Here is a 144,179-nt window from a genome sequence, read left to right on the forward strand (position 1 = left end):
ACCATCTGATTTTCAAAACAGGTCCTAAAAGTAGATGAAGAACACAGAGTTAAACAAATGAAACAGAAATGATTATATTTGGTTAGGTGTTAATTGAAAATAAAACGATCCAATAAGATAGCTGCGGGTGGCAAAAGTAAGCGAATGGTGCTCTCGGACCCCCTCGTGCAGCAATAATGCAACTAAATGTTTGCGGTAACTGTTGATCAGCCTATCGACTCGGAGGAATTTTAGCTCATTCCTTCATATAGAACAGCTTCAGCTCTTGGATGCTGTGGGTTTCCTCAAATGAACCATTTGTTTTACATCTTTCCACAACATTTCAATTGGATTACGATCAGGACTTTGACTTGGCCATTCAGAACATTCACTTTATTCTTCTTTAACTATTCTTTGGTAGAACGACTTGTTGTTTAGGATCATTGTCTTGCTGTGTGACCCACTTGAGATTTAAGGTGGCCAATTAAAGCTGTCGACATACCGAGCCCTCCGACGGGCTTCCATGATCGATATCTGGCCAAAAGTAGGGCAGATGTCAATTGGGCAGGGCTTAAAATCTCGTCGGATCATGGCCGCATCGGTTCGTTGATGCTGTCCCGCGATCTGACCACCCATATTGCCAGCATTATGAACCTATCGTTGGGCCCTAGGGCCCACGATTGGATCAATCCAATATCGCCCACCTCAATGTGGGCATATCGGGGAGAGATCCGCTCGTTTGGTGAAATCGCCAAACGAGAGGATCTCTACGTGTATGGCCACCTTAAAGTGATACTGACACCAAAAAATGATTTTTAGCATATGAATGTACATTAAATGTTACCTATAGGTCATGTTGATCATTTTTTGCTTGAGAGGTTTGTTTTTGTATATAATTGTTAGTTGAAGTTCCTAAGCCTGACTCTCTGACACTCTGACACTGCCAACCTGACTCTCCCATCTCAGCCTGTTAGTTACAGTTTCTAATGCTAACGGACTCCTGCTGCACAAATATCGCAGCCCCCTCATACAGAAACATGGGGGATCAGACAGGTAATGTAAAAGCATCATGCAAATACTTTATGGCAAAGTTAGAAGTAGCTTGCAAAGCCAATATTATAATAGATGTAAAAAAAAGTTTAATTTCAGGTGTCAGTATCTCTTTAAGTTCACAAACAGATTTCTTGACAGTTTCCCTTTAGAATTCCCTGACATAATTCAGAATTCTTATGCTGGAATACAGTGGAGGTTTTTTTCTCCAGATGTAACACTCCTCATTTAAGCCCAAAAGTTCTATTTTGGCTTCATCTAACCACAAAACATTCTTTTAGTATCCTTCTGGTTTGTCCACATTTAGCAAACTGTAGATAGTCAGCAATATTTTTGGGGGAGAGCAGTGGCTTTCTACTTGCTACCCGGCCATACACACCATTCACCAATGGTTTTCAATTGCTTAAAATTTACCCTGACTTCTTCTATAACCTCTTGGACTATTAGATGCCTTGTTATTGGAATTATTTTTGATGGTCAACCATTTTTTAGTAGGGTAACAACGGACTTGAATTTCCTCAATTTGTACACAATCTGTCTGACTGTTGATGGAATTCAAGCTCTTTACAGATAGTCTTGTAACCTTTTCCAGCTTTATGGTCATAGCAACTCTTTTTCTGAGGTCCTCAGACACTTGTGTGTGTTCATAAATGAGTTGTATGTTTGATCAGGCTTTGCTGGATCCCCATTCTTTAAATAAAACAGGGTATCTCACTCACACCTGATTGTTATCCCATTGACTGAAAGCACAGACTCTGATTTCACCATCAAGTTATATGATAATCCTTTATTAACAACAAATGGCTTTGAGCTGATAGTATTGCAGCTTTATACATTTCAAACAGCACCATCTATGGGCTTACCATCTATGATCGTAAGCAGCAATCTATAAATAGATTAAAACAGAGGTGCATCGCCCATAGTATAAAAAACCTTTTATTATTTAAAAATCGTAAAAGTAATGCACTTACACTGTCCTTTAAAACAATCACTTCTCAGTGGCAAAGTTTAAGCAGTTTTGATGTTCAGTCCATAAGAGTTCTGGAAGTGATGTAATCGCATGTCTAGTTTTGCTGTCCAATAGACATCAGAGGCAGGGCTACATATAGCTACCCATAATGTACACCATGAACATAGATGTGCATGTGTAATACCCATTGATTTTAATAAGGGTGCCCTTACATGGATGGTAAATTGTAACTTCCTTTTGACAATTGGAGCACTAATTGCAGGACAGACCAGGAAAGCTGGATATGCTCCTTATAGGTATGTTCTAAATCACACATCATTCTGAATAAATAATTGTCTGTTTTTTGTAGTGACAATGAATAGTACAGTGCATTTCATCGTATGTGTCTACTGCCTTCCTGTCTTCAGTATTTTATGTTTTTTATCAGAGAGATCCTTGCAGTCTGGCAGAGCATCACTGAAAACAAAGCCCTTAATGCAAAGCCAGGAGAAGCGAAGGTTGAAAAAGTGGCAGCATAATGGTAACAGTGCATTTCTTAGAAATGCATTGTTTACTTTCACTTGTTCAGTAATAGGTCAACAATTGTCAGCTATTGAACACTGACACTGTAGAAATACCTGATTTTACATTTTTAGAGGACAAGGAACAAAATGTAAAATCAGGGAAATGTGTTTAAGCAACTTATTCTTCAAGTATCAAAGGATAAATGCACAGGAGTCTGTTTTGATTTAAAATACAATATTTACTGGGGGGGATGTCTAGGCCTCCTTCCTCTTCTTGGGGGCCATGGATGACCGTGATGTAAAAACATTGACCATTGCAGGTCGTCTGAGATGTTTTGCACATTGGGGTGATTTTTGCTTGGGGGTAGGCTGTCAGCCCTGCCAGAAAATTATAAATGGGGCCTGGGCCCCCTTACTTATGCAACTGGTTGGATGCACAAGCTAAAGCAATAAATGGTTTGTGCATGACTGTATAAGGTGCAGATAAATTTGGTGTAAAATACAGGTAAAACACACAGTGAAATGTATTGTACATTGGTGGGACCACAAAAAACTGTTTCGGGGTTTCACTATAGTTCAACAGTATAATAATGTGTTATTAGGACATTACAACTAAATAATATCAGTTCTAGCAAGATAAAATGTTAACCATTTCCACACTATTAAGAACCAAATATAAAAACAACAAATCTTAAATAGGATTAACAGAGGAATGTCTCTGCACAGAACTACAGAGCATTCTGTGGATTGAGGGCAAGGGGCAAGCATGAAGTACATGATTATGACACACTTCAACCCTAGCATTACACTGCCATTACAGAGACATACTAAGCAGTTGTTCATCCTTAAATACTGGATGTTGTTCTTTTTAATTGATTTTTGTCAAATTTTATTTTTTATGGCTTTCATTTTATTGACTTTCCTATTCTGCCTCTTCGTGGCCTGTAACTAAAAAGCTTGTCCCGAACTGACACTGACAAAACAGACCAATTGTAATGTGTTATTCTTACCTTTTATTGTTTATATTTCTGTCCAGGACCTCTACTATTCATCTTTCATGCTGACTTCCAAACTGCTGCACTGTTGCCAGGGTAATTAAGCCCTAGAAACCAGACAACAGTCAAAACTACAACAAATATCTAAAGAATCCAAAAATCTACAATATGAGATGTGTAACACTGTAGCTGCAGTGTTTCTGTAACAGAGAAGAGTAGGGTTTATTCAGTCAGCAGACTAAGTATGCAAAAACAGACATATGGAATGTGACAAATTCTCACTAACAAAGTAAACATTCTAGAGCGGACATATGAAATGTTACTGGTTTAAATGCCCCCTGTTTCCATGAATGATCAATTCATTGTATTAACACTGGTGTGTCCTAAAAGCTTACTGTATATATTACTAGTGAATTTCTCAAGCAATCTTTATGGGAAACCCCACATGAGTTAATGAACCCTCACTGGGTATTTGGCCGATAACCTTGTCAAGTTTAAGCAACCTTTTTTGCTTGCGGGAAAAAAATTAGGATTGACGAGGTTATTGGGCCCAAAACCCAGCGAGGGTTCATTGTCTCATGCAGGGTTTCCTTATAGATTTCTGAAGGCCAAAAGCTTGAATTTTCAATGGTCAAAAAATCTGAAAAAAACTTGCATTGAAAAACACATTAAAATTGACATACACAGCTCCCCCTGATTTCTACATGAGTGTGGCAGCTTTTAGATGGAGACATTTTACATTCCAGCTTTACATTTTTTTTTTGCCATTAAATATGGTATATACGAGTTTTTCTTAGCATAATTTGAATTTATAAAAAAAATTGATGCTTTGAAAAAAATGAAAAAGGTTAAAGTTGTTAAATCCCCCCCCCCCCTTAATCTGACCTGGAGTTTTCCAGAAACTTAGATCTCCTTACCTTAAGTCAGCTCATTTGGAAGGTAGTCAAACTAGTAAAACTTTTGGCCACCCACAGGCTGGGCCAAGTAGAACTGATCCAAGCACTTGACCCCAGGGTAGGGTTGCCACCAGTGGCATAACTAGATGTTACTGGGCCCCACAGCAAATTAATTTTAGAGCCCCGAACATATCCAGAGGTTGTTCTGTTTTATCAATATTTTTTGAAATTGTATATGAACTAGAGCATCATGGGGCCCCTATACCTCCTGGACCCCCCTGCAGCCGCAGGGTCTGCTTCCTCTATAGTTACGCCCCTGGTTGCCACCTTTAACGATAGGGAACGCAGGGCAGGGGTCTATTACATCAAAGGTGTGGGGTCATGATGTAGCGATCAGTGATTGGCAATTTACAGGGTGACCATGTAGCCTTTCTACCCACTTAGCCCACAGGCTAAAAGGATGTGGTGCGACACACAATATGGCCAATCGCTGATCGCCATTTCATTAAAGGAGAACTAAAGTTTAGCAAAAGACATAGGCTATCAATGTTGTACATTATGTTTTGGGCTTCTGTACCAGCCCAACCTCATTTTCTGCTTGATAATTTGCGACAACCCCTAAGCTTAACTTCTCAACAGCTGTTTAGATCATGTGAGTGTCGCAGACACTTTCCAAGATGTGACAGGTTTGAAGTACTGGATCACTGTTGCTATTGAGAAGCTGAAACTTTAGGCTGGTGCAATAAGTTTAGTATATAAAACATTATTTTTTGGCCATATTCATTTTTAACATAAATTCTCCTTCAAAGTCAATGTCCTGTCCGGATTCCCTAAATCCGAACAGTCAGTTTTCACCCAGACAGCCCTTTTGAAAACCGGGCAGGTGGCAACCCTACCCCAGGGCCAATGATCATAATGTGAGCCTACAAAGAGGGTCGCATCAATGTTCCAAAGTGGTCAGACAGGATTTTCTAACCTGCCCAATAGATTGATGGCTGCTTTTTGGCTATATATCAGGCCATGAGGCAGGCCCAGGTTCGGACTGGGCCTGTGGAACACCCTGAGCAGCTCATCGTCGGTGACTAAAAGCACTCCCCTGATCGCAGCCACAAATGAAAAATTCAAGGTACGTGCGAAGAAGGGGGAGGGGGTGTTTTATGTCGGCATGTGGAGAATCTCAACCAACAGGGCTGGGGACCCAGCCTGTGCGTGGGGGTCCATGTGGTGGCAGCTCTGGTGAGTCCTGGACCCCCCAGTCCAATGCTGACTGTCATTGGCCAATAGACTGTCCACTCAGGCTGTCAAGAAGCCAAATTGACAGCTTATAGTGGCACATGTATTGGCAGCTTTAGAATACTAAAATCACTGACTTGGAACTCCCATGACTCAACTATCAATATGTTGGAGTGTAGGGTGCCAAAATTACCTCATAATTTACCAAAACATTGCAATGGATAGACATCCTAATACCAGTAAGTGCTGAGAGCTGTGCTGTTCCATGTCTCAGATATGACTCTAATCATCTGCTCACTGAAGCCCAATATGACTTACTGTCTGAGTGTAAGTGGCATGTACACGTAGATGTGTGCTTGTGCCTGAATGTACACATTATTATGATTGGGGGGGCGCTCATAGGGTTGGGTTGCCACTTTGCTAGTTACCGTATTTAGAGTTCATCTGGAAAATACCAAATAGCAGGAAACAATGAATGTGTATCTCTGCTGAAGCGAAAGGCATACAGTGAAAGACATACAGTGTTAGTGTATGAAATGGGATTGGCCCTTAAGGGCCCTTTGCCAAGTCGTTCCTTTGGGAGTTAATAAACAATTCCACTGATTAATGCTTCAGGCGTTTGGCAGTGAAGGGCTAAATGGAACACACTGAAGGAATGACTATGTATTTACTGAAGCAGTTATTAGAAAGGACAGGGCAGTGTGGGGGATGGGTATAGGTGGTAGAGCTGGAGAGGCCTCTTGCTGGAGCCTGTAAGGCAATACTGTATGCACATTGTTTCTTATATCACAGGGAGCCCATATGTTATAGTACTGGTGAGGAATAGTTAGGCTTTTGATTATGACATGGAGGCCACTTATTGTAAGGGGGTCGTACTCTCCTGGAGTAAAAAGGAATTTGGTGTTTAAGTCCCTTGCTGCACATACACAGTATAGTCTGTTGCTGCCGGTGCCCATTGGCTCCTCCTGCCGCTCAGTGTCAGTCAGCAACAAGCGCTTCTTTGCACAGATGGAGGGGGAGGAGAGTGATTCCGTTAGCCTCCGCCCTGTTCTCGTGTTACCAGCCCTCCTGTTTACTGACGGTTGCGCTGCTGGCATCAGGCACATGCGGCTTCGCAACAAAAGATTCCGCCGCTCATTGGTTAGCGCTTCGCGTGGAGTTGTAACCCGAGAGCCCAATCGCATGCTGATCGCAGCTGGACATCGCAAAGAATTCTCGCCCTACTGACACCGGGGGACTTTCAGCTGCCACTTTCCTATACCGAGTCCGACTCCCTCCATATAGATGGGCTCCATCCTCAGCAGCGAGTCCAAGTCACGGTCTCTGAGCGAACAAGAGCCCGACCCCAATTTCGACTGCGCCGTGTGCCTGGAAGTGCTGAACCGGCCGATGAGGACGCGCTGTGGGCATGTGTAAGTGCAGCTGTTGCCCTTGTAAACATTGCGCTGTTTAGCACTGCCATCTGCCGCCCATTGCTCCTGCCACTCACATTAGCGTTGGCGGGTGTAGCAGCCCAGTATTGTTCTGTTCGGCCGGTCTTTCTCCGTTTTGTTCTTAGTAAATACGATAGTAAATGTATTGTGTCCTGCGCATAGCGCTCGCTCTGTACATCCTGCTGCTGTGCAGCCTTTGTTCCTCCCTGGCAGCTTAGCGCTGCGCTAGAAACGGCCGAGCAGCACTGGGGCCCTTAGGAGACAAGTATAAAGGACAAGGACTTATTATATCTTGTGACAGTTGTCAATCACTTTCACTGTAATCATCAGGCTGCTGTATTTCAACACCCTGCACCCCCAGGGCCTCAGACCCTGATTTATGGATTTAGTCCCAATTTAGACCTTCCTACATGACCCCCATCTTGTCTAACCCTGACCCTGCTTAGTCAGCTTTCAGGGAAATGGACCTGGCTCAGTGGCCTGGGCTACAGGGTGTCAGAGAACTGGTAGTCACTCACATGGGTTTAAGTGACACTGTTTCCCTATATGTGAAATTAAAGCAGGGCGCTTGCTGGGACTCAGAAGAGCTTTCTTTAAACCATAAAGTCTGATGGGCTTCAAATATGTTGCATTTTGTCCTAAATCGATCTGAGCCATCTGTTGTCATTTGTAATGAAATCATTTATAAATGTTCATCCAGCCTTAGCGTGATGCACATAGAGACATCAGCATGGCAAATGGAGTTTAGAGTTTCATGAAAGAACAGTTTGGGACAAGTGTGAGTCCAACTATTGATCTCTCTGTTGCCCCAGAGTTGGTGGGAATTGGGCCAGCATGGTCACATGGCGTATCTTCATCCTATTGGAGTGCAAGCGGTAGAAAAACTGCAGCAGGCTGTCCATTGTTCTATACAGAACAGATTGGCAGCTTATTCTATGCGTGTGTCTATAACCGCAAGGAAATATTTCTTGGTCCAGCTCTGCCGCTTGTCACATTTGATCCCCATTGTGAAAAATTATAAAAAAAAAATAATTGATAATGTGTTATCGCATGTACTAGTATAAAAATAGAGAGAAAACTATAGGGTTTGTTTACAAACACAAGTTTACTGTACAAAAAGCAGTATTGGAAACAAATTGCCTCCTTTCACCCTTAATGCAGTAGTTTTCCCACAATTCCAGTGTAATTGCAGGCGCATGTCGAGCTTCTGTTGCTTCCAAGCATCAATCAGGTTTTAACCGTGTTTGCGATTTTGATGCATTTTCACGCACCTATTGAAGCAACCCGCAATCTGGACCCTATAGCCTACCTCTAAGGTCAGGGTGACAGTTGCTCCAGGGTTAGCCAGCAGAAATAGGCACTGTTGGGCACCCTTCATCAGAATAGGCAGGATGGACACTTTGGCTACCACGTGGAAGTCCAAGAGAGTGTTTATATCAGTTTTAGAGCTCCTGGATGTTAGTATAAATGAACCCTTATGTGACTACACTGTAGTTGAATACAGTTTTCATTACGATCAATCAGTTGCTCAGACCAGTTTAGAGTTTGTAGTGGTAACTAGGCCAAGTTCTTCTCAGTAATGCAAAGCATCAGTGTCATCATTATAAGCAGGTCAGCATTCTGTGTTATAACAAGTGGAGCTTTGTTGTGCCAAAACTGTCAATGTCATACACACAGAGGCCCATAAATAACTCTTGCTTGTTTGTATTAAGTTTTTTTTTTAAGGATGGGACCAAATGGATGACCTCACTTCATGTAACTGCTTGTCAGAGCCTCCGAATGTCTGCTCTAGCAAGTGTTACTGAGGCAGCCTTAGGGTAAGTCCACATTTGGCGTTTTGGGGAGATTTTGTCTTTGCGGCAACCAATCTCCCCAAACGCCTTCCCTGACTCTGCACCGGCTTAAAATGAAATATCGCCGGCGTTTCCCACTGCAACACATTCAGTTACATTGAGTTGGAGAAACAGCAGCCTGCCAGGAAGCAGTTCCATTCTGGCTCTTTCTGAAAGCACATGACCAGGCAAAATGACCCATATAGTATAGACTATGGCTGCCTATACACCAATATTACAACTAAAAAAATTACACTTGCTGGTTCAGGAATGACATTTTATATTGTTGAGTGAATTATTTGCAGTGTAAACAGTGTAATTTAAAAATAAAAACGACATCATAAAAATCATGACAGAATCCCTTTAAAATCACGCTACTTTTCTTCACACAAACAAGGAAGTAAAAAAAAAAAGTAATTCGCCCTTCCTTGCCCTGATTTGCATATGTAAATAAGTTTGGATTCACAAAGAAATCGAGGTTTGACTGAATCCAAAAATAGTGGATTTGGTGCATCCCAAATATTAACCTGTTCTAATGCACAAGGGCTCTTGTGCCAACGCTGTCCCTGTTTGTCCCCAGCCACCCAGATATGTCAAAGAACATCCAGAATAGACATCCTTGTACCATAGATATTGGTTGTTTCACCGACAGGGCAGTGCTGAAAATTTCTTTTAGCTGAAACAAAATCATTTTAATACAGAAATCTGATGATAAGGATAGAATGATAGTGGCAAAGAATGATATTCTGTCTGGTTTCCTGGTAGGCTTCTTGGATGCTGTTGCTCTCTATGATATGTTCATTGTATGGCCAGCTTTAGTTACCCGTGTTGCCCTGACTCTAGGATATACTAATGCTTCTGTATTACACATAAAAAAAAAAAAAAAACTTTGTTGTAGCAGATATAATAAGTGTTTGTAACTTGCCCTTTAAAAAGTTATGCTAAGGACTTGTGATCTGATTAGTCAGGCTGTGAATCATGTGATTGACTGGTTGATTCCCTCATGAAAGTAATAATCGCCAGCGGGACACCTAAAGTTACTGCATACAGCAGTCTAACAAGTCATTATTAGTCATGAATGTGACATGACCAGTTTGGGTCCCCAAATTGGTCAAAATGAATGTGGATTGAAAACAGCTTCAATAGAGTCATCTATGTTCTTTCAGCCTAAGGGCACTGTCACATGGCCACTGTCAGCAGCTATTCCACTGCAATTAAACTGTCGCCTCATATGCGACTAATAGCCACCTACTTGTGTCTTTGTCTTGGGAAATTTTAAGCTAGGCACAAAGGAGACATGTTTTAAATAGCTTTACTGGATTCCAAGGGCAATAGCAAGAAACAGAGATCCACAGTGTGGGAATGTTTTGTGGTTGTTTTGAACTTTTTATTTACATTCCAGAGGTGGCTGATAGGAACAAAATAAGTCCTCAAGTATTGCAAACTGTTCCCCTCTTTGGATTCGCTTTGCCACATTTATCTTCTGCTAATGCCATTAATTACCTTTAATGTAATGGCCAGTCGTTGGCATGACCTGTCTATGAAACATAGATGTCCTATGCATAAAAAGAAAGCAATGATTCATATATTATAAATGTATTTCATCTATAGTAATATGTTGTTTAAACTATTTACTATATGTGTAGCATTTTATTTATGTCTACTGTGCAAATAACCATAGTCATGTTACGCTTTCCCCAATGTTTATAGTGAATGACAATATGCATGGGAGATAACTGATTTATATAGCTGTCCTTTTCTGGGAAAGGCAGATAGTTTTGTGCTTATCTCTTCAGATGTCACTGTCACTTAGACAGCAAATTCCAGCTGCTTGTTCCCTTTGCCCCACTTCTCACTGGTCTCAGCTATTTACCATCAATAAGGAAAATATGGAAGGGTATTTTCTGGAGTTTTGTAGCTGCAACAAAACAACAAATAGCATCACGTCATTGCCCTAAGGCACATCCTAAAGGCATATCCTAAACTAGGGATGCACCGAATCCACTATTTTGGATTCGGCCGAACCCCCGAATCCTTCGCGAAAGATTCGGCCGAATACTGAACCGAATCCTAATTTGCATATGCAAATTAGGGGTGAAAAGGGGAAAACCGTTTCTAATTCCTTGTTTTGTCACAAAAAGTCACACGGTTTCCCTCCCCACTCTTAATTTGCATATGCAAATTAGGATTCAGATTCGGTTTGTCCGGGAAGAAGGATTTGGCCGAATCCTGCTGAAAAGGCCGAATCCTAGCCAAATCTCGAACTGAATCCTGGATTCGGTGCATCCCTATTCTAAACATGAGCAAGGTTGCCATATGCCATTGCTCCTGTAAAGTCATTATCAACCACAGCCCCTATTGCTTTATCAAGTGATACTGGGTCATTATCCAAAGGGAGCGAAGTCATGCATTCTTTTGAACCTCAAGCACCTAATTGCAGGGGTTCTCATGAGAACAGATGTGCACCCACCCTTACCATAGGAAACCCACTCCCTCACTTTTTTCGGTGTAGGTGACTTAAATAAGCTTACAATGTACTGACTCTAGTCCCTTTATCCCTCAGTGTTAATTTCTACTGAGGTGAAGAGTCCAAGGTGGGACAATGAACCTAGTACATAAATTATTATTGCATAGAACAAGGATAATTCAGTGTATACGGGTGATTATACCCATATATGTGCTTGTACAGTCAATTCAAAGCATGTGCTTGAGATCTTGAGAGTGTGGGAAAAGCACTGTAAACACAACTGAAATTCTGCAACTGATTCCAACATGCATGGACTCAGCAGTGTCCAGCATTTTACCTTTGTCTCGAATTTGGTTGACTTATACATAGGGTACACTTCTTCGTAGCTGCAGGATAAACCTCACTTTGCAAGTATAAACAACTCAGTAAGCTCTATAGTCGGAGGTTAGAATCACTCTCTGTCTGTCCGTTCTCCTTATGCAGCTCGGATGATACGTACAAGTGACCAGTCCGTTGTACATATTTCCCTTGCACTAATCAGTAGCTCCACTGTTTGCTGGGTGGAAGTGATGTCACTGAACAATAACACAACTCATATCCTGACACGAACAATAGGCCGGGAAGAACACTGGGACGAAGGATAAAACCAGACTGGGAAGTCATGGGAGCATTACTCACTGGGAACACAAGATGCTACACTGTTTTCTACAGCTTGTAAATATGTAACAGGTTCATTTATGAACCATCCATAAAGGCCAGTTTGTGTTGATCAGAGAGGAATAGCTGTGAAATGAGAACATACATTTCTTTGGCTACATTAACTATATAAAATGCATCTGTGCCAAATACCACTCTGCTGTATATAAATGTGCTGTATATCACTATTCTGTGTATAACTGTGCTGTATATGTATGTATAACTTTATTTGTAAAGTGCTGTTAAGGAGCCTCAGCATTGTACAATGCATAAAAGTACAATATAAATAAAAGTACAATATATAAAAGTACACACAGGAAGGACAAGTCAGACAATAAATGCAATAAATATACACAGAGTTCATATAAGGACACAAAGCTTATGTGCTATGTAGTAAAAGACACAGTAGGAAGGAAGTCCCTGCCCCGTAGAGCTTACAGTCTAGGTGTATCACTGTGTAATATATAAATGTGTGGTATAGGAAGAGAGATTTTGTAGGGCTGTTAGTACTTGCATTGTTTTAATTATATGAAAAATACTAATAAAGAATTAAGCACATCCATTTGGCTGCATTACCTATTTTATAATTTTTTTTTTTTTTGGTTTTTGAATTATTTAGCTTTTTGTTCATTAGCTCTCCAGTTTGAAATATCTGCAGGCATCTGGTTGTTAGGGTGCAAATTACCCTAGCAACCAGACTGGGTTTGCATGAGCAGGGTCAGACTGGGGGCCAGGGTTGAAATGGGGAAGCCAGGGTCCATCGGGGCTGCCACCTCAGGGGCCCCCTAGGCAGTACCCGACACTGCAACATTCCCTCTCCTCTTCTCTCTCCACATGTGTACCTTTAACTTTAGCGACCACAGTTAGGGGACATTAGGTGGAGTACAGTCAGCGGGGCCCACCAGGTTTTTTTCCCGGTGTCCTGCCAGCCCAGTCCAACCATGTGCACAAGAGACTGGAATATGAATAGGAATGGGCCGAATGGAAAAATAAGTAATATAAAGTAGCAATCATATTAAAATTGTAGCCTCAGAGAGTATTAGTTTTTGACTGCTGGGGTCAGTGACACCTTTTTGAAAGTTGGAAAGAGTAAGAAGAGGGCAAATAATTCAAAAACTATAAAAAATGTTTTATAATGTATTAAAAGTTAATGTGAAGGTGAATTACCCCTTTAATACATTTGCATTGAGTATTTTCTATAACATGCAAATAAAAGAAACACATTAAACACTGTATAGGTTGTAGAATCGCCACTGGCTGTCAAGGACTGTTGCTCCACAGTTTTTAATGTTTTTGTTTTCAGTTCCTCTTTGATCTTTGCAGCTCCATGTGCTCCCTAGCAACAGGCCGCTCAGCAGGATCAAAGGGCACTATATAGGCAAAGGGTTAAAATGGGCTTTGGAAAAGGAGTGCTACAAAAACAGAAGTGCTTTATGTGCTATTTATGTTTTTAGTCTTTTTTTTTTTTTTAAGGGATAAAAAAAAAAGTTTCCCAGTTCCCATTTGTGTACACAAATTAACTTTTAATAGTGCAAACTTAATGGAAATGCGTTTCTAAGTAAATAACAGTATAACAAAAATGTGTAATTTATATATAATCCCTGTTTTTTCCCTTCTTTGGTTTCTGGGGATTGTTGGTAATACAATACACATTTCCTTTCTTTGCGGCTACAATGATTTATTTCCTGTTTTACATTTTTCTCTCCCTCATTCTGACACCAGGGATAAAACGAGCTGCATGTGCAGGTGTTACAGGTGCATGTGTGTAATTGTTATGTTTCTACACTTAGCATATTGTATGGAAACACACAGACTTATGGAGAGTAATTTTTATTGTTTTCTCCAAAGCATGCATACTTATTTATCAGTCAATAATCAATATCAGGTTACCACAAAAAAATCCCGCTTTCCTTTACAAATCTACACTTGTTAATGACTTTTCATTATGTTTGAAAAATAAAATACATCTAACAGAATGTAAGTTCAGTGAAGGCTAATCCACAGATAACCTGCCAAGCATCTAAACAAGTTAAATAGTTGTACATTGTAAGTCAGGGTGAAACAGTACTTCCATGTTCCAAGTTGAACCTGTACTGTAATGTACTGTACAATCTGACCCTGAGGAAGACAAACAAAACCCACTGCAGGCTAAAGCAGCACCTGTTACCACTCCTAATTAATTAGACATCTTAAAGGGGAACTCAAGCCCTTTAACAGGTGCTTCACATTTAGAGAGCTCCTTTCTGAACACAAGTGCAGTGTGCAAAGTACCTTTTCAAATGCAGCTTGCCATATTTTACCCTTAATCCATAATTTTCCATCATAATCCAGCACAGGCACATCTAACACACCAAATTTTTCTACCTACACACTCAGCAGTTACTTCACATGGTGCTACAAAGCTCCCTAGATGCCTGGCTCACCATCCAATAGACATGTAGAAATCAAAGCACCCTTTATGCATTTTATCTGTGTGCGGTTCCTAATTTACATTTCAACATGGCTCAATAGGTGCAGTAGACTTGAGCCCATAGACAGGGGCGTAACTACAGAGGAAGCAGACCCTGAGGCTGAAGGGGGGGGCCCATGAGTTATATGGGCCCCATGATGCCATAATTCATATACCATTTCAATGAATATTTGTAAAACAGGTTAACCTCTAGACATTTTGGGGGCCTGAAAAAGAATTTATCGTTGGACACATTTGAGGGCCTGTGCCTAGGCAGCAGTTTTAAGGGGCTGACCCTCAGATGCCTATATGGTAAAAAAAAATTCAGAAAAAAACCCTGCTACTGGATACCTACCTATCAAAACTGACAGCAGAGGTGGGGCCCTGTTGAGAGATGATGTCACAGGTGGGGGGGTCCCTGTTGAGAGATGATGTCACTTCCACCGACATCATGCACAGAAGGGGCACTCATAGGTCCGGTGCCTAGGGCAGTACCGGACCTTAATACACTCCTGCCTGTGCCTTAGGTTTCATATGGTGAATTTTTATGCGTTCAACACATGTTTGCAACGCCAGTTTGAGCACACCTAAATGCATTACTAAATAATTCCATTATATTCTGCCTGGTTGTACTCATGACTGTTTAGAGTTGTGTTTTATTGCATTCACAAAAACGCAGTTGGGTGCATTCAGAAAACATAGTAACACAATATATGTGTTTTTACATGCTCGGCACGAGATGTAAATGCATAAAGAAAGCTCCTGTGTAAGAGCAATTACGTTTTTGTATGTGTGTGACGCAGGTTTGAGCGCACCTAAAGCCATCATTTAATTGTTCCTATTATATTCTGCACAGGGGGACATTTTAACACTGAAATGATGCAATTGCTTTAAGATTAAATAATCTTTACACAATTTACTGTGTGTAAAAGGGCCACTATTTCTATATATTTCTTTATTGTCAATTTTCTCTTAATTTTTTTTTCCCAGTAATTATCTTGCTGTGAAGGAGTAACAGAGGCAGATCTTACTGTTGGCAATAAAGTAATTCAAACCTAAAAACGCCAGGAAAAACCTCTTGGCTTCCATAAAGCTGGAGTGTGTAGTACAGATATAGGATCCCTTATCCGGAAACCCGATATCCAGAAAGCTCTGAATTACGGAATGGCTGTCTCCCATAGACTCAATTTTTTCCAAATAATCCAAATTTTTAAAAATGATTTCCTTTTACTCTCTAATAATAAAACAGTAGCTTGTACTTGATCCCAACTAAGATATAATTAATCCTTATTGGAAGCAAAACCAGCCTATTGGGTTTATTTAATGTTTACATGAATTTCTAGTAGACTTAAGGCATGAAGACCCAAATTACAGAAAGATCCGTTATCCGGAAAACCCCAGGTCCCGAGCATTCTGGATAACAGGTCCCATACCTGTAGTAGTTATGTACGGGTCAGACTAGGGTACTACAGTACTGTAGTGGCTATGTTTTCTGAGATATGGCTTTTTATGCCTTGCACCACTAATCTGCAGACGTGGGTTGGGCTAGGGTCCTAAAATGGAAACATTTTGCAGGCCAGGGTTGGGCACGGGTTATTGTAGTATTTTTATTTTAACACAGATGTATTTGGGTAGAACTCCACAAGCGTTTTTAGTCGAATCGACGCCCGGCGACAAAATGCATGCAACAAGTCATATGGAGTTGCACACGTCAAGATATAATTGGACTGAATGAAAAGTCGGAGGTAACAACTACACGGTCCGACTGTCGGATGAATAAAAAGTTAGAGAAGAGGGCACACACCCTAAAAGTATAATGCGAGGTGCTAATCCATCGGAAGACTCCTCATGTGGGTCTCCAAATCTAACATGTAACTAATCAAGAAAGGATTGCACACTCATTTTTAAAAAAAATGATATAGTATATTTATTACATAAGAAAAGAAAAAAAGTTACAAGAAAAATTTCCAAAAAAACAAAAGTCGGATGAAGATGCTGCTTTCTGCGTCCATCCATCCATCCGTGTTGCGTCGGATGTAATGTAGTTTTTACCTGCGACTTTTCATTCAGTCCAATTAGAGTCTTGACGCCTGCGCCTCCATCCGACTTGTCGCATGTGTTTTGTCGCTGGACGTCGATCCGACAAAAAAACACTCTTGGAGTTTTACCCTTAAGATGCCTTCCTTTTCATTTTCCATGCGCATTCATAATTCTCAAAACAAAGAGAACAGATAGTGAGTGTCAGCTGAAACAGCTGTGAATGCTGGAAGGTGGGCTTTCTTACAGACCCCCCCCCACCCATTTACTTGTCACTGAGAAATGCAGAAGAGCCAGTTCCAGTTACTGGCCATAGACCATAGGTCAGTGATGGAATTGGCAACAGCAGATGAAAGAACACAATTGAACTGATCTTTTCTAAGACATCTTGGTGGCTTGCTAAAAGCGAAATACCAATTGCAGATTGTCTCAGAATATGACTCTCTATGTTATACTCAAAGTTAACTTCGACTGTGAACAACCCCTTTAAATCCCAATGTATACGTTTTGGGCAGGTTAAAGCTGCAAGTGAGTCACTATCATCTGCAGAAAAATAATTCAGTGAAATAAGTATATATTTACTTCTTCCATTAAGGATAAACAAAATATGAATGGTAGCTTCGATACTTTCTTGCCTGGTAGGATGCATTCTTAGAGGACAACATTTGCAACACTAACATATAATGGCATGGGGTGTCTCTGCTGAAGCATTACTGCAGTCAACCCCTATATGCTGGATAGCTCCTAGTAGACAAGAAATATTTTGTACTTGTAATACTTCCATATGTATGTATATAAGGTAAAACCCAAAACATAACCTTTAGTTCCAAGCCAATACACCAAGTCCTGTTCTGCATTACCCTATACATTGCATCTCACCTTTCCATGTAGAAAGTGCTATGGATTTGCTTGCGACTGTTTGCTTTTCCCAGCCCTGTATTTGTTTTCCCCATCCCAGTGTCGGTCTGCAGAAGTAGCGATGATGAAAGATCTACTTATTTGAGGTTGACCTGTCACTAGGATGTATCAACTTTCTTGCTCATTTGCTAAAGGAGTACATTACACTCAGGAAAATCCTGTACTACTGGTTAACCTTTATAACAATTCATTCTTCACAGAGATCTCAAATCTAATCATTAGCTTAGCTTAATGTTAGCTTGTCTAGGTGTAGTTAAAGTGTTCGAATGCTAATCCATTGATTTGGAAGGCAATAACAACTGCTTTGACTGGCCTGTTTTGCTGAGTAAAGGTGGCCATACACGGATAGATCCGCTCGTTTGGCGATGTCGCCAAACGAGCGGATCTCCCTCCGATATGCCCACCTTGAGGTGGGCAATATCGGGCTGATCCGATCGTGGGCCCTAGGGCCCAACGATCGGATCCTAGCGTTCGCCAAACGGGCGGTCGGATCGCGGGACCGCATTAACGAACAGATGCGGCCGCGATCCGACGGGATTTTTAATCCCATCCGATCGAGATCTGGCCGACTTTCGGCCAGATCTCGATCGGGGAAGCCCGTCGGGGGCCCCCATACACGGGCCAATAAGCTGCCGACACGGTCTGTCGGCAGCTTTTATCGGCCCGTGTATGGCCACCTTAAGGCCAATCACACATGGGGCTGGTTAACCATTGCTGTAATCAGGCAGAACATAGTGGTAGTCACAATGTTCCTATCACTTGCCATAGTGACCTGTGATAAAAATATGCATACATGGTGGTGACTGTTGGGTCACTGCTCAATAACACTCATTTCAGTGTGCCATAGGCTGCCAACTGCTGTTACATCCAATACTGAGGAATTATGTTTATAGGGATTACTGGTTCATTACTCTTTATATAGGATATTTCATATTAGCGATGAAGGTGTCACGTAGTAGAGTGTCTTCTTTATAATTTACCATTTATTTATAAATATACACCCTCATATGGTCTATGTGGCTATACTGAATTTATTTTCTGTATGGATGTATCACTGATTGATCTATTAAATATTATAGTATGGTTCCTTTAGTTTATAAGGTTTCTGCTTAGTATGTTTTATAGATAGATATTCAAGTTAAAGGCGACTGCTGATATTTAGGACAACTCCCTTTGGTTTGAGTCGGTGGTTGGAACTAGCTTGGGAACATTTGAAAAATGAATATTATGGCTCCCTGAAAATAATTAAAGTGATCCTGACACTAAAAAAGCATACCTCCCAACATTTTAGAAGGAAAAAGAGGGACAAAAATTTTTTTCCCACTTAGAACAGCAATTTTTTGACCACACCCCTTTCTGTGGTCACACCCTCTAATTACCATGCTCATTTTACAAAATTTGGCAGGTTATGAAAGTTTGAAAATATTTCTCCTTATCTAAACTGCTTTTTTGTGTGTCTCAAAATGGTTACAAAGTATCTTATTTGCACCTGTTAGCTGTTCTGGGCTCTCTGCTAAAAGCCAATTAAGTGAGAAACTTTGTTTCTTTTCCTGGCTGTTCAGTGCAGAGAAAATAGGGACTTTCCAGTACAAATGAGGGACTGCAGGTTGAGCTGTCAAAAGAGGGACTGTCCCTCTGAAAAAGGGACAGTTGGGAGGTATGAAAAAGTATTCTTCAAAATATTAATCTACATTAAAGTGGACCTGTCACCCAGACACAAAAAGCTGTATAATTAAAGTACTTTTCAAATTAAACATGAAATCCAATTTATATTTTTTATTAAAGGATTCATAGCTATTTGAAATCTCAGCTGTCAATCAAATGTTGCCTGCCCCTCCTCTATGCCTTAGGCATAGAGGTGGGGCAGACCGTTACTTTCACTTTCTATTCAGCACTTCCTAGATGTCACTGCTCTCCACACATTTTCCCGTTCTCTTCATTGTTTAATTGTGTAACCAGTACATGGGGATGGACATCGGGTCCCCCATTCTGGTGCATAAACAAGATTCTGAGATGATGCAAGGCTTGCCTTAATAACAGTGTCCACAAAATGGCTCCTGCCTGCTTGCTATAATTATGAATTCCCAGACTAAAGGAAACAAGATACAAATAAACCTGTTTTGCCAACCTGACTGTCTTTTCTTAACATGTCAGTTAGAATTTCTAATGCTAACGGACTCCTGCTGCACAAATATGGACAAATATGGCAGCCTCCTCGTAGAGGAACATGGGAGATCAGATATGTAATGTAAAAACATCTGCAAATACTTTTATGGCAAAATTATAGATCGCTTGCAAAGACAATGTTATGATAGATGTTAAAAAAGGTTTAATTTCTGGTGTCAGTATCTCTTTAATGGTGTAGCTCACCAAACACTTGAGGGGTTATTTCTGCATTCTGTGATTGCAATCTTGCATAAGGGGCAAGGCCGCTCTGTCCTTACTGTCTAACATGACACACAAGTTAGGGAACAGGTAGGGATCAGGAGGGGGCACACCTACATGCCTCCTCCATCTGCCCCTCATGAATACATCACTTTCAGTCTTTGGCAGCAGTGTATTCATAGAGAAGCACAGATACTCAGTATCAACTATTAATCATTAAAACAACAATTTTATATAAGCTTCATTGCATAAAAAATCATAACCATTCTACATATTATCAGCTAGAAATGATATACTATTTCTGAAATAATCAAGATACTCTCGAACATCCCCCCTCTAGGCTATCTGTTTCTCTCCATGCCCACTTTGTGTCTGAGTCACTGTTTGTTTATTATGGACAGTTAGCTCTAATATATTATTGATCTGTTTTTAACTTTGCCGTGATGATTTATTAGCACTGTCAATAAAAAAAAACCACTCAAACACAAAGCTGCGTAAAGAGAGACATATTGCTTGGGGCGGGGGCAGTAAAGAGTAACTTTTTTTCAGAAACAGTACTGGAGTCAAGTGAAATAAGGTCATCGAGGTTCAACGTTATGATCATAATCTCTTAAACAACCAGGAGTGACAAGGCAGGTAATAAAGTTCATAGGAAGAAAATATAATGGCAAAGATTCAGCAGTGTACATTTAAGTCTCCGTTTTAAAATCTGGGGACTGGGAATGTTCAGGCATCAAAGTAAATTTTATGGGTACAATTTCTTTGTTGGCCCAGCTCCTCAGTGATTTCTTTCCTTAACAGCAGGGTGCACGCCACATCATGTGTTCACCTTCACATGTTTCTATGGAACCAAAATACGAAATTGGCAGCACTCCAATTGTAGTATAAAACCGCCTTTATTCTTTCACATATATCATGGCAACAGCAGCAACGTTTCGGACCCACGATGCTTTGTCAGCTTGAAAAAGAACCATTGTGGGTCCGAAACGTTGCTGCTGTTGCCATGATATATGTGAAAGAATAAAGGCGGTTTTATACTACAATTGGGAGTGCTGCCAATTCGTATTTTAAATTTTATGGGTAAGCAAATAATACATGCAATAAAAGTTTATATAATTTTAAAGTGGTAATTAAACTTCAAGTCAGTGCACAGTTAGTAGTTACAATTTTGACATTAAAAGCACAAAGGAAGATCATTTAATAATGGTCAGTACAGGTATGGGAACCAGAGCATTCTAGATAACAGGTCCCATACCTGTACTACATTTTTCCCATGCAAATCCTATTCACAAAGGCACTTGCATAAGTGCTTACACTTTACATCAGAAAAGCAGCTGGTTCCGCTTTGCTGAATAAGGTACATAGTGCAAGTACACGTCAAGTATGTTCTGGGATTAAAGGGGTAGTTCAACTTTAAATAGGGTTACCAAACAGCTTGAAAATTCTGGGGAACATCTAATAAATGCATGTTACAAGGCTGCAAATACATGTCCCAAACAGCTGGAGGATCATGTTATTTATAAATCTTATTCTTTTTACTTAGCTTTTGCCAAACTTGCATCAAAGCTAGCCTCCGGAATAATACGTACGCCTGCCCTTATTGCCGCACTCACCTGTCATCGGAAGGAACCCTGGCTGTGGATATAATGAAGAAGATGAAAACTGTGTTTCAGAATTGTGAAGAATGTGAAGAGAAGGTAAAAAAAAACATATTATGGCTCTATTTGTATACACAAGTGTAGGGTAAAAAGTTCTAAAACAGATGCATTTACTCATGGTCTTTACTCACAATGCAGCATTTTTCCCAAAACTGTAGAGTAATAGCATACAAAATTCCCTTCTTGCTGGGCTTGCCCCATGGGTTTATTTCATGTTTATATTTTTCTTTGTTTTCAGTTTGTTATTCTCTTATTTTTTAAGGTGTGCCTGAGTGATATGAGGGCTCATTTAAACATGTGCGAGCAATACATTACAAAATACGGTCCCCTGGAGGAACTTGGAAGAACTACATGCAGGTTTGAAAATGATTTGTTCCTTTTCTTCCTAGTAATATCATACAGCAGCCCATTTGCTAGTCTGTAGCCATTCATATACAGTATGTCACAAACTGCTGTTACCAGTGAACCAAAAAGCATGGTTGTTAAAAGAAAAACCCAAATTGATCACAGACCCTAATCTGATCACTTTGTGCAAATACAGGTGCATTCATGTACACACACACCCGCCACTGGGAATTAGCCCTCAATTCTCACTTAGGCTGATAATATATATATTTACTAATCCCTAATTATTACCCAATGACCTTTGGGACTTAGAGGTACAAGTAAGGAGTACGTCAGCATGATAGCATAGTAATGGTAAGTGCAGACGAATTGCAGGGTCTATATGTACTTAAAGGAGAAGGAAAGGTAAAATTACTGAGGTTGCCGGGTAAGCACCTCCCCCAATGATTAGAGCAACTTACCTGATATCTGGTACTCCTGCTCGTCAGGGTACTTCTGCAGGAAAAACATGTGTTCATATTATGCTTCTTCCTCTCTTCTGGGCCAGTGTATGCACAGTAGAGTCAAATAACTTTAAATTAAGCAAAAAAAAAAAAACAACAGCCTTTTCATTGTGCATCACCTTTCTTTTTCCTTTAAAGGCAAAATACGATGATAATAAATAGACAGTATGTATAACTTTAAAAAGGTTATTAAATGTTGTGGTTTTAGAAAATGGAATAAATAAAAACATTTAAACTCTGCTTTTTAAGTGATTACATAATTGGATTCATTTTATAGAATTCAGATTTGTTTGGTAATGTCACATGGAGTAATATTGTCACTTTAGAAAACTGCTCAAGCAAAGAGCAACCAATAGTAATTGCTTGAAATACTGTTGGAGAGGAGTATGCCTACAACTAAAAAAACAGAATCTTAATTCTGAATTAATTCTGCCTTATAGCTTAACAGCAAGTGTAAATTCACTGATCTATCTTGCTTGTTTGTGGTCTACTAACCGATAAGAAATAGCTGCAGCACATCCCATTGGCACATGTGCAGTACAGACGTCCTTCTGTGCATGGGCCCAGTAACCCTGCTCTTCCATTGATTGATTTAGTTAGGAAATATCCTGTGGTAGTGGGGGAGGGGTTTTTTTTCAGAACAATTTTATTTACCATATAGGCATCTGAGAGCCAATCCCCTAAAGCTGTCGTCCTAGGCATGGGCCCTATATAATAAATAAAGCCCTGATTAGCTGTATGTTTCTAATGACTTTTAGGTGCCACCCAGTTGCAATTTATGCCCCATTTCATAGGTGGCTAAGAGTAACACAACACAAAGAAGACCTTAAAAATGATATCCCTTGTAAAATCCTTTTTCTCTTACAGGGATACTACTTGTTGCTGGTCAGTAAAGTCATACAGTAGACAACAAATACAATTTTATTAATGAAAATATGGTTTCAACCTCCAGCTTGGGTTGCATCTATTGAAATCAGAAGCATTGCGGTATCTCATATTTGTACTTCAGCAAATAACCTCCCATGGAACGATTACCATCCACTAAGAATGCATTTGCACTAGATTTACTTCCACTTCACCTTAATGTATCTCACCGACATGTCGCATTCACCTCATCCATTAGAATCTGCTTGTGCTCATGGAGTCATGCATGCACACTGGCTTGATATGTGTATATAAATATGAAGGAAGTAGTACTGTTGCATGCAAATAACTGGGAAAGGTTCTGTTTCTAATCACAACTATTGCTTTGGGCTAGAAATGCCAATCCGTTACTTCTGTACAAATGTTATATGTTCAGTAGGGAAAACACATTAAAGCTGGCCGTAGGCACAAAGATATAGTAGTACAAAAAGAAGATTTTCATACCTCGGACAGGTTAGAAGATTTCTGTTGGCTAACAATAATATCTCTGCATGTATCTGACAATATCCATGGGTGACTGTCACTATTTGTCAGACATAATTTTTGTATGATATGATTTTGTATGATTGTCAATTAATGGCCAGAACATAGTCGTTATTTTTAGAACCTTATTTAACCTAAATGTTGAATAGCAGGTCGGTCCATTGGAACGTTCAATCGTCTAAGTCTATGGCCAGCGTAATGGCTCTGTAGTGGGCAATAGAGGTATCAGCATGTATTGTGGGGTGAATAAAGGTAAGTTGAAGAATGCACTATGGGCAAAGCCCTACTTCAGGCCCAAACTTACCATTTGCTTCTTGCAGTACCGCCATGATAGATCTTAAAAATGAGTAGCTAGGAAGCTCTATCTTGTACTATCACACCTGTGACACTGCTTTTTTTTATAAAGAATCTTAGCCATTCTTTATATATCAGAGGCCCTGTGCATTTCTGTTTTTAGAGATGAAATATTTGCATGTCCGTTTTGTCACCTGGAATTTGACGAGGATGGCCTTGTGCAACATTGCTTTACCTACCACAGCACAGAAAGCAGACTAGTGGCAAGTACCTTTATATTCTTTTGAACTTTTCCCCAACAGGGGCTTGGTTTTCATAGAGGAGCTACTGAAGTAAAATGATTTCAACAATTAGTTGACTGTTGAGTCAGGTAGACCTCATTTGGCTTTTAGATTTATTTATGATCAGTGAGCCACTGTATTTAGTGCATGGAAATGTACAGGAAAATGGAAGAATTACTGTGATTGGTTATAATGAATGCAGTTTTGCTATATTTTAGGTGTGTCCAATTTGTCGCCTGATGCCTGGAGGAGACTCAAGTTACACAACCAGCTTTTTGAAGCATCTTCATGCAAGACACTCCATATATTATGAGAATTACATAGTAAGAGCACAAATAATTGGTTTATTGCAATATTTTAAAAGAATACAATACTGCCAATGGCTTTATGACTACGGTTGCCACCCGGAAGTTATTTCACTGGCCCAGCCATTAAAGAAGAAGGAAAGTCTGTTTACACTTGGGGGTGCCAAATGTTAGGTGCCCCAAGTGATTGTATTGACTTACCTGAAATCCTGGGCCAGTGCTCCTATTGGAAGAAAACTACACCGGCCCCAGGTTATACCAGTGAGCACTTCCTGCTTCCTCTTTCTTTGCACTGTTGCACATGCGCAGTAGAACAAAAGCCAAACTTTAACTAAAAAGTTGGCTATTTTGTTCTACAGCGCATGCGTTTGCCCGGGGAAATTTGAAGATCTCTCCATGGTGCTCGCTAGAAAAACCCTGGGCATACAGCTACTAAAAAATGCCTTACCCTTTAAACAACACAGGGATTGTTTGTCCATATAGTGCAATATATTTAAGCTGGCCACTTAACTTTGTGCAGGATTGAGGTGTGGACTACAAGTGGACTACAATTTTTTTTACTTAAAACGTTTTTTATAGTACAGATAGAGCCAGAATTTCGAACTTGTAGATTGACGGTTTTGGTTGTTTTAGATCTTATCAGTACAAGATGCTGCTTCTGATTATAAGGCCAAAGCAGGGACATAAAGGAGTAGTCTGCATATCTCAGTCCAAAAGTGAAGCATCATTTTTGTTTAGGGAATGCTATTTACAGTTTGTAGCATATCAATTCCTTATGTTTTATTCCTTTTTTGTTTATTTTAGGATATCAACATTGTGGAAGAAGCACTTATTGAAAGAGTTCTAGACCTTTCGCTGATACATTACATGAGGCATACAAACAGATCCTGATCTCAGCGGATTAAGCATGAACAAGACTAATGTGGATTCATATGCTAAACGAAGGAACCGATGATAAACTGTTTGGCCTGCTAAGAAAGTTTGGCCTGCGCATCATTATTTCCTTTTATCCAAATTTTTTGGAGAAAAGACATACAAATTCAACTCCCCATGCTTAAACTATCGAATAGTTATACTCAATAGACAAATGAGGGTTAACTCAACTGACGGGCACTGAGACCTGATATTATATAACAACATTAGCAAGGACTTTAAACATTTGGTAGGCTATAGTTTTATTGCGTTACGTGTGTTTTCTTGGCTTAATTTGTTAGTGTCCTAAATATTTCTTCTTCCGTTTAGTTAACCCAAATATCCCTTCACCCTACTGTCCCCTAATGTCATTCCTTCACTGGTCTACTTTATGGGCCTGTAACTTGCATGACTCTGGAAAGTCTGAGTCTTGTAGTTCTGAAAGCGCCTGTAAGAAAACGTGATACAGAGAAAGGAGTGAATGAGGTATATGTCTATGTCTATGGGACAAAAAGAAAAAAGTCCAGGCATAGAAAATATAAGTAGCACTGTTTATTGAAAAAGTGTTGTTTGATAGGTAAACAGGATTAAGGCCAATCTCATGTTTTTTAAAGGCTACACATATAGATTTTCATTACAAGTTTGTGCTTTCTTAAGTGTCATGTGAGCACATAAAGTGAAACCGCTCACTAATAAAACACAGTGGCACTTGGAGTTTTATCACTTCTCAGGGAGAACTGTGCCTACTACTCAGCGGCATATTCCCTTTCAGCTGACTGGGAAACATTTGTTCTATGGAACATACCTGTCCTGTGCTGCCATTAAGAAACAAATCACCCAGCTGTGACCTCATTGCATGTGATTTCCTACAGCTTATCCATGGGTGATATATACATGGTTACAAATAATGGACAATCCACTTCCATTGATATTTTTAGCCTGTGACATTCATTCAGGATAGCATCAGGTTAGATGCTGAAATGCCAGGAGGCATGCAGGTCTAATGACCTTGAGTATTGCATCATCTGGCTGGATTTTGGTTCTATAGTAGGATATACTCTCTCAGCTCTATAGCTCTGTATTGTGATGGTCTGCCAGACCCTAAAGAAGAATATTACTTTCTTTTATTTTACGTTTTTGTTTAGTTTGACATCCCTATCCATTACAAATCAAGTTGCTTTGCATGCAGTGAGACTGTTGCACAGAGGTAACTGAACATTTGTCACTTAGTATAGGACTGGGACTGAACCTGCTGTAAGTGGAATTGGCTTCAGCATAGCTGTTAACATGGCTGCGGTAACCCAGACCCCATAGCACTTTCATAGAAACCAGAATATCTATAAAACTTTTTTTAGTAAATACGGAGGAAAAGGTATTTACTGCATACACAGGCAATTATTCATATGTCCAAGATCCAATTCATTTCTGTGTGTACACTTTCTGTGGAAGGTAATGCAAAAAAGATCTGTGATCCCTATGTTACTTGTATACACACAGGCATGTAGAGCTGTGGAGAGCAGAATGCACATACACTGTTTTAATCCAGTCGCTGTCTTTAATGCATGTATAACTGCATTTATACAGTGTACGTGAGAATAATTGTGATTATACTCAGGCATGACCAAGAACCTTGCTGTGAAAATCCGATACATTTGTTCCCACAATGATATTAGATCAGGTCTGTTTTTCAGGGGACTGCAGCATCTCGCCCCCCCACTGAAATTATTGGGAGCAATTGGTCCACTAACCAGTTCCATTTGCCTGAATCCATCATAATCAGATCTTAAATCAGAACTTAACAGGACTGACTGGGAGTCAAAACAGGCCCTGGCATTTCAATTACACAGAGGCCCAAACAGCCCCCCACCAGCCCAATAAATAGTGATTGTCTATGGCATCTTACAGTTCTGCCAGAGGGCCTGGCATTTGCCAAAATCCACAGATTGCCAGTCTGGGCCTGGAGCTTTAAATTTGAAGTGATCAAGAAGGTTAATCAAAGGGGTCACAAAGTGGAAAAATAAAGATTAATGGAGTAAGAGTCCATTAAATTCCCAGTAGTTTCAATCTAGATCAGTGAAAATGGCATTTGTTTATGAATTTATAAATCAGAAAAAGTAACATCAATATGAAGTTGGTGTAAGTTTCTTTGTTGCTTGCCTTGGGCCTAAATTGCCAGCAATACTGTTTCTCCAAATTTTGGTGGTAAGAAAATTAAATGTTTTTTTGAGGTGAAACTGTAGCTAACGTGGTTTGAGAATTTGTGTTATTTTCTGGTGTAAAGGAACATTTGACTCCACTTTCATTTGGGGTTAACTCCACCTTTGTTAATTCTCCTTGTTTTGCTAACAGAAGTGCTAAAACTACACTTGTATTGTGCTCGACTTCTGCCGTTTATTGCCAATCACTTAATGAGATCCTTCCTATGTATTGAACAGTTTTGTTTTCTGATCTTATGTGTTCACTCCAAAAACAATGATCTTTTTGTGTACTATTTTACGTATATTATACAAGAGCAAGTCTGCTGTTGGACAGAGAGGGCATTTGCCCTGGCCAGAAAATATTCTTGATTTAAGTTCAAAATGTACGTAATGCAAGGAAATGCAGTCTGTGCCAGTTGAACTGTATTTGGATTAGAGTAATAATTCAGGAAGTGCGGGAAGTCTACAGGTTTGTCGTGTAGATGGGATTTTTGTTCCAATTAGGAACCTCAGCACTGCATTATCCAGGACCCTTGTTCACTAACTCTGCCTCTAATTTATACAGTATCGCTATGTAAATAAAATATGTGTTTGGATAATGAGTAGTTGTTTTTTCTAATTACTATTACAATATTACCCTTGAATTTAGATTTCTTAATATTTTTTGTATAGTACTTGAATATTTTTACAGTGGGAAATCCATATTCTAAACATGTTTTGACACAATAAACAAAGCGTTTGCTTTAGAACTGACTCCATGTTGCAGCATTTGTCTTTAAACAGCTCTGCTAATATGTTGTATTGAGTAATGCACATTACTAAACACTTGCAGCTACACTGGGATTCTGGTGATGTTCAGCCAATTTTTATCTACTGTGGAGAGACTCAGGAATGTGAATTAGATTTTTTTTTCTTGCCTCATATGGCATGCATGTGTATTCATTGCCAGAGTATGAATAACCATACAAGAGGGATCAAGTTCTTCCTTCACCGTTTACTGCAAGTTGAGAGGATTACTCAGTTTTGGGCAGTACATCTTTCTTTCCAGAAGTGCCAGCTGCATATTATATCCCAGCAGCAGCTATTTGATATATGCCTTTACCTCTAAAGGGTGTTCCTCACCCGAACAATGGCTTTTACTTGGGCTGAAGTTGGTTGTAATAAAGTCACAGGAGCTTAGTGTTTGTTATTTAAACAGCTCTGTTACTATCAAGCATTGGAAGTCCAGCCTGAAGTCTTTCGTCTGCAACTCCCAGGCTCTTACTCACAGATGGAGTAATGTGGGACTGGAAGAAGGAAAATTAATGGAGTAAAACATTCATATTAAAAAAAAAAAACCTGTAAATGTGAAGGTTTTGTTTGCTTTGAAGGTAATGTCTCTCTGTGCAGCCATACACTGGCATGGAGAAAAAAGTAGATGCACTGGTAGAAAGAATAAATGAATGATAATTATATTAAATAAAATTGTGTTCTTTCCAAAATTAACATATTTAGCATGGTGCATGTACATGATAGCTAAAAATACTAACAAACAGTAATTTGAAACCTTCATACTATAAGAATTGTATCCAAAAATGTAAATCAAGGATTTGGAAAAACTAGCTACAAAATGGGCTACCACCTTGAACCATTTGATTAAATTAATAACTTGTGTGTGTACATATATTTATATATATATCCAGAGTTTAATCCATCTTGTTTACAGTGATTATATGATAGATGATAGAGTAGACAGATAGATAACAATCTGTTCGCATTCTCTATTGTATTTGGGATTGTACAAAGTTTAAACTATTCTGGCTAGAAATACAGAGGGTTTTCATTAAACAGGATAAAACTGAAGTTACAACTGAATCATTTGTTTGCTAGTCTATCTAAGCATATCTAATAGTTAAGTTAGTGGTTTAAAAATCCATGATTTAGCAAATAACTCAAAATAGACGGATTTTCCCCAAGCAGATTAAAGGGATTCTGAAATGGGAAAACAAGTTTTTTTACAAAATGCATCAGTTCATAGCGCTCATACAGCATAACCCTACAATGAAATCAGTTTTTTTTATATTTAATTTTGAAATCTGACATGGGACTAGACATGTTTCCCAGGTGCCACAAGTTATGTGGCTTTAGTCAAGCTTTCTGCAAGTTGGAGTGATATCACCCCCTCCCTTCCCCTCTAGCAGCCCTTCAGCAAAACAATGGGAATGTAACAAGATAACAGCTCCCTGACACCCTCAATGTTGAAAATAGTAAAAAGTAAAAATCCAAGTGTGGTTAACCCAAGTTGAAGGGCTACCTACACACCAATATTACAACTAAAAAAATATGTTTATTGAATAACATTTTAAATGGTAAAATTAATTATGTGCAATGTATACAGTGTAATTTAGTAATAAAATATATACCATAAAAATCATGACAGAATCCTTTTAAGCTAAAAAATGCAGACGGCATTAATTGATTTAAGAAATGGCAACTGTAAGAATATTGGTCACATTTGGCTCTTTAGACACAGTCAACCAGGTCAACAGGCAAGGACTTTATGACCCACTCATCATCACCCTCCCTCTTGCTTGCCACACCTCACCCCCCACATACACATATACCTCCCAACATTTTGGAAATAGAAAGAGGGACAACAAGATTTGCATACATTTTGTGACCACGTCTGTTTTGTGGCCACACCCCCTAATTACCATGTTAATTTTATGGTGTGGTTTTATGTGTTATTACAGTTTTTCTAATGAAGGTGTCACAGTTTTCCCAAGAGACCTGTTTATCTTAAATTGTTACAATTCCTTCTTTGCTTATCTTAAATTGTTACAAAAGTATTGAAGTGCACCCGCCACATATTCTGGGCTCTCTGCCAAAAAGTCAATTAAGTCAGAAACTTTGTATCTATTTCTGGCTGTTCAGTGCAGGAGATCAAAGAGAAAGTCGGAACATTTCAGGAACAATCCGGGACTGAGGGTTGAGCTGTCAAAATCTGGACTGCCCTAGTTGGGAGGTATGCACACACACACTTGAACTCCTCCCTGTCCACTCCATCTCCATGTTGACTACCAGCATTGGGAAACAGCAGAGCTATGCAAAGACTTAAGTCAGGTCTAGTAGGCAGCATGCTTAGGATCTAAGTGCCCCCCCCCACAAATTGTGCTCTAGGCTGTGAGTGTTAAAATGAAAATCATTTCTGTCCCATCTTGGTCCGTGCTTAATCTTAACTCCACAAAATTACCCTTTCCCAATCAAACCTTTATTTTCTGAAAGATATATATCCAATACCTTTAAATAGGAAGCACTTAAACCTATATAACTAGATAATTACTGAATGCTAAACACAATGTTTGTTGTTAAGTAAAACATTTTATTTGTGATTAAAATAATGGGATCGCTTCCCAGTCAAGTCCCTTTCAGCCAGCATTCGTCATGGATGCTGGCTGACCCGTACCACAACCCATTTAATTGAATGGGAAGCGATCATCAACTGGCAATTACATTGTTATCACTGGTCAAAACACTGCTTGCCATAGCTCTTGTTGCTTGGCTGCTGTCATTGTTATCCAGCACTTTGACAAAGGTGCTTTATTTGTTTTCTTCTTCTTTTAATTTCTGGTAAAACACAAGAAGTATTCATATTGTGAAAACAGGATTTACTACACTGAACCTAGTGGGACTCATGCCCCTCGGTCCACTACCTTAGTTTGGCATGCCAGGAAAAGAACCCAAACACTTTTTTAATTCTCCATGGCACTATCAACTCCAATCTTTTTCATGCAACTGCTAAATGCTATGTGCTTGCTATAAGACTACATTTCTATTAACTGATTTGCTTCTCATGTTTTCCCTCTGCAGTCTTTCCTAAACATAAAAATCCAAAACTACCTCCATTGTTCAGAGCTGAAACCTGCTTTTCCTCTATGAAAGGGTCTCTCTCAACTCCTTCAAACAAGCGCTTAATAAACTATAATTCCCAGCATCCCATGGGCTGTTATTTGGATGCAGGGGGTGGCAGTTCAGCCATAAGGGCTTAGCAGTCCTGTAGTCCAGTAGCTGCTGCCATTGTTTTTAAGTGGTTGATAAGGACAGGCATTTTTTCTGACTTACACATCAAGCTGCATCTCAAGATTATGCCTTTTTTGCATTGAACTGCTGTGGCATGCCTTTCTGTCATTATCAAGGGTGCGCCATGTGTTTCAAAACAAAGTTTGCGCTGTCTATATTATGTCAAATCCCTACTGTCAGGAAAATACATTAGGTAGCTGAAAATTAAGTGTAGCATACTCACGTCTGTTCTGTTATATTAGCACAGACATCTTTATTATTCTGTGATTTCTTATTTTCCTTCTTCTTCAGATAATATCTTATTACTTTCTGTTGGATCCCGTTTCTGACTCCTGCAGAAAATTAGGTAGTGTACAGATGATGAAGACCCACTTGTACTAAGGGTATTTTATTGGGTATATATATTTTTTTAACTTTAGCTTTCCTTACATTTCTGCTGGTGGTACCTCAGGCCCCTTCTCTACGTCAATATCTTGGGTTCTCCCTATCTTATAGTTCTCTGCTGCGAGCATGTATCTGCAGTGTAGGCACCTGAACAAATAAAATAAAAATGTACAATTCATTAAGGCTTGATGCATATAACATTCTCAAATACTAGACAACAGTAGTGGTTAATACGTTGTAAAATATTAAGGGGCAGATTTATCAAGGGTTGAATTGAATTTGAGGGAATTTTCGAAGTAAAAAAAAAAAGTAATTTTTTGGATACTTCGACCATCGAATAGGATACTATGACTTCGAATTTACTTCGAATTTGATTCAAATTAAAAATTGTTCGAAAATTCGACCTTTCGATAATCGAAGTACTGTCTCTTTAAAAGAACTTAAACTTCAATACTTCGACAAATTAAACCTGCCGAAGTGCTATGTTAGCATATGGGGACCTTCTACAACCATTTTCTAAGTCTTTACACATCGAAGTAAAATAGTTCGATCGTACGCTAAAATCGTTCAATTCAAACGATTTTACTTCGATCGCAAATTCGGGGAAAAATACTTCGATTTTGATATTCGAAGTCAAAGTATTTCAATTCGATGGTCGAATTTCGAAGTATTTTACACTTTGAAATTCGACCCTTGATAAATCTGCCCCTAACTGTTTTATTTTAAAAAGGGTTCATTCTGTAAAAACAGAATCACTTCAATATTTAAATACTTAGTGCTCCCCACAGCGCTCCCTGGACCATGGCAAAAAATTACTACAGCAGCATTAAAATGGCTGAGGATCAGGGAGTGGGTTTTCTATTCATCCTTCATAAAGATACTGAAATAATGTCACTTACCATCCAACGCTTAATGCCACTATTAGTGCCAGTAATGCCACGATAATAATAATGTATATATCCTCTTTTGATAATACAGGCTGTATGGTGGTTTTGTGCACCCCATGTGCCTGTGTCACTTTGTCTAGAACATCAGCGGTTTCAGCTATTGCAGTTACCGGGACTTTTACTGGTTCTGGTTGCTCATAATCTTTATATTCTTGTGATCTCACTGCAAAATAGAGATTGATTATGTTAAACCCCAAATATGCATTCTTTGGTGAAACTCTCTGCTATGGGTGCTTCCCATTAAAGGAAATCAATCCATAAAATCTGAATTTTTTCATAATGATACAAATGTGCAATTCTAAGCAAGTTTCCAATATACAGGAGTTCAAGATTTTAAAGCTATTTGTAACTTTATGGGGCAGATTTATCAAGGGTCAAAGTGAATTCGAGGGAATTTTCGAAGTAAAAAAATTCGAAATTCAAAGTACTTTTTTGGATACTTCGACCATCGAATAGGATACTATGACTTTGAATTCGTTTCGAATTAAAATCGTTCGAATATTCGACCATTCGACAATCGCAGTACTGTCTCTTTAAAAAAACTTTGATTTCAATACTTCGCCAAATTAAACCTGCCGAAGTGCTATGTTAGCCTATGGAAGCCTTGTAGAGCATTTTTCTATGTTTTTGGAAGTCAAAGTAAAATCGTTCGATCGTTCGATAAATACTTTGCCAAATTAAACCTGCCAAAGTGCTATGTTAGAAAAATGCTCTAGAAGGTCCCCATAGGCTAACATAGCACTTTGGCAGGTTTAATTTGGCAAAGTATTTATCGAACGATTTTACTTTGACTTCCAAAAACTTAGAAAAATGCTCTAGAAGGTCCCCATAGGCTAAGTTTTTGGAAGTCAAAGTAAAATCGTTCTATTTGAAGGATTTAATCGTTCGATCGAACGATTTTACTTTGACCACAGGATACCTAAATTCGATGAAAAAAACTTCGACTTCGATATACCAAGTCGAAGTATTTCAATTAGATGGTCAAATTTCGAAGTATTTTTAACTTTGAAATTGGACCCTTGATAAATCTGCCCCTATTTGTTATCACAAATGGTATTTGAAACAAAAGACCTGGAGGAAAAAAATAAAAGCAAAAAGCTGTTTTTCATTAATGCTTTGTACTTACCTGGTGTGGAAAGTAGCCATATAATGCTCATTCCAAGGAAAAGCCATAATTTAAGGTGGCTGGAAAACATGTCTGTTTTGTTGGAAATATGAATTCTTCTAATTATGAATTTTACTGCAAAGAGATAGAAGAAAAGATTTAATGTTACAATCAGCTAACACAATTGATCTAAATCTAGACAGGATACTGGGGTCTGAAATATCATTCCATTTGTGCTAAAATGTGAGAATAATGATCATATAAAGCTAAACAGTACTTATAATTTCAAGAACAAAATCAAGGCTGTTAGTCAAGTGTTTAAAACTGTATAACTTTGCATTTGCACTACCTTATACAGTACATAAACCCCCAAATAACATTAATATATTTGAATCCCCTATACCAGTACAATACAAGCTATTTACACACACATTTAAATATACATGTAAATATTTCTGAAACGTAATAAACATTTAAATATATAACAATCTGACCCCTCCTAAGTTTTATGGGTTAAATGGGTCCCTTACCCATAATGTATCATTTTCAATAAATATGCAGTTAATACTTAAAGATATGATGTTGCTTTAAGCATTGAGATATATAATGGTAACAACCAACCGCAGGCAGAGTAAAGATGGCCATGCACGGGCCGATAAAAGCTGCCGACAGACCGAGTTGGCAGATTATTGGCCGGTGTATGGGGCTCAACAGGCTTCCCATATCGATATCTGGCCGAGAATCGTCAGGGGTCATGGACCACATCTGTTCGTTGATGCGGTCCCACAATCCAACCGCCCCTAGGGCCCACGATTGGATCAGTCTGATATCGCCCACCTCAAGGGGGGCATATCGGGGGGAGATCCTCTCGTTTGGCGACATTGGCCACCTTTATCCTTATATTCAGTATTTGTGTTGTCACAATGATGAGCCAATAACACCATTAAAATGCCTTTATATTTTTAGTCATAAGTTCAACATTGGTTTAAACCAGCGGTCCTGTGACTCACTTTCACATAGGCAGTCACTCTATAGAATATGAGACTCATAATATTCTCTCAACAAATCAGAGTAGATATTCTGAGTTAAGATTACTAGTATTATTTTTAGTTTTTTTTGTGTCTGGCACATCACTCCCTAGACCAGGGATCCCCAACCTTTTGAACCCGTGAGCAACATTCAGAAGTAAAAGGAGTTGGGGTGCCAAATAAGCATTGTGATTAGTCATTTGGTAGCCCCTATGAGGATTGTCAACCTACATTGAGGCTCTGTTTGGCAGTACCTCTGTTTTTTATGCAACCAAAACTTGCCTCCAAGCCTGAAATTAAAAAATAAGCACATTTGAGGCCACTGACAGCAACATCCAAGGGGTTGGAGAGCAACATGTTGCTCACGAGCTACTGGTTGGGGATCACTGCCCTAGACTATAAGGTTAAACTATAAATGTAGACTTCCCCTAAAGTATTTTATCTGTTTTTACACTTTCTTTCAAATAAATACCATTGCTCAGTGCTACAGATATTTTTCTATGGAATATGCTGAAACAGTCACTTACCAATAATGTCTTTTCAGGGTTAGTTAAATATGTGTTGTTGCTGCTTCGAGCAATAAAATGGAACGATGATGCAAACTGATGCAAGGGAAGCCTTAGTTTCCTTGGTTACAGTATTGTGATGTCATAATGATCATCTCAGCCAGCCCATCGGCTAAAGTGACCAGCAATGTCAAAAAGAGAAAGTTATATTTTTTACATGTAGGGGCTTTTTTATCATGCTGTGTAAAAAGTACAAATTGTAGCATCTGAACAATTTTATTCTGCAACACAGTCTGCTTGTTTACTGTAAAAAGCAAAAAAGATCATTTGAAAACAAAACTGAAATAAATAAATGTACTAGAAAAAAAAAAAGTGGAGTGAAATATTACCGGTAATGTTGCCCAGAGCATCCAAACAGCAATTAGATTTTAACAGTTAGAAAACAAAAGCAAAGGTCTGATTGGTTGCTATAAACAACATCACCGGTAATGTTTCACTGCATGATAAATAGACCCATTAATGTTTGTATTTGTATAATCTCTAAACAAATTGATTCTAGATTTATAGATTTTTCATTCTATAGTTATATAGAGCCATGGATGGCATTTGACCCCTATTTATCACCCTGTGGCATCTATGCAGAAATACCAAGTAATTAGCCAATAAAACCAGTATCGATGGGTGAGGGACAGAGACATTGCTCTGCATGAGGGACGGGGGGTGCCTATTTGCTGCAATGTTGGGGGCAGGGCCGGACTGGCAATCTGTGGGTTCTGGCAAATGCCAAAGGGGCTGCAGTAAGATGCCATAGACAGTCACTATAAAGTGGACTGGTGGGGCTATTTGGGCCTCTGTGTACTTGAAATGCCAGGGCCTATTTTGGATCACAGTCCAGACCTGGTTGGGGGCTTTGCTGAAAGTGAATTACAGTATTTTTTTAAAAATATATAAATCAAGGTTTCTTTCTGAGTGAGTGTCAGAATGTAGCCCAGGGCCACCATCGGGGTGGGGACAGGGTGGTCACTCATCCTGGACCTGGTGGGTTTTTGGGTATAAAGGGAGGCCGGCCGTGCTGCCCTTACTTGGATTAGCCAAGCCCCCTGCTATCAGTGAGCTGCAGGTGTCAAAGAGTTTGAAGTCCCAGTAAAGTCGCAAGGGGATTGGTTATGCTGAAGGGGAAGTTCAAACTTTACTCATCCAATCCCCATCTAGCTTTACCGCAACTTAACTTCAGTGTCAAATGAGCCTGGAAATGCAGGCCCTATGGTACACAGACACAGGGGAGCTGCCAGTGTGTGAATTAGTATAAAGTTTTATTTATATGGACACAGTTAAGCAGAGAATTAGCTGGAGCTTAAATAACTCCTTTTGACTAGGACTATGAACAGTTAGAAAGAGTTAGCTCAGCAGGTTAAAGGGGCAAGGATAGGCTGTAAGGAAGGGGACCAATGAGATGGCTTCAAGCAGGCAAAGGGTCTAAATTGCTGAAGTGGAAGTATTTAACAGTAATAATGATTAGGCCAATTTACACCTACAAACACAATATAGAAAAGATGATTTTTCTTGTTAACTAATGGGCCAGCAGAAAGGCCAACAAATGAAATAAAAGTATTTTATATGAAATTAAAAGAAATGTAATGGTGTTTTATTTTCTTAAGAAGCTATGAAACACGCTAGGCACTGGCATTCAAATTCCTATAGTATTGTAGGGCACATTTGATGGTGGTTAATAGCTAAGCCGTAGCATACAATGGGTTTGGCACTTAAGTTGCGGTAAGTACGGATCAGATTTAATTCATGGTTCCGTAAAACCTGTCATATAAGCACAGTTACTGTCAAGAAACATGATATTGCAGCCACTGTACAGATATAACCTCTAAATGGAAATAGAACATATGTCACTTGGTGATTTTACTGGCCCTTTAGGCTTATGACACACTTTGCTAGCGCCCAAATGCACCTACACAACTTGCTGGAGTAGCACTATTAACTGATGCCTTTTTGAAAAAAACATGTTTTCCGATGACAGGCTCTCTTTAAATTAAATTAAATATGCCTGTCACTTGCAGAATTACGTGGATTTGGGAAAAGGCACATAGAGGATTTTCTAAACAAATGAAAGGTGGTTTCTATCTAACTAATGACAGCCTATACAGTTGGCTAAAAAAACAGTGGCAGAGAATGTGGTGTTGAATTTATAAGCCATAAAGGAGGGAAAAGGCTTCAATACAACAGCCACAAAAGAAATACAGCAGTATGTGATTTATGAAGGATATTGTGACCCTCTAACAGTAACCTGAACCTTCTGAAAAGCTCTCTACAGATTTCTGCTTTTATATAATTTTGTAATGTTAAAAAATAAAGCAACATTTCGGGGGTTACGGTATTTATTAAATCCTGAACGATAAAATCTTCGAAAATTTGAGGTTTATTATACCCCAATGCTACAAAAAGCCTTAATCCGAATCCTTAACTTTTATTTCTGTTGTTTTAGTGTTCAGTGGCAGCCCAGCGCAATACTGTTACAATAAGGAAAATGTCCATGAAAATGCTATCCAGAATAGGGCTACGCTATTGCTGCACTCAATGTTTTTGCACCTCAGCTGCAGCAATAAGTATCATAAAGGGTACAAAGCTTCTGTTTCTCTGTTTAGCTCAAGCAATAACCATGGCCAGATTTAAAGATTTTGTGTCCCTAGGCCAGAGAATAGGCAAAAAAGTATGTTTAACGCAATCCCTAATCCCACTTTCTACTTTTTATTTAGTGATGTGTGGGCCAACCCGATACCCGCGGGTCGGGTGGGTTAGGGCCATCCTCGCATGCTCTTTTCCGGGTCACGGGTTGAGCTCTTCTTAATGCGCTCCCCGCCCACGACCTTCCAAATGCGGATTCCGACTTCCAGGTTGAGTTTTTATAGACGCGTGACTCTCGCCCGCCCCTTTTGTGACATTATCATTGGCGCAGGTCTATAAAAGAGACCCGGAAGTCGGGCGTAGGTGGTGGGAGGTCGGGTTGCGGGTCGGGTTACATCACTATTGTATATAGCATTTTATTATTGTTTTATTCTGCAATTTTTCTGCTATTCATATTTTGTCTTTATTTGCCCTAACAACAAATTAGTATTACTTATTACACTGTATGTAATTTTAGTCTATTAGTAACTTCTAAAGAGCTTGGTTATAGCTACTTGAGGTATGAATTCTACCTTAACGGGGTTATTCACCTTGAAATTAACTTTAAGTATGATGTAGGGAGTGATATTCTAAGACAATTTGAAATTTGGTTTTAATTTTTTATTATTTGTGATTTTTAAGTTATTTAGCTTTTTATTTAGCAGCTCTCCAATTTACAATTGCAGCAATCGGGTTTCTATGGTCTAAATTACCCTAGCAACCATGCATTGATTTGAATAAGAGACTGGAATGTGAATAGGAGAGGCCTGAATAGACAGTTGAGTAATAAAAAGTAGCAATAACAATAAATGTGTTATATACCCAGTAGGTGGTGCTGTGTATTAGAAAAATAAAAATACCAGTAAATACATAAACCTAAGTTACAGGCCCAGCACAGGAAAGAGGTTTGGGTCAAACACTATGCATTAAAGACGTACTGTACATTATGTAAATCAATTTTCACAGCCACTTGTATGTATTGCTGTATGTACTCAGTGTTTCCCAAGATGAATTCTCAGCACTTTCTCATGACTCATAACATGTGGCAGAAACAACCACGTGACAGCTCAGTGGCCATACCTTTATACAGGTTACCTTTAACAGTGCACACTGTGCTATAGCCCTGTAACTGTACTGTATTGCCCTTAAAGTGTGCAGCCTATTTCCATATATTCATATATATATATGTGCCACCTGATTGTTACAAATGACACTTGATTTCAATGTGCAGCCTACACCTAGAAAATATATAATGCCACTAGAATAAGCACATCTGCCACAGCTCTCCTGCAGGGTTGTTTTTATGAACTAGTCATGTATGTGGCATCATTTGTAGTAACACATTTTGCCCACTAGCAATCAAGAATGGGCACAGGGGTATTCATACAATCTCAGAATGTGTATGGCTGCTGCCCAGCAGGTGTTCTAGGTGGGAGAGATGATGAGTACTATGAGCTCACAATCTAAGGTAAATATGGCAGCTACACCTTTGAGCAGGGGTCCCCAACCTTTTTTACCCGTGAGCCACATTCAAAAATAAAAAGAATTGGGGAGCAACACAGGCATGCAAAAACTTCCTGGGGTGCCAAATAAGGACTGTAATTGGCTATTTGGTGGACTGGCAGCCTACAGGGGGCTCTGTTTGACAGTACACCTGTTTTTTATGCAACCAAATCTTGCCTCCAAGCCTGGAATTCAAAAATAAGCACCTGCTTTGAGGTCACTGGGAGCAACATCCAAGGGGTTGGTGAGCAACATGTTGCTCGCGAGCTACTGGTTGGGGATCACTGCCTTTGAGCATGTATAGAAGCATTGTGCAGTGATAAAGCAGCAGGCACATTTCAAGGCCACACTGTATTTGGATCAATGTGCATCTCATGCAGAGGTATTACCTTTAGGTCACAATCCTTCAAGTTATAGCCATCAATCAGTATAAGGAATAGAACTAATATGGCACTTGTGGGATGACAGCTCAACATGCACAATACGTTTTCCCAAGCATCTGTGGTTGCACTAAAAACCATATATAGTGTTTAACTCCAACTCTAACGCTTCTGTGCAATTCCCAGCTTCCACTGAGTGTAAAGTATCTTACACACAAACGTTTTGGGCTGCACGCCCCTGCGTTCCATTTCAATCCGTTCAACCGCATTGAAATGGAACTCTGGATGAGCACAGCCCAAAACGCTTGTGTGTAAGGGCTCTTACAGACGAGCGTTTAGCTGCGCTTCCCTGTGTTCCGGTTTCATACATTCAGCCGCAGGGGAGCGCCGGAGTAGACAAACTGAATTCTTTTCAATGGGGCTGTACTCACACAGACACATGTAAGTGCCGAACGCTGGAAAAATGCAACATGCTGCGTCCCAACCTGAGTTTACATGCGTTTACATGCATCTGTGTGATTTCAGTGCATCTATTCCTGCGCTCCCCTGCGGCTGAACTCATGAAACAAGAACACAGGGAAGCGCAGCTAAAAACGCTCGTCTGTAAGAGCCCTAAGAGCTCTTAGAATTGTAATTTTAAAGCAGCACCTGTTTAGCACAGCTGGCATACACTTTGCATGTTTTCAGGTAACTATCTGGCCCAACCAACCAAAATATCCCTTTAAACCTGAACATGTTTAGATAACACATGGTGCTGGGCTATAACAGAATACCTGTAAATGGGCATTAGGCACATTTCCTGAGCATTCAGTGATTCAGGGCTGTGCTGTTATCTGTACAGTCATATATTAGCTGTATTCCATCTATCATTCCCTTTTATAAGGGTATCATATCAAAAAAACACTGTGCATGCCTATGCTGAAACCTCTGCAGTTATACATTATTTGTATCTTTTCTAACATTCCCCTTTATAAGGGTATCAATTGGGAAATACACCATCTAGGGCAATGCTGACATCTCTGCAGTCATACATTAGCTGTATCCCTTGTATCGTTCCCCTTTATATAAGTATTTCTATTGAAAATACACTGTGCAAGTCTTGTAGCCCCATGTTAGACCTTGGCCTGTGTAACTACACTGAGACTAATTTCCACTGATCAGAAGGCAAGTGATTTCACATGGTATAAATTTAAGCAGATGCCTTGTCTCCTGTTAATGGGACAACCACAGTTTTCTAGAGTGTTTCTATTTAACTATTTCATTAAAATCTCATACCTGGTGAAAGGATCAGATATTAAACTCTCACAATTTTGCTTATGGCTGGAGCTATGTCTTCTTCTCCTGAAATAACGGAAGAGTTTTTGTGTCCAGTTTGTCAAGAAATACTTCAAACCCCAGTGAGAACGCAGACCTGTCAGCACGTGTGAGTACTTTATGTGATGCACCGACACAGTCCTATTAGAGAATATATATATATATATATATATATATATCTATATCTATATATATATATATATATATATATATATATATATATATATATATATATATATATATATATATCTCTAGTCCCTTGTTCAGCAGCAGTCTGTATGGGCACAAAGCATACACCACACCAAAAGGGTTTAAATGGATGGTCCACCTTTAAATTAATTTTAATATGTTATAGAATTACCCATTCAGACGCATGTAAATGCTCAATGCAGGTTGGGATGCAGCATGTTGCATTTTTCCTGCTCTTACATGTGTCTGTGTAAGTACAGCCCCATTGAAAAGAATTGTGTGTCTACTCCTGCACTCCCCTGTGGCTGAACGCATGAAACTGGAACGCAGGGGAGTGCAGGTAAAAACGCTAGTCTGTAAGAGCCCATATACTGCACCCCCACCTGACAAATGGTGCATTAACCCCCAAATTGAAATACATTTTAGGCAGCATTCATTCATAAACAGATTTTTCTTATGTGATTTTGAGAAAGCACAACATTTTGGGAGGTTCCTTTTTATTTTTAAAAAAATTATACCTAAAGGGGGGTGGCAAGCTTCTGTTTTTGAGTCACTGCTGAGTTTCTGCCTCAAGTTTATTATATATGATTGACTGCCAGATTGGAAGGTATAGATCACCTAAGTTCTACAGACAAACTGGAGTTGTTTGTGGGGAGATTTTTATATTGTGAATAGATTATCTACTGCAATTATAGCAAGCACTATTTCTGCACATGCTGTATAAGCACATAGGCTCTTCATGTCATTTTACATGCAAGATGAACTGCAAGTTTCAGTCAATTCCCATAGTGTAACCAGTTCAGCAAAATCTGTGACTGGAAGTAAAAATGCATAAGGGCATCTTCCCAGGTTTATTTGATCTCCTTTTTAATATTCATTTATTAAATGTAGACAACTGTTCAGTTTTTGCAGGAAATGTTTTATGTTGGCAATGAAGTCAGGGGGTGCATAAATGATTTCCAGTTCTCAGTAGCACACTGAGTCAGGTTGCAGTTGTGTTCAAAAAGAATTATTTTATTAAGCCCATATGCAAAAAGGCCTTTTTGCATATGGGCTTAATAAAATAATTCTTTTTGAACACAACTGCAACCTGACTCAGTGTGCTACTGGCTTCCTCTCCAGAAATGTGTCCTAATATAAAGAGAAGGTGGCAGAATTGGGTGATGAATAAGGCCAAGGGCCACAGTGCCAAAAGAAAGAGAACTGGAAATCATTTAGATTGTAAGCTCTAAGGAGCAGGGACCTCCACCCTCTTGTCTCCTTGACACTACTAGCTCTTTATTGTAACTGTACATATTTGTATTGTATTTTGTATTGATGTAATGAAACCGTTTGTTCTACTAATTTATTGTTCTGCTATAAGTGCTTCACTCTCAAGTAGCGCTATATAAATAAAATATACATTCATAAATACATTATCTGTTATGGATATAAAAACAAGTCTTTTTTGCCATCAGCCCATATTTATATGTAAATATTAGGGGTTGCATAAGTCTGAATATTTCCTGTCAAATAAGCCATATGTAGGGAATTTGCTTTTATCATTAGAATAGAAGTGTGTGTGGCCAGTGGTGTCCAGACACCTCTTTAAATCATTCTACAGCAAAATCACTGCCAAGTTGCTTACTGTGTCTTAAAGAAACATCAGAACAAGAACCATTCCTCAGAAGCACACAAATCTGACCACACATGGTGGCAAGTGGTAGCTGAATGGGAATCCACTGTCGTATTACTCTGGAGCAATGAAAATGTGATAAGTCTGGGGTTGGTAGTTGTAGATGGAGAATACTACCTTCCTGAATGCTTAATGCTGACTGTAAGAGGAAAATAAATATTTAAGGAGTCTGGAGAATATTGCTGGTCATTTTCTTCCCAGGACAGTCATGATCCCCTTTTTATTCAAAATCTTGCAACTTCCATTGAAATGGGATCTCAATTGTTGGCATGTAGTTTGATTACAGACATAGGGTGTACACTCTCAAAAATAACCCACAACTATAGGTTCTTGTTATGTGAGTACTGGAATTTCTTGTGTCAAGCATGGGGTGTAGGGTACATAACGCCTGGTAAATTATGTTGATTATTGTGGTGCTTGACTTAACGCATATAAACTAGCACGGCTGCTAGTTTAGGTCAAGAGAAAATGGAACTCGCATGGCACTATGCTTGCATGTGTTACAAAAATATCAAAAGGAATTGGTATTTAGGTTTTTGCTGGACTAGTGTAACTGCAAGGGGACAACAGATAAGATGGGTCATGGCACTAAAAGGTTGCAGAGCACTCCCTAGTGCTTAGGTATGACGAAACAGCTTGAAGAAAGAGAGTAAAAAAGAAAAAAAAAAAAGCGACACTTTTTATTCATTAGCCCTTTATCTGAATGGACTAATACTGATATCACTGAGAACTAATTTGTGAAAGAAAAAAATCATCAAAGTACAATTACTGAGTGAGGAACAGCAGGTGGAATGCACTTTGGAACGTTGACGTCGCTTCTGGATAAGATGTGCACAATCAGGCAAGAAATTTTATCCCAAATGCTAGTGAATGGGAAAAAAAATACTCACAAAGAGGCTTTAGAATTGTGAGATCTGTCTCTTTGGGGATCAAAGCCTGACCCAGACCCTAATATCAGAGTGGGTTAAGCTGCATATCCTTGACATAAGCACTAAGAGGTACTGTTTTCTGTGTGATCTCCTTATATAAACTGTTGGATGTATATATGAGAAAATATCAAATAAGTTTCTTATATTGGCTGTAACTGGATATTAATTCAATTGATTAGGGGTAATTAGCTGTAGTTTTATTATACTTTATTATGAAACAAATGAAGTGCTGCTGCTTATTTTTTTTTTTTTTTAATATATATATTTATAATTTACACTGGCCAGTTTATATTAATATTGTAATAAATTGTGGATTAATATTAATTTGTATTACTCCCAATGGATTGGGAATGGTGGGATATAAAATAAACCTGAATAATTCACCCAACTTTGTGAATATTTTGCCAATAGACATACACTTTCTTAAAAGCGGCATTATGCACCTTGTTCAGCTTAAGTGCAACAAATGGGGCTTGTGCTGAAAATATTTTGCCTGTTCTAATCGTAAAAAAAATGTGTATGCTTTTTATTTTGGGAGCTAAACTGTAAGATTGTAAGAGTAAATTAGATTCACAGTGCCCGTAATAGCAATAGATAAGCAGTATACAACCCTCTCCCTTCCCTTTTGTTGGAGTCCATCATGCAGGGGAATTATGTGTACATGGGTAATCTCATTGTCTACATCACAAGGCCCATACATGAAGGTGCGTCAGTTTCCCTGTTTAGCTAAAGAAACTCATGTTGAACAAGATGGTATACTGCCTCTTTCAAAACTCTTGATATATTCTCTATCTTGTGTTGGTTGTTTGTGAACCAACACAAAATACAAGTTTACCGTTGAATGTTTATTTTCAGATAAAACTGCATTACATGAAGCTCCATTACAAATCCTGTAGAAAGTACCAGGAGGAATATGGGTTATTGCCGAAAAATCCCACTATACAGACTGAACAAAATTCATCCAAATGGTGAAATACATATTTTCAGTATGCTTTTTTTTTTTTTTTTTAAAGTTCTTAATTGTGGCACCAGTATTTTTGATCACCATTATCATACATACAGTATCATGTATTATTTGTAATTGTTCAGGTCCGTGAAAAAAATCAGCCAGGTTATGACCCTATGTTGGCATGCAACACTGAAGACCTGCAGCCTATAGGGTCGTTTTTGGAACGGTGTTTCATGTATATTCCCATAAAATCATTTGCATGCATACACACTTTCCGGCTTCTCAAATTTAAATCTATGGGAGCCAAAGGTGCTTTTGGGCACTTTTTAACCAGTTGAAAAGGAAAAGTGTTCCTGTAAATGAAGGTGAAGTTATTTTTCTTGTACAGGTATAGTATCTATTATTCGGAAACCAGTTATCCAGAAATTTCGGAAAGGCCATCTCCCATAGACTCCATTTTATCCAAATTTTTAAAAATGATTTCATTTATCTCTGTAATAATAAAATGGTACATTGTATATGATCCAAACTAAGATATAATTATTCCTTTTTGGAAGCAAAACCAGCCTTTTGGGTTTATTTACTTTTTACATGATTTTCTAGTAGACATAAGGTATGAAGATCCAAATTCTGGAAAGATCTGTTATCTGGAAAGTCTCAGGTCCCAAGCATTCTGGATAACGGGTCCCACACCTATACTAGGGGCATATTTATCAAGGGTGGAATTTCGAATTTGAAAAACTTTGTTATTCAAAAAGATTAAGAGAAATTTTATTGAAGTGGGTTTTTTTTGTTTTTTTTGGCCAAATAGGTCAGTTTTCCATCAAATGGGTCAGTTTTATGAATCGCAGTAATATCGTATTCGAATCGTACGATTCAAAGTTTTTCCCAAAAAAAGCTTTGATTTTTTCAAAGTTCACCAATTGACTCCATATAGGTTCTCGGAGGTCCCCCATAGGCTAAAATAGCAATTCAGCAGGTTTTAGATGGCGAATGGTCGAAGTTGTGATCAATTTCGAAAATAAAATTTGGACTATTCCCTAGTCGAAGTACACAAAAATTAGCTTGAAATTCACAATTTTTTTAATTCGAATTTTCACTTTGACCTTTGATAAATCTGCCTCTAATAGTGGGCTTTGTCTGATTACTTGAGGATCATTTTGTGATGATTTCCAACTTTGTTATATAAAAATGTGTTTTCTGTTGCAGTCAAGAGCCAAAATACAAGTGCCCTCTGTGCTCTGAACAGAATTTAAATCAGAGGAGCCTGCTGGAGCACTGTAACAATGTGCATTACTATGAAGAGGTGGAAACGGTAACCTACTGTTTTTTTTTTCACTATCCATTGCACAGGCTCCGTTTTAATGTTGTACTTTACAGTTTGTAAAGATTAGATAACGAAAGGGTACTCTATATCCACTCAATCATCTTAAAGTGATAACAAAAGGGAAATGTCCCATCATACTAATCTATCCAAGGTTGCCGTAATGTTTTTTTAACTTGATACTGGATCGTATTCCACTAACCAATATCTAGTCTATATTTTACTTTATATATGAAACACTGGTGGATGGTTGTTTCCAGTACCTAGCTACTGTCTGATGTGCTGCCAAAAATATGCAATTGATTAACCTTATTTAAGATTTTGAAAGGCCATCTGGCCCTGCTCCTAGTAAGGCTTCCAATTAGATTTACATGGAGCCCAGAGAAAATTAAGATGTAAACCCTGGACCAAGACTTGTGAGCATGTCTAACAAACATGTCTTATCATCCCAAAATGGGAACACCCTCTGAAACAATTACCATTATCTATAGGCACAAATCTCATATTTCTGGCTGGTGTTAAATATTCTCAAAAGAGCATCTTATAACCAGATTACAACAATATACTTCTATAAAATACCTGTATGGATTATCTGCTTCAATCCTAAACAGTTTGGGGCAAATTCACTAAAGCGCCTAACGCTAGGGCAAATTCACCAGTGTGACGTCATTTCGTTACTTCGCCGATTTACCAATGGGTGCTGGCGTAAATTCGCTAGTGAAGTGGACCTACTCTAGCGCTACTTCACACCCTTACGCCAGGCGAAGGGACGTAACTACGCTGATTCACTAACTTGCGCATTTTACTGAACGTTACCTCTTGCGCCAGACTTGCCTTCGCCACCTCAGACCAGGCGAAGTGCAATAGAGTAGATAGGGATTGCTTCAAAAAAAGTTGAAATTTTTTCTAAGTCACAAAAACATTTTTTTGGGGGTACCTTCCTTCCCCCTACATTTCCGAACACATGGCACCTAAACTATACAGTGGGCACATGTGTTGGGCAATATAACAACTCTATTTTATGAAGCTTTCCCAGGCTTGTTTAGTGTAATGTATTTGCTGCAACATATACGTCCATTGTACTTTAACTTGGTGCCGTATGCAAATTAGGCATCGCTAGCGTAACTTCGCTTTCCTTGACAAATTAATGCTATCGCAACTTCGCTACCGTTCGCCTTCCTGAGCGCAACTTCGGATTTTAGTGAATTGGCGGCGCCCTGGCGAAACTTCGCCTGGCGAAGTGTGGCGAAGCCTGCGCTAGCGCAACTCCACAGGTTGGTGAATTTGTCCCTTTTTTATCTTTCTTCAAGACAGTGCATGAATGAGCAGTTTTAATCAAATCTAGCTGTGTGCATAAACTGTTTGCTTTATTCACAAACCAGTTAAGTGAACTGTAAACCCCCCCCCCCCACTAGTTGCTTGGCTGTATTCTTTGAATACCTTTTAAATCCTTCTTGTAAGAAATATAGGCATAAATTGCCCTGCTTAATTCATAAACAGAATGTTTGAATAAACTTATGTAATCCATTAGGTAAATGAGTTCACTGTAACTTCACTGAATTGTCCCTATCTTTTAAAAAACAAAAAAATGACGAAGAATGACTTTGACCTAAGATACGTTGTCACAAATGTACAACCTCAGCTTTATATTGCACTCTTCTATTGAAGTGTTCTATTAATGTTGAGCAAAACATTTTCTTAAGCACTTCGCTTAAACTTTTTCTGAAGGGTGCTTTCTCCCAGGCCGCTTACTTTTTTTTTTACCTGTAAAAATGTAACCCTAAGGGGCAGATTTATCAAGGGGAATTTTCGAAGTAAAAAAATTCGAAATTCAAAGTAATTTTTTGGACAATTCGACCATCGAATAGGATACTACGACTTCGAATTTACTTTGACTTCTATTCGAAGTAAAAATTGTTCGACCATTCAATAATCGAAGTACTGTCTCTTTAAAAAAAACTTCGACTTCAAAACGTAAACCTGCCGAAGTGCTATGTTAGCCTATGGGGACCTGCCAGAGCATATTTCTAAGTTGTTTTTTTTTTGGATTCGAAGGAAAATCGTACGATAAAATCGTACGACCGTACTATGATCGGAAAACGATCGTACGATGTATAAAATCCTCCGACTTCGAATGTCAGAGGATTCTATTCAATGGTCGAATTTCGAAGTATTTTCCACTTCGAAATCCGACCCTTGATAAATCTGCCCCTGACAGCATTGCATTAAAAACAGTCTATACAAAGTATTCAACAAAAATACCAAGTGCATGTTTCATAAAAAGCTGAAATTAAACTGAAATTTTCATTTAATCCTTGGGGAGAGAGTCTTAATTTTTTTTTAATCCATACGGTCTCTCTTCTTAACTGTCGACTAAGGTTATTGCCCTGGGGTAAATTGACCTTTTCTAATGTCGCCCATCTCGCTTATATTTAGCATAATAAAAATGTTTAGCAACTGATACTTCAGATAAATATTTTTCTTATCCTGTTTTCTTTTTTCTTTCTCTGGTGTTTATTATTCTTTTTATGTTCATTTAATTAGGGCCTTATACCAAGACATCCAACAGGGGCATTTTATTAAGTAAATTACCCCAGAATTATAACATGTAAAGTATTCTTTGATCACAATCGGTATGCCCTGGTTGGATGTGTTATGTCTCACCGTGTATAATACCCATGCAATGTTCACTTTCCTTCATCATAACCTTGTTGAACAAACTTTTCAACAATCCCATTTTCAGGTTCATAAGATTTCTCAGATGTAAAATACCTTAACCTACTATCACTGTTTTTGCAGAAAAATGTGTTAAAGGCAGTTGCCAGTCTTCTGTATTATACTAATGTTGCCAATAAAGATAATCTCTTCCAACCCACCCAGCATCATTTACTAGTATAGTGTGTTAATACATTTATTTTGTCTTACATGTGAGGTTGTCTGGTTTAGGTAGCAAAGAAGCCCTTTGTACCCCATATAGGCAGATAAGAGAAAAAAATTGCTTTAGCTGTACTTGGGTATTTACACTGGCTACTTGGACATGCATTTATCCCTAGACTTGATTGTATATTATATTTAAACACTTTTCTGTTTTGGTGTAACTGGCCCTCTTGGAACGTTTGTGCTTCCTTAGTCAGTGACTGGTACACTTTGGGGGGTCTGAATTTATCTCAATATTTTCTGGGAAAAAAAAGCTTATTTATTAATCCACTTTCCTGAAAAAAAATTTTTGTAGGGAAAAATACGAATTTTTCAGAATGTCCATCCAAAAAAATCTGGGGTTTTTTTTTTCGGATTTTTGCCGAAAACCTTGGATTATTGCACGAAACCCAGCGCAGATCAGAAAATCTTTCGGACTTCTCCCATTGACCCATATGCAACCTCGGCAGGTCTGAGATGCCAGATTTTCAGATTGTCTTTTTTCATCCTCTGGGTATAATAAATTCAGAAAAATTGTGGTTTTTTTTTTTGGTTTTTTTCCCACTAAAAATTCAGATTTTACACTAAACAATTTGGAGTTTAGTAAATAACCCCCCTTTATGTATGCCTTTTACTAATGCTTCTGCCATTCTTGAATGCCACATGAATGAAATATTATTTGTAAAGCGGGTCAATTAAAAGTTTCTAATTTATTATGGCCTGGCTGTTCAATAAATGGAACCCCTGTCTCTGTCTCCACTTGATTAGTAAACCGTTTATTGGGTTTTTAGCGAACACTCAAAAGCTAGATATGACAGGACATACATTTTTCTCTATTTAGGTTTGCCCTATCTGTGCCACTTTACCCTGGGGGGATCCTATTCAAACTACTGGGAATGTAATTGCCCATTTAAATGCAAGACATCAGTTCAACTATCAAGAGTTTATGGTAAGTGCAAGTTCTAAGTATTTGTGTGTATGTATATGTCTGGGTGTACAAAGTCATATACAGAAAAGTTTGGCACAAAACAAAACACTTTTTGCACGTAGCCTTTAAGTGCTACCAGATTGCATGATTATTTACTTTTAAAAGGAAGCACCTGGGAGTTATTTGACAGTAATAAGTGCCAGTTCTGGATGCTATCAGAAATATAATATAAATATATTATGCAGAAATTATGTTTTGTTTTTTTAAGTGTTGTGCCAAACATTAGTGCTGCCCCAATGGTTATGGTGTCTATAGATACATGCCTTCCCGCTGGCTATAATGAAAATCGCACGCGGGATGGCACTCTGAGCACTTTGTTTTCCAAAGTCGCCCGAAGTTTCCTTGTGAGGCAGGGGAAGGCAGTTCGGGGAGATTAGTCACCCAGAAGAAGAGGAGATATGTTGCCGGGCGACTAATCTGCCCGTGTGTCTCTGCCCTAAAGCTACTGCAGCTATTCTCCTTATAATGTTCTCTCTTTGTAGTTACCAAATCACCTTTAATTTTACATCCGTAACCTATTATTGTCCTCTTACCACCTCCTCTCAATCATGTCCATAAGGTTCTCCCTGAAAGTCTTTTCCTTTATGGAACTTTACTTCTCTGGTTAGTTAGATACTGTCTTAAGACACCCCAGGCATTTATAATATGGAATTGGTTGGTACTGTATGTGCTCCAACATGTTGTTACTACAGTGGAGTATTGTCTTTTATGTAAATAAACTTTTTTCCCCCTCTTATTGCTTTTTCCTTTTAGAATATCCACCAAGATGAAGAGGCGCAGTTTCAAATAGCCATTGAGAATTCTCACAAAATGTTAAGGTGATTCGGGCAGAAAGAAGGCATCTTGTTCCTTTTTTTTTTTTTTTTTTTTTATCACAATTTGTAATATATTTAAAATAAAAAATGTATCTGTTATCCTCCTGTTAATTTATTTATTTCTGAGGGAAGGGAATTTTATTAGATTATTAATCTGACCTCTTAAATCTGCAAGTCTTGAATTTGTGCCGACTGCTGGCAACAAACTACTACTAAACAGTAGTACTATTTGGGTATTTAAGCTTGAAATGGTGAAATGATTTTTTTCTCCGAGTTGTTTAATAAAGCTCAGTCTACAGACATATAAAAGCAAGTAGTCTACAAAGTACACAGTTGGTTATTCTGTGACTAAAATTTAGATTCATGTGATCATTCTTTGTACTAAAATTTAGATTCATGTGATCATTCTTTGTACTATTACACTTAATTTGAAGATGTACTATTGTTTTAACCTTTTGCACTACAAATTAAGATTTTAATAGTTAGCCACTGAGTAGATCTGTGTTTAATGCTAGGCCATTTTTTTTTTTTTAAAAGAGGAATTGGGATGTGTATCTTTATGTAATACACAATCTTTATAACCCTATAAATGTCCCTTGGCCTCATGGTTTTTATATGGGAATGGAACTCCTTGGTGACATATAAAATCCTTATTTTACAAAAGGGGTGCATTATTCACTATATATTATACACATAGGAACGCTGGAATCATAAAAGCCTAGTATACTTATTTAGATATCCTTTAAAAATGTATGTAAAAAAGTGTAATGTCACACTCAGCTGTATCAGTCAATTGAAGCAACAAAAAATCTGAAACTATTCAAGAAAACCATTCCCTCCAATCATCAGTCCTGTTGGACTATATTTATTAGGGCATTGCATTAATCAAGGCAGTAGAAGCACATATAAAATGCTCTCGCTTTCCTACTGGCCAGAAGTGACACTGATGTTTATATCGCGAATGATGCTGCTATGAAACAAAAGTACATATGCAGTAAGTGCACATTCATTCATTTTAACCTTCTTTCCCATTAGTTGGAATATATAGTATAGTAATGCCGGGACTGGTATTAGGGGTGGGCAGAAGAGGCACGTGCAAAGGTGGGGATGTTGGTACCAAGCACCTCTTCTGCCGCAGTGTTTCTAATTAGTAACTTTGTATTTTCCCCGGGCAAGAGTAATTTGCCTTGTTTGTGCCCGTGACAAGGTACGGACATATATTACTACTTTTCAATGCTATACTCCATGGTTTAATTAAATAACAAAGAAAGCTAGGATCACTGTTCTTCTAGTTGCTTACTTAAGACCTGGGCTGGTGACAAGGCTCTGAGAAGAAAAGTACTCGGGCCATTACATTTTTGGAAGAGGAGTTGCAGCTCATGGTCTAAAGCAGGGGTCTCCAACCCTTTTTTTTTTTTTTTTTTTTTTTTTTAACCCGTAAGCCACATTCAGATGTAATAAAAGAGTTTGGGAGCAATGCAAGCCACTAGAGTCCCATGCTTAAACATCATACAACTTCCAACTATGCTGACAGGGGGGAATCATTAACAGTCACAAAACATTCCTGTCACCGAGTCTTTAATCCAGGTCACTACACAGTGGTCAACTATACAGTGACAAACCCTTAGTAAAGCAACACTCCATCTCCTCTGTAGCAAATGAACACAAACAAACAAGTTGCCGCTACATATCCTATAGAGTGGCATCTCCAACATTGGATTTGCAATGGTCTCGTAGCTTGGGAGTCCTGCTGAGGGCTACATTGACTACTCTAGATGTATCATTTATTTTTGGATCCTTGAAGCACACTGTTACTGCTTTTACTTTTTAGGAACTTTTTTTTTCATCCATGGATGGAATTATATTTGTACTTGATGCTGAAGTTCTGGTGTTCCTGAGAGGAGTTCTTGCCCTGTAAACATCATAGATCTTAGTTGCTCTAAATCACTCCACCAAATTGATAAACTATTCAGCAATTTCTTTTGCCCACTTGCTTTGCAATCTGCACAAGTGTTAATGTCTCTGGCTGCATATTATACATACATCCATGCATTAAAAGCACATACTGTATAAACTCTAATAAGCAGAGATATCTGCTTTAACTTTGCAAAATGCTTTGCATTCTGCTCACTGAGGTCATAATAATCTTTCTGTCACTCACATAAGGTATGGAGCAATCGTCTCTGCCCACTGTTCTGCTGACCAACCAATGTTTGTTTCATTTGCCACATGGTCAGTTTTGCACACAAAAAAAAAGACACATGGTAGACAAAAAAATTGCTTGCATCATATTATCCTCCCCTCTCTTTCCACCAAGATATTATTTGTAGGTATTCTGAATTATTAGTTGTGCCTGTGTTTGTAAGCCAGTATTAAATAAACTATAGATGGTACTTTATGGTTAAACAGTAACATAGCTAGTAAGTGTAGACATGCTTTTTTAAGATATTGGCAACATGGGAGCCTTTTTTTTAAAAAAAGCTGTTGTAGCATAGTGGAAAGGAGGTCCTCTAACAATGTAGGGCAGTTGTGTAGTAGTATACAGAGCGATACATGTATGTGACTTTTCCTTCTCATTGATTCCAATGCAATTTGGCAAATTTTGACACCAGTTTGTGAAGTTTGACACAGTTTGAAACACAGCAGATTTGCTCAACGCAGTTAACAAAACTTGAAAGTAAGAATTTTTTTTCTATTATTACTGATAGCCCAAAAGTGGAAAAAAGGTGCTACACCATTTCTTTGCTACAAAAAAGTTGCAGCAACAAAAAAGTTTGTACTTTATTCCAGTGTTTTTCAACCTTTTTTGAGCCAAGGCACATTTCTTTCATTGAAAAAATCCCGCGGCACACCACCAGCTGAAAATGTGAAAAAAAGCTTATATTAACAATATAAGTGCTATTGTTAATGTAAGCTTTTTTTTAAACATTGATGCATGAGGCAGAAAGTTGTCAGTAAGAAAGTAGAAGGAAACATATATGAAAAAGCCAATTGAACTTTATTATATCATCTGCAGTCTTTTTACCTGATAAGATTTTCCAAAACAGGGTAGCGCTGCCCTCTATTTAAGCTGGTTGGGGCAATAGTTCTCTCACGAACACAGAGATTAAATTATTTTGTTATTGTGTTTTTTTGTAATAACACTCCCCCAAATATTTTATAATTGCTGCCAAGACCGTTGGGGTTTTATAAATAAACAATACTGATAATCAAATCTCAAATCTAACTAACTAGATCTGGTGCTTCAGCTAGCAACTGTGCAAAGGGAGAAGCAGGTCACTTATTATTATTTTGTTATTACAAAAAAACACAATAACAAAATAATTTAATCTCTGTGTTCGTGAGAGAATTCTCACATTCATCATTCAAGGCCAGGGTAAGCTTGCTATGCCGGGTACCCACGCTATTGCCCCTACCAGCTTAAATAGAGGGCAGCGCTACCCTGGTTTGGAAAATCTTATCAGGTAAAAGTTCAATTGGCCTTTTCATATATGTTTCCTTCTACTTTCTTACTGACAACCTTCTGCCTCATGCATTGCAGCCAGACAGCTAGAAATATGGTTCTCCTTATTACAGCATGGCTAAGCCGCAGGGTCTGCTTCCTTAATATTTTGATAACAGCACTAGCCGTTCACCTGTCAGTCCGTGCACTTCTGCCTTCTGCCTTCACATCGAAGCTGCGCGCAGTGCAGCCAGCGACCTCCCTGATCAGCCAACCCAGGCACGGCTCTTCTGCCCGCTCAGGTCACGTGACGTCACGTGAAAGGTCCGCGCACTTCGGCCTTCAAATTGATAGCGGCACACCTAACATTAGTTTGCGGCACACCAGTGTGCCGCGGCACACAGGTTGAAAAACACTGCTTTATTCTATATCTAATTTGTTAAAGTACAAATAAAGTCCAATTCAACGGGGTGCTAATTTGAATGAAATGACTTACTTACTCCTGGGCGGATGTTTATTTTCTCTAATTAGACCCAATATCTGAATACCTACTGAATGATGCTAGTACAAAGTTGCACTGTTGCAACAACGCATATTTCCAATCATTGTGCAATTCCAATTCCAGCTATAAAGTACATATCGACATGTTGAGTAGATGCTATAGGTTACTGCACTCAAGGACCTGTGGATCATAAAGTATACACTGAAATAGTGGTGTTGCTAGTAGGAGTTATTTTTAAACCTACTTGATTTTCTTGTACTCCCAATCAATACTTCTGAGCTATAGTATGAACCTAAAATATGTATTAGCACAGATAAAATAATCTAGCATTAGCCATATATGGGAGCAAAGTACACAGTTTAAGCCAGTTAAAATTTCATAGTTCAGAACACAATCAGCAGCCGCAGCCGACCCAGCATGAAGCCAACGGTTTTATCTGTGATTCTTCTTTGCCTGCACATTGTCATAGGAGTTGTAAGTATATTTTGAAATATTTTGTAAGCATTACGGTAACTAAGCGTAAACTAGGACTTCAAGGGAATATTTATTTAAAAATATTCTGTGATCATTAAGTCAGAGTTTTTTTTTTGTGCTGATAAATTCAGATATTTCTGTTTGTCTTAGTTTAACTTGTTTAGTTACCAATATCTAAACAAATGTAAAGTGGAAACCTAGAAGTTATAATCCGTTTAAATTATATAAAATGTATTTCTTTAACAAATTATCAAACCTTTTCACAGGCAGCTTATTATAGTGAATTGTTTTATAGAATCTATGATGGATCCTCCAGTATTATCATACTGCTTAGAATGATTCCAAATAATCCACATTTTTTAAATGATTTCTTTTTTCTCTGTAATAATAAAACAGTAGCTTGTACTTAATCCAAACTAAGATATAATTAATCCTTATTGGAAGCAAAACCAGCCTATTGGGTTTATTTAATTTTTAAGGTGACCGTAGACGTTAGAATTATGATCTTTCCTAAAAGAAATTGTTTGTTTCAATAAAAACATGTAGAGCTGAATCATCAGATATACAGGTAGAAACAATAGAATTCTACCTGTATCTTACGTTTCAGCACTAACAGTGGCCGATGTTCAGGTGCCTTCAAAGGCCACCTTTAAATGATCTTCTAGTATACGTAAGGTATGGAGATTCAAATTACAGAAAAATCCATTAAGGTCCAGATCATTCTGGATAACAGGTCCCATTCTTGTATTGGGTGAACCTAGTGTCTATGCGATTATTTTGACAATAACCCCATTCAGCACAATAATGAAAAAGAGTAATGAAGATAAGGGAAAGACAAGTACAGAATAATAGAATAGAAAATTAAGGAAATTAAGGGAATGGATAGAATATTTAGGGTATGAGAAGGAAATTAATAGAATTATTCATCATCCATATGAGTCAAATTTAGATTAAATGGAACAGAAAAATGGTATGAGATTAGTCTGATACATGCACAGAAGATCACAGAAAATAAGAGAGAAGATTCTCTTGGAAAACTAGGACTATGATACACACATTGTTGTAGTAACTAATTGTATATACTGTGTCAGAGTAGTAGCAGGAAACATTAGCATGGCAAATATTTGCTAATAATTCTGATTTTTACTGGAAAGACATAATGAATAAAGGCAGTGGACGTGTTAATGTTATCCACTTGCCAACACTAGTGTATCGAGCATGTGGTTCAATCATTAGAACATTGATGTGTCTGAGGGTTTTGTGAGGACACAGAGTCTATTGAGAAACCCCAGTACATTAAGGGCAGATTTATTAAGGGTCAAAGTGAAAACTCAAACTTTCGAAAACTCTCAAATTCGAATTGTGAATTATCCAAACTTGATTCGAGTTTTAATTAGAATTTTGAGATTCTGGCCCTTTAAGAACTCAAATTCGACTATTCGCCAGCTAAAACCTGCCGAATGAATGTATAAGTCAATGGGAGAGGTCCAGGGTGAAGTTTGTAGCCCCCCTGACATTCAAGTTTTTTAAATTCAAATCCAGTTAGTATAATTCGAATCATATTTGATTTCGGGTCGTTTAAATTCGTTCGAATTAAAAAAGTGATTTTATTAATAAAATTTGACTAGTCGAATTTCGAATTTATGGGAGTTTAGGGGAGTTTAAAAAAACTCAAATGAATTAGAGATTCGACCCTTGATAAATGTGCCACTTAGAAGTAATTACTAACTTATAAACCTCAACTTGCTACAAAATGTACTTACATGAAAACTAAAGCCTAAAAATGTATATGGTGAGAAATGCTGTATTGTTTAGACTGGATTTACTGTACTAGCCAGGATCAGACTGGGCCAATGGGACACTGGCATGGGTGTCCGCAGAAAATGGTCCGGGGGGACAAATTCATCGATCAAAAACAATCTGTGAAATTCGGGTCACACCTAAGGTGCATTGTGCTGTGGATATTGCACTACGTTTTTAGTTGACCATGCCCAGTTTTTGACAACTCACACTAAACCACCCCATTTTAAGTTAACAACTCCTTACTGATTTTATGGGCATAATGCCTAAGAGACTGAAATAAAAGCAATTGTATGAATATTACTGAAATTTATACAGTAATAAAGGTAGGGGTCATGGTAACCATTCACAAACGTGTCCTGATTGAGCTCCTTGTGGTTTTACACACAGAATTGCTACACCCAAAACAGCATAAAGTGCCAGCTTCACTTTTAGGGGCATATTTATCAAGGGTCGAATTTCGAGGGGTTAAAATCCTCGAAATTCGACCATCGAATCTAAATCCCTCGACTTCGAATATCGAAGTCGAGGGATTTTTAGCGTATTCGATCGAACGATCAAATAGAAATCATAGAAAAGTGCTGTGGAAGGTCCCCATAGGTCCCCATAGGCTAACATTGCACTTCAGTAGCTTTAATTTGTCAAAAGAGACAGTACTTCGATTATCGAATGGTCGAATAGTCGAATGATTTTTACTTCAAATCGTTCGAATCCAAGTCGAATATAGCCTATTCGATGGTTGAAGTACCCAAAAATTTACTTCGAAATTCGAACTTTTTGACATTCGAACCATTCACTCGAGCTTAGTAAATCTGCCCCCAAATGTCTCCAGAACACAAAGCAGCAAATTGATGTGCATCTAATAGGGAACTGCTATTTCTGCAACCTCTGGACACCCTGCAAATTGGTCTGGTTCCATTTGACTTTTTGGTCCACCCTTTGGTCCTCCTACCTGTGCTACCTCTCCTGCACATAATAGTCAAGTAGTACTGGGCAAGTAGTAGCCAGTCAGAGTTATGTAGGACTTGCTAGAGCTGCTTCCCTGGATAGAAATCAAAGTATTGCACTTGCCATTTTTTAGAGGCTGCCTCCTCAGCAGTACGTCTTCTAACATTTCCTGTGGGCCTGCACTTTGAGTAAGAACCGCCCACTCCTGTCTTTTTGGACAGTTACTAAGAAGGGCTGTGCTGCAAGAGCAACAGTCTAGTCTTGCCCCTTTTGTTCCTTTCTGTTCTGTTCCCTGCCCTGCTTCCTTTCAACATCACAGACATGTTTTGCCATAATAATAATAAAAAAAAAAAGAATAGTACTGCTTGGGGTACACAGAAGATGGCTTTATTTCCATGCCCCCTATTCTCCCCCTCACACTCCTAGTAGTTACACCACTGTCACTGTTTAAGAGCAAAATTTCCCCTTGCTAGGGTTGCCACCTTTTCTGGAAAAAAATACCGGCCTTCATATATATTTATCTTTTTTCCCTATTATTAACATTGGAATCAAAAAATAATTTTTACTGACCAGGCTGGTAAAATACCGGCCAGATGGCAACCCTACCCCTTGCCCCTATTTGCGGACGCCCATGGACACTGGTCGCTCCGATCACAGCCGCATCGGGAAGTTCAAGGTAAGCATGGGGTTGGCAGGAGAGGTATGTGCAGCATCAGGTATCTCTAAGGACCTCAGAACCGGGGGGGGGGTTATGTGGGGGCCTCTTCGGTGGCAGCCCCGGTGGGCCCTCAGTCTGACGCTGATCCCAGCCCAGAGGTTTACCAGCCCTATAATAGTAATATTCCATGCCTCCAAAAATGATCCCCCAGAGCCGGTATGTTACCATCCTAACCGGTAAAAATGATGGTTGTTCCCAATGTTGTTAATAGGGAAAAAAGATAAATATATAGAAAGGCTGGTATTTTTTTCCGGAAAAGGTGGCAAGCCATCTCTGTTGTTGCTGTTGACAGCTTACAGGTTGCTTCTAAAATCATTAGAATAAGCTGAGGATAGAACTGTGATACAACTAGTGCGTGATGATACAGAGCTGATTATTAAAGAAATCAAATGCAATTTCACTGCTGCCATGTAATGTAAACCTAAATGAATTACTAATCAGCACATAGTAATCCTCGCTCACTCTCCCTACCTGCTTCCTCATTTGTACATCATCTAGAGCCGTGATCCCCAACCAGTGGCCTGTGAGCTCTCACCAACCCATTGGATGTTGCTCCCAATGGCCTCAAAGCTTCTTTTTTATTCCAGGCTTGGAGTCAAGTTTTGGTTGCATAAAACAGCAGATGTACTGCCAAAAAGATCCTCCTGTTGGCTGCCAGTCTACATAACAGTTACCAGTAGCCAATCACAGCCCTTATTTGGCACCCCCAGAAACTTTGCATGCATGTGTTGCTCTCAACTTCTTTTTCATTTGATTTTGGCTCTCATGTAACAAATATTGGGGACCCTTGAGCTGAATACACAAGTTAGAGAGCTCTGTATATACTGACTTGCCACTAAGTTCCTGCACTGCCCTCTGCACCTTAAACTGGATTTTTATTCTAGAGCAAGGTGTACAGTGCAGCCCTGACCCCGGACACCAGTGCTTGGTGAATAAGCACTAAGGTATACAATTTTGCAGCCGTAGTATTCTCACACATGCACCCAGGGTATGCTAAATGACAATAAGGTGTAACATTTCTTGTCTAATTTGTATTGAGATTTGGGGCATATTTACTAACATTGTAGAAAAATATTTTAGAACTCCAGAGCTGTTTCCCATAGCAACCAATCAGATCTTTGCTTTTGTTTTTCAATTTTTGGTGACTGTTTAAATCTAATTGCTTATCTCCAGAGATCTCCAGAGATATTTATCTCCAATGTCAGTAAATATGCCTCTTGGTCAGTGTCAGACTGGGCTGGCAGGACACAGGGAAAAAACCCCGTGGGCCCTGGGCTCTTGTGGTCCCTGCCGGGCCAGATCCGCTTCTTAGTGGAGCAGCCGCGACCCCACTTTGTCGGGGGTCGCAGTGAAATAAAAATTTCTCCGCATGCATGCATACTAACACAGCACGCACACGTAGGTACCTGCCATACCGGATGCAGCGCGCCGAATCGGGGGCGGATCGGGGGCCGGAGGGGGGCCCTAGGTCAGTAGCACTGGTGTGCCCCAAGCCCCCCAGTTCAACCCTGCTCTTGGTTCTACTGCCACTATATGCATTTGACATTAGGTTTATTCAAATAATTGGCTTATCAGTCGGTATTAGAGTTAACATCTGCTGTAGCTATTGACTTGGCTAAATTGTATTAATGTGTTTGTTTCATTAATATGACACTTACTCCCAGCATTAATAAAAGGCCTTGAAGGCCCAAAATGTTGCCTTTCTGCTTTTGGGCTGAATAAAAGTACTTCACAATACCCATGCTCAATTCAAATAAATAAAATAAAAGTACCAAGCCAACAGGGCCGGATTTGACGAAGCCACTAGCCTACGACTCCTGTGGCTGCAGGGTCCTAATGCCGACTGCGGAACTCTCAGGCACAGAAGTAATGGGGAGCTTTGAGTCCCCAGTGCACCTAAGGATTCGGCTGGGTGGCCGCCCTAGGGCTGGGCCTTCGTAGCCTTGCTACAAATCTGGGCCTGCAAGCCAATGGTATTCATATCAAGCTAAACTTACTTTGCTGCTATAACTGCCTTTTCACTTCTAGCAAGGCTTCCCATTAAATTTTGGAACATTGTTGATAGGATTTGTTTTCATTCAGCCAACAGGAGCATTACTAGGTTTGAGCACTGATGTTGGGGATCAGAACAGTCAAATTCTTCCACTCTCTTCTCAACAAATTTTGTTCTAACCTCAGTTTGTGCATTGGGGCATTATTGTGCTGGAACAAGATAGACCACCCTGTTGCCATGAAATAGAAATCATGGACTTGTCTGTAGCCTTAGAGTTTGCTTTTAAATGGAACCAGGGCCATATCCCAAACCATGAAAAACAACCCCAAATCATTATTCCTCCTCCACCAAACTTCACTGTTGGTATTATGCATTCCGTAAGGTAAGGTTCTTCTGCATTTGTAAAACCCAGACTTTTAAACACTGACAGAAATGCAGTTTATCATGTCAGAGGATGCATTCCCCCCGCTCTAAGGACAATTGGTGGCAATCTTCCATCCAGATAACCTTGGCATTGCACATGGAAATGTTAAATTTGTTTTCCTAATGCATCACGCATAAAATCCCATACTGAGGCCTTCTAGATCTCAGCAGTGAGTGTTTAAGCTCACAAGTACATATCACTGTAGACAAATTGTCCTTCCATATTAATAACTTATGGTACATGAACACTCATAACAAATGTACCCCGTAACTCAAAATAAAATAAAACATGGGACATCAAACTCATAATTAATACCAAACTCGTTTGCCATTTGGTCTTAATTATGAGTTTGATGTCATGGTTTTTTTAAGGAGTAAGGCAGGTCTCAGTTCAGATTTATTATAGCTCATTGGAGAGATAAAATAGTAAGAGACAGATTTCTATTAGAGATACTTTTGTTGACAATGTCTTTGTAGGTTTTTAATAAAACCAACTTGCAATATTGTTTGTACCCCAATGAAATCAGCACTATGTATTCATATTTATTTTTCATTCTTTTCAGCCTCTTCAAGATAATGCAGGTATGTAGATATATTTTTATATGCTTAAATTGTTCTTAATTGTCCTCACTTATGAACTCTTATGAACTGCTATAGGCCCAGATTTAAAGGGTAACTATTGTGCAAATGTACCTGTTAAAAATGCTAAAAATCTCAAACCTGTCGAGGTCATGTAGAAGTCAATGGTAGATGTCCCTGAAGTTGTTTCTTGACATTGTGATCTGCACTGGATAATCCAGGTTTAATACTAATTATAATAATAATAATAATAATTTGAGGCAATTCGATAAAGACGAGATGCTAATTGTCGCTCAATTTTGTTAAATTGCTTTTTTGCCTCGACTTTTTCAAGAAAAATTATTGATAAATGAGTTTGTGAAAGGGAGTTTGGTTGACTTTGTTTTAATAAAAAAATTAGATTAACACACCCCTTAGTCTTAAAATGGCCATAGACGCAAAGATCTGATCGTACGAATCGAGGATTCGTACGATTTTCGGAACGTGTGTGGAGAGTCCCAACATTTTTCGTCCGGCGGAGATCGGTCGTTTGGTCGATCGGACAGGTTAGAAAATTTCTGTCGGCTGCCGATAATATCTCTGCGTGTATTGCCGATCGTACGATTTTCAGTGGGAGACTGTCACTAGCTTTGTTTGGACATAGATATCGTATGATTGCTGTCAGGGGCAGAACATTGCTGACCTGTTCTTTTACTAATCTGACTAGTAAGACTTTGATCTGAATGGTTAGTGGCGGGTCGGGAGATGGGAAAGTCCGATCGTACGATGATTCGTACGATCGGATCTTTGCATCTATGGCCAGCTTTAGGAATGTATGTGTAAAGGGAATTTCTAATGATTGAGGATATTGCTAAGGGATTGTTTAATCCTTAGGTAGTTCAGCCACTGTGATCCCAACCAGGGCCAGATTTATATAGCGGCTGCCCCTAGGCCCACTGGCATCCATCGCCCTCGTCCCCTCCTCTTTATTCATGCAAATTTTCATCTTCGGGACCGGTGATTGGCGCATGGGAAATTAAAAAAATTATTGTGTCTCCTGCACATCCCCCAGTGTTTCTGAACCAGTGTGGGTGTGGTTATGCAGCATCCCACCCCCTAAAATTCTGCCGCCCTAGGTCCGGGCCTGTGTGGCCATTCCACAAAACTAGGCCTGATCACAATCTGTGATGAGAAAGTTTTCATGCTGCTTGCAAGACCTTCTGCTTTGTGTGAAAATAGCTTGCAGATGAGATCACGTTAACTTACCCAATATCACATAAATCATCTCATCCTAACTGATATTCTAGCTGGACTTTCTGGTGTATCTGGGACAGCAAGGAATTCTACCGAAATTGCACCCTTTTAGGCTTCAGACTAAGACCAGGGCCAGATTTGTGGTGAGGCTACAAAGGCCTGGGCCTAAGGCAGCAAGATTGTAGGGGCGGCATGCAACGCAGCCACATTCTAAGGAGCACTAATCCGCAGCACTCCAGTGCATGCATTCACATGGGGGGTGCAGAGGGGGTTGCATGCCAAGGACGCTAGGACCCTGCAGCCTAGGGGCGCCCAAGACGGAAGTCCGGGGCTGAATAAGCCCTTCTATCACTGCTCCATGCCCCAACCCCTTAGGACCACTGCATTATAGTATGACCAGATAAAATGTTAACATTCTGTATGGGTTTTTTTTCCAGATATTGATGTAGATGGAGGAAAAAACTTGGACATTTTTGACATCAACATAGGTATGTTGACTGTTATCATATAATTATTACTTCCTTGATTTTTTAAAATACAATTGTATTCTAACAGGCACTTTTATATTCATTATAGGTGCAGGACTGGATCTGTTTGAGGGAGACATCATATTGGCTGATGTAAGTTCAAATTGCCCAAGTATTCTTACCAAGCTGTAGGCTATAACAGGAGCAGGAGCAAAATGGAACAGTATCAAATATATTATATAAATAAATGTAATAACTTTTAATACTGAAATGTTTTTATAAAACAGGGTTTTCTGCACTTCCATGCTCAGCAAAAAGTTTGCCTGTACTCATTGCTATAACAATACTGTTTATTTATTCACAATAACTAGTCTTTCGGAACACACAAATTGGAGTATAAATGTAAACAGTACTTCAGCCTACATAAGGTCCAAGTAGTTCCAGGGTTTCCCTAGCATCAATGCCACTTGCACAGTATTCATCAGAGCATCTGCATATTGGTGCTAGGAGCATGTTTGCACACAAGCACGATTGTTAATAGCAGCAAATCTGTCAATTTTAAGTTCATTTTAGTGCTTTACATTTGCACTGACCTGTATAGTAATAGTCAAATAAAACATGAAATCCAAATTCTTTTTTTTTTATTCTTATACATAGAGGTGGAGCAGCACTCTTCTCACATTCCCCCTCACCCTCTAGTTGTGCAGTCTGTGCATGAGCATCAGATTCCCCATTCTGTCACATAAATAAGATTTGGGAATGCTGCAAAGCTTGCCTTAATAAAAGTGTTCACAAAATGGCTCCTGCACACTTGCTGTGATTGTGAACTCCAAGACAGAATGAAACAATATTTAAATTATTTAAATATTGTATGTATAGTTTATTTTGCTCGACTAACAAGAATTTGGAATGATTTCTTAGAGTTACAGGTCCCCTTTTAAATGAACAGTATAAAGCAGAAATATACTCTAAGAAAGAGAGAATAGCATCTGTGTATCTAGATTTAACCAACATCCAGACAACAGAATTAATTGTACATTGCGACTGACTGAGAAATAAAGGCATTAATAAATTAAAATGTGAATTCTGATAATATAATGTAACCTATACTCTACTAGAAATATCTACAATATTTCTTGTCATACTATACAAGAGGCTTACTGGAAATGTTACTCTAACTGTATCATTCCATGAATCAAAAGATGAAAAAAAGATCAGATGGGCAGACTATATTGTAATATTTATTAAAGAATGAGAACTCAAAATATCACTCTATACATACTATAGTTTCATGTGAAACACTTATTAATCTCTTCACACAGACAAACCAAAGAAACTCAATCATTGGAGATCAATATAGGTGGCCAATACCTGTTCCATATTTTTTAGAGGACAGCTTAGGTAAGTATATAATATGTAACATTCCTCTGATGTAATAGAGGAATATACTGTATATTATAATTTTTTCTAAGACGTATGAGTACGGATCCTTCTTGCATTGTGTGGATTACTCGCTGACCTTACACCCAGGCATATGTGCTGTTTTTAGTCAGTTGAAATGAATCTTAAAAAAAAAAGGTTAAAGACCATGTACACAGAGCCATATTTATAATATAGGCACTCAAGGGCCTGTGCCTAGGGTGGCAGCTTTAAGGTTGCCTAAATGGTAATTAAAAAAATCCCCCTAAAAGTAATTCTCCCCCCCCCCCTCTCTATGCCAGGTACTTGTCTACTAAATCTGGTGGCATCGGAGGGGAGGGTAAGAGAGGTACCTGGAGGGCCGCTGAGTGATGGGGTGCACTGATTGGAAATGATGTAATGTCACTTCCTGCAAATGGGGTTTGAGGGTGGGTGTGCTGGGGTTTGGTGCCTGGGGTGGCACCAAACTAAAATATAGAGCTACATGTACAGTATATGTTATAGGGGGTCCAGATGGGGCCACGTCATTAGTGCAGTTTCTCAACTCATCTCATTGGTGCAACACCCCTGGTGCCAGAAGGGACAGGTCAGCCCTGCCCTTTGCTGACCCTGACCACAGGGAAGGTAGTAAAGACAGGGCTTGTTGTCGGTTGCATCTCCTATCCCTCCCTAACTTGTATGGCTAAATGGTGGGGGAAGAAAGGGGGTATGCCTACATGCCTGAGGCATGTGGCAATTCTGCAAGGCAAGAGGCGCAACTTGCAAAGTGCATACAATTGGCCCCTTGTGCCTGGTTTTTGCACACTGCCTAGGAGATCCCTTATGATTGTTCTTTTGCAACAGGACTTATAAAACAATTATAGCATAAATTCTTCCATTACTATGTATCTGAGGCCAGAAAGTTCATCAGGTTATGCCCTCTATAAGCCATGTTCTGGCATTAATATTGTACACTAGCAACCATTAGCTTTAATTGCCTCCTTGTTATTCAAACTGTAATTGTTATGATTTTTATTTGCATTTATATTTCTTTTGTTTTAGAAATCAATGCAAAAGCACTAGTTCTAGAAGCTTTTGAACGTTATCGACTGAAAACCTGTATTGATTTTAAACCATGGGAAGGTGAACCTAATTATATCTCTGTCTTTAAAGATAGCGGGTAGGTAGCTTTTCTTCATAATTCATTTCTGATGTCATTGCTAAGATCCATCTAGTTTCCATGTATTACCATTTCTTTTGTAACCATGTTTGTTAAACTGACATTCATATTCTAACAAAGGTAGCTTAATAAGGCCTTTGCGTGTGATGCAGTGATAATGGCAGTCTGTCTTGGCATTAATGGCATTCTGCCTTGCCTACGCATTAACATCCATATGTAATATAAGCTGCTAAGTTTGCCCAGGAGCAGTTACCCATAACAACCAACAAGCTGTTTGCATTTAAACAAGTGACCAGTAAATGCTTCCTGCTGATTGGTTGCTATGGGTTACTGCCCCTGGGCAAACTCAGTGCCTTTTATTATATAACCCCGTGGCCTAAATTGTGCAAACATTTTGCACCATTTTTGCACAATTTTTAATTTTTTTAATATGAAAGTTGGTTTGGTAGGTACAATTGGTAGGTATACTTTTTTTACATTATACCATCACGTACACTAAAAATATTGGACTATTTTCAGCTGCTATTCCTATGTTGGGAATTTACGGCAAGGAAAGCAACAACTCTCATTGGGAACCAACTGTGATAGAATAGCTACAATTCAACACGAGTTCCTTCATGCTCTGGGATTCTGGCATGAACAATCCCGTGCTGACAGGGATGACTATGTCACTATTGTGTGGGACAGGATTCTGCCAGGTAAGATCTGCATCATTTAATCACGTGAGATCATCTCTACATGTACAAAAGCAAAATTCAAAGGTTATTTCTAATAATATTTGTATGGGATTTTATGCTCAATTCCATGACTTGAGTCAGCCCATGCGGCGAATGTTGGTACGGATGCATACTCATACGTTTCAGCATCAAAATCAATTGTGTGTGCTCTGCTGTTTAAAACATTGAAGAGATCTGGTAAGGGAATCTGCCACTGTCTCATAAATTCTGGGTCATCTCATCATTCGTTGGAATTGTAAATACTTCTCTGTCTACTTATTTACAAATAGTTTTGTTGAAAGAATGTAACCCGAACTAACTTAAAACAAAGTATAATAAATCACACTATAAAATTGAGTTTTTAAAATGAGTAAATGATTGATAAACTGAAAATGTATAATATTTTCTTATGCATACAGAATAAAAATTGATATATATATGTTTTTTACAGGAAGGGAGCACAACTTCAATGCGTATGACGATACACAATCAGACTCCTTAAACGTGCCATATGACTACACTTCTGTCATGCACTATGGCAAAACAGCCTTCCAGAATGGGACGGAACCAACCATTGTCACCAAGATTGCTGCTTTCAGTGATGTGATTGGACAGCGGATGGATTTTAGCGATTATGATCTCGAGAAACTGAATCAATTGTACAACTGCTGTGAGTTTTAAGTTTACTAGTCCTGCTACCTCTGCTTGTTGCCAAAACTGTTCAAGACTCCTTTAAATTATGAACTGCAAACAACACATGGAGATCTGTCTGTTTCTAGTTTTTGTTCAGATGTGTATTTTATGAACAAATTCTTTAGCCTACTTCTACTTATTCAGCCACAACTTTAATTGTTGAAATCAGTTATTTGCCCTCACTTGGGACAAGGAAGGAAATACATTAAGACTCAAAATATTTTGAAATGTATTGTGCATGAAGCACAAAAAAATGTTTTTGTGCTTCATGCAAGAGCATGGTGTTTTCTAGCTGTAAGGTGATGAGTTCCAGCCAATAGGCCGATGCCTCACTGTAAAGGCGAATTCACCATGCACTTTTCTTTAACAACAGGCTTTTCGCAAAATCTGGGTTTACATTCTGCAGAAAAAAATGATATACCCTCAATGGGCAGAAAAATATGCAAAATATAGCTCTTAACTACTTCTTTAAATGGCAAAACTGATGAAGCGTATCTGTCATGACAGTTTTGCCCAGAATATTTTCAAAGAACTGGATTTTCATAGAACCGATTGTATTGTCAGTTTAATTTGTGTCTAGCCAATCATTTTTCACCCTTTTTAAAAATAAAATAGCTTACATGACCCATATACCACTTAAAAGCATAGCCAAAATACAGGTAGATCTTGAAACAAAGGTGTTTATAATTGTGTTCTTGATACACAAGTAATTAATAGGTTCCATACACTGATTTTTTGTCCGTTCAACCTAGCCTCCAGCATTACCTTTATGGACACATGTACCTTTGAGTACAATAATATCTGTGGCATGATACAAGGTACAGGAGATAATGGTGACTGGAATCATATTCTTCACAGCGCAGATGGGCCCAGTAATGATCACACTCACCTAGGGAACTGCAAAGGTAGGAGATTATTTATCTTTTAGTGGTTTATTGCCACTAAGGTATGAAATGTATGTTCATCTTCTGAAACGCCGTAAAAAAGTAGCATAATATAAGGTTAAAACACAGAAAACAGCAGAAAAATAATTTTGTAAAGAAAGCACTTTGATCCCAATAAAACAATTCAAAAGATAATTGAATACTTTTTTTTGCAAATGTCATTGGACATTCGCAGTATGACTATCTGTAAACAATATTCAAGCATGTTGCAGTGTTTATTGTGGTTTAAAGGAGAACAAAACCCTAAAAATGAATATGATTAAAAATGCCATATTTTACATACTGAACTTATTGCACCAGCCTAAAGTTTCAGCTTCTCAATAGCAGCAATGATCCAGGACTTCAAACTTGTCACAGGGGGTCACCATCTTGGAAAGTGTCTGGTTTCTGTGCTGCCATGTAGTAAATATCTGTATTACTAATTACAGTAATACTAATCAGCCTTATATTGTGACATTTATATTCTATATGTACTGTATATAGTGAGTGGGTCCCTAAGCTCAGTAAGTGACAGCAGCACAGAGCATGTGCAGTGAATCAGCAGAAAAGAAGATGGGGAGCTACTGGGGCATCTTTGGAGACACAGATCTTCCCTGCTAAATGGCTGTGGTTGCCTTGGGCTGGTACAGAAGCCCAAAACATAATGTACATGTACAACATTTCAAGCCTACTTCTTAAATTAAGCTTTAGTTCTCCTTTAAAGCAATAGCATTTTTATTGCTCCGAACTAGGTAATAGCTTTTCCCCTTCAGAAACATGACCAGCTCCCCAATATCTACCGCTGGCCCTGCTCAGCCAATGCACTTGAGGCCGGTCCACAAAAAACATTGCAATTAAATTCAAACAATGTAGCATATTTATGAGAAAAACTTGATCATGTTATTTAATGAAAAGAATGTTTTTGATTGTCACAAAAATCACATAGTTCCATTCATAATTAAAAATGTGACTTTTTAAATCTCTTTTATTTATTTTTCAAGCATTAAAATAAAACCATCAAACAATCAGAGGGGTTGTTTTGTCTCTATTTGCTTTGACAGTCAAAATTGTAACTTGCATGTCTAAATGTGGGGATGGGGTATATTAGTATATAGGAAGTAACAAGGGGAAGGGAAACAGCTGGTACAACCATGTTTTTTTTTGCAATAGGTATTCCAGTGCTCAAACGATGTTGCTCCCATTTGACCCTATCCATTGCTAAGTTTAAGAGCTGAGTGGGGGGCAGTTTCGTCTGCTGTAGTTAGATTTCCACCATGTAAAAGTTTGGGTGCCGTAATTAGGATGGTTACGTGGGTTACTATGGATGAGCATTAGGATGCTGTGAGATGGGACTAATTGGAATTTCTGTGATTTATTATGCCTTGTTCGGATAGTGTGAGTTTGGGCTGAGTTGGCTAGGGGTCAATGATTTGTTCCTGTCCATTCACAAATAAGATAGATCAACTGGGTGGGCTAATAGTGATTCAGAATGCACATGGCTACTCTCAGTGTGGGGTAAGTGCCACTTTGTGGTTTGGGAAAGTTGTTCTGCTTCAAAGTAGGCATATGAATTAGTGAGATCTAGGCCGCAATTAAGATGGAATCCAAACATGGTGTGTTTGTTAATTCAAGGAGGTTTGTTGGACCAAACAAATTTATTTACCTTGTTTTGGCAGCAAGGTCATAGCATGGTAAGATCAATCCTCTAAATCTTTTGCTAACTTTCTAATAAGCTTCGGGTAGTAAGCCTTATAGAATGTGGAATAAGAGAGTGTTATGTTGACTCCCAGATATTGCCAAAAAGGAGTATCTCCAGATAAAGAAAAAATTCATTTTCAGGAGTTTGATGGAATGTTTTTGACTTTTTAAAAAATTATAAAATAGCTTGAATGTTGAAAATACAATTCCCATTAACTATAGAAGCTGGCCAGAGAGTGAGGGAGGCAGGAGCAGCATCTAAAGTTGTATTGTTGTGCTCCATAGATCAGAAATGCTGTTACTGACATCCTGCTAACTGGCTGGGGGTCTCTGTCATTCTGTGGGCAGTTTGCTTTTCTTATCTCAGCAGATCCTCTTTCCATTCTATTTGTAAGGTTATTATCATATTCCTTTTGGTTTTTCCAAACAGACAGCGGTTATTACATGCACTTCAGCACCAGTACAGGGAATGCTGGGGAAAAGGCTCTGCTGGAAAGCAGACTATTCTATCCAAATAGGGGATTTCAATGTCTGGAGTTCTTCTATTACTACAATGGAAATGAGAATGATGCACTGAATATCTGGATTAGAGAATACACAGAAGCCTCTCCCAACGGCACTTTGACATTCATCACCAGCATTAAGGGTAAGCAATTTAAATGCATTTATTTGTATGTACAAATAAGGGGATATTTATTAAAACTGTAGACAAACATCACTGGTGATGTTGCCCATAGCAACCAATCAGATCTTTACTTTTAGGTGAAATCAAAATGCTGATTGGTTGCAATGTGAAACATCACTGTTGATATTTTTCTCCATTGTTTATAAATATGCTGCAATAGGCAATAAGAAACAGATGACTTATGTGAGTGCCACTTGTAGAATAACTTCTAAGGATCTGTGGGCCTGACTGTGGTGTTTGCCATAACAGCAAAGCTGACCGACTGACCAAGTTTTTTTTCTTGTGGCCAAACATTTGTCAAGTGAACCAGTAGACAAAGTGGCAACTAAACTTCATATTTTTTCTAGGAAATCCGGCAGAATATTGGCAGCTCCATCATGTTTCTTTAAATGTAAAGAACAAATTTCGTGTTGTGTTTGAGGGAGTTAAAGGAAATGGACCGAGCAACGGAGGGTTTGCCATAGATGATATTAACTTGTCGGAAGCTGTCTGGCACATCAGGAATTTTACACAGTCCATACAAGCGAATGGAATAATTTTCAGTCCCCCATTGTATTCCAAGGATGGTTATGCATATCAAGTACAAGTCCTACACAATGGTCCAGCTGACAAGCCGTATGATCTTGGAATATATTTCCATCTGATATCTGGAGCAAATGATGATACACTACAATGGCCATGCTCTTTAAGACAGGCAAAAATGGAGCTTATGGATCAGAATCCGGATATCCGAAAGCGCATGTCAAATCAGAGAAGCATCACAACAGATCCTACACAGGTGTCAAGTAAGATATACAAGATATATATCAAAAAATACCTACTAAAAGTGCCATATGTCAAAAAAATATCATTGGCTGTGGCCCCCATTTTAGCTTTAATATTTGGCATGTGTTTGATTTTACAAAATTATGAAGACAGAAATGTAGTTGCACATAAAGACACAAAAGGGGAATGTAATCAAAAGTCGCAAGCATTATTTAAAATGGCGTCTTTGCGAATGTTTAGCACTGCTTGCAATGTAAAATCATTGGCTGGTGAATATAACATTGCGCATTATCGTTAAGCAAAGGTTTAGTGTTAACACCTGCTCTAGAGTTTCGTTAAAGATTTTGTAGCAAAAAACGCTCTGCCATTGCAAAATGTTATTAAATGCACTGCAAATGTTCACAAAATCCATTTGGTCACAAACTTTGCGATGAATTTGTTGAGGTCTGTAAGCAGTCAAAAAGGATGCAAACATGGTCGCTAACTTTTGCAAGAGTCTTTACGAAAAATGTTTTGCTTTAGTGAAATAAAGTCTTATAAACGAAATCTCTACTCATAGACACATGGATAATACAAACAAATACAATACATCACAAAAAACAAATACAAAAACAGCAGTTGCTATAGTAGATAACTCATATCAGTTGTAGGTAGACATTCTGATTCAGTGTTTATTTTAGGCAACGGTGGCTTATTCTGGGACAGACCAGAAAAAGTTGGAACGAGTACCACATTCCCTAATGGAACTGAATACTTCCGTGGGCCTGGATATGGAACCTCTGCATTCATCAGCCATGACAGACTTCTCAGCAGAGACTTTTTAAAGGGAGGCGATGCTTATTTTCTGCTCTCTGTAGAGGGTAAGTTCAACTGTTTGCATTTGTTTCCTTGTAGGGTTGTACTTCATGAATAGGCTTTTGTTACTGATAGTTGTCCAAGTACAGACCAAGAATATCATTTCTATAGAATAGAAATCTGCTGTGTTGTACTCCTTTATAATGGGATTCTGGGTTTTGCAACAACAACTTATTTATTAAAATACAGCGCATGAAAGAACCATGGCTCTCTGACTATACAGCTCTGTCTCCTCTCTCTGTGGAGCTGGTCCCGCCTATGTGCCTCTTTTTCTATCTAACACATCCTTCCCTTTTTAACATTTTAACATCAACGGTGCTAATAACAACATGCAATTAATAGTTGTAACTTAGTACAGGTGATTTGCTATAATTATAATACTGTAACCAACTGACCATGTCACTTTAACACTATTCAACTAGTCTTGATGGTTTTTTGATAACACGGCCTTAACGTGTTTGCACACCATGAGTAAGTGTTTGTGCCTGTTATTGTCACTTGTATTTTGTATATTAACTGTGGCATGATCTGAGTTTCTTGTTCCTTGGATGGGCGCAGTATCTCTCAGAAAAGATTCTAAAGTGTCCATCTGGTTGTCCTCACTGTTATCTACTGACACCTGCCTATTTCCAGTGGCATCTTTTCCTTGATTGTCCTCTGGCCAGTAAGCATCCACTGGTAGATAATAGGATTTTGAATATTTTTTTTTGGGTGACGGGTCCCCTTTAAAGATACACAATTTTCTGCTTCTCTTAGTGAGAGCAATCTGCCAAAACCCATTTGAGGCATCTAGGAATGTAAATAATTTGGTATTTGTCGTTTCACCCAGCATTTCATTCTGAGTGGGCATATGAAAATGTTCTCTCCTTGTGTTTTCATTTAACTCATTGGGATCCAAGCTCAATCTCAGGGATCCATATTTTTCCTCCACAATGACGGAATATACCGAAGCTGAAGGTTGAGTGATAGGCTCAATTACATCTAACTCAGTCAGGGGCTGCAATTCACATTTAAGTCTTTCTCTCAGTGTCACTGGCACATGCCTTTTGGCTTGTACAACTGGTTTTGCATCAGCTTTTAAAGGAAAACTATACCCCCCCCAAACAATGTAGGTCTCTATAAAAACATATTGCATAAAACAGCTTATATGTAAAATCCTGCTTCATGTAAATAAACCATTTTCATAATAATATACTTTTCTAGTAGTATGTGCCATTGGGTAATCATAAATAGAAAATTGCCATTTTAAAAAATAAGGGCCGCCCCCCTGGGATCGTAGGATTCACTGTACTCACAAACACAAACAAACCATACATGTTAGGTCACATGAGCCAATTAACAGACAGAGTTGTGTCTATTGCTTCAACACTTCTTCCTGTTACAGTTAGAGTTCTAGTATTTCTGGTCAGGTGATCTCTGAGACAGCACAGAGACCATCACGAAATGGTGGCTCAAGGCAAGAGATGTAAAAGGGCAATATTTACTTAAATATATATTCCAGTTTGGTGAGATTCTTTAATATGCCACTTAATATGTTATGAACTATCTGTTGCTTAAGTGTTTATTTTGGGGGTATAGTTTTCCTTTAATGACATGTCATATGTTACTGGCAGTTTCCCAAGACCTGTAAACACATCCTTATATTCACAACACTATAACTAAAGTTAATGTAAATTTTAAAAAAAAAAAGTAAATACCACAAAAAAACAATACATTTATTCCAGAATTATTAAGCATCCACTATAGTTTGAGTGTCTATTTATATCAATGACAAAACCAGCAATTTGAAACATTGAATAAAAATTCAACCATATTCATTAACCATTATGCTTCATCCTGAATGAACTTCAGACCATTATCATATCAGTGATAGGAGCAACCCAACACCATAGCAACTTCTACATTTACTTGGTGCCCCTAAAGAGCCACTCCAGTACTGTGAGCCTGACACAAAGGGCTGTGAGACTATCAAAGTGCAAAAACAGCAGTTTGTCATTATTGTGTGTGTCATGGCCAGCACCTGAGTGACCAAAGCAGGTAAAGATCCACTTGTTTGACTTTACTACCCAAATGGATCTTCATATATATTTGCAGTTTTTTTTTCCTATATGAGTTTAGTTACATTATAGAAGTTGCAATAAAGGTATTACCTTACCAATATGCAGTAGTAGCATTACCTTAATACTGATGAGAGCAAACATATAGCTATATAGGATTTTAAACCTAAAATAAAAGGAGTCTGTTTAGCTGATTAGCTCTTTAGAGTATTCATGCAGAATGGTGTTAAAGAAAGTGTATGACGTAACAAGTTACTATAACCTTTATATGCCATTGTTTATTTAGGGTCACTTCATGTGAAATTATATTACCGGTAATGCTGGTGTTATTGTTTCCTCCTATTTTTAACCAGATGTTTCACATCTAAATGCAACTCAGCCAACTCCTGTTCCCACCACCACTACAAAGCCCCCAATAACAAATGTTCCTAACCCAACGAAACCTGGTCCAGTTCTACCAAAGGAATGTGAAGGTTTTGTGTGTGAAAATGAGGGGGTCTGCGTCCTTGAGAATGCAAAGGCGGTATGCAGGTAATGCATTCTTGTTCATTTATTGCAATTAAATCAAGATTGAGATTATATATATAAATATATATATATATATATATATATATATATATATATATATATATATATATATATATATATATATATATACACACACATATATATATATACACACACACAAGAGCCAGGAATATCTTGTGAATTATATCCTTATATGACTGAAATTTGTGTATTATATTAAATAAAGTACCCCCAGTTGTAAAATATGAGGATATTAGAAATTACCTCGGAGTTCCATGACCTGTATGGTCATGAAACTCCTCGGTAACTTATAATATCCTTATATTTTCAAGAGGGGTACTTTATTCCCTGTATAAACGGTTGATAAAAGTGATGTCATTGGTTATAATTGGAGCTTAGTTATGTCATTTCTGTCACATGACTCACTGAAACGTGTGTATTATAATAAATAAAGTACCCTGTTGTAAAATATAAGGATATTAGAAGTCACGACCTTCAGCCTTGTGCTTTTAGATGGTCATGGAACTCCTCGGTAACTTATAATAACCTTATATTTTACAATAGAGGGTACTTTATTCACTATACAATACACAAAAGCCATGAATACCCTGTAAATTAGATCCTTATAAACGGTGCTTAGAGATGTCGTTGGTTATAATAAGAGCTTCGTGATTTAATTTCTGTCATATCACTCAATGAAAGATGTGTACGCCCTGTTGCAAAATTTGAGGATATTAGAAGTGGATCTTCATATCTTAATAGAAAATCATGTAAATATTAATGAAACCCAATCGGCTGGTTTTGTTTCCAAGGATTATAAACAATCTATATCTATATATAAATGCATGCAATGGCAAAACATTTAATGGGATACTACAATATCTGATCTTCAGGGCAGTTATTTGACCAGTTATAGGCAAATGGTTGGCGCCACTGTATCCGACTCCTACAGTGTCATCTGTTAGTAAGAGTATGTAACAGATATACCGCACACCCTGAAATTCATTTACTCTGCAGTAGTGGTGCTGGTTCTCCATTGACCCTGCACGGTCCCACAGCGATCCGCACACACACAATTCTCTGCAGTGGGGAAAGTGCCCCTTTTTTATTTGTTCATATCTCCACCAATATCAACGTTTCAGTTGGAACAACCTCCCTTCATCAGGATCTGTTAGTATGAGGACATTGAACAAAATGCAACATGTTGCATAGCCCTTAAAATGCAACTTTTCACCCAAATGGTAATTAAAAACTGCACTTTCAGAATAATAGTGCTTTTGGGAGATGAAGTGAGCCCTCCAGGTTATATATAAAAACCCTGACTGTGCTGTAGCATTATTGTTATTATGTGTTTTTAGAACGCCAACATACATCACAATCATATTTGAACAGTACATATGACAGTCTTGGATCACGTTTAGCACAATCTGTGATTTCTAGAGGTTGATATTACATGCCAACACAAATGCAATATACCAAATCCCTACAAATGGGTTATGGGTGTTTCTGTTGCTTAGGTGCAAGGTTACTAAAGACTGGTGGTATGTTGGAGAGAAATGTGAAAGGAAAGTCTCAAGCCAAGACACACTTGTGATAGCAGTCTCCTCTTCAGTGACCATATTTGCTGTTATGCTGATTATCACACTCACAAGTGTATTTTGCTTGAAAAAGAAACACAAGAAGCAACTAGCAAACACTGGAAAAGCTCAAACTACTGAAAATGTAAGTATGCAACTGCAGGTACAGTACATACAGTACATATAGAACAAAATGCAGGAGACAGAGCATACTAGAAACAAATTATATATCTATATGCCATTTGTGATGCAGTACAGTTTTATATAACTGCCCATGTTAGTCAAAAGGCAGAGCTGAATGACCTGCAGGGGAGAAGGGTTGGAATATGCCACGTTTATACAAGAGAACCAATACAGGAGTTATATAAAGTTTTCTTCCTTTATATGAAGTTATTTTGTAAGAGAGAATATAAACAGTCTCCAGATTTGGAAAATAATAAAAGTAGGAGTTTTCATGGGCAGCAGCAATAACCTATTTCTTTTTTTAGGACTATGCATTCTAAGAGCATGAGGTTTTTGTGAAACCATCAAGAAAGAAATACTGCACAACGTACTGGCATTACAACAGCAACTTTCTGTGGAAAAGGATCATTTGAAAATCAGGTTAATTGCATTATGTATATAAGTGGTATAGGAAGACTCAATATGGGCTGTAACAGGCATTGCTAACATCAGTTTAACAACTTTGTGTAGACTCCAGTGTTACCTGATATCCCCAGGCCATATAACCCATGAAAAGTATAATATTAAACAAATAAAGCCATTGAAATGTGTTTCTTGCAGTTTTTATAAGCACATATAGGAGTATTTAGCTACTGAACCAACACAAAAGTAAAGTGGCCTGGTACAGTGCAAAACAAACTATTATAACATACTGTAAAATGTTGGAATAAACAGCTTCAAAGCAGTATTTTCAAACTGCATGTGTTTTTTATTAGCAGTGCAACACACTACGGGGCAGATTCACTAAGGGTCGAATTTCGAAGTTAAAAATACTTCGAAATTCGACCCTCGAATTGAAATCCTTCGACTTCGAATATCGAAGTCGAAGGATTTAGCGCTAATCCTTCGTTCGATCGATCGAAGGATTTTTCGTTCGATCGAACGATTAAATCCTTCGAATCGAACGATTCGAAGGATTTGAATCCAACGATCGAACGAAAATCCTTCGATCAAAAAAAGGTTAGCAAGCCTATGGGGACCTTCCCCATAGGCTAACATTGACTTCGGTAGGTTTTACCTGCCGAAGTAGGGGGTCGAAGTTTTTTTTAAAGGGCAAGTACTTCGACTATCGAATGGTCGAATAGTCGAACGATTTTTCGTTCGATTCGTTCGATTTCGTTCGAATTCGAACGAATTTAACCAATTCGATGGTCGAAGTACCAAAAAAATACTTCGAAATTCGAAGTATTTTTCATTCGAATCCTTCACTCGAGCTAAGTGAATCGGCCTCTACATGTTTCGAGTGAAACCCTTTTTCAAGTGTACACTTGAACTTGAAAAAGGGTTTCGCCTGAAACATGTAGTGTGTTGCACTGCTAATAAAAAACACATGCAGTTTGAAAAAACTGCTTTGAAGCTGTTTATTCCAACATTTTACAGTATCTTATACCTTTTGGGAGTGTGACACAGACTCCTAGGAATTCACAGCGATACATTTTCTGAACTTAAACGCTGGGACCAGCAATTTGTCTTACTTGAAACAATTATAACCTTTGTTGTTAAAAACATATGCACGTGGTGGGTAAACTATTACCAGGACAGGATCAGTTGGGCCTGACAACCACAGAATGAAGAGTGTGGGGTGATTGGGCCAATGTCTGTTGGGAGGTGGTTATGGGTAGAAGAGATTTAGGCAGTAGAAATAGGCTGTGGGAATATGCAATGCTACCTCTTTACTGCAAAGAGAGACCATGCAGGAGGTGTAAACATATTGGCTAGATATAGGTGATCTTAACTCTTAGCACACATTTATAAAGCACCAATCAGTGTTACTTGCCTTCTCAAGCATTCCCATTGGTAAAAGGCTGCATGCAACTGTGGGGATACTCCCAACTCTGGCTCCAGGCTGAATGCTGTGAATGTCACACTGCAATGCCCATTGCATGGTCTTTAGGTGACAGGGAGGAAAACAAACTTGTGTGCATATGTACAGAACTTCAGTTCTGAGTGTTCAGTACAGACTGTGTGTGAGGTACTTGAAACAGTACTGGCTACTAATTGCAGCCATACACTTAGCAACACTGAGTGAAGAAGACACTTGGAGAGGTGCAATTGTGAAACAGACACCTGGCCTGAACTTTGAGTCCTAGCCTGTCTTTAACAAATGGCATGTTCAAATACAATGGGGGGTATAGAATATGTATGAGGAGTTGGCTCATATTCCTCCTTTGTTAGTACCTCTAGTAGAACATTGTCCCACTTTTCAAGTGTCTCATTTTCTATAAACTCAATAGTGCTAGAAACACATTCCCGGGTACACATACAGTTCTTTATATGAATCCACAATTCCTGCATCATATTTTTCACAACACCAACATTTTTTTAAAGAAATTGGCAACATGGCAGCTTTTTTTTTCTACTGAAAAACCTGTTGTAGCCTAGTAGATAGGAGGTCCTCTAACAATGTAGGGCAGTGCAGTAGTACTGTATACTGAGCACAACAATTAATGTGATTTTTCCTTCCCATTGACTCCAATGCAATTTGACACCAGTTTGTGAATTTTGACACAGTGTGAAACACGACAGATTAGCTCAACACAGTTAACAAAACTTGAAAGTAAGATTTTTTTAAATTATTGATAGCCCAAAAGTGAAAAAAAGCTGCTACACTATTTCTTTGCTACAAAAAAAGTTGCCACAACAACAAAAATGTTTGTACTTTCCTCTACATCTGATTTGTTAAAAAACAAAGAAAGTCCAATTTAAGGGGGGTGCCAATTTGGGTGAAGTTACTTAATCCTGGGTGGATATTTATTTTCTCAAATTAGACCCAATATCTGAATACCTACTGAATGGTGCTAGCAGCAATGCATATTTCCAATCATTGTCCAATTTCAGTTCTAGCTGTAAAGTACATATCAACATACTGAGTGGTTGCTATAGGTTATTGCACTCAAGGACCTGTGGATCATAAAGTACACTGCAATTGTGGTGTTGTTAGTAGGAGTTATTTTTTAAACCTACTTGATTTTTTTGTACCAATCAGTACTAAGTTATAGCATGAACCTAAAGTATTTATTAACAATAAAATAATATAGTAGTAGCCATATATGGGAACAAAGTACACATAGGATAGGGCTGTTAAAATTTCATAGTTCACAACAGAATCAGCAGCAGCCGACCCAGCATGAAGCCAACGGTTTTATCTCTGATTCTTCTTTGCCTGCACATTGTCATAGGAGTTGTAAGTATATTTTAAAATATTTTGTAAGCAATAGGTTAACTAAGAGTAAACCAGGACTTCAAGGGAATATTTATTTAAAAATATTCTGTGACCAGCAGGTCTAAGTTGTTTTTTTTGTGCTGATAAATTCAGATATTGCTGTTTGCCTTAGTTTAACTTGCTTAGTTAGCAATATCTAAACTAATGTAAAGTGGAAACCTAGAAGTTATAATCAGTTAAATTATATCAATTATATTTATTTCTTTAACAAAGTTATCAAACCTTTTCATGGGCAGCTTATTACAGTGAATAGTTTCTAAGAATCCATAAAGGATCCTCCAGTGTTATCACACTGCTTAGAATGATTCCAAATAATCCACATTTTTTAAATGATATTCTTGTTCTCTGTAATAATAAAACAATACCTTGCACTCGATCCAAACTAAGATATAATTAATCCTTATTGGAAGCAAAACCAGCCTATTGGGTTTATTTAATGTTTAAGGTGGCCATAGATGTAACAATTATGATCTTTCCTATGACCATTGGTTCATTCGTTTTCAGTACAGACACACGGAGCTGAATCGTCAGATATACAGGTAGAAACAATAGAATTCTACCTGTATCTGACAAATGAGCACTAACAGCCTTCAAAGGCACCAGATCAAAATTTTCTGGCCAGACCAAACGACAAGCTGACCAATATCTAAGTCTTCTGCTGATATCGGTTGGCTCATCTCCCTCCATACACACACTAAGTATGAAAATGTGTTTAGTACGATAATATTGGTGCTTCTATGGTCACCTTTACATGATTTTCTAGAATACGTTAGGCATGGAAATCAACTTTACAGAAAGTCCCATTATCTGGAATACCCCAGGTCCAGACCATTCTGGATAAAAGGTCCCATACTTGTATTGGGTAAACCTAGTGTCTTTGCGATTATCATGACAATATTCCCCTTTAGCACAATAAAGAAAAATGGTAATGGGACCCAATGAACCGTATAGGAAAGCAGGGATTCAACCCGGGGCTGCAAGGAGCCTAATCCACTTTTGAAGCACACTTCAACTACATTTCCTGGGTAAAATAGAGCAGGAACCAATCTTTGCAGTTGGGGCAAAGTTGACCCCTTTCCCCCAGGTGGGGGAATAATATAAAGGTTGGTTAAAAAGCTTTGTTATACAAACGGATGGTTAAAAGTTGTAAATGTTATACATGTTAATTATTCTTATTACTTTGGTAAATAAACAACTGTGGCCATCTCTTTCCCAACCAGTGGTGTGTGTGTGTATCATTGGGGCAGGAGGTATGTGGTTGGGTCAGAGGGGAGGGGTGCAGACTCGACGCTTCACCCGTCATGGATATAAGGGAAATTAAGAGGATGAATAGAATATTTAGGATATGAGAAGGAAATTAATAAAATTATTGAGTATTCATCATCCATATCTGAGGTTTTTGTGAGGACACAGAGTCTATGGAGAAACCCAGTACATTAAGTAGTTACTAACTTAAAACTCCTAACTTGCTACAAAATCTACTTACATGAAAACAAAGCTTAAAAATGTATATGGTGAGAAATGCTGTATTTTTTAAAATGGATTTAATGTACCAGCCAGGATCAGACTGGGTCAATGGGACACCGGAAAAAAACCTGGTGGGCCCCATCAACCCAGAACCATTTCCCAGCTCAAACTATGCGTGCTTCCCCTGTGGTTGCTCCGATCACAGCCACAACAGGAAGTTCAAGGTAAGCATGGGATTGGCAAAAGAGGTATGGGCAGCATCAGGTATTTCTGAGGACCTCACAAAGGGCCCATGGGGGGGTATGTGGGTGCCCCTTGGGTGGCAGCCCCGGTGAGCCCCAGAGCCCTTAGTCTGACGCTGATACCAGCCCATAGGTTTATCAGCCCTATAACATTAATATTCCATGCCTCCAAAATTATCCCTAGGAGCCCCATCTCTGATGTTGCCATTGACAAGCTAAGCTTACAGATTGTCAGAAATAGTAAAAGCATTAGCAGAAGCTGAGGTTACAAATGTGACATAGTGCATGATTATTAAAGAAATCAAATGCAATTTCACTGCTGCCATGTAATGTAGTTCTAAATGAATTACTAATCATCCTGGTATTAAGAAGTTTGAATCGTAAATATAAAACATATTGTGAGTCAATCCCTAAGCTCAGTAAGTGATGCCAGCATAGAGCATGCACAGTAAATCAACAGCAAGAATATTGGGAGCTAGTGGGGCATCTCTGGACCCACAGATCTTCACTAATAATGGAATATGGTGGCCTTGGGCTGGTAAAGAAACTGAAAACATATGAGGGGCCATTTACCAGGACAGGTACAAAGTACAAAAACAAATGCAATCCACTAAGTTTTCCTGCACTTTGCACCACACCTTGTGCTTTCTCCATGTATGCTGTATTCTGTACATGGGGAGGCACATAGTAATCCTCTCTCACTCTACCTACCTGCTCCCTCATTTGCGCACCATCTAGAGCCATGAACCCCAACCAGTGGCCTGTGAACAACATGTTACACACCAACCCCTTGGATGTTGCTCCCAGTAGCCTCAAAGCAGGGGCTTATTTTTTATTCCATGCTTGGAGGCAAGTTTTGGTTGCATAAAAAAACAGATGTACTGTGAAACCTCCTTTTGGCTGACAGTCCATATAACAGTTATCAGTAGCCAATCACATCCTTATTTGAGACCCCCAGGATCTTTTTGCATGCATGTGTTGCTCTCAACTTCTCTTTCATTTGATTTTGGTTCTCATGTAACAAACATTGGGGACCTTTGATCTGGATACACAAGTTAGAGAGCTCTGTATTTACTGACTTGCCACTAAGTTCCAGGACTGCCCTCTACACCTGAAACTGGATTTTTATTCTAGCGCAAGGTGTACAGTGCAGCACTGACCCGGACACAAGTGCTTGGTGAATAAGCACTACAGGGATCCCCAACCAGTTGCTCGTGAGCAACATGTTGCTCTCCAACCCCTTGGATGTTGCTCTCAAGGTCCTCAAAGCAGGTGCTTATTTTTTAATTCTAGGCTTGGAAGCAAGTTTTAATTGCATAACAACGAAGTATAGTGCCAAGTAGATCCTCTTGTAGGCTGCCAGTCCACATAGGGGCTACCAAATAGCCAATCATAGCCATTATTTGGCACCCCAAGGGACGTTTTCATGCTTGTGTTGCTCCCCAACTCTTTTTACATTTAAATGTGGCTCACAGGTAAAAAAGGTTGGGGATCCCTGCACTAAGGTATATCATTTTGCACCTTGTAGTATTGTAGCACATGCACCCAGGGTATGGTAAATGATCTTTAAGGTGTAGCATTTCTTGTCTAATTTTTGTTGAGAATTGGGGCATATTTACTAACATTGGAGATAAATATGTCTGGAGATCTCTGGAGCTGTTTCCCATAGCAACCAATCAGATCTTTCATTTTCTAACTTTGACTGTTTAAATCTTATTGCTGATCTCCAGAGATCTCCAGAGATATTTATCTCCAATGTTAATAAACATGCCTCTTGGTTCTCCTGCCACTATACGCAATTGACATTATTCAACTAATTGGCTTATCAGACAGTATTAGAGTTAACATCTGCTGTAGCTATTGACTTGGCTAAATTGTATTAATGTGTTTGTTTCATTATTATGCCTTAATAAGGGCATTGAAGGCCCAAAATGTTGCTTTTCTGCTTTTGGGCTGAATAAAAGTACTTTGCAATACTCATACTCAATTCAAATAAATGACTATATGTATGTAGGTCATATTACCAAAAGTATCAGGACACCTACCTGTTCAACATCTAAGTGCCAAGCCAATGGTATTAATATCGAGCTAGTGTTTACTTTGTTGCTATAACTGCCTCTTCAGTTCTGGCAAGGCTTCCCATTAAATTTTAGAACATTGTTGGTAGGATTTGCTTTCATTCAGCCAACAGGAGCATTACTAGGTTTGGGAACTCATGTTGGGGATCAGGGGATCAGACAGCCCTGACTCGCAGTTGACATTCTAGTTTATCCCACAGGTGCTCTGCTGGGTTGAGCTCAAAGCTCTTTGTACAAATGACTGTAGACAGGTTGTCCTTCCATATTAATAACTTATGGTACATGAACACAACATGTAGATCACTACTCATAACAAAAGTACCCAGAACTCAAAATAAAATAAAACATTTGACATCAAACTCATAATTTTTACCAAAATTATGAGTTTGATGCCAGGTTTTATTTAAGGAGTAAGGCATCTCTCAGTTCAGGTTTATTATAGTTCTTTGGAGAGATAAAAGAGTATGTGGGGAATGTAATGTAATGTAATAAAACCTGCACAAAGACGCTTGCAAACGTTAGGGACCATGTTTGCATCCTTTTTGACTGATAAAAGACCTCAACTACTTCATCACAAAGTTTGCCACCAAATAGTTTTTGTGAACGTTCGCAGTGGATGTAATAACATTTTGCAATTGCAAAACCTTTTTGGAGTCAAAATATTTAACAAAACTCCAGAGCAGGTGTTAATGCTAAATCTTTGCTAAGCGAGAATGCGCAATGTAATATTCGCCAGTGACTGATTTTACATTGGGAGCAGTTCTAAACATTTGCAAAGAAGCCATTTTAAATCACTTTAATTACATTCCCCCCTAAGAGACAAATTTATATAAGAGATAGGTTTGTCGAAAATGTCTTCGTAGGGCTTTAATGTGTAATTTGTACTAATAATTATACTACATAAATTATTCTAATAACTTATTTTAGGATACTGGGTGTACTAAACAAAGACACTGATGTTATAAAGGGATTTATGACTTACCGTTAAATCCTTTTCTCTCTAGTCCTATGGGGGACACAGGAACCATGGGGTTAAATCCCCTCCCATCAGGAGGCAGGACACAAGAAGAAGAGGAAGGAGGGATCCTCCCCTCTATATAGCTTCCCTCCGCCTCCAACTTACTCAGTTATGTACCAAGAAAAAAACCGAGCAACAATAAACACCCAACTGATATAAGTCTATCTAATCAGAAGAAAACACATCTATATAATATATAATATATATATGGCTGAAGAGAAGGTATACCTGTTCGGGTGGGAAGTCCTGTGTCCCCCATAGGACTAGAGAGAAAAGGATTTAACGGTAAGTCATAAATCCCTTTTTCTCATACGTCCTGGGGGACACAGGAACCATGGGGACATACCAAAGCGGTCCCATGTGAGGGAGGGAGCAAACAGGTAACCACGAACCTTCTACATTTAGGAAACAACAGATTGAAGCACTTTGCGTCCAAAAACCGCTTGGGCTGACGCATAAGTATCAAAACGGTAAAATTTTGTGAAAGTGTGGGCTGAGGCCCACGTTGCTGCCTTGCACACCTGCTCAGCCGAAGCCATGTTTCTGCATGCCCATGAAGTGCTGAGCGCCCGTGTGGAATGAGCCCTTATGCATAACGGAACAGGCTGTTGGATGGAGATGTAAGCTCTGCGGATTGCTTCCTTAATCCATCTGGCAATAGTAACTTTTGAGGCCCGGAGACCCTTCCGACTCCCCGAGGGGACCACAAAAAGGGAGTCAGATTTTCGGAATATAGCCGTGCGCTCCACATAAGTACGGAGCGCGCGGACCACGTCCAATTTGTTGAACTTTGCCTCCTTAGCATTCTTAGGAGAGCTGCAAAACGAAGGAATGACAATCTCCTCGTTTAGGTGAAAAGCCGAAATAACTTTGGGAATAAAAGATGGCACCGTACGCAGTACCGCCTTTTCCTCATGAAAAATCAAATATGGCGGCGAACAGGACAATGCTCCGAGCTCGGACACCCGTCGGGCTGAAACAATGGCCACTAGAAAAACCACCTTCCAGGTAAGCCATGCCATCTCGATAATTGAGATAGGCTCAAAGGGGGGTGCCAGCATCGCCGATAGTACCAAATTGAGATCCCATGGCGGTATGGGAGAGCGGAACGGTGGTGCAATATGTGCCACCCCTTGCAAGAAAAGGCGTACATCCTTTTGCAGGGCAAGTCGCTTTTGAAAGAGAACTGATAGTGCAGAGATTTGGACCTTGATAGATCCCAAGCTCAGTCCTTTATCCAATCCGTCCTGAAGAAAATTAAGTAGAACTGGCACGTCTGCCTTCTCATATGGTATTCCATGATCAGAGCACCAGGAGATGAAAATCTTCCAAACTCGATGATACGTCTTTGAAGAGACGGCCTTCCTAGCCTTAAGCATCGTCTGAACTACCTTCTCGGAGAACCCTTTTTGTGTTAGAATCGAGGCCTCAATAGCCATGCCATCAAATTGAACATCCCGGGATTGTGATGGAAAATGGGACCCTGACGCAAGAGATCTGCTCTGAGTGGAAGTGGTATTGGTGGTTTGATCGAGATGTCCATCAGATCTGAGAACCACGATCGTCTTGGCCAATGCGGTGCGATCACAATGAATGTGTTTCGTTCCCTCTTTATCCGTTTGATAATCCTCGGAAGCATCGCGAGAGGAGGAAACACATAAGCTAGAGACGTATCCCATTCTGCTGTCATCGCGTCCACTCCTACTGCTAGAGGGTCTCTTGTCCGTGTGATAAAACGGTCCACCTTCCTGTTGTGACGGGAAGCCATGAGGTCCAGATCTGGTTGTCCCCATTGACTGACTATGGAGCTGAATACCTCGTCGTTCAGTTCCCATTCTGTTGGGTCTAGCCGATGACGACTCAGAAAATCTGCCTCTTCATTGCACACTCCTGGAATGTGCACCGCCGATATTTGCGGAATCCTGACCTCTGCCCAACGAAATATCTTGCTGATCTCGTGAGCAGCGGCCAAACTGCGTGTGCCTCCCTGACGGTTGAGATAGGTTACAGTCGTCATGTTGTCTGACTGGATTCGAACGTCCAGGCCGAACAATTGGGGCTCCCAATGCCGAAGTGCCTTGAGTACTGCCTTGATCTCTAGGATGTTTATGGGCAGCCTGCTTTCTGCCTGCGTCCACAGTCCCTGCGCAGTCTGATTCATGAAGGTTGCCCCCCAGCCCGACAGACTGGCATCTGTGGAGATCACCTGCCATACTGGTTCTAGGAATGTCCTTCCCTGATCCAAGTGTGCCCGGTCCATCCACCACGGCAGAGAGCCCCGGGCCGAGGCCGAAAGGCATATCCTCTGGTTGAGGCACTCCTTGGTCCGCCAAGCAGATATTACGCACTTCTGTAATGGTCTCAGATGAAATTGAGCAAAAGGTATGGCTTCGGTCGATGACACCATTACCCCCAGGACTCTCATGCAAAATCGAATCGACGGTCGTTCCGTTGAATAAAGCCTGTGTACCAACTCTGTCAGCCTTTGAACCTTCTCCTCGGGAAGAAAAACCTTCCCCTGAGATGTGTCGAAGACCAGTCCCAGAAAAGTCATTCGCTGTGACGGTGTCAGACAAGATTTCTCTCTGTTGATCGTCCAGCCGAACTGTTGGAGAGTCCGGATCGAGAGGTTCAAGGACTCCTCTGCTAAGTGAGTCGACTGCGCCTTGAAGAGAAGGTCGTCCAAGTATGGAGTAACAGATACTCCTTGGACTCGGAGGATGGCTGTCATGGATGCCATGATTTTGGTAAAAATCCTGGGAGCTGATGACAGCCCGAACGGTAGCGCCACAAACTGGAAATGGTGTTCCTGAAAGGCGAAGCGGAGGAATTGATGGTGTGGAGGGAATATTGGGATGTGCAGATAAGCGTCCTTGACATCCAGGGAAGCTAGGAATTCTCCTGGCTCCATGGCCCGTATGACTGATCTGACTGATTCCATCTTGAAACGACGATAAGTAATCCATTGGTTGAGGCGTTTCAGGTCTAAGACCGGTCGGTAAGACCCGTTCTTTTTGGGTACCACAAATAGATTCGAATAGAATCCTTTGAACCGTTGGGATGTAGGAACCGGTACAACAACCTCTGAACGCACCAAATCGTCGACACTTGAAAGAAAAGCCAGCCTTTTTTGAGGGTCCCGAGGAATCCTGGACATGAAGAACCTTGGAGGTGGTAGTCGCCGGAACTCTAGACGGTAGCCCGATGTTATGGCCTCGACTGCCCATGGATCGTCCACGTCTCGTGCCCATTGATCTGCAAAATGTCTCAATTTTCCCCCCACCGGAAGTTCTGGCTGTGACAGAGCCGTCCAGTCATGCAGACGTCTGCTTGTCGTTGCTAGACTTGGTATTGGTCTTCCTAGTTTGCCAGGTGGGTTTTCCCTTTGAAGAATACCGGCCCTTAGAGGAAAACTGTCTGGGTGGGGATGAACCTCTGGAAGAACGAAATCCTCGGCCACGAAAGGGACGTGAACGTCTCTGTGAAAACCCCTTGGGTCTTGTCTGCGGCAGCAGTGTGCTCTTGCCCCCTGTTGCCTGAGATATAATCCTCTCCAGTTCCTCACCGAACAGCCGCGAGCCCTTGAAGGGGAGTACTGTGAGAGACTTCTTCGAGCTCAAGTCAGCAGACCATAAACGAAGCCACAAAGCGCGTCTGGCGGAAACGGACAAGGCGGAGGTCCTAGCTACAATCTTCAGAGAGTCCAACGATGCATCACAAAGGAAAGAGCTAGCCTCCTGAATCCTGACAACGATAGATTCAAGCTCCTCAGTGGGTAGATCATCTCTAATTCCGGAGAGTAGCATATCTGACCATGCTTCAAGTGCCCTACTGACCCAAGCCGAGGCCAGAATGGGTCTAAAAGCTGAACCCGCCGACGAAAAAATTGCTTTCAGAAAACCTTCAAGTTTCTTATCGGTGGCATCCTTAAAGGCTGACGCGTCGGGAACGGGAAGTGCGGTTGTCTTTGAGAGGCGAGATACAGGAGCATCCACTAAAGGAGGTGTGCTCCATTTCTCTAAAGCCTCCTTAGGAAATGGATACAACTTTGCAAATTTTTTAGTAACCTGAAATTTGTGTTCTGGATTGTCCCATTCGCCTTGGACAATACTCTGCAACTGGTCATGAGCGGGAAAAACCACAGAACGTTCTGAATGTCTGCGGAACAAACCCTTGGATTTCTTGCCCTGTGAAGGCAATTCCTCAATCTTGAGCACCTCAATGACCGCCGCAATGAGGTCATCTACCTTAGCCGCATGGTCCGGAGAAAATGTAGACTCATCACCTTCATTCTCAGAAGGAGATAATTCCCCTTCACTGAGAGATTCCTGATCAGAGGAGTCAGGAGAGGAGTGTGATACAGGAGAGGAATGCCCCAGAGTATAGGGAGACCTTGACGCTTTTCTCTTAAGTGGTCTCTTGGGAGACACTGGGGCGGCCAATCTATCTAGAATCTTATCTAGAGATGCAGCCAGGAGTGGAATACCTTGAAGGGAGGAAAGGGACTGGGAAAGAGAGACGGCCCAAGCAGGTGTCTCCTGTCCCCCAACCGTTCCTATGCCAGCAGAGGAAGTGGATGCCGCTGCTACATGCCCATCCAAATCTGCCGTTGCAGGCCCTGCATTGGGTGTGGGCACTGTATGCTCTGTCCGCATGGCAGGTGTGCAGGAGGAGCAAAGCGAGCCCGATTGCCCACGCTTAAATTTTTTCTTGCAATGAGCGCATGCCAAGAAGCTTACCTTGGTTGCCTGCTTGCTCGCCCTAGTAAAAATGGCATCTCCTATCCCCTCAGCCATGATACTCCAGAGAGTGGTGTGTAGGTTAAACCAGCAGAGGTTTTATCCAATGAGCGCTCCCACCCTGGTTCCCTAATACCTGGAATGGAGGGAGGCAAATAGAGAGGAGGGTGCCGTGGATGCTGCCGACAGGGTAAGCGTGGAATGCGGGAGCAGTAGTGCGCTGCTGTTGCGCGCTGAGAACGGCGCTTAGAAAATGGCGCCCGACACAGCGAGGAGCCGAAACCGAGGCGCGACACGCTAAGCCCCGCCCCCAAGCTCCGGCTCCTTCCCGGCACAGTCTCAGCGCCGGCCTTACCTACCTTCCCCGCCTGAGCTCCTAGCCCAGCGGTACCTGTGGCTGGAGTACGCTGCTGTCCCTGTCTGCATCCGGAAGAGGCTAGAGGAAGACCTCACGCTCTCCGTGTCCCACTCACCGCTCGTCCATGTTCCCCTGCATGAGCAGTAGTGCGCTGCTTCACAGAGGTAACGGAACTGGCCACTGTAACTGAGCCGTCCTTCGGTGAGGGTCCCGCGGAGGGGGTTAACTCTACGAGCGCAGTATAACTGACTCAGGTATCACCCCGGGTGCCCGGGCTAATCCTAGGCCGAAGTATCCTTGAGATGGGCCCCCCTGGGGGCCTTGTCCACCTCCTGACGTTGCGAGGACACATAAAAAACTGAGTAAGTTGGAGGCGGAGGGAAGCTATATAGAGGGGAGGATCCCTCCTTCCTCTTCTTCTTGTGTCCTGCCTCCTGATGGGAGGGGATTTAACCCCATGGTTCCTGTGTCCCCCAGGACGTATGAGAAATGGGCTTTATATGGTTATTAATATGATGTATTATTTATACAGGTTACATGTAGTTGCAATAGGACCTGAAATGTATAGCTATAATAATGAATACTTAATTAACTTTCTAATTGGTTTTAAGTTAAGATGGAAGGGGGTTATGTTGATTTTAAATACGTGACTGCTGTGATGTTGGCATGATCACCTATGATTGAAGTATGATGATGAAGTACCAGAGGGTGGATTTGAGCAGACAGTGTCTCTGAACACCCCAGAATTAATTTGGCTGCTTCTGTCCTGTGTCACATCATGGATAAACACTAGTGTCCCAGTGCCACTGGCAGCCATGCAAGTCCAAGTCATCACACTGCCTCCGCCATGTTTTACAGATGATGTGGTATGCTTTGGATCATGAGCTGTTCCACGCCTTCTCCATACTTTTTTCTTGCCATCATTCTGGTAGATGTTGATCTTTATTTCATCTGTCTAAAGAATGTTTTTCCAGAACTGTGCTGGCTTTTTTAAATGTTTTTTTAACAAATTCCAATCTAGCCTTTCTATTCTTGAGGCTTATGAGTAGCTTGCACTTTGCAGTGCACACTCTGTATTTACTTTCATGCAGTCTTCTCTTTATGGTAGACTTGGATATGGATACTCCTACCTCCTGGAGAGTGTTGTTCACTTGTTTGGCTGTTTTGAAGGGGTTTCTCTTCACCATGGAAATAATTCTGTGATCATCCACCACTATTATCTTCCATGGACATCCAGGTCTTTTTGCGTTGCTGAGTTCACCAGTGCTTTCTTTCTTTCTCAGGATGTACCAAACTGTAGATTTTGCCACTCCTAATATTGTAGCAATTTCTCAGATGGTTTTTTTCTGTTTTTGCAGTTAAAGGATGTCTTGTTTCACCTGCATGGAGAGCTCATTTGATCACATGTTGTCTGTTCACAGCAAAATCTTCCACATACAAGCCCCCCCCCCTCAAATCTACTCCAGGGCTTTTATCTGCTTCATTGATAGACATAACAAAGGAATTGCCCACATCTGCCCATGAAATAGCCTTTGAGTCAATTGTCCATTTGCTTTTGAACCCCTGGTCCAATTACTATTGAGCCCCTGAAATGAAGTGATTGTGTTAAAAAAGGCTTTAGTTCCTCACATTGTTATGCAATCTTTTTGTTCAACCCACTGAATTAAAGCTGAAAGTCTGCAGTTCAACTGCATCTGAGTTGTTTCATTTAAAATTCATTGTGATAATGTACTGAACCAAAATTAGAAAAAAAGTCTGTCCAAATATTAATGGACCTAACTGTGTATATATATATATTTATTCCCTGATTTTTTTGTCAATTATTAACTGTGTTTTTTGTTCATGAAAACATGTTTTAAGGATTATATTACAGACTGAGTGACTAAAAAGTGATTAAAAACACTAACAAAAAAAACAAAAAACTTGTAATATTGTTTGTACCCCAATGAAATCAGTACTATGTATTAATATTTATTTTTCATTCTTTTCAGCCTCTTCAAGATAATGCTGGTATGTAGATACATTTTTATATGCTTAAATTGTTCTTAATTGTCCTGATTTATGAACTTTTTTTCTGCTATAGGCCCAGATTTAAAAGACAACTATTGTGAAAATGTAATGTACCTGTTAAAAGTGCTAAAAATACACCATCTCAAACCGTTCGAGGTCATATAAAAGTCAATGGCAGATGTCTCTGAAGTTATTTCTTGACATTGAGATCTGCACTGGATAATCCAGGTTTAATAATAATCAGAGTTTTCGTCTGATAAAACAAAAAAGTTGAGTTTTCTCAGCGGCAATTTGATAAAGTCAAAATGAAAGTTAAAGTTTTTTGCCTCGACTTTTTCAAGAAAAATTATTGATAAATGAGTTCAATTCATGGAAGGGAGTTTGGTTGACTTTGTTTTAATAAAAAAAATTAGATTAATACACCCCCTTAGTTTTAGGAATTGATATGTAGTGAATTTCTGATGATTGTGGATATTGCTAAGGGATTGTTTGAGCCTTAGGTAGTTCAGCCACTGTGATCCAAACCAGGGCCGGATTTACATAGCAGTGCCCCTGGGCCCATTGCTGTTTGTCACCCCTGTTGACTTCCCTTTATTTGTGAAAATATTCATCATCAGGACCGAAACAATGGGGATTGGCACATGGGAAATTAAGAAAATTATTGTGTCTCCTGTGCATCCCTAGTGTTTTTGAACTAATGTGGGTGTGTTTGGGCAGCATGCCGCCCCTAAAATCCTGCCGCCCTAGGTCCTTGCCTGTGTGGCCTTTCCACAAATACGGGCCTTATCACAACATGTGATGAGAAAGTTTTCATGCTGCTTGCAAGACCTTCTGCTTTGTGTGAAAAGAGCTTGCAGATGAGATCACGTTAACTTATCCAGAAAAAAGGGGGGTTCATCTCGCACATCCTGGCCTTCAGGAACTCTGCCGGGTGCTCAAATACCTGGGGGGATCGGCACCCCCCTAGAGCAATGATCAAAGGAAAAAAGGCAATGGCACACCAGGCACGATCAAGCAGGGAAAACCCTTGCAGAAGTTTATTTGCACACGATGCAACGTTTCGGGGTGGTCCCCTTTGTCAAGCATGATGCTTGACAAAGGGGACCACCCCGAAACGTTGCATCGTGTGCAAATAAACTTCTGCAAGGGTTTTCCCTGCTTGATCGTGCCTGGTGTGCCATTGCCTTTTTTCCTTTGATCACGTTAACTTATCCAATATCAAAGAAATCATCTTACCCTAACTGACATTCTTGCTGGGCTTACTGGTGTATCTGGGACAGCAAGTAGGCATTCTCCCCAAATCACACCCTTTTAGGCTTCAGATTAAGACCAGGGTCAGATTTGTGGTGAGGCCACAAAGGCCCGGGCCTAGGGCAGCAAGATTGTAGGGGCGGCATGCCACCCAGCTGAATTCTAAGGAGCCCTAATCTGCAGCACTCCGGTGCTTGCACTTGCATGGAGGGTGTGGAGGGGATTGTGTGTTAAGGATGGTGGACGCGAGGACCCTGCAGCCTAGGGGCACCCAAGACAAAAATTCAGGCCTGAATAAGCCCCTCTATCACTGCTCCATGCCCCAACCCCTTGGGGCCACTGCATCATAATATGATCAGATAAAAATGTTAACATTCTGTATGGATTTTTTTTTACAGCAATTGATGTAGATGGAGGAAAAAACTTGGACATTTTTGACATCAATATAGGTAGGTTCACTGTTATCATATAATTATTTCTTCCTTGATTTTTTTAACATACAATTGTATTATTATTATTAACATGTATTTGTAGAGCACCAATATATTTTGCAGCACTGTAAAGTAAATGTGTTTACACAGCTAGATCACATGAATTACATACGTAGAAAATATGGAGTTAGATACATCACAACCAATACAGGTACAAAAGGTGAGGAAGGCCCTGTGCAAAAGGGCTTACAATCTATAAAGGGAAGGGTATAAGTCACAAGGTGTAGGAGTGGGCAAGATCAGAATTAAGTGGGTGAGAGATGTGGTACTGTAAGTGGTATTGCATTTGGTAGTTAAGCAGAGTGAGGGTAGGCTTCTCTAAATAAGTGCGTTTTAAGAGATTTCTTGAAAGCAGAAAGGTTGGGAGAAAGTCGGACAGTTGTATTTTAACAAGCACTTTTGTGTTTATTATAGGTGCAGGACTGGATCTGTTTGAGGGAGACATCATATTGGCTGATGTAAGTTCAAATTGCCCAAGTATTCTTACCAAGCAGTAGGTCATAACAGGAGCAGGAGCAACATGGAACAGTATATATAAATAAATGTAACACTTATACCTTCAATAACTTTTAATACTGAAATGTTTTTATAAAATAGGGTTTACTGCAATTCCATGCTCAGCAAAAAGTTGGTCAGTATACTTTGCTATAACAATACTGGTTATTTATTCACAATAACTAGTCTTTTCAGAACACACAAGTTGTAGTATAAATGTAAACAGCATTTCAGCCTACATAAGGACAGGTCCAAGTTGACAGTAGTTCCAGGGTTTCCTTTGGACACTAGCACGATTGTTAATAGCAGCAAATCACCGTCAATTTTGAGTCCATTTTAGTGCTTTACATTTGCACTTGTAAAGGGGACCTGTTAACCAATATCCAGACACCAGTATCTACTCTAACCTATACTCTACTAGAAATGTTCATAATGTTTCTTGTCATGCTATACAGGAGGCTTACTGGAAATGTTACTCTAACTGATTGTATCATTCCATGAATTAAAAGATGAAATAAAGATCAGATGGGCAGCCTATATTGTAATATTTATTAAAGAATGAGAACTCAAAATATCACTATATACATACTTTAATTTCATGTTAAACACTTATTAATCTCTTCACACAGACAAACCAAAGGAACTCAATCATTGGAGATCAATATAGGTGGCCAATACCTGTTCCATATTTTTTAGAGGACAGCTTAGGTAAGTATATAATATGTAACATTCCTCTGACTGTGTCATGGCTGGCATATTGTTAAAGAATAATATATTTAATCTCTGGGTAATACCAGTCACTCGCAGTGACAATGGCAGTCACCTGTACACTTCCATACTAGTTTTCTCAAAAATGATGATGCTGAAAATGCTCAGAGACTGACTGCAGGCCATGCATGATTAATAATGATGTAATTTGCATATGTATTACCTCACCACCACTTCCACCGTCACTTCCGGCACATGTACATTGAAGTTTGGGGTTGGGTGTGCTGCACGTACAGTACATGCTATAAGAATTTCATTACCCAGAGATGAAGTCTGAGATATTGGGCTAAGATATCTGGTATGGTCAGTTAATAAAGCACTAAGATTATGGTGGCCATTTACATTTCCCCAGGATGCAAGAGCAGAAGTGCAGACTACCGTGCCAGGCAAGGACAATCCTGACCCCTCTGCCGCCCTGAGATGGCTTTCCTGTTGCTGCCCCCTCTCTCTTCAGCGCCGGAGGGGGTCCAGAGAGTGCAATTGTATTTTCTGCACTAGAACAGCTGAATTTGAAAAACAGAAATTTGACTCTTAAAGTTACCAGGAACGGCTTTTTGCCACTGGTGGGGTGCTGCTCCCTGAGGTGAGTTTCTCAACTCATTTTATTGGAGCAACACCCCTTGTGCCAGAAGGGACAGGCCAGCCGTGTTCTGACTGCCACAGGGCAAGTAATAAAGACAGGGCTTGTTGTGGGTTGCATCTCCTATCACTCCCTAACTTGCACATCTGAAAAGGGGAGGGGGAGGCAGAAGAGGGTATCTCTACATGCCTCTCCCCTTCTGCATTTATTCTGAATATATTGCAGCCACAGGTCTCTGTGCTCCAAAATGCCCTCTATAATCCATGTTCTGGCATTAATATTGTACACTAGCAACTATTTGTTTTACTTGCCTCCTTGTTATTCAAACTGTAATTTTCATGGGTTTTATTTGGATCAATATTTCTTTTGTTTTAGAAATCAATGCAAAAGCACTAGTTCTAGAAGCATTTGAACGTTATCGACTGAAAACCTGTATTGACTTTAAAGCGTGGGAAGGTGAACCTAATTATATCTCTGTCTTTAGAGACAACGGGTAGGTAGCTTTTCTGCATAATTCATTTCTGATGTCATTGCTGAGATCCATTTCGTTTCCATGTACAGTATTAACATTTCTTTTGGAACCATGTTCATTAATCCAGATTTCATATTCTAAAAAAGGTAACGTAATAAGGCCTTTGCGCGTGATCATGATAATGGTATTCTGCCTTGTCTAGACATTATGTGGCCTAAACGGTGCAAAAAACCTGTGTCTTAATTTTTCATCTTGTCAATATGATACCATCACGTACACTAAAAACATTTGACTTTTTTCAGCTGCTATTCTTATGTTGGGAATTTACGACGAGGAAAGCAACAACTCTCATTGGGAACCAACTGTGATCGCATAGCCACAATTCAACACGAGTTCCTTCATGCTCTGGGATTCTGGCATGAACAATCCCGTTCTGACAGGGATGACTATGTCACTATTGTGTGGGACAGGATTCTGCCAGGTAAGATCTGCATCATTTAATCACATGAGATCATCTCTACATGTACAAAAGCAAAATTGAAAGGTTATTTTTAATAATATTTGTAATAGCAGTAAACTGTGAAGTATAGGTAGTAACTGGCAGTAAACGTCTGCCTCGGATTTAATGCTCAACTCCATGACTTGAGTCAGCCCAGGTGTAGGCACATGTGGCAGATTTTGATGCACAAATGTATACTCATGCGTTTTGGCATCAAAATCCGTTGTGTGCCTACACCCCGGCCGGTGCTCTGCTGCTTAAAATATTGAAGAAGAGATCTGGTAAGGGAATCTGCCACTGTCTCATAAACTATGGGCCATCTCATCATTCATTGGAATTGGGAATACTTCTCTAATCAACATATTTATGAATAGTTTTGTTGAAAGAATGTAACCCCAACTAACTTAAAACGAATTATAATAAATCACGCTATAAAATGGAGTATTTAAAATGCGTAAATGATAGAAACTGAAACTGAAAACATATTTTCCTATGCATACAGAATAAAAAGTGACACATATATATACGATTTTACAGGAAGGGAGCACAACTTCAATGCGTATGATGATACACGATCAGACTCCTTAAACGTGCCATATGACTACTCTTCTGTCATGCACTATAGCAAAACAGCCTTCCAGAGTGGGACGGAACCAACTATTGTCACCAAGATTGCTGCTTTCAGTGATGTGATTGGACAGCGGATGGATTTTAGCGACTATGATCTCGAGAAACTGAATCAATTGTACAACTGCTGTGAGTTTTAAGTTTACTAGTCCCACTATCTCTGCTTGTTGCCAAAACGGTTCAAGACTCCTATAAATTATAAACTGCAAACAACAGATGGAGATCTGTCTGTTTCTAGTTTTTGTTCAGATGTGTATTTTATGAGCAAATTATTTAACCTACTTCTACTTACTCAGCCACAACTTTAATTGTTGAAATCAGGTATTTGCCCTCACTTGGGACAGGGAAGGATACACATTAAGAACCAAAATATTTTCCAAAATTTTCTAAAAATGTAGTTCCTCTAAAGAGCATGGTGTTTTCTAGCTGTAAGTTGATGAGTTCCAGCCAATAGGCCGATGTCTTACTATAAAGGTTAATGCGCCATGCACTTTTCCCTAACTACAAGCTTTTTGCAAAATCCGTGTTTACATTCTGCAGAAAAAATGGGCAGAAAAATATTCAAACTATAGCTTTTCACTATTTCATTAAAGGACAAAACTGATGAAGCGTATCTGTCAAGCCAGTTTTGCCCAGAATATTTGCATAGAACTGGATTTTCATAGAATCGATTGCATTGTCAATTTAATTTGGGTCTAGCCAATAATTATCACCCTCTTTAAAATTAAAATAGCTTACATGACCCATATACCAAATAAAATCCTACAGGAAGATATTGAAACAAAGGTGTATATAATTGCCTTCCCGATACACAAGTAGTTAGTAGGGCCATACACTGATTTTTTTGTCCTTTTAACCTAGCCTCCAGCATTACCTTTATGGACACATGTACCTTTGAGTACAATAATATCTGTGGCATGATACAAGGTACAGGAGATAATGGTGACTGGAATCATATTCTTCACAGCGCAGATGGGCCCAGTAATGATCACACTCACCTAGGGAACTGCAAAGGTAGGAGATTACTTATCTTTTAGTTGTTTATTGCCACTGAGGTATGAAATGTATGTTCATCTTGAAATGCATGGAATGCCTTAAACAAGGAGCATAACATAAGGTTACAACACAGAAGACAGCTGGAAAATCATTATGTAAAGAAAGCACTTTGATCCCAATGAAACAATTCAGACAATAACAGCTGAAAAAACAACTTTTTGCAAACGTTTTTTCATTTCATTGGACACTAGCAGCATGATTATCTGTAAACAGTATTCAAGCATGTTGCAGTGTTTATTGTGGTTTAAAGGAGAACAAAACCCTAAAAATTAATATAATTAAAAATGCCATATTTTATATACTGAACTTATTGCACCAGTGTAAAGTTTCAGCTTCTCAATAGCAGCAATGATCCAGGACTTCAAACTTGTCACAGGGGGTCACCATCTTGGAAAGCGTCTGCGACAATCACATGCTCAGTGGGCTCTGAGCAGCTGTTGAGAAGCTAAGCTTGTAACCTGCATATCTAAATGTGGGGATGTTAGTATAGGGGGGGGCAACAAGAGGAAGGAAAACGGCTGGTACAACCATGTTTTTTTCCTAAGTATTCATTATCTAGACTTGCAATAGGTATTCCAGCGCTCTGTGCGCTAACAATGCTGCTCCCATTTGACTGTCCATTCACAAATAAGATAAATCAACTGGGTGGGCTAATAGTGATTCAGAATGCACACGGCTACTCTCAGTGTAGACTTAAGTGCCACTTTGCGGTTTGGGAAAGTTGTTCTGCTTCATAGTAGGCATAAGAATTTGGGAGATCTAGGCCACAATTAAGTTGGAATCCAAACATGGTGTGTTTGTTAATTCACGGAGGTTTGTTGGACCAAACAAATTTATTTACCTTGTTTTGGCAGCAAGGTCATAGCATGACAAGATAATCTCTCTAAACCTTTTGAAAACGTTCTTACAAGCTTTGGGTAGTAAGCCTTATAGAATGTGGAATAAGAGAGCGTTATGTTGACTCCCAAGATGTTCCCAAAAAGAAGAGTATCTCCAGATAAAGGGAAAATTCAGTTTCAGGAGTTTGATGGGATGTTTTGGAACTTTTAAAAAATTATAAAATAGCTTGTATGTTGAAAATACAATTCCCATTAACTATAGAAGCTGACCAGAGAATGAGAGAGGCAGGGGCAGCATCTAAAGTTGTATTGTTGTGCTCTATAGATGAGAAATGTTGTTACTGACATCCTGCTAACTGGCTGGGGTTCTCTGTCATTCTGTGGGCAGTTTGCTTTTCTTATCTCAGCAGATCCTTTTTCCGTTCCATTTGTAAGGTTATTATTATATTCTTTTTTCCAAACAGACAGCGGTTATTACATGCACTTCAGCACCAGTACAGGTAATGCTGGGGAAACGGCTCTGCTGGAAAGCAGACTATTCTATCCAAATAGGGGATTTCAATGTCTGGAGTTCTTCTATTATTACAATGGAAATGAGAATGATGCACTGAATATCTGGATTAGAGAATACACAGAAGCCTCTCCCAACGGAACTCTGACATTCATCACCAGCATTAAGGGTAAGCAATTTAAATGCATTTATTTGTATGCACAAATAGGGGCATATTTATTAACACTAGAGACAAACATCACTGGAGATATTGCCCATAGCAACCAATCAGAGCTTTACTTGTAGGTGAAATCTAAATGCTGATTGGTTGCTATGTGCAACATCACTGTTGATGCTTTTCTCCAATGTTAATAAATACACTGCAATAGGCAATAAGCAACAGCTGACTTACGCGAGTGCCATTTGTAGAATAACTTCTAAGGGGCTGTGGGCCTGACTGTGGCGTTTGCCATAAAAGCAAAGCTGACCGACTGGCCACGTTCTTTTTCTTGTGGCCAAACATTTGTCAAGTGAACCAGTAAAGTTGACAAAGTGGCAACTAAACTTCATATTTTTTCCAGGAAATCCGGCAGAATATTGGCAGCTCCATCATGTTTCTTTAAATGTAAAGAACAAATTCCGTGTTGTGTTTGAGGGAGTTAAAGGAAATGGACCGAGCAACGGCGGGTTTGCCATAGACGACATTAACTTGTCGGAAGCGCTTTGTCCTCACTATATTTGGCACATCAGGAATTTTACACAGTCCATACAAGCGAATGGAAAAATGTTCAGCCCCCCATTGTATTCCAAGGATGGTTATGCATATCAAGTACAAGTCCTACACAATGGTCCAGCGGACAAGCCGTATGATCTTGGAATATATTTCCACCTGATATCAGGAGCTAATGATGATACACTACAATGGCCATGTTCTTTAAGACAGGCAAAAATGGAGCTTATGGATCAGAATCCGGATATCCGAAAGCGCATGTCAAATCTGAGAAGCATCACAACAGATCCTACACAGGTGTCAAGTAAGATATACCTTAATATCAATTAAAATTCCTGCTAATAGTGCTCCTGTCAAAAAATATCATTGACCGTGGCACATTGGCATGTGTTTGATTTTATAAAATTATGAAGACAGAAATGTAGAGTTGCACATAAAGACAGGAAAAAAGGGGGAATGTAATTAAAAGTTGCAAGCGTTATAATGTCGTCTTTGCGAATGCATAGCACTGCTCGCAATATAAAATCATTGGCTGGTGAATATTACATTGTGCATTATATTTAAGCAAAGCTTTAGTGTTAACACCTGCGGTCGAGTTTCGTTTAAATATTTTTTTCCAAAAAAAAAAAAAACTATTTCGAATTGCAAAATGTTATTACATACACTGTGAATGATCACAAAAGCCATTTAGTCACAAACTTTGTGATGAAGTTGTTGAGGTCTGTAACCAGTCAAAAAGGATGCAGGCATAGTGGCTAACTTTTGCAAGAGTTTTAAACATTTTTGTGTGTTAGTGAAATTAAGTCTTATAAATATTACCTCTACTCATAGATTCATGGATAATACAAAAATACATCACAAAAACAAATACAAAAACATCAGTTGCTATAGTAGATAACTCATCAGTTGTAGGTAGACATTCTGATTCAGTGTTTATTTTAGACAATGGTGGCTTATTCTGGGACAGACCAGAAAAAGTTGGAACGAGTACCACTTTCCCTAATGGAACTGAATACTTCCGTGGGCCTGGATATGGAACCTCTGCATTCATCAGCCATGACAGACTTCTCAGCAGAGACTTTTTAAAGGGAGGCGATGCTTATTTTCGGTTCTCTTTTGAGGGTAAGTTCAACTGTTTGCATTTGTCTCCTTGTAGGGTTGTACTTCATGAATAGGCTTTTGTTACAGACAGTAGTCCAAGTACAGACTAAGAATATCATTTCTATAGAATAGAAATTTGCTTGGAAGAACATTTGACAGCTGTAGATGACTAAGCCATTTTTATATCCTTGCCCAATATAGGAAATATTTAGGCTACATACAGATGAGAAGCTTTTTAAAGCTTGTCCATAAGCCTTCTATTGTGTTCAATTGCAATACCCATACCCAATTATGATTAAAAATTTTAATGAAGCTCCAACATATTTTGCAGCACTGCACAGTAAATATACACCCAAAGTACATACAACAAAACAGATATCCAATACAAGAGGTAAAGAGAGGCCTGCCTAAAAAGTTTACAAAATAAAAATGTCTTAATGTTCTAAAAAGCACCTACAGTATACTCTCATATACATTAAAATTAATGTCAACCCAAAAAATAATTTATTGCCTAATAAATAATTCTTTAACAACTTTGCAAATGCATTCATTATATATTTTCTATGGTGTTTAAATTATTTGCATACATGTTGCAATTGAAAGCAGTATTTTTTGTCCCTTTCTATTTTCTGCCTTGGTGGCTCAGGCTGATGCTACAATGTAAGACAAGGCAGACCTGTCTTTGCTGGGGAACCAAGACTTTTGCAACATTGTTTAAAAAGTAACCACCTGGCGTTAAGCACATGCTGCTTTCCATAGCAACTGTTTTTACAAATATCTTTAAAAGCACTGAACATGTTTAATAAATGTATATTGGAAAGTTACTTAGAATTAGGTTTGTTTATTAGGCAAATTTTTATTTTGAGGTTGACTTATCCTTTAATGTAAATTCAAAGCATTTTTGTAAGTTACTTTGTTTTGGGTTTGTTTTTAGATTTGAAAACGTTTTTACGGTTCTAATATCATGCATTTGTAAAGTGATATTCTAGGACAATTTTTGATTTTATTTTTATTTGTGTTTTTTGCGTAATTTAGCTTTTTATTCAGCAGTGGTTCAGCATCTGGTTTCTAGGGTTAAAATTACCATAGCAACCATGCATTGGTCTGATTAAAAGGCATATGAATAGGAAAAGGCCAGAATAGAAAGATGAGTACGTTAATAAAAATGAGTAAATAAAAAAGAAGTAGCAATAACAATACATGTGTAGCCTCAGAGCATTTGCTTTTATAGATGGGGTCAGAGACCCCCATTTGAAAACTGGAAAGAGTCAGAAGAAGGTGGCAGATAATTCAAAAGCTAGAAAGATAAATAATGAAGACATATTGAAAAGTTGCTTAGAATTAGCAACTCTATAACACTAACTGTGACAGTGAACCACCCCTTTAAAAAACCTAGTAAATACCACAAAAAATTAAAACAATTATTATTATTAACATGTATTTATATAGCACCAACATATTGCGTAGCGTAATACAATTTATTCCACAATTATTAAGCATCCACTATGGTTTGAGTGTCTATTTATATCAAAGACAAAACCAGCAGTTTAAAACATTAATAAAAATTGCAACCATTATGCTTAATCCTGAATGAACTTCAGGCCATTATCATATCAGTCATAGGAGCAACCCAACACCATAGCAACTTCTACATTTACTTGGTGCCCCTAAAGAGCCACTCCAGTACTGTGAGCCTGACACAAAGGGCTGTGAGACTATCAAAGTGAAAAAACAGCAGTTTGTCATTATTGCGTGTGTCATGGCCAGCACCTGAGTGACCAAAGCAGATAGAGATCCACTTGTTTGACTTTACTAACCGGATGAATCTGGATATATATTTTCTATTTTGTTTCCTTTTTGAGAGTTTACTTACATTTTGGAAGTTGTAATAAAGGTATTAACTTACCAATATGCAGTAGTAGCAATACCTTAATACTGATGAGAGCAAACATATAGCTATATAGGATTTTAAATGCCAGGCTAATTGCGGATTAACTCTTCATGCAGAATGGTGTGTTAAAGTGTATGATGTAACAAATTACTATAACCTTTATATGCCATTGTTTATTCAGGGTCACCTCATGTGAAATTATATTAACGCTGGTGTTGTTTTCTCCTGTTTTTAACCAGATGTTTCACATCTAAATGCAACTCAGCCAACTCCTGTTCCAACCACTACCACAAAGCCCCCAATAACCAATATTCCTACCACAACGAAACCTCAGCAAACTCCTGTTCCCACCACCACTACAAAGCCCCCAATAACAAATATTCCTAATCCAACGAAACCTGATCCAGATGTTCCGAAGGAATGTGAAGGTTTTGTGTGTGAAAATGAGGGGGTCTGCGTCCTTGAGAATGCAAAGGCGGTATGCAGGTAATGCATTCTTGTTTATATATATATTTTATAATCAGAGTTTAGTTATGTCATTTCTGTCACAGGACTCAATAAAATATCTGTATTATAATAAAGTACCCCGTTGCAAAATATAAAGATATTAGAAGTCATGGCTTTCAGCTTCGTGCTTTTAGATGGTCATGGAACTCCTCGGTAACTTATAATAACCTTATGTTTTACAATAGAGGGTACTTTATTTACTATACAATACACAAAAGCCATGAATATCCTGTAAATTATATCCTTATAAATTCTGTCATACGACTCAATGAAAGATGTGTATTATAATAAAGTACCCCCTGTTGCAAAATTTGAGGATATTAGAAGTGGATCTTCATATCTTAATAGAAAACCATGTAAATATTAATGAAACCCAATAGATTGGTTTTGTTTCCAATAAGGATTATAAGCAATTTATATCTATATATAAATGCATGCAATGGCAAAACATTTAATGGGATACTACAATATCTGATCTTCAGCGCAGTTATTTGACCAGTTATAGGCAAATGGTTGGCGCCACTGTATCAGACTATTACAGGGTCATCTGTTAGTATGAGTATATTACAACAAAATATAACATGTTGCATAGCTCTTAAAATGCAACTTTTTACCCAAATGGTAATTAAAAACTGCACTTTCAGAATAATAGTGCTTTTGGAGATTAAGTGAGCCCTCCAGGTTATCAAACCCTGACTGTGCTGTATTATTATTATAATTATTATTATGTTTTTAGAACACCAACATACATCACAATCACATTTGAGCAGTACATATGACAGTCTTGTATCACGTTTAGCATAATCTGTGATTTCTAGAGGTTTATGTTACATGCCAACACAAATGCAATATACCAAATCCCTACAAATGGGTTATGGGTTCTTCTGTTTGCTTAGGTGCAAGGTTTCAAAAGACTGGTGGTATGTTGGAGAGAAATGTGAAAGGAAAGTCTCAAGCCAAGACACACTTGTGATAGCAGTCTCCTCTTCAGTGACCATATTTGCCGTTATGCTGATTATCACACTCACAAGTGTATTTTGCTTGAAAAAGAAACACAAGAAGCAACTAGCAAACACTGGAAAAGCTCAAACTACTGAAAATGTAAGTATGCAACTGCAGGTACAGTATCATATAGAACAAAATGCAGGAGACAGAGCACACTAGAGATGCAGATGCATCTGAGATGCAGTACAGTTTTACATAGCTGCCCATGTTAGTTAATAGGCGGAGCTGAATGACCTGCAGGGAAATTACAGAGGGTTGGAATATGTCAGTGAGCCCTTGTAATGAAGGCCACGTTTATACAAGAGAACCAATACAAAAGTTATACAAAGTTTTCTTCCTTTATATGAAGTTATTTTGAGAGAACAAACAGCCTCCAGATTTGCAAAATAATAAAATAAAGAGTTTTCATGGGCAGCAGCAGTAACCTATTTATTTTTTTCAGGCCTATGCATTCTAAGAGCATGAGGTTTTTGTGAAATCATCAAGAAAGAAATACTGCACAACGTACTGGCATTACAACAGCAACTTTCTCACTGCCTATGGAAAAGGATCATTTGAAAATCAAGTTAATTGACTTATGTATATAAGTGGTATAGGAACACTCAATATGGGCTGTAATGGGCATTGCTAACATCAGTTTAACAACTTTGTGTGGAAGTTTTACCTGATATCCCCAGGCCATATAACCCATGAAAAGTATATTAAACAAATAAAGCCATTGTAAATGTGTTTCTTGCAGTTATTATAAGCACATATAGGAGTGAGTATTTAGCTACTGAACCAACACAAAAGCAAAGTGGCCTGGTACAGTGCAAATCAAACACTTATAACCCCTGAGACCACCTTTGTTGTTAACATATGCACGTGGCGGGTAAAATATTACCAGGACAGGATTAGCCAGGAATGAAGAGTGTGGGGAGATTGGGACAATGTGTGTTGGGAGGTGGTTATGGGTAGAAGAGATTTAGGCAGTAGAAATAGGCTGTGGGAATATGCAATGCTACCTCCTTACTGCAAAGAGAGACCATGCAGGAGGTGTAAATATATTGACTAGATATAGGTGATCTTAACTCTTAGCAAATATTTATAAAGCACCAATCAGGGTTACTTGCCTTCTCAAGCATTCCCATTGGTAAAAGGCTGCATGCAACGGTGGGGATACTCCCAACTCTGGCTCCAGGCTGAATGCTGTGAATGTCACACTGCAATGCCCATTGCATGGTCTTTAGGTGACAGGGAGGAAAACACAAGTTCATATGTACAGAACTTCAGTTCTGAGTGTTCAGTACAGACTGTGTGTGAGGTGCTTGAAACAGAACTGGCTATGAATTGCAGCCATACACTCAACAACTTCGCAATAAACACGCAAGGCAGCTTGCTTACAATTATCTTGTGTGCCTTGGGATTCTTTCTGCTAGACTGTTTGTGAGGCGGCCGATCCTCTGCCTTCGTGCACCAGGTGTCGTTATTTCAATTTACTAAGGGTGTGCGAGAGCCATAGTTGAACTTCAAGTCCTAGCCTGTCTTTGGCATGTTCAAATACAACGTTACTTCTAAGTGTAATTGGTACCAAAATCCTATGGGCCAAAAGTCAGCTTCTGGCTCAATAATCTGTTTTGAGGACATTTGTTCCGGATGCTCAAGTAAAAATCTGTAATGTTTCCAAAAGGATCATAAAATGGCACAGAAATGTAACTGCTCTGTGTTTATTTAGCTCATGTATACAAAATCATATATTAGGACTTAAAAATAGATTAATTTTTAGAAATCCATTTTTTAAATATAATTTAGAATATAAATTAGATTAGGAAAACCACATCTTCTGACACCATGACCTGATTGTCATTCTGCATATTGTCCAAGGCCTCCTTTACTTCACTCCGTTCAAAAGGCTCTGGATTCCCCTTGTTGATGAGCTCCAGCAGCTGACTGACCGCAACAGACTGTGACCGACTGCTCTTAAAGGCTTTCAGGAGGGCAGCTTTAAACTCTTTGGTCCTTAAAGTAAACAAATATTAAATACTGTATTATACAGACATTATCACCACTTCCAGCTGCCTCTCTAACACTGAAATGTGTAGAAGATTAAGCCAAACGGGTGGCATGCCCAATTGGACAACAGAGTGCTCCACCCTTATCCTGGAGATTGCATCAATAATTATTAAATGATCAATTAATTATTAAGTGATGATGATTTAATGATCCACATAAGGGACATTTTTTGGCAGTAGATAAAACTCAACTTTTGGCAATGAGGTAACTTAATTGTAGATGCGTTAGATGTTTGAATACAAAGACCTTCAAATGCTATTATCTTATCATATGCCATTATCTTTTCACAAGCCAAATTAAGGGCTCTTACAGACGAGCATTTGAAGCTGCGCTCCCCTGCGTTCCATTTTTATGCGTTCAGCTGCAGGGGAGCGCAGGAGTAAACGCATTCAGTTTTTGTCAATGGGACTATACTCACACAGGCGCATGTAGGCGCCGAACGCAGGTTTGATACGCAACATGCTGCATTAAAACGGAACGCAGGGGAGCACAGCTTCAAACGCTTGTCTGAAAGAGCCCTTAGGGTCTCCCAGGCTTGTTAAACATATAATTCACCAATTTCAAGGTGTAAAATGTTCAGAGTTTGCAATGCTGTCAAAAAATTCAGTGATTCTCACAATTTTGATTGGTAAAAGGCAGAATATTAGGCAGTATATTCTACATGTGTATGGCCCATTAATTTTCATTTTAATAAACAGAGATAAGGGAATGGATTCAGTAAAGCATGCAGTAAGGAGGGTAGACACTGATGTGCATAACAGTTCACTAAACCTTATTATTTATTTACCGACAGATCAATCCTTATCTAGACTTTGATGCCTATCCATGTCCCATTATGCCATCTATGTACATAGTTTCAGCCTTCCACTTGTGCAGTACTGTGCCACAATGCAGACTTATTTAAAATTGCTTCGTTTGTATCTGCGCCAGTATAAACTGCCAATGCAACACAAAAACAAAGCTTGTACCTGTTTTGACTCAAGGACCGCTTGCCATCTTGACTTTCTGCTTTTTTCCGTTGAGGTCTTAAACTCTGAGAAAGGTCTTCAAAAAGCACAGATTTCATTAGTTACACCCATAACACTTGTTATTTCTTCCCACATGCTGCAGTTTCATAGTCACTATATCACAGGGCCCCCATCAAAGAAGAAACCAGGGTCACATGTGCCATTACGCTGGGTCATCAACAAAATCCTCCATTTGCTTGACAAATAATGTGTAGCAGTTACTGCAAGCTACTCCTAATGATAGGTTTTTGGGTGCCTCTGAACCTGACAATTAAACGGGGGAATGTAATAAAAGTCGCAAAGAGCAAAATAATTTGCACCAATAAGAATAAAAAAAACACATCTCGCAATGTAATATTGTTCCTTAAACGGTTATTGCATTGTGAATTGTAATTGAGCACTTTGAGTGCTTGAAGGTGTTGTAATCTTTTGGAGCAAACTTTTGCAGTAAGAAGTTTTATTACATTCACTGCGCATTGGTGCAAATGGTCTTCCACTGTCCGAAGTGGTCGCAATACAGTTTCCGGGATTGCAAAAGCTATATTAAATTCGCACCAAGCAAAATTTGTTCGCGCAAAGGCATAACCTTTTGCATTGCAAATAGTTTTTCCGTGACCGACTTTTATTACAATCCCCGTAAATGTCTTATTTACAGTGGCAAAAACTCGTCCTTGGAAAAACCAGATATGGGATCAGTATTATTTTTTTGTGTATTATTTTTTGTGATATTAGGTGTGGTCTTCACTTAAAGGAAAACTATACCCCGGAACAATGTAGGTCTCTAAAAATATACTGCATAAGACAGCTCATATATAAAACTATCCTTCGTATAAATAAACTTCTTTCATTATAATATACTAGTAGTATGTGCCATTGGTAATCCAAAATCGAAATTTGTCATTTTAGGGCTGCCCCCTGAGATCCTAGGATTCACAGTGCACACAAACAAACCATACAAGTTAGGCACATGAGCCTATTAACAAGGCTCTGTTCTACTCCCATACTTCTTCCCGTTACAGTTCCATTATTTCTGGTCAGGTGACTTCTGAGGCAGCACAGAGAATGTGAAAATGGTGGCTCAAAGTAAAAGGGCAATATTTACTTAAATACTGTATATATTCCAGTTTGGTAAGATTCTTTAATATACAACGTAATATATTGTTGCTTAAGTATTCATTTTGGGGGTAAAGTTTTCCTTTATGTACTATTTTCAGTATTCCGAAAATAAATGTAATTCTAAACAACCGATATTCATTAAAATGAATTACTGTATTTGTTTTTTTAAAATGTAATTGCTATTAAAAGCAGTATCTGTCTGGCTATTTATATTCTCTGCAGTATTGGCTCTGAATCCTGCAACAAAGCAGCCGAAGTCAGCTAATGAGCAGTTCTGACGTATGGACTTATATATTTCAAAAATCAGAACCAGAGAAAACAGAGGCATAGGCAAATGCTGTTTAATTGCAATTACATTAAAAGATACCTTTAAAACCACTGAATATTTAATTAGTTTAGAGTAAATTTCTCATTAAGTAAAAAAGGAGGGGTATTTGAGGTCCCCATTAAAGCAGTGAACACTGTACATCAAGCCATTCATTTACATTTACGCAGACTTGAATGTTAATCACCAGTGATCTGTCTTCTCCCTACAAAATGTGCTTTGATCTGTATTGTGTCAGGGGAGGACTTCCTGATGCACAGCCATTAATTACGTTTCAACATGGCCATTATGGCTCAGCACACATCACAACCTGTGCAGCGAAGGAACTCTTAGTCCCTGACAATACGAAGTAGCAAGAAAAATACAAAGAAGTTGCAAGGGCTATATTATAATATGAAGTTATGAATGTTGCCTTTACCCTTGATTAGAAACAATGAAGGGATTTTTTATGGAATGCTGCAGTCCCTACTGTGCAATGTTAGAAGTCCTAGACGAGTTTTTTGCCCATATAATGCATGAGACCACTGGCTGTTTTTCTTCACACACACCGAAGTGCAAGGAACCTGCCACTATGAATTTAAAACTGCCAATAATTTTAGCAAGGAAGAATCACTGAGTGATGCTACATTGATCCCAGTGACGGTGTCCTTGTTTAAATAATGAAAAACTGCTAAATATCCCTTTATGCAGCAAAAAAAATGCAATGAATATGGAATACGTAAACAGTTACAGATTAGAAACATAATTTGCTCTGGAATGACACTGACTCAATACTTACTTTCATTTAGACTGCTATCTTGCTCACTAAAAGAGTATGGGTCCATTGAATCATCTTGAGAGTCAGCAATTTTTCCTGCACGTCTAGAACTTTTCCTATATATATAAAAAAAAAAAATGTACTTAAATGTTGGATGGATCTGGACATGCAGGACCAGTAGCTAATCTATTATGCATAATATATCTTGCCAGGCTAACTTATTTTCTTTTTATTAGAAGGTGAGCAGGGACCTTGATTCTGGGATGGCAGTGGATGTGATTTACTTAGACTTTGCTAAAGCATTTGATACACACATAGAAGAGAACTGGCTAAAAGATAGATTACACAGAGTGGTGGTAAATGGAAAATTTTCTAATTGGACCAGTGTTGTTAGTGGAGTAGCGCAGGGCTCTGTACTTGGTCCTTTGCTTTTCAATTTTTTTTATTAATGACCTGGAGGTGGGCATTGAAAGCACGGTTTCTAGTTTTGCCGATATAAAATTGAGCAGAGCCATAGGTTCCATGTAGGATGCTGCCACTTTGCAGAGTGATTTGACTAAGTTTGAAAACTGGGTAGCAAACTGGAAAATGAGGTTCAATGTTGATAAACCCAAGGTTATGCACTTGTATATAATATAAATGCAAGTTATACACTAAATGGCAATGTGTTTGGAGTTTCCTTAACTGAGAAGGATCTAGGGGTTTTTCAAGATAAGTTGTCCAATTCTGGGCAGTGTCATTCTGTGGCCAATAAAGCAAATAAAGTTCTGTCTTGCATAAAAAATGGCATAAACTCAAGGGATGAAAACATAATTTTGCCTCTTTATAGGTCCCTGGTAAGGCCACACCTGGAGTATGCAGTGCAGTTTTGGACTCCAATCTTTAAAGGAACAGTAACAGCAAAAAATTAAAACATTTTAAAATACTGAAAATGTCATGTAGTGTTGCCCTGCACTGGTAAAACGGATGTGTTTGCTTCAGAAACACTGGTATAGTTCATATAAACAAGCAGCTGTATAGCAATGGTGGAAATTAAAAAAAGGCTATATGGCACAGGATAAATAATGGATAACAGATAACACCATTATGTTTTACAGAGTTAATCAGCTGTGAACCTTTTCTCCTTTGAATGGCTGCCTCCATTGCTAAGCAGCATCTTATTTATATAAACAATAGTAGTGTTTCTGAAGCAAACAGCAGTTTTACCAGTGCAGGGCAACACTGCATTACATTTTTATTACTTTAAAACAATTCAATTTTTTGATGTTATTGTTCCTTTAAGAGGGATAATAATGAGCAGGAGAAAGTGGAGATGTGCAACTAAACTGGTTAGAGGGATGGAAGACAAATTATGAGCATAGACTGGCAAGTTTGGAGTTTTCTTCTCTGGGGAAAAAGGAGCTTGCGAGGGGACATGTACACTTTACAAAATAGCAGGGGACATTTTTATCCATAAAGAGGATCACCGCACCAAAGACACCTCTTAAGACTAGAAGAAAAGGACTTTAATTTGAAGCAACGTAGGGGGTTCACCACAGTCAGGACAGTGAGGTTGTGGAATGCACTGCCGGGTGATGTTGTGATGGCTGATTCAGTTAATGCCTTTAAGAATGGCTTGAATGATTTCTTGGACAGACATAATATCAAAGGCTATTGTGATACTAATTCTATAGTTAGTATAGATATGGGTATATAGAATTTATATGAGAGTAGGGAGGGGTGTGTGTATGGATGCTGGGTTTTTATTTGGAGGGGTTGAACTTGATGGACTGTCTTTTTCAACCCGATTTAACTATGTAAGCATAGCAGTCCCTGTAGGAGCCCATTGAGTGTTAGTTCATGTCCATACACCAATTTACACAGTTCCTTAGTGGCAGATATTGCCTGCTTTAGCCGAGTATCATGTACACACAAGCAGAATTAAGTGCAAATAACCTACATTTCCATTAGAATCATGTACCCATGTTTTGGTAAATCAAGCCACTAGTCATATTGTTGTATATATTCAGTAGTCAGCCATATCAGATTGGCCAATGATCTGCCCATTCAGCAGTATGAGGTTGGGGATAGACCTACACAAATGTACCTAGCTTAAAGGACAATATAACCCTTTCAACACGGATACAATGAATAGGGCTTGTGCCAAACATACTTTTAAATTAGGAAATATCTATGTTTTTGTTATTTGTTGCTCTAAGCATGGCAAATTTTTAAAATGAAATTAAAACCACATTCTATGTCCTGATCCAAAAGAGCTAAGTCAAGCAAACCAACAGCCAGCTGTGAAGCCTCTGGATGAATAAACCCCTCCCTGCCCCTAGCTACAGCCAGATCTCTTTAGATAAAGAGCAGCTCATTATACAGAAGAGACAACTGGTTTGTTTTGACGCGACTCTTGGGGATCAAAATGCGGCTTCAGTTTTTTAAAATCTTGCCCTTTTTAGTGCAAGGTTTAAAAGCACCAGATATTACCTAATTAAAAAATAGGTGAAAGGTATGTTCAGGAAAGAAAACTTTATTACTGTGCAAGATGCAAATGTAAAGGCACATTGCATGCCATTTGTCTCACTAAAACATGTTTAAACAATGCATAAAAACCAGCATACTAAACATGCATAATTCCTAAATTTCCAATTATATGTATGGGATAGACCAACCAATAACTAATTATCAAGAATGTCCAAAAAGCCAGCAACACCATGTCCCTCACTGTGCTATAAACAGACTTTTCTTCTATAATTAAGAAATGGAAAGAAGAACAGACTTGCAATTAGTCTTTACTTACCAGTCACAAATCCATAAGCACAGAACTGTATTTATGTGATTAGAAGGTTTTCGGCACACTGCTACATATTACAGAAGTAATACTGGTTAAAAACCAGAATAACAGTACCAGTAGTTGCACATGGAAAGCACAATGTTGTTCAATAGGAGTAACAGCTGGGTACTTATATAGAACAGTGCTGACCCATTCGGCGTGGCTGTTGCAAGTGGCTGAAAGCTCAATATATTTAAAACAGGGATGGATTTTACCATAAGAAACAATAAATATATCACTGTTTTGTGTCCTGGCACAAACATTCTCTGTATTGCCTGTAACTTACCGAACACTCTCTTGGCTAAGTGTGTCTTGACTTAAGTTTTCATCATGCAGATCCTTGTCTGTTTTTTTCTTTTCTTTTGCCAAGACCTAAACATAGCATACATACACCTTTAGATCATGATACATGTACCATCAATGGTACTGTGAAATTTGATTGAAAAAGTTTTGCAATCAGTTTAGTCATAATGATGCATTCAATATGGAGATTTTAGCCTCAGATATAAAGAGCACATGTAAGACACCTTCATATCTAAATTCATATACAGGAAACACCTAGTTATTCCTGTGGCCAGGCCCTATTATATAATTTATCTTGTATCAGTTATAGATGATAATTCAACCTATACAAAAATTCCACATGCAGCTACATTGGGACACAGCCAAACACTCTAGCACACAACTTTGGCTTGTACAAGATACAATAAATTAAGTAACTAAGTGTAAAGGATCAGACAAATCCTTCCCCTGTTCTTCTGTCTGTGACATCATCCAGCTTAGTTACAGGCTGGAGAGCCATCCTATTGGCCAGGCGCCCCAGTGCATTCTTGAAAGAGGGGGGGTGCCTGATTTTGGAGCCAAATGTACAGCATTTCCCACAGAGCTTAGAAAGGAAGGTAGCGCTACCTGGGTACATAAGAGCTCTTGGGGAAGGGACATTGAACTGACCGGAGTGATTTTGCATTTATCCACCCGGTGTGGTATTGTGGCATTGAGAGACTGTGCCAGGGGTTGATAGTCCACACAGGGTCCCCAGAGTAAAAGCTATATTGTGTGATTTGCATTTACAGTTACTAACTACAGTTTACATAAAGTTTATATTTGTTTATTGCAAACTGTTTGTGTTTTATTTTTCCTAGTGGAACCACCCGAGGTGTGCTCCTCTGTGTTCCCTAGGTGGAGGTACTGCACTGTAAATCCCAGTTCCCAGTACTTTTCATAAGCAAAGGGGACTCAGGACCCTAGATTGCCATGGGTTAACAGCTATTTAAAGAGACAGTAACCAAAGTAGGGTTATATAAGTTTTTTGGATATTATTTGAATACATTCACAACCATAATTCCACTGCTGATAAAGGCATTTTGGACTGGGATGATACGTGTACAGTGTGAGTTCATTGGGATAAGGTGCATGATTTTTATTAAAAGGAGAAATTAATTTTATTTTATTTTGTCATAAAGAAATATGTTTGTTAAATCATCATGTGTCACTGATTTGGTTTAAACTTATTCCATAAATTCACAGTAAGTATTTCAGTATAACAGATTTGCAAGAAGACTTACAGACGCAGGCGAGATGTCAGACAATGGAAGGGACATGATTAATACTTTAGTAACGAACACCAGATACTAAGGGGCCCATTTGTTCAAAGAACATTCGTTTCTCCAATTTCTACTTTTTAGGGCAAACAAATTTTTTGCATAGTTACTTAAGCCTCAAGTTATCATAATTAATCAAGTGTAAAAACCATAAAAATCTATGAATAAAAAAAGTACGGCAGGTAAAAGCGGTAGAGTTCATGTAGAAGTTAATGGAAGTTCACTTTTTCTTGCAAATATTACCCTTTCATTTGTGGTTTGAGGTTTTTACATTTTCTTTTTTTCAATATTTTTCGTCTGTTCAGAAAAATTCCGTTTTTTTCCCCCCGCAACAGCTATTTTCATTCATACTTTTTTATTCAAATTTTCTAAAACTTTTAATCATGGTTTCAAAAAGCTTCAATGCCACTAAAATCCAAACTTTAGTAAATGGGCCTCTAAGATAATAAACTTTCTTACATATTCATATTCCTATAAACTAATTGTACAGTTATACATCAATACTAGAAATAGAGCATTTTGGTAGTACTTCACCTTACAGAAGCACATTTACCTTCTTGAAATAGGCAAACTGGACCAGCTCAAGTGCAGTTTCAGCATCCTGGCGCTCAATGGTTTTGCTCATTCTGACCTTAGCGTGAGCAGTAGACAATCTGATCATGGTTTCCAGCGCTCTGGCAGTAACTGGCATTGTCTAAACACAAATCACATATGAACTTCTCCCAGAAAATACAATATTAAGTACCGGTATTCTAATGATCAAGCCTCAGACCAGAAAAATATACTTATAATTTTCCATAGAGTTTTCAACAGGTTAGTGATACACTATAAAGCCACAATCTTGGAAATACCCAAGAATACATATATAATTATATTTCTATTCCAAACAACAAAAGAAGGGAAGTTACTGTACCACACATACCCTGGCACTATCATTATTTATCTGATCGTGGTTCCTGATCTTTGCATATTCCTGAGATATGTAGTCAGCAGCTTCGGAAGTCAGGACGGGCTTTATCAGTTTAGCAACATGGATATACTTCCGAATAAACTGCATGCTCACAATCTTTGACTTGCTAAGAAAAGGGAAAAGCAAATCAGAGTATTAGTCTGACCTTATAAAACATTTAATACAATATACCGTAGTTTAACATTCTCTACTCTACAATTCTCTGTGGCATCAGTTCAATACACTTAGTTACAGGAGCCTCACAGTGACTGTACATGGTGCCTAATCTGTGTGAAAAGTTACAACCTCCCTGGCCAAGGATGACATCTCATTTCTCTGAAATCAAACTTAAACTAAACTGATATGCAGGATGAGGACTTAATGTGTGTTTTTCTGGTTTCTGGGTAAGGTGGCAACAATCAGCAGACTTGTGGCATCTAACACTGAAAATCCATGGTAAAATAGTTGTCACTTCTGAAGTGGCACTTCTGAGGTATCCCTGCATGGGTGCAGTTGAACTCTACAACCAGATCAGATAAAAAGGAGTAGATCATCTAATTATGTTGGATGTTGGGGTCACACTCACACAGTCAAAGCCATACTAACTTTTTCCGTGGCCCATGGAGTAAATTATCATGTTTCTCATAAATTTGCAGCTCTTGATCTGTAACATCAGAGGCATTTGGATCATCTGTGGCAAAGATCTCAACACTGCATCCAAGAGGCAATGCTTGAATAAAATACAAAATAGTCATTTATTCTTGGTGGAGAAAAAAAGCAAGCAAAATAATAGCAATAAAGTTAAAAGTAGAAATAAAGTTGAGGATTACGCTTTTCCTTATACTGTACATTCATAGATAAAAGGCTCTCTAGGTTAAAGGGGTATACAGGTATAGAACCAGTTATCCAGAATGCTCAGGAGCAGGAGGCTTCAGGATTAGGGGGTCTTTCTGTAATTTGGATCTCCATACTTTATCAAGCTCCGATTATCCGAACCAAGAATAATTAGTAGTTTTCAGAGCAAAAAAAAAAAAACTACGAATTTTTCAAGATTTATTAAAGCCTGTTCTAAAAACTCAGAAACCGAAACCCCAGCATCTAAAAGCTCTCGAGGTCCTGTATAAGTCAATGGGGAAGGTTCTAGTGTTTGTGCTGATGTCCGTACCGATATCCGATGATTTTCAGGTTTCTGCTCAAAAAACTCAAACAATCCTTGCGTAAAACTCCGAACAATCCAGAGTTTTCAGGTAAAGCTCCGAAGTTTGCCCGACCCTATTTTTTCGCGCTTTTTTCTTAATAGATAAGGTCCATTCGGGAATTCGGAGTTGCTTGAAGTTCGATATTAGAAATACGGAGATAAATTCGAACCTTGATAAATAACCCCCTAAGTCTACTAAAAAAAATATTTAAACATTACACTCAAGATTGTTTTTATATTATATCTCAGCTGGGATCAAGTACAAGTTACTGTTTTATTATTAGAGAATTTTTAAAATTTTTTAAAATTATTTAAAAATTGTAATTGATTAAAATAGAGAGTGTACGAAAGATGGCCTTTCCTGGAATTCAGAGCTTTCTGGATAATGGTCCTGTACTGCCAAAAGTAAAGATCATATCCACTATATCTTTATATGAGCTTCATATTTGTGTTGATGTTCTTTTGCTTTGTGGCAATATAAAACTGATGCAGACAGAGGAGCCATTTCAAGGACGCACTAGTTTTTACTTAATTATCTGCTCTTCTAAATAACCCTGTTCATTTTAAACGAATCCTCTCACATAATGTAAAGTTAGTCTCTGTGACACTGCATTATAGAACAAGCACCTTTAAAAGTTACTTTTGCACTATTTGAACGAATATTTTTACTGGCAGTGATATGGCTGGTTTGCCAGAATGTAAAGGAGAGTGAAAGTCAATCAACAATTTTAGGACACCAGACAATCTTGTAGACAAGCAGCCCCAATTACTGTTACCAATTCCTACTTTGTTTTCAACAAAATTATCTTTTAGGACTCAATATCCTATGTATAATTAGGTCCACCACCCTCCCTTGACCCAAATAAAACATGTCCTTAATCCACCTCCCCAGCAGCCTGTGACCCACCCAAGGGCTAAATAGAATAATAATAATAATAATAAAAATAATAAGGCATATAGAGCCATAGTCCCAGAGAATTATAAATAAGGTCAGTTTACTTCTCATGATCTCAGATAAACCTCTGGCAGTAACAATTGAGAAGTAATAAAGAATAGTAATTTTGGTTAAATGATACATGGACTTAGAAATGAATCGCTTCATACCATAACCATCTTGTTCCCCTGGAGTCCTATATCTGTGCATCCTCAGAACATGGTCAGCAATTTCTTGATCATTGTCTGCATCCATTTTGTCCAGGACAATAAAAAGCAAGTCAAATCTTGAAAGCAGAGAATCCTGCAACCCAATGTTCTCCATTGGAGTTCTATATTGGTCATACTGTTGGGACAAAAGCGTTACCCAGCGCATTCACATCCAGTTTGCTTTGCAGTACCAAACATTAAGGAACAGTAACACCAAAGAATGAAAGTGTTTTAAAGTAAAGCAAACATGGCAGTTTTACCAGTGCAGAGCAGCAGTACCTTATATTTTTATGACTTTGATACACTTTCTGTTTTTGATGTTACTGTTCCTTTAAAGCATCACCTGCTGGTGTAAAGGGCTTGTTGCCATATGGCTCTGTGCTAAAAAGTCCATCTTTATTTTTTTCTGCTCAAGTACAACAAAACAATGTGTAGGGGTTGGTAAAGCAGAGAAGTATGAAATAAATGCATTGCTTCATTTCTGAAATATTTAGCCAACTTTAAATTTGCATAGGGAAAAACTGGCTTTCAGATATATTGTTAAATAAATGGCCAATGACCAGTCAAGAAATCATGCATATTATCTCAATAACCTGAATGAACCCCACTAAACATCATCTGCTGACATACCCTTCCATAAACAGGATTTGCTGCTGCCAGTACGCTACATCGGGCATTTAATCGTGCCTGGATCCCTGCTTTTGCAATTGTCACTCGGCCCTGCTCCATCACTTCATGGATTGCAGTCCTGTCCATATCAGACATTTTGTCAAATTCATCAATGCACACCACTCCTCTGTCTGCAAGCACCATAGCCCCAGCTTCCAAGCGCCTCTCCCCTGCAAAAAGATACAATTGTAAGTCAATATTCACATCAATAGTGTATTTCATAGTTTACTATGTTTTATTAGTACAAGGAAAAGTAAAATTTAGGCCAGCACTCTTCTGCCCCAGGGAACTTTTAATTTCAAAGCCACATTTTCCCAGAAATCCATTGCACCAAGCATGTGCAGTATAGTAACATTTCAGATTTTACTATAATGCATGCACAGAAAATCACCATCCCAAGGTTAGCAGTTCCCTTCAATAGGATTGGGAGTGGTTTGTACAAAACAAAGCCATCAGCAGGAACCAGAATAGCGAGGGGTCAGCAGCAGCTGTCAGAGCACTGAACTGGGTCTGAATGTGCAGCTTTGTCCCTCCAGAACTCAGAGCACTGACAGTTCAGAGATATAACCTGCCGCTTGCAAATAACTTCACTTACCAAACTTGTAATCTGCCATCGTTTTGGCAACAAAAATCTATTGGACCATTCCTGTATCAAAGGATGGCCCCTGAAAAGTATAGTTTTATTCTGTGTCCAAATAATGAAGGCAGCAGCCAGAGATATGTAGGGCCAATGGGCTTTGGGGCCAGATATTTGAATAAAAAAAAAAATTGTTAACTTCATGAATGAGAGTACTGAAAAACACGACCATACATGGACAACTTTGATCTATACGTTGAATATAACTGCCTTTCCATAAAGAAGAGTTGTATAAGGCGCAGAAGCAAAGAGATGGCAGTGGCTTTTGACAAAACAAATATACCCCTTTTTGACTTTTCAGCACATTCAGTTGAGCGAAAGTAAAAAAGGTGCATAAACACTATTGATAGGAAGCTACAATAACGTGCTTTGACTTGCAGGGACCATTTTCCCACCTTGCCCTTGAATAAGAATGTTTAAAAATATTTTTTTCCAAAAAAAAATAAATAAAAAATTAGCCATTATATAGGCATCAGAGGGTCGGTGCCTTAAAGCCGCCACCATAGGCACAAGCAGTCAGGTGTCTATATATAAATATGGATTAATATGGATAAATATGGATACAATTTTGTATACATGTATACAAAATTGACTTCTGTATACATGTATACATACATACTTATATATATATATATATATATATATATATATATATATATATATATATATATATATATATATATATATATATATATATATATATATATATATATATATATATATATATATATATATATATATATATATATATACACACACACACACACACAGCTACATTTTATTAATTAAATAAATGTCTCACCAGTTTCCTGGTCCGTTGTGACAGCTGCCGTTAACCCTACTCCAGAGGATCCTCTACCAGTAGTAGGGATGGCTCGTGGAGCTGTGTGCAGTACATAGCGCAATAGCTGAGACTTGGCAACTGAGGGATCTCCTAGTTGAGAGAGAAATAACCATTTTATAAAATACTTTAGAGTTGACTGTAACCAATATTAGAAAAACAACAGTCCTCCCGCAAAACTAAATTCAAGTCTGAATCTTCATATATCAAACTGCAGAAATCTAAATAACTCAGCAGTCTGTCTCGGGGGGGGGACGGGGGGACAGAAATGGGAGGCCAGGCTAGATGTTTAAAAAAGGTTCCTTTTCAAGCTATCCTTTGTTGAGGTTTGTCAAATTCCCATTAGAGCCAAAATATGTCCAACATCAGTTTAGGACAATTCTTTGCTTCCCAGTCTATGAAAATGTTCACTTTCTAAGCAAGAAAATCAATAAACGTTCAATCTTTTTTTCAGAAAACAAAAATGTTGATTTCTGAAAAAAGATTGAAGGGGCTATTTATCAAAGGTCAAATTTTAAAACTGATAGGTTTTTGTTTTTTTTACCTCTAAAAAACTAGAATCAGTGAATTCAAGGTTAACAACTTGAAAACTGGAATTAATAAGAGTTTTCCGGGGGGGGGGAAATAAAAACTCGAAATGCTTCTAGTGAAGCCTGAAAAAAACCTCAATCATGAAGGCTATTAACATCTTGAAGGCTTATAACATCATCAAATGGTTCAAGGGACCTCTGCCACTGACTTCTAAATGACCTTTGATTGTCTATGACTAAGTGCCAGGTAAGCATGAAATGCGTTGGGCTCCATGTGGGGTGTTTTTTGGTATTTTAATTTGACATACAAGTATTTATCTAACAAGCATGCATATAGAATTTTTGTGAATATCATGTTATACCTCCGCTTGGTCACTAGAGGGTTCTAGCATGCTAGAACTTGTTACTCATATTTACAGCCCTGTATCCAACAATTCAGTTTTATGTTCTACATGACCTTGACCTGTTTTAGCTTGAGTTTTTTTGGATTTGAGCTATTTACAGCTTCTGGGTATAATAAATCTTGAAAAATTCGAATTTTATTTTTAACCCTGAAAAATTCGGGTTTTTTATTTTTAACTTGAACTTTTGAGTTTTGACTGAAAAATTACCATCAAAAACTCAAATTAGTCAGGTTAAATAGAACTCAACCTTTAATAAATCTGTTCCTGAATGTGTATTTAAATCAGTGCTCTAGGTGGTACTCAAACTTACCAACATTCTGACTAAGACAGAAAAGTGTTGCCAATCTTGTACAATGCAGTTTGCATTATCCGCCAATATCTGACCCATACAGGTTGGAGTAAGAGGGATGGGATCCGTGATCCACAAACCCATTATTCAGAAAGCTGAAAACTGGTGGGAAGGTCATTTTCCATAGAGACAATTTTAAATGTTATTTTTAGCAGATTAAAGGTATGGTGATCCAAATGACAGAAAGATCCCTTATCTGGAAAATACCAGGTCCCAAGCATTCCGGATAATAGACCTATATACCAAAATACAAATATAAATGGTTTACCTATTAGGAGAACATTGATATCTCCTCTTATACGTGTGCCATTCTCAAGAACCTTCTCATTGCCCCCAAGAAGCATACACAAAATGGCCTTCTTAATATACTCATGGCCATGAATACTGGGGGCCAACGATTTGCTTAAATGTTCAAATATGTCCTGGGGAAAAAAAGTGTAAGAAAGGAGTGATGCATTACAAAAAAAAAAGAAAAAAAAAAAATGAATAAAGTAAGAATTTTCAGATCATTCCTTACTTTGGAATGAGCTTTGCAGAATTTCTTGATTTTAGCTACATCATCAGCTGAAAATGTTGGCGCAATCTCCTTACTCATCAACTTAATGTTATTAGCCAATAATATGGTCCTAAATGAAATGAAAAAACATACTAAACAATCTCCAAATGGTATCATGCAAAGCTGGGCTAACAACCATGTTCTCCTATAGGTTTTCACATCCTGCCGAGTGTCTGGTGTGTTAAATAGATATCACATCACTAATATAAAGAACAGATATATCTTCAGAAAACAAGAGTACAAGCCATATCTGCAATAATACATTTTCACCATTAAATATTACTCAAGCCCACTTAAAGCGTAGTAAATAGTGATGGGCGAATTCGCAGCGAATTTGCGCGATTCGCCGCCAGCGAATAAATTCGCAAAACTCCCGCGAAAATTCGCCCGAAAAAATTCGCCGGCGTCAAAAATTTTTTGCCCTCGTCGAAAAAAACGGACGCCAGCGTGAAATTCGCAAATTTCTCAGCGAAGCGAAACAGCCCAAATTCGCCCATCACTAGTAGTAAACTCTGTTGTAAATATTTGCATATAATGCAAATTGCATTGGATGGCAAGTAAGTGCCATCAATAAAAGGAAGTATTCCATTCCAGTACTGGTTGGGTGATGGAAAAAGGAAACATTATCCAAGATGAAGAAAACATTTTTATATTTCTTTTGGCAGCAATTTAGGGATACCTGAAAGTTCCAGATGTGAAGCCCCCTTGCTTGGAAGGAAGGCAACGGTATATCCCTACTATCTGCACTCTATCACCTGGTTTACATTTATCTACTAGATCATCATCTGCAATAATGTCAACAGAACGAGGAAGCTGCCCAGCTGGGGCCTTTTCTGGCATTTCTTGGATACTCAAGGTTTGGTGGTCCTTGTAAGTGCTCAGTCCATATTCTGTTTCCAGTGGGTTGTTTTCCTCATCCTACAAAACATACAAGGGGCACAATACTGGGTGATTATGGATTTAGAAAACATTGCAAAGGTTATTGGGCTTACATTGCGAACACATAGTGCAATGTCAGACTTTCTCTCAACCAAGCAAGCATTCCATTTCAACCAAAGAGCAATGGTGGCTGCCCCCACTCAAACACAAATGGGTACAATTACTTGTTTTATACAAAATATTTTTCTGAAAATTTACAGAAAGACATTTAGTATAAAAATGTATTAATTTTGCCAAAGCTGCAACTTCCCTTGTTATTTTACCTTTGTAGGATAAATGGAGCTAGAAGGAAATGCTTCCAGGGATGTAAGGTCAGAGTATTTCCTTTCAAGGGTTTTTTTGGTGGCTGGACAATAATGGACACTGCGCATTACTTTGGGTCTAACCAAGGAACCTGTGAATAGAGAACAGAAATATTTATTATCAATAAATCATGGACTATTTAAAGGAGAGGGAAAGTCTTCTTCTACTTGGGGGTGCCAAATGTTAGGCACCCCAAGTTATTGTATTTACTTACCCGAAACCCCGGACCAGTGCGCCTATCAGCAGAAAACTGCATTGGCCTCCTCTTCCAGCTTCTTCTTTCTTCTCGCTGCTGCGCATACACAGTAGAGCAAAAGGTTGAACTTTAACTAAAACGTCAGCTATTTCGTTCTACTGTGCATGTGTCTGCCCCTGGAAATTTGAAGAAAGAAGAAGCCGGAAGAGAATCGTTCCGTGGTGCTTGCTGGAAGAACCCCCAGGCCAGTGTAGTTTTCTGCTGATAGGAGCACGGGCCTGAGGTTTCAGGTAAGTCAATAAAATCACTTGGGGTGCCCTACTTTAAAGGGAACACATCACACAGACACAAAAAGCTGTGTAATAAAAGCCATTTCCAAACTAATAATGAAACCCAAATTTAAAAAAAAAAAAATCTATACCGGTTATATACTTATTTTAAACAGAGACCAAAAATGCTACCTGCCTACTTGCTGTGATTGTGAATTCCCAGATCAAAAAATAACCCAAGATTTTAATAATTTTTATAGTGTGTATTTTACTTTTCTATCATCATAAAAATGGGATTTGGAATTATTTCTTAAGGCGACAGGTGCCCTTAATCACTTTATACTCCGCCAAAATAAAGCAAGGCGTTTCCCACTATATAAGCACACTACATTGAGTTTTAAGAGCAGCTTCATCACCTTTAATCATAATGACAAGATGATGCTTTTATATCAACATATAGAATATCTGCTGCTGACATGCAGCAAGTAACGAGAAGACCAAAGGACACTGATAAAGGGAATAATAAATCCTGTATTGTAAACTAGAAATATATATTTGTGTATTATATACTTCTGATGTTCTTGATACCACAATCAAGCAGAAATACCTGCCTCAGACACACTAAGCAAGATAATAACCAAATGTAACCTTAAATATATATATATATATATATATATATATATATATATATATATATATATATATATATATATATATAGTAATATGAAGTTATATTGCAGTCTTGCCAACCACATTACCAAGATAAGTCAATAGTTTCCTATATAAATAACACTACTATAGATGGTTGCTGTTAGGAAGAGAAATGAGGTGAAGCATATTTACATTTGGTCACGATCCCTTCCACACAAACCAAAGAGCCCAGGAGACTGGCTGTTAGGGTACGGGGAGAGACATGCTTGCTGCCAAAGCTGCCTTCGAATCCAACACTGAACTCCTCAAACTGCTTGGCATATGTTGCATCAATGGAAGCCACCAGATCTTTTAATGCCCTCTGAAAAGCAATAGTTTCTGCAAACGCATCATTCAGCATCCTGAAAATCAACAACCAATAACTGCTATTAGTTGCATAAAGTATATGCAAGTTCACTTAAAACAGCAACTCAGCACAAGAAACCTGCATTTCTTTCAATTTCCCAGCATGCAGCTGATGCTACCAATCATTATAAAGGGCGCAAAATGTTTGCAGATAGACTACCCTCTATGACTACTGTATATGTAGAGAGAGAGACAGAGATCCAGAGAGAGAGAGAGACAGAGATCCAGAGAGAGAGAGAGAGAGAGAGAGAGAGAGAGAGAGAGACTACCCTCTATGACTACTGTATATGTAGAGAGAGAGAGAGAGAGAGAGAGAGAGAGAGAGAGAGACTACCCTCTATGACTACTGTATATGTAGAGAGAGAGAGAGAGAGAGAGAGAGAGAGAGAGAGAGAGATCCAGAGACAGAGAGATCCAGAGAGAGAGAGAGAGACAGATCCAGAGAGAGAGAGACAGAGAGAGAGAGAGACAGAGATCCAGAGAGAGAGAGACAGAGAGAGACAGAGACAGAGAGACACAGAGACAGAGACAGAGAGACAGAGATCCAGAGATCCAGAGAGAGAGAGAGAGACAGAGATCCAGAGAGAGAGGGAGAGAGAGAGATCCAGAGAGAGAGAGAGAGAGAGAGAGATCCAGAGAGAGAGAGATCCAGAGAGATCCAGAGAGAGAGAGATCCAGAGAGAGAGAGATCCAGAGAGATCCAGAGAGATCCAGAGACAGAGAGAGACAGAGATCCAGAGAGAGAGAGAGAGAGAGAGAGAGAGAGAGATCCAGAGACAGAGAGAGAGATCCAGAGAAAGAGATCCAGAGAGAGAGAGACAGAGATCCAGAGAAAGAGATCCAGAGAGAGAGAGACAGAGATCCAGAGAGAGAGAGAGAGAGAGAGAGAGAGAGACAGAGATCCAGAGAGAGAGACAGAGATCCAGAGAGAGAGACAGAGAGAGACAGAGAGAGACAGAGAGAGACAGAGAGAGACAGAGAGAGACAGAGAGAGACAGAGATCCAGAGAGAGACAGAGAGAGACAGAGAGAGACAGAGAGAGAGACAGAGAGAGAGACAGAGAGAGAGACAGAGAGAGAGACAGAGAGAGAGACAGAGAGAGAGACAGAGAGAGAGACAGAGAGAGAGACAGAGAGAGAGAGACAGAGAGATCCAGAGAGATCCAGAGAGAGAGAGAGAGAGAGAGAGACAGAGATCCAGAGAGAGAGAGAGAGAGACAGAGAGACAGAGATCCAGAGAGAGACAGAGAGAGACAGAGAGAGAGAGACAGAGAGATCCAGAGAGAGAGAGATCCAGAGAGAGAGAGAGAGAGAGAGAGAGAGAGATCCAGAGAGAGAGAGAGAGAGAGAGAGAGATCCAGAGAGAGAGAGAGACAGAGAGAGAGAGAGAGAGAGAGAGAGACAGAGAGAGAGAGAGAGAGAGAGAGAGACAGAGAGAGAGAGAGACAGAGAGAGAGAGAGAGACAGAGAGAGAGAGAGAGACAGAGAGAGAGAGAGAGACAGAGAGAGAGAGAGAGACAGAGAGAGAGAGAGAGACAGAGAGAGAGAGAGAGACAGAGATCCAGAGATCCAGAGATCCAGAGAGAGAGACAGAGATCCAGAGAGAGAGACAGAGATCCAGAGAGAGAGACAGAGATCCAGAGAGAGAGACAGAGATCCAGAGAGAGAGACAGAGATCCAGAGAGAGAGACAGAGATCCAGAGAGAGAGACAGAGATCCAGAGAGAGAGACAGAGATCCAGAGAGAGAGACAGAGATCCAGAGAGAGAGACAGAGATCCAGAGAGAGAGACAGAGATCCAGAGAGAGAGAGACAGAGATCCAGAGAGAGAGAGACAGAGATCCAGAGAGAGAGAGACAGAGATCCAGAGAGAGAGAGACAGAGATCCAGAGAGAGAGAGAGACAGAGATCCAGAGAGAGAGAGAGACAGAGATCCAGAGAGAGAGAGAGACAGAGATCCAGAGAGAGAGAGAGACAGAGATCCAGAGAGAGAGAGAGACAGAGATCCAGAGAGAGAGACAGAGATCCAGAGAGAGAGACAGAGATCCAGAGAGAGAGACAGAGATCCAGAGAGAGAGACAGAGATCCAGAAGAAATTTGCTACTGCCATCCCAGCTTAGGCACCTGGTATCAGCCAAATAAGGAGCAGGGGAAAGCTGTCTGGCTGTTTAGCAGAAAGGGCCCAGGCTGGAAGACCACACAGAGGCCAAATTGTTTGGAGGGGGTTACTGACCTCATCTAAATAACAAATGCTCTGTAACGATGCAAAGTTTTTTTTGTTATAACTATTTATTATTCATTTTTCTATTCAGGCCTCTCCTATTCATATGTCAGTCTTGGTTCAAATCAACACATGGTTGCTAGGGTAATTTGGACCCTAGCAACCAGATTGCTGAAAATGAGAGCTGCTGAATAAAAGGCTAAATAACTCCAAACCCACAAACAATAAAGAATGAAAACCAAATGCAAATTGTCTCAGAATATCACTCTCTACGGCATACTAAAAGTTAGTTTAAAGGTGAATAACCCCTTAAAGCTGCAGGTTCTATGCATTGTTGATAATAGTACCAGTACATAACCTTACTGTGTTTAGTCTGGGAAGGGTACAGGGTGTCACCGAGTGTGCAGGAGTTACATATACATACTAGTCTCACCCAAGGGTGGGCTATACACTCATTATAAACTTGTGTTGACTATACTTGACACTTAAGGTTTTTCTACTTGCAGAGGGCCCCATACACTGCCGACAATCTGTCAGCAGCTTATATCGGCCTGTGTATGGCCACCTTAAGATCCCATAGACAATCACTATTTATTGAGCCTGTGGGGGGCTGGGGCCTCTTTGTATTTCAAATGCCAAGTCCGTTTTCGACTCTCATTATGGACCTAGTGGATACAACTACAGCATGTAACACTAACCCATACGGATACTGCTAGTTAAATTGGCGTAGACATCGTTCATTCCCTCTACAAATGTATAGGACTGTGTCTGACTGCTTATGAGATGTATGGGAATATAGTGTATTTACAACCACCAACACCAAAATGCAAGTTTCTTAAGAAAACTTATGAAGACACAGCACAAACAGAGAGAAATCATTAAGATCCCATTTAAGCAACACAATCCATCTATTAACTATTTCTATGGTCTTTTTGTAATTTCATGATCATATTCAGCCTAAAAATTCCCCACTGAGTGACTCAGAACTAAAATTCCCAGAATAGCATTTGCCAAGGCACAGAGAGTCCCTCCCACCCCACACTCACAGGTTGGCTCTTTTGTCATTCTTCCTCCTCACATCATTCAGGTTGACGATCAGCCGGTGCTCATTGGAGCCAATCATGTCCCTCACCTTCCCATGGTAAAGGCCTTGATCTTGCTGCAAAGAGAAACAAGTGGAGTGAAAGGAGTTACTTTTACAGATGAAATAGTAAAACAAGGGGAAAGAGGATATAAAAGAAGAGTCTTGCATTTTTTATAATCCGTTAACATTATGTGACTTTGTAAGGCATGATATTAAAGAGATACTCACATCATCATCTAGGAAATCTAAATATTCCCTCTGCGCCTCCCGCAGCTCATGATCCTCAAACCCACCTCCGTAATCCATTGCGTTACACTCCAAGCAGAGGCCGGCACCAATTGTCCTAATATAACCTGTGTTTGGTCATGTGACCTCCTCCCCCACCAGGTGGAACTAGTTTTGATAACAGTCTTGAGAGTAGAGTTGCTAGATTGGCTTTTTTTTTTTTTTGCCAAATTGAGCTACTATTTTAAAGCTGCAACTATTTTGTACAACAAACCCCCCAATGATAATTTTTGAAGCCTCAGGGGTTTTGTTCTTTGGAAGCATTGCAAATCCCTTGTCCCGTCAGTGGCGTAACTAGTGGGGGGTGCAGTTGCCCCCTCGGAGCCTGCAGGAGACCACACCGCAGCAAACGCACATCCTGCATCCAGACCTGGAAGAGGATAGTTACGTTACTGGTACCCTGCTGTCCTCTCCCAGTGCATGTTGGGTGATGTCGTTTTAGTTTACCTAGCTTCAAAGGGAAAATAACTTATTTTGTACTTCTCTTGCAGCAGTTCTAGTCTCTCTGTCCCAAACTGTCTGCCCTATAACCCTCTTCCAGCTGCATTTAATGTTTTTGTACTTCTACCTTGTAATGTAATGTTGGTGGGAAAATGGCATTTGTTTCTGCAGTATATCCTAAAACTATTACTCTCAGGATCTCTTGGAGGCTTCTGAGAGTTTTAGTTCGGCACAACCATATGTAACCCTGGGGTTAGACATTTCTCAAGCAGTTTTCCCTTTGTATTTTTGGATACCTAATGTGGTCATTTGATTCAATCAGGCACCCAGCTATTTTCTGGGTCTTTTGTAGTTGAAATAGTTATGACTTGCCCAGTAGATGGCAGCATTTAAAAGTATAAAGGGGCAGGTGGTTTCAGCCCCATGTGGCCCTAAACTGTAGGCCACGACAGACTTTATCAGATATTTTTTTGAACATAGCTAAAAACTGCTTGTGAGTTGTGACTGGCACTTGGTATCAATGTAATACATTTGTGGTACACCACTTATAAGATGTCTCTGTATTTGTTAATTTTGCCAATAAATATGAGGCAGGTTACAAACAGAAAAATACCAAAAGAGCATAACCATATACTAGACCAGCTGAAACCGACTATGCCCCAATTGCACTCAGTGTGCTTATTATCTGCCCACCATCTCTAGCTATAACTAGGTATCACAGAATGGGCAATGTCTAGTGATGACCACATTTTTTCCGCTTGTATGGTTTCACCACAAATGTTTGAGTTTTGCTGTGAGTGAAAAGTTCAGCGAAAATTCCGCCAGGTTCGTCACATTATTCCCCTTCCACATTAACCAATGGGATTGGAGCACCCAGATATTATCTGTCGGTGGTCAGATTTATCAGTTGTGCATGTGTTAGTAAGCTAGTTATATATAAGCAGCAACAGAGTTACAAACTGTAGTAGATACCATTACCAGTTGACCAGAGGTAATGTCTAATAGCACAGACATGTTTTTAAGAAATTGGCAACATGGGATCCTGTTTTTTTCTATTGAAAAAGCAGTTTTAGCGTCAGGGCACACAAGCAGATTCGGGGAGATTAGTTGCCCGGCGATAAATCTCCTCTTCTTCCGGGTGACTAATCTCCCCGAACTGCCTCCGCTGCCTTCCCACTAGCTAAAATGTAAATCGCTGGTGGGATGGCACTCAGCGTGATTCATTTTCCAAAGTCGCCGAAGTTTCCTTGTGAGACAACTTCGGGTGACTTCAGAAAACGAATAGCTTCAAGTGCCATCCCACTGGCGATTTACATTTTAGCGGGCGGGAAGGCAGAGGAGGCAGTTTGGGGAGATTAGTTGCCCCGCAGAAAAGGATTTTGTCGCTGGGCGACTAATCTCCCTGAATCTGCCTGTGTGTCCTGACCCTTAGCCTAGTGGATATGAGGTTAACGCCTTCCCATTGACTCCAACACAATTTTGACTCAAAGTAAATTATGGCAGATTAACTCAACACAGTCAACAAGACTCGAAAGTAAAGAAATATTTTATTGGTAGCCCAAAAGCAGAAAAAAGGTGTCACAAAAAACTAGATACTAGCGAATATTACAGGAAAAGCCTGATTCATGTTATGCACCTTTAAATCATCTTTAAATTAACTTTTAATATGGTGTAGAGAATTTGTTTTTTATTTTTTTATTGTTTGCAATTTCAACAATCTTGTTGCTAGGGTCCAAATTACCCTACCAACCATGCATTGACTTCACAAAAGGGGCGGGCAGGCACGTGTCTATGCAGTGCCGGGCCAAGAAGGCCGGCTGCCCTAGGCAACCCAGCACCTACTTCGCCCTCCATTTGCGCATGCGCCGAGGAGGCGACGCGCAAGTGCGCATGCGCCGAGGAGGCGCAAGTGCGCATGCGCCAAGGAAGCGCGTGCGCATGCGTCGGGGGTGCACAAGTGTGCATGCGTAGAGGAGCGGAAAACTTCTAACACTGCTTCTGGAACTAGGGGAAGGCGTCGGAAGAGGTAAGTGCCTGGCGCCCCTCTACCTTTGCGCCCTAGGCACGTGCCTCTTCTGCCTACCCCTAGTTCCGGCCCTGTGTCTATGAACCCGGCAGTCTAAGGTCCTGCAAATGGTGCAGCAAGGTGAGACCGACCCGTGGGTAACATGAGTTTTGGACCAGCCTGCACATCACGAGTCCTTCTCAGGACTCTGAAGAAACTGCCACATAAGTGGGGATCCCCTCCAGCAGCTCAGAGATAAAACCATCTGACCATCTGGAATAGTATGTAAAGTTGCCCCTGGCTGGCAGGCTGTATGTTTCATAGTTATTTAAAGGTACAATATTCTGCAAATAAATCCATCAACCTTTCCTCTGTGTGCGTGATTACGGATCAGGGAAGATTCCCAGGGAGGGGGGTATCACAGCCCAGTCTAATCTGACCCTGGGTGGAGGCCCGTTCTATACAAAATGATGACTACATTTAGGGACAGATTTATCAAGGGTCAAAGTGAAAATTCGAATTTAAAAATTTGATTTTCGAGCCATTTTTAGTGTACTTCGACTATCGAATAATCCATAATTATAAAATTATTGAATTTGAAAAAATTTTGACTATTCTATTATTGAAATTTATCATGTACTGCCTCTTTAAAACTTTGACCATTCACCATCTAAAACCTGCCGAATTGCTGTTTTAGCCTATGGGGGACCTCCTAGAACCTGCTTGGAGTCATTTGGTGGACGCTGAAAACTTTGATTGGAACAGAGACTATTCACTTGAAGTTAAAAACGTATTTTTTTTATTCTAATTTCGAAGTTATGGGAGTTCAAAAAAACTCCCATTACTTTGAAATTCGACCCTTGATAAATCTGCCCCTTAAAGTGCATGGCACTGTTAGGATGCAGGAAAGGTGGCACCATCAGTGGCATAGAGATATGTGTTATGAGTTACATACAACCTGATAAAAATACTACTTGGTGTTAATGTTATATTAACAGGGCAGAAAGATACAGTAAACGTATAGGTAAGCCATTATTTTTCTTTTTTAGAAAATGTGGAAAAAATTGGGGGAAGATGTTTTTATTCACTGGAAAAGTCAAGCCTATTAGTTGGTATGGCACCTTTAGTCTCCCCAAACAAAAATATAACCCTCTGTTGCTTTTGTACAATGTACCTAAAGAAGATCCACGCACCCCACCTTCTCTGCTCACTATATCTTTGGTGGAGTGCAGAACTGACCGCTTGGAATAGGTATTTCTGAAGGAGTTAATTATTAATACACTACAAAACAAGAAAAAGATGACCCTTCCATTAGCACCCCCTATATCTTGGCCTATGATTGCAAACAATTTAATTATGACAAATGGCTAGTGAAAAATATGTTGGTAAACTGATTGAACCATTAAGCTTATTCAATTACATAATACATCCCAAATTCATACTTTCATGTCAATTATCCCTGAGGCAGAAATAGTTTTTGTGATTGCATAGACAGCTTTCCAACATATCCAAAGTTATGTGTTTGCTTAGTAAAATTAGAACTGGAGGTGGAATTCTGGGACCAGAATTGGCAATGAAAGGATGGGGGCTTTTCCTCTGATCCTTAGCTCTATGTAAAATCTAAAAGACTGTCTTTTGCAGTCTCTCTCTATCAGTGGAATAGACCACAAAGTCAGTTTCAGTGTCTATTTCACTAGGAAGTACACTGACAGCTCTGGACAATGTACATGGTATCAGCATGTCCTTTCCAGGAGTGTAGTCATATTTCTGTAGCTGGAGAAGCAGAAAGAATATTCTTCACAACGGGCTCTGGTGAAACTTGGCTGAAGGCAAGTTGGTAGCTGGCTACTTTCAGATTCCCCCTTTCCCCACCCAAGCATCAGTGCAGGAAGAATATTGTAAAGAACTTCATCTTTATTACGCCTTCCACCTGGTGCTGATTTGCATTCCCCTAAACAATATCTTATCTTGCAGAGATTGGTCTTGTTCTCCTGGTTTCTACTGCAGTGTCACCTAACTATTAATTATTTCCTTGTTGTCATTAGTCATTTTGATTTTTAACCTCTGAACATGTCATACAGTAGTTGTAGAAAAATTGTAATTCAGGGCCAATTGTGTGTTGGTTTCTTAATGAATGACTTGGAAGAGTACATTTAGCAATGTGCTATTTCTTGAGCTAAACAGGGAAACTCAAGCTTCTACATATTTGGTCTCTGCAAGGTCAGATATGGCTTGAGTTTCCCTGTTGGGAGTTTTCCAACTGCTGGGCCCAACGGGAAACATTTTGGCAGGCCCCCGTAGACAGAGTTTTACTGTCTGGCACAGGATTCCAGGACTGGGTAGGCAAATAGTGCCTGCCATCCCTCTGTCCAAGTCAATGCGGCCAGTCAAACTGAAAACAATGTTCTCTCTTTTTTTTAAGGTATGTGTGCAAATAGAATCTTTTGTGCAACTTTTGGTGACCAGTGTACAAATGTGTCACTTTATCTTTAAGACTAAAAGACATTTCCAATGAGATCCTGGAGTAGAGGCTAAACCTCCCACACCCCGTAACATCATGTTTATGTGCCACAGTCACAGGCTCCCCACAGTTGGAATAATAGACGCAAGATGCACACTTTCCTCTCATTAAAGCTTATTTTGATTTTCAAATGTACTCCAACATAAATGGAGAAAGGGCTATGCCCGAGACATGTTGTGTGATTTGTAGTCAATAATAAAATGTTTTACCAGTATCTGCTTCTATTAGTGCTCTCCTCTTAACTGCTATTTTACGGTACTCCAACATAATTTACTGCATGAAAGTGTCTTTATTAGCTGGAGAATCTGGGCACCCAAGATATTTAGAATTTGGGTGCTCTTGACATTGGTTGAGAGTTTTGCTATCCCAAAATAGACATATTGTAGATCCAGATACAGGTAATCCTTTTTCTTGGGAAGTAGTTAAAAGGTTATATAACCTTTCAGAAAGAGGCAGATTAATTTATTCACAAATTAGACAAGGGTTTTCATTAATTGGAAGCAGAACTAGGTCACAATTGAGAAATAATCAGTTCTACGATTCAATATTGCAATTATCTGATGACCCTAGCCTTAATCGTATTCCTTTGATATCATCACATTTACTAAATAAACTTTCCAGGGTTAATGATCCATTTGTCAATTCATCAGCCAAATGGACTTCCATTCTGGAAACTAGTATAACATCTAAAGACCTTTTGAGGTCCTTCCAAAATTTTAGGAAATATGTAAATTCTGAGGGATGGAGAGATCAACATTATCGGTTTACTCATCTTGGATATGGAATACTATTCCAGAGCTCTATGGACTCTCAAAAGGTTTCCTATTGTCCTAAGTGTAGAGAGCAAAATGTTGATTTTTTTCATTATATATGGTTTCCTATTGTCCTAATACTCTAACAGTTTTGGGAGTATGTTACCTGCTATATTAAAAAGTCTATTTAGTCAGATATTGTATTAAATCCATATTTTGCTTTATTGGGTCTGAAGGACTCCTTTTTGGAGTCAAATAATATTTCATTAACAAATTTTTCAACTGAAATATTTGATTATTGCTGTTTAGTTCTGGCAGCTTCCCGGAAATCTATTTTCTTATGTTGGATTAGAGATGATTCTCCACAGTTGAAAGATGTATTTTCGTATTTATACAATTTATGTATCCAAGAGGTCATTAGATATAGAGTTGATGAATTATCTCAGAGGAATAGGATTGAACGTAGATGGTCTTTTTATATTGCAACTCTTGATGATGCTAAAAGAAAATTCATTCACAAACTTATGGGGAAAGATGACTGAAAACTAGTTGTACTATTTAAAGACTAAGCCCTTTCACAAAATGCATTGTTTCTTATTTAAATCTTCTTGATTGAGTCTTAAATTTTATTTTGTAAAGCTTGAGCTATACGGAAAGTACAGGTCTATTTATATATTTGTATTTAAATTTGTATTTGTTTTAACATTTCTTGTTCTAATGTGTATGGTTTATATTGTACAAATTCTTTTTGAATTACATATACATGATTCTGCATAGCCATACGCTTGTGATAATCAAAAAGATATGTAAATTGTTCATATTTTATTGCCAACTCAATAAAGAATTTGAAAGAGTTTTGCTTCATTTTAGTTTTTCACAGCATACAGTTACACTATGAAAAATGTGATTTGTATAAATTCTATAACATGAAGCTATCGGGACTAAGAGGTCCATAGCTGAAGAAGCTGATCCTGCCTCTTCTATTTGTAATAAACTCAGATGCCTGGTATGAGCGCTATTTGCCGACTAAGCAATAAGTCATTAATTTAAAATGCAATTTAAAATGCATGGCACTAGCTGCTGAATGGATTGGGTGCAGGAAAGGTGGCACTAGCAGTGGCATAGAGATATGTTTTATGAGTTAAATTAAAAGAAAAAATATCACACTCATGCCTATCCTATTCTGCAAACCAGGAGGAGGATCTTGGCCTTTCTATTTAGGATTATCCAGTGGCACACACTACTAGAAGAGTAATAGGCTCTTAGCCTATGATTAAGTGTTTATGACACGAAACTTGTCAGACTGTGGACACAATAAACTTTCTTCACTTTGAACTATTGCTTGGTGGAAGTTTGCATTCATTGAGTCCTTGCTCATATTGGTTTTTTGGTTTGTCCACCCCCCGTGCTGAGGGCTCAGGGCGGTGCACCTGGGCCATTTCCCCTGTGTGGTGAGTAATCCTTATACCGTTTGGAGACCACAATAACACATATGTATTGTCAACTTATAATTACAACTTATAACCATCTGTTTGAGTTTATGACTTGTAAAGCACTGCATACAGTTGTGGTGCTATATAAATAAATGCACACATTCAGTGAAACCTCTGGCAGGTAAGACACATTACGGTAGGAGATATTTCTATCCTGCACACCAGTGATACTTTTCATATAGTCACCCTTTGTCCAGCAATCTTGTTGGCTATAGTGAGGTCTGCAGCAAGATGTTCTCTCCAGAATGTGTAGTCCAGTAGGGTATAATGAAAACTCCAGCACAAGGGTAGACTTTTTAACAGGGATTTACCCTGAGTTTAATTATGCCAAATAACAACATTTCAGGGTCAGGTCCCTTTGTCAGGTGATCAGTACCAACCCCATGTCAAAAGAAATGTAACCCCAAAAAATAAAAATAATTTAAAGAAATTAATATATAATGTTCTACAAAGTGCATCTGGTATCTGCAATGTGACCTGTGCTTTGAATGGCTGCCCGCTTGGCTATACAACAGCTTGTTTATATAAACTATAGTAGTGTTTCTGAAGCAAACACACCAATAGTACCAGTGCTAGGAAACACTTTCATTTTTGGTGTTATTGTTCCTTTAAATGTGTTACAAGGCTCCTCCACCACAATCAATAAACATAGGACAACAATATGGGGTTAATTTACTAATGGGGGTTATTTATTTTTTATTATATTTTACCAGAAACAAACTAATTCCCATACACGAATTCACCAAATTTACTAAAAATGTAACTCAAAACAATCTGATAAAGAAATTTGAAAAATTTAAGGTTACAAATATCTTACTATTTACTAGGCTTATATTTTTCAAGGTTATATGCTTAAAAACGTGAATACCTCAAATTTATCGAGTTTTCAAGCGAAAACAAGCGTCAAAAATCGTGAAGGCAAAAAATATCTTCAAATGGTTAAAGGGACCTCTGCCATTGACTCTACATAATTCAACCTGTTTTAGCTGGAGTGTTTTCAAATTCAGATTTTTTGCTGCTTTGGAGCATTTTAAAAAATTTGAGTGAAAACATTTAAAAATGAAAAACTAAATGCAACCTTTAATAAATAGACCCCTATATGTTAAAGGAATTGTTCAGTATAAAAATAAAAAACTGGCTAACTAGATAGTCTGTGCAAAATAAAAAATGTTTTTAATATAGTTATTTGGCCAAAAATGTAATGTATAAAGGCTGGAGTGACTGGATGTCTAACATAATAGCCAGAACACTACTTCCTGCTTTGTAGCTCTCTTGATTTCCACTGATTGGTTACCAGGCAGTAACCAATCAGTGACTTGAGGGGGGGGCCACTTGGGTCATAACCATTTGCTTTTGAATCTGAGCTGAAGGATCAATTGCAAACTCATTGAACAGTTATGTCCCATGTGACCCCCTCTAAAGTCACTGACTAACTCAGAGTTAGAGAGCTGGATAGCAGGAAGTTGGGTTCTGTTTTGTTATGTTAGACATTCAGTCAGGGGCGCTCCGCCAATGAGGCGAGCTGAGCCGCTCGCCTCAGGCAGCAGCGCCAGAGGATTCCAGGGGCGGCAAAAAGCCGCTCCTGCACCTTTAAGAGCCAAATTTCGTTTTTTAAACCGGAAATTCGGCTGTACTATTGCGAGAGAGCGCAATTGTGCTCTCTGCTATAGTGTTCCTGCCTCCCCTCCCAACAGGTAAGTCAGCGAGGGGGGGGCGGCATTGCAGGAGCCGCCTCAGGTGCATTCAGTCACTGCAGCCTTTATACATTACATTTTTGGCTAACTAACTATATTAGAATTTTTTTTTTTATTATGCACAGTCTATCCATTTACCCAGTTTTTATTTTTACACTGAGCTGTTCCTTTAAGAGAAAGTCCCAAAATCCATAGAGTTAGTCTCTCCAAAGGAGGTTTGTAGTTAAACAAGATTATTGTTACTGAATCTGAAATTTCAAATTTCCTAAGAAAAGGGATAGTAGACTAGCAGCATAAAAAAATTACAATATAATCTTTAGCAGATTAACTTTACCTTACTTACAATATTTTTACCATTCCTTGGAGAAGTCAGCAATTGGTTGAAACAGTCAAAAAACATTAAGGGAGAATTATTGATATTGAAATAAATGAATTACATAAAACAAGCAAGGCTAAACTCTTAATTTAAACCATGTGGCATTTGTGTCTACAACAACCAAAACAAATAACTGTAACACTGTACCAATTTTAGTCCAGTAGGATGGCAGCTGGCAAAGCTTCAGGAGATCCTACAATGGAAACATTTTTGGTGCTTTCTTTCATTGTTTGGGATAGAGACCCTAGTTCCAGTAAAAGCAATCCTTAGCACATCGGTATGCACTAATATTCTGTAATTTGCAAAATGTGTAATTTTACAAAAAAATAATAAGTTAATAGTATTCTACTTCTAAATAAACTAGAGGAAATGCACAGGGCCATAAAGTTGGCTACAATTAATTGATGGATAATGGTATAAAATTGTAAATTGTATAATGAAGCAATAGAATTCTTAATGGATCAGATGAAAATTGAGCATAGGACTCGCCAGGTATGGGATGACTGATGTAGTTGGCCAGCTTAAATATATTGCAATATATGGACAAACAATCCCTGTTTTTTTTAAAGGGTAAGGCATTTTTCAGTAGCAGTATGCACAAAATGTCGCTGTCTTAAATATATTGATAATGGGTTGAGTGCAGAGGACCTTATGTATTTGTCTATATGTATTTTGTGGTCACAGCCTCATTGCACCCCTGCCTAATGGTTTTAAAAATTAGTGGTGAGCACAACTTCCCCTTGTTTGTTATAGTTATTCAGGAGCAGTGACCAGCTCCATGTTGTAGCTCCCACCCTTCCCAGCTATAGTCAGGTGATCCCACTGGTGTCTAATAAAAGGGCAGCCAAGTTTGGGAGTTTTACTTTGAAAGCAGCTAGTAAGTTGCAGGTAAAACTTAGTAGCTTTGTAAAATGTATAATGAAGCAATAGAATTCTTAATGAATCAGATGAAAATTGAGCGTAGGACTGGCCAGATATGGGATGACTTTGACGTAGTTGGCCAGCTTAAATATATTGCAAACAATCCCTGTGTTGTTTAAAGGGTAAGGCATTTTTCAGTAGCAGTATGCACAAAATGTCTCTGTCTTAAATATTTTGATAATGGGTTGAGTGCAGAGGACTCTTGTATTTCACTATAAAGCTGCTGACAACTCCGAAGAGCTTCAGGTGATAAAAACCTTCACACGATAATATGTGATACCCTACTTTTTTATGGGTTGGTGGAATGCACTTTGGAACGGTGATGTGTACATTCTGATTAGGAATATATATATCTCACAAGGAAGAGATATTGTAAAGGATATTGTAAGGGATCTGTCCCAGGCCCGGACATTGAGATCTGAGTGGGTTATGCCGCATATCTTGTATCTTCATTATGTGATACTGAATAAAGTAGATACTTTTTGGACAATAGCTTTTCAAAACTAGTTGGTGATATTAGGCACAGAGGATAGCTTCTAGTCCCACTGATGTGATATTGGAGCCACATTCCCTAATGACACTGGTCAGTTGATGAAATGTAGGAGGTATCACCACAATTAAAAGCTGAAAAAATTCGCCAAGTTGCATTTCCAACAGACTTTCCTGAATTACAGGGGCAGAAAAAGTTTTAGTTCCTGTCAATAATGAGAATTTTACTTACTTACTTGACGTTAATTCCTTTTCTTCTAGTCCCGACATGTGAGTAGGGATGTAGCGAACTGTTCGCCTGCGAACTTGTTCGCGCGAACTTCGACCGTTCGCGTCCGCCTAATGTTCGCGAACGTTTGGGAACGTTCGCAATTTGAGTTCGCGACCATTCGACCGCTAAAATCGAACGATTTCCATTCGTTCGACCGATTTCCATTTGTTCGAACGATTAAAATCCCTCGAACGTTCGATTCGAATGAAAATCCTTCGATCGAACGATGAAAATCCTTCAAACGTTCGAATCGAACGATTTTGCGGGTGTTCGAAGTTCGCAAACTGTTCGCGAACCGTTCGCATTTTTTGCCGGTGTTCGCGAACACCAAAACGGCAGTTCGCTACATCCCTACCTGTGAGTACACATGGGCAGTATTTCCCCTCCCAGACCTGGAGGTAGGACCTATAACATAGCCAATCAAAATTAATCATGACATATAAGACAACATGACTTCCTCCTCACCACTGTTATACATTTGCCATAGCGGTACAGTAATCAAAATAAATAACTTGGAATGGGAAACCCTTAAAGGAACAGTAACACTAAAAAAAATGTATGTGACAAATCCACTCTAAACTGCTTCAATAACAGCAAGGGCGATTCTGCAAAATCTCTGCCTAGACTACTGAACTGGAAGCTAGTTCTTGCTGCTGTACTGTACTGCTGAGGATTTTACAGACCTCTGCAGGACTTGCTTCTGTGCTGCAAGCAGGGGCAGAGTAATTTACTTCTGTGAGTGCTGCGAGTGGAGAAGGAATGTCCGCAGAGGTTATTCCTAAGCTTGCTTTAGCTCCTTCAGTGCTGCAAACAGTAAAGGTAGCACGCAGATCAGCCATAAATCTAACACACAGGACCCAGTAAATTACCGCTGCGGACATTGTTTGAAATGTTTTGATACAATAAATCACGTTTCTGCAAATCTACGGTGTGCTGCTGATAACTGCTTTGACTGGATTACTTGACCTGAAACAGGCGTGGGTACTTCAGTACAGCACCTGGTACCGCAAAGGTATGTGTTCAAGGTTTTAAGCTCTCCACCTCTGTCTCTACATCACACAATAAGGCATCATATAAATAGGACAACTGCCTGTTAAGTGTGGAAACATCATAGGAAATGGGGCACAATGCTGCTTCAGCAGAACCCCTAGCCAGTCCTGGAAATACCAGGTGTAATAAGACCTCAGATGATATCAATACAAGAAGTCAGAGGAACCCCAGCACCCAACCAGATAACATGAGCTAGACCAGGGATCCCCATACATATATTAGATGGCTGCCGAGCATGGACAACCTGCTTCAATCTTCAGATATCAGAATCGTCAGGCAGGCAAGGGTCAAACCGGGTTTTCAATCAAGGGGTTAGGCTGGAAGAGTTGTCGTAGTCAGGCAAGGGTCTGGATACAGAATGCAAACAAACAGGATACAGATCAGATGCACAAGGCTCAGGAAACCACTAGAAACCAAGTTCTATCACGGGCATCTGTCTGCAGTCAGAATGGGCCTTTTATAGGGGAAAGAATTTGCACCAAAAACGTACACATTCGCGCCAAAATGCGATGGCGCAAACACGCCAGCGTGTTTGCGCCTATAAACAACACACAGGCGTGCCGCACGCGCCCTAATGAAGGCAAGGTGGCGCAGGAAGAGGACCACGCGGCGGGTGTCCCCACCGCCCCACTAGTCCACCAGGGCAGGTAGGTTTTATTACAAGTATGTTGTACTTGATCCCAACTAAATTATAATTAATCCTTATTGGAGGCAAAACAAATTGTGGCAAGCTGGCGGCTTGAACACGTAACTTTTAGGGGGATTAGTCAATGGTGAGCAGGCAGCATAGGAAAAAGGAGCAGAAAGACAGGGACACACAGTTTCTTCAAGGAAAACACAGGTTTATTTTCCCACTTTCAAACAAACACTGTCAACAATGCACGGACACAGGGGTGACCATTGTATCATACAAACAAAACATAAAATAAAACCTAGCCCACTGGGCACTACCTTCACACTTTGAAGCAGTCCCTGACTAGACTGGGCCCCTTGTGGACAACCAGCACAACAAATAGTTTGGCTCACCCCTGTACTCACAGGACTCCTTCCTGTAGTGGTTATTCAGCCTCCTGGCTTCCTCACTCTCTTCACAGTACTCTCTGTGAGAGTCACGGGCTCCCTCTGCTTCTTGCAGTAACAGGCAGCACTCCCAGCTCCTCTGGGAGTTCCTCACACAGCCAGGTCTCCTACCTGCTGTGCCCTGATGAGAGACACACTCTCCCATTCTAATTAACTTTAAATAGTCTTTCCACAGGACAGCTTTCCTGTGGAAGGTGAACTCCAATCTCTGGACTGGATCTGCGGAATGGAGTCCCTGGCTACTAAAGTCTTTAAACAGAGCGCTGATTCTCTGTTTCATAACTCCCTTCCTGGAGCGTATCTCAGTACCTGGGGAGAAATTAAAGGCTAGAGTGACCTTTTTCCTCCTTTTCCTAGTCACTCTACCACATATCCCCCCTCTCTGCTTCAACCCGTAGGGGTGAGTACATTGAAACCCTAATAGAAATTCTCTCTTTCTTAAAGGGATTTCTATAAGTCTGCTCATGTTTTCTTTCCTATGCACAAGATCCAACACACACATCTCAATCAGGGATACCACATGCATGCTTCTTTGTAAGGCTGAGTGACTCTCAAGCATCACCATATACTTGTACTTTTGCCTTACTTTAGTCACCCAGGTTCTCCTACTCGACTTTTGGGAGTTCCTTTTGGATGAACCCTTCAATGAAAACTTATTATTGCTACCACATGAATCTGACACATGTGTCTCTATGGGAGCGGCCACACACACACTACCAACTCCTGAATTTTATTTACTAGTGAAGACACACACACTTTGGCATCTCTGTTACCATCATGCACGCTTTGCATTTTAGTTTTACCCACTGCCTGGGATATAGGGTGTCCTTCCGCAACTGGCAATGATGGGTTTTTAAACACACTGAGGGCTTTCACTTCAAGCCCATGGCCAACAGTTTTAGCCTGTCCTCTGGTTGCATCTTGCTCACAGACTTGTGTCATACAACCAGACACACACTCAGTCACATGCTCAGGGTTAGCAAGCAACTCACATTTGGTATCACTTGTATTGGGACCCAATGAAACCGCTGTCAGACAGACAGATTCCGAGACTCCTTTCATGGAATGTAACACAGAAGTCATGACTTCGCTTTCAACCGCAGTCACTCCATGTGGCTTATCCCCATTGACAGCCATGTTACCATTCTCCATAACAGCACACTCAGGTCTGTTCACATTCACTGTTTTACCGGCAGTCTGTGCCGTTAAACTACTCTCAGGCACACTCCACTTCTCAATAGAAGGCACACATTTTACTAGGGAACTTGTTACTTCACATACCTTTCCCTCTACAGCACATTGTGTTTCAACTCTCACACAGATGGGCTCACTGGAGAACAGTTCTGTGGTTGACACCTGCACACACACAGATTCAGGAGGCAATTGTACATTTTTATCACTCGCTTCCTCAGACATACTGTCTGGCTTATCACCATTAAGACTTTTGATAGATGAGCTACTGCAGGGAAACAAAGGGTTACCATCTATTGGCTTTAACTCCTTGTTTACTAAAGTACTTGAGCTTTCTCTTCTCAACAATTCCCCATGCAGACTTTTTTCCACATTTGCTGCAGTTTCTTGCATCAGAGTTGCAGTCTCATTACCATTCACACTGGCAACATTTATGTTTGTTAAATTAGGCTTTAAACCTTCCAGCCTTTGCACTGCAGAATTCACCTCTGTTAGGGAAAAACTCACTTTGGGGGTCACCCCTAAACTTTTTACTATGGGTGTTACTTCACACCCCACAGTCACACACATAGGATTCACATCTGGACATTTGTCAGCAAAATTACACATAACATTTTGCATAGAACAGACATTATTAACCACCTGGTTTGATTGCCCCACATTTAAACCTTTTGTGGATTCCCCACAACACCCAGAATAGGGGAAAGTCTGTTCCCAGAACAATTTCCACCTCCCCCTCACCGGCAACTACGAGGGAGTGAACAACTGTCCCTTTGGTGGTTTCAAAAGACATACAGTCGGTTCAGAGTTCACTTGCATCTCAGGGAGCTCCTGCCAGGGTAGAACAAACATTAACAGTTCATGCAACACCACCGACTTAGTTGAGTTAATGTCCAGTGTGACACACAGTAAAATCCCTTTCACTTTCACCTCTACTGACTTTTCAGCAGTACCTTTAACAGGCACAGTGCACTCTGATTGCGCACTTATCTCTTTAGGTCCCAGGACCTTGCCTTTCCTCCCACAGTCCCAGTCTTGTATCCCCCAGCATGCTGTTCCCTTTCCACCACCCCTTTAAGAACAGTCTCACATTCCTGAAGGGCATCAGACACTCTGGAACTGCTGGGGATAACCTTTGGCCAATCTTGCCAGACTGGACTGTGAAACCAGCATACCCTCTCTCTTGGCATGCTGCACTTGTACCCACCGCCTGGGCTCCAACTTTGGGGTACCACCTCTTGGGACCCAGTTTCCTTGCTTGGATCCAGATGCAGTGACTTCCATTGCCACTCGCGAAGTCTCCCGCACTTCCTTTGGCATCTGTTGAAAACACACAGGTCGCTGTACCT

General features: G+C 39.2%; 6 protein-coding genes across 6 annotated transcripts; 5 read left to right on the forward strand and 1 right to left on the reverse strand.

Annotated features, from left to right (window-relative positions):
• The first annotated feature begins 6,664 nt into the window (after window positions 1-6,664).
• Window positions 6,665-28,499, forward strand: rnf125.L (ring finger protein 125, E3 ubiquitin protein ligase L homeolog). Its single transcript, XM_018267959.2, has 6 exons — window positions 6,665-7,038; window positions 21,387-21,540; window positions 21,764-21,858; window positions 24,214-24,313; window positions 24,550-24,654; window positions 25,441-28,499. The coding sequence occupies exons 1-6, from the start codon at window positions 6,911-6,913 to the stop codon at window positions 25,525-25,527; spliced, it is 669 nt and encodes a 222-aa protein (XP_018123448.1). The 5' UTR covers window positions 6,665-6,910; the 3' UTR covers window positions 25,528-28,499.
• Window positions 28,500-37,525: 9,026 nt separating this feature from the next.
• On the forward strand, window positions 37,526-51,481 carry rnf138.L (ring finger protein 138 L homeolog). Its single transcript, XM_018267963.2, has 6 exons — window positions 37,526-37,548; window positions 41,703-41,754; window positions 45,294-45,406; window positions 46,597-46,702; window positions 50,469-50,576; window positions 51,369-51,481. Exons 1-6 carry the CDS (start codon window positions 37,526-37,528, stop codon window positions 51,435-51,437), a joined length of 471 nt encoding a protein of 156 aa, XP_018123452.2. The 3' UTR covers window positions 51,438-51,481.
• Window positions 51,482-59,227: 7,746 nt separating this feature from the next.
• On the forward strand, window positions 59,228-73,751 carry LOC108718576 (meprin A subunit beta). The gene is made up of 13 exons (XM_041565648.1): window positions 59,228-59,272; window positions 61,493-61,684; window positions 62,294-62,312; window positions 63,980-64,030; window positions 64,119-64,162; window positions 65,332-65,410; window positions 66,470-66,587; window positions 67,107-67,285; window positions 67,755-67,973; window positions 68,749-68,901; window positions 71,048-71,263; window positions 71,650-72,087; window positions 72,736-73,751. Exons 1-13 carry the CDS (start codon window positions 59,228-59,230, stop codon window positions 72,978-72,980), a joined length of 1,998 nt encoding a protein of 665 aa, XP_041421582.1. The 3' UTR covers window positions 72,981-73,751.
• A 103-nt stretch (window positions 73,752-73,854) lies between these two features.
• Window positions 73,855-77,965, forward strand: LOC121394488 (meprin A subunit beta-like). The gene is made up of 4 exons (XM_041565649.1): window positions 73,855-73,879; window positions 75,333-75,510; window positions 77,025-77,229; window positions 77,573-77,965. Exons 1-4 carry the CDS (start codon window positions 73,855-73,857, stop codon window positions 77,585-77,587), a joined length of 423 nt encoding a protein of 140 aa, XP_041421583.1. The 3' UTR covers window positions 77,588-77,965.
• Window positions 77,966-90,049: 12,084 nt separating this feature from the next.
• On the forward strand, window positions 90,050-105,972 carry LOC108718577 (meprin A subunit beta). The gene is made up of 16 exons (XM_041565650.1): window positions 90,050-90,146; window positions 90,573-90,595; window positions 92,423-92,441; window positions 94,091-94,141; window positions 94,598-94,641; window positions 95,308-95,386; window positions 96,402-96,519; window positions 96,801-96,979; window positions 97,535-97,753; window positions 98,486-98,638; window positions 99,984-100,199; window positions 100,591-101,043; window positions 101,682-101,861; window positions 103,971-104,217; window positions 105,135-105,339; window positions 105,686-105,972. The coding sequence occupies exons 1-16, from the start codon at window positions 90,050-90,052 to the stop codon at window positions 105,698-105,700; spliced, it is 2,298 nt and encodes a 765-aa protein (XP_041421584.1). The 3' UTR covers window positions 105,701-105,972.
• Window positions 105,973-106,935: 963 nt separating this feature from the next.
• On the reverse strand, window positions 106,936-128,570 carry mcm3.L (minichromosome maintenance complex component 3 L homeolog). The gene is made up of 17 exons (NM_001087943.1): window positions 128,490-128,570; window positions 128,224-128,336; window positions 124,746-124,954; window positions 123,398-123,528; window positions 122,875-123,113; window positions 122,157-122,265; window positions 121,908-122,061; window positions 120,318-120,449; window positions 118,840-119,048; window positions 118,171-118,345; window positions 116,475-116,598; window positions 115,842-115,995; window positions 115,473-115,613; window positions 113,605-113,690; window positions 110,522-110,616; window positions 108,264-108,339; window positions 106,936-107,241 (listed from the first exon to the last, which is right to left on the reverse strand). Exons 1-17 carry the CDS (start codon window positions 128,565-128,567, stop codon window positions 107,043-107,045), a joined length of 2,424 nt encoding a protein of 807 aa, NP_001081412.1. The 5' UTR covers window positions 128,568-128,570; the 3' UTR covers window positions 106,936-107,042.
• Window positions 128,571-144,179: the final 15,609 nt, after the last annotated feature.

The sequence above is a fragment of the Xenopus laevis genome, chromosome 6L (assembly GCF_017654675.1).
Source record: "Xenopus laevis strain J_2021 chromosome 6L, Xenopus_laevis_v10.1, whole genome shotgun sequence".
In the NCBI taxonomy this organism is placed as follows: domain Eukaryota; kingdom Metazoa; phylum Chordata; class Amphibia; order Anura; family Pipidae; genus Xenopus; species Xenopus laevis.

Bases quoted from the DNA above. Each gene is read 5' to 3' on its own strand.
- rnf125.L (XM_018267959.2), top strand. From the start codon at position 6,911: ATGGGCTCCATCCTCAGCAGCGAGTCCAAGTCACGGTCTCTGAGCGAA. The intron at 7,039-21,386 runs GTAAGTGCAGCT...CTTTTTACTTAG, and splicing joins AGGACGCGCTGTGGGCATGT to CTTTTGCCAAACTTGCATCA. The intron at 24,314-24,549 runs GCAAGTACCTTT...GCTATATTTTAG, and splicing joins GCACAGAAAGCAGACTAGTG to GTGTGTCCAATTTGTCGCCT.
- rnf138.L (XM_018267963.2), top strand. From the start codon at position 37,526: ATGGGTTTGGCACTTAAGTTGCG. The intron at 37,549-41,702 runs GTAAGTACGGAT...TTTTGTGTCCAG, and splicing joins GGTTTGGCACTTAAGTTGCG to TTTGTCAAGAAATACTTCAA. The intron at 46,703-50,468 runs GTAACCTACTGT...TTCTCTATTTAG, and splicing joins ACTATGAAGAGGTGGAAACG to GTTTGCCCTATCTGTGCCAC.
- LOC108718576 (XM_041565648.1), top strand. From the start codon at position 59,228: ATGGACACTGGTCGCTCCGATCACAGCCGCATCGGGAAGTTCAAG. The intron at 67,974-68,748 runs GTGAGTTTTAAG...CGTTCAACCTAG, and splicing joins GAATCAATTGTACAACTGCT to CCTCCAGCATTACCTTTATG. The intron at 68,902-71,047 runs GTAGGAGATTAT...TTTTCCAAACAG, and splicing joins TCACCTAGGGAACTGCAAAG to ACAGCGGTTATTACATGCAC.
- LOC121394488 (XM_041565649.1), top strand. From the start codon at position 73,855: ATGACGGAATATACCGAAGCTGAAG. The intron at 73,880-75,332 runs GTTGAGTGATAG...ATTTTTAACCAG, and splicing joins GGAATATACCGAAGCTGAAG to ATGTTTCACATCTAAATGCA. The intron at 75,511-77,024 runs GTAATGCATTCT...TCTGTTGCTTAG, and splicing joins AATGCAAAGGCGGTATGCAG to GTGCAAGGTTACTAAAGACT.
- LOC108718577 (XM_041565650.1), top strand. From the start codon at position 90,050: ATGAGCGCATGCCAAGAAGCTTACCTTGGTTGCCTGCTTGCTCGCCCT. The intron at 90,147-90,572 runs GTGTGTAGGTTA...CCCCTGCATGAG, and splicing joins CCATGATACTCCAGAGAGTG to CAGTAGTGCGCTGCTTCACA. The intron at 98,639-99,983 runs GTAGGAGATTAC...TTTTCCAAACAG, and splicing joins TCACCTAGGGAACTGCAAAG to ACAGCGGTTATTACATGCAC.
- mcm3.L (NM_001087943.1), bottom strand. From the start codon at position 128,567: ATGGATTACGGAGGTGGGTTTGAGGATCATGAGCTGCGGGAGGCGCAG. The intron at 123,114-123,397 runs GTAAAATAACAA...TATGTTTTGTAG, and splicing joins GCTCCATTTATCCTACAAAG to GATGAGGAAAACAACCCACT. The intron at 115,996-116,474 runs GTTAGTATGGCT...CCCTTTTCTTAG, and splicing joins CTCCATGGGCCACGGAAAAA to CAAGTCAAAGATTGTGAGCA.